The sequence below is a fragment of the Pinus tabuliformis genome, chromosome 1_2 (assembly GCF_031772625.1).
Source record: "Pinus tabuliformis cultivar Carrire ecotype Pingquan chromosome 1_2, CPIR1, whole genome shotgun sequence".
Lineage (NCBI taxonomy): Eukaryota > Viridiplantae > Streptophyta > Pinopsida > Pinales > Pinaceae > Pinus > Pinus tabuliformis.
The window spans coordinates 1108216630-1108360808 of NC_142298.1; positions in this window are offsets into that span (position 1 = coordinate 1108216630).

Here is a 144179-nt window from a genome sequence, read left to right on the forward strand (position 1 = left end):
AAGAATGCCGGAGCAACTTTTCAAAGGGAGATGTCTTATGCATTTCATGACATCAAGCACATTGTGCAACCCTATCTCAATGACTTGCCTGCTCATTCGTTACATCGAGCTGATCACCTTGTCCATTTACAAGCAATCTTTATGAGGTGTAGGCATTATTGGATTTGGTTGAATCCACACAAATGTGTCTTCTGTATAGAAATGGGTCGATTGCTGGGGTTTGTAGTTTCGAAAGCCGGCATTCGCGTCGATCCCTCGAAGGTCGAAGCTATCATCAATTTGCCTCCTCCTTCGAGTCTTCGCCAACTCCAAAGTTTGCAGGGGAAAGCAAACTTTTTACGACGATTCATTCCTAACTACGCCGAGGTTACAAAGGGTTTTACATGGTTGTTGAAACAGAATACTTCATTCTATTGGGATGAGATAGCTCAGAGATCTTTTGATGCACTCAAACACGCGTTGACCCATGCACCGTTATTGCATCCTCCCATCTACAACCAGGATTACTTTTTGTATCTCGCCGCCTCTCATTCCACCATTGGAATGGTCTTAGTTCAGGAAGATGAATTCGGAACAGAACATGTGATATATTACCTTAGTCGAAATTTAAATCCAACTGAGCTAAAATACTCACATGTGGAGAAATTGGCATTGGCAGCCGTTCAAGCTGTCCAACGTTTTCGTCACTACATTTTACTTCGTAAGACTACAGTAATTTCGGATTGCAACCCTATGATCTACATTTTGACCAAGCAATTGCTAGGGGGCAAGTACTCTAAATGGATTGTTATCCTGCAGGAGTTCGACTTGGAATTTGAGAAATCTAAGTCTAAGAAATCTTTAGTCTTTGCAAAGTTAATGTGTGACTTCCCGCGTGCTGACACAGAAACTGTGGTGGAGGAGCCCATTGCGGACGAATCCTTGTTTCTCATCAGCACTTTAGATCCGTGGTATGGGGATATCATCATTTATCTCTAGACCCAATCCTTTCGGCCAGAAATTTCAAGGTCAGAACGTCGAAAAATACGATTCCAATCCCAACAATTCAGAATTATTGGAGATACTCTTTATCGCCGTGGGGTGGACTTTGTTTTTCGACGTTGCTTAACTCATGACGAAGCTGAAAGGGTTCTAAATGACTGTCACTCTGGAGCATGTGGCGGTCATATGTCTGGGTATGCCACAGCCCAAAAGATATTGCGCGCTGGCTACTTCTGGCCGTCCTTGTTTAAAGATTGTATTAACGCGGTCCGAAAATGTCACAACTGTCAAGTTTTTGATCGAAATATGCGCGCTCCACCTGCTCCTCTCCACCCTATAATTGTCGTTGGTCCTTTTGCCAAATGGGGTATCGATTTTATTACATGTAACCCTCACTCTGTCGGGGGGCATGCGTATATCATCCTTGCAGTAGATTATTTTACCAAGTGGGCCGAGGCAATGCCTACATTTGAGGAAGACGGCAAAACAGCTGCAATTTTTGTGTTCAATCACATAATTGCTAGGTTTGGTGTCCCACAAGCGATTATCACTGATCATGGGCGCCATTTTCAAAACGTTATGATGACCGAACTTACAGGCCAGCTTGGCTTGCGTCATGATAGCTCAACTCCTTATTATCCACAAGTTAATGGTCTTGTTGAGTCCATCAACAAGGTTTTAGTTATCATGATTTGGTGAATCATTGGTATTCATCGGCGAATTAGCACAACATGCTATTTTCAACGCTTTGGGCGTACCGAACCTCAGTAAAAACATCAACAAGGTTCACTCCTTTCCAACTAGTCTATGGTTTGGAAGCTGTGTTACCCATTGAATGCGAAATCCCGTCACTGCAAATGGCCATCAAATTACTTCCAGCCACTTCCGAAGAGGAAAAGCGTTTATTATACTTGGCTCAATTAGATGAGAATCGACGTGATGCTGCATTGGCAATCGAGACTCACGCAAAACGTATGAAAGCTCAGTATAATCGAAATGTGACCCCTCGAAATTTTTCGGAAGGAGACCTAGTGTTATTATATGATCAAGCTAATGATAAATTAGGCGCTGGAAAATTCGTTCCTATGTGGCATGGTCCCTATATTGTCAAACGAAAGCTAGCAAAAGGGGCCTATGATTTGGTAGACTTTGACGGGGACTCTTTAGGTAAACCCAGAAATGGTCTTTACCTGAAGAGGTATTATGCTTAAATTATGGGTATGGAGATTTTTTAGTTAGGTTCGTTTTTCTTTCTAGCTAGTGTGTTTTAGTTTAAAAAGTATGCTTAGCTTAGAGAGTGTTTTTCGTCATTATTCCTGCTTATCTTGGTTTTACTCTTGATATTGCAGATGTCGATGCCTCTCCAAACATACATTGGATTTGCTGATGGTGCTTGTCGTAATACACGGAACATTTCTTCCGCAACTTGGGTTATCTATTCGCCCTCTGACGAGTTAGTTTCTATGCATGGGGTAAGCCTCGGTCAAACAACAAACAACATTGCAGAGTATAGTGCAGTGATTGAGTTATTATCTGAATCTATTTCATTTGGGATTCAGAGTTTGATAGTGAGGTTAGATTCTGAACTCGTTGTATTACAGCTTAATAGAGTATATGCCATTAGAAATCCAGTGTTACTGAGATTGTTTTTGAGAGTGCGTCTCTTGGAACGTGAGTTTGATTATATTGAATATCAGCATATTCCAAGATCTTTAGATACATTAGCAGATGCAATTGCTTCTCGAATGTTAAGTAGACATTTGCAATAATCATACATGTAAATTTAAAACCATTCCATAACATGATTTACAAGATAAGCCGGTAAGAGTGATATATATATATAGGAGTGTGTCAAAAAATACGTCGTCCTCAATCATAGGTTGAAAAATACCTTATGATCTGCAAAAATGATAAGTACAAAAACAAAAATGTCATATGTGCCCACAATAGGCGATCATCCCATCACTGGTGATGATCTCTATAAGAAACCACTGCACTAGCCACCTTGCAAAGGAACCTCCTAAAAGGTCCTAGGACCCCAATCACATAGCGTTGAAGTCGACGAGGAATGTCATCTATAGTGGTCTCAGGAATGTCTCCTGTCAAACGCTTGAGATGACCCTCCAACTCGGCCAAAACCTCTACTGATTCGTCCTGTGGGGCTGGCGCGGGTGCAACTGGTTGTTTCCTCTCAAAAGGCTGGAGAGCGGCTGGTCGCTGTGGACCCACATCTGCATTTGAAACTTTTGCTATCAGTTTTGAGACGATGGAAAAAAAAAAAAAAATTAAAATAGGAAAAATGTTGAAAAGGATTTTACCTGAGTCATCCCACTGCTCTCCTGGTGGAAGAGCCATGTCTGGGTCACCACGAAAATCTATCCTAGCGTAAGGAAAGTCTTGAATAGAGAAAAATTAGTTTTCCAACCATTGGAAATACTCAAGTTTGAATCGAACAACTTTGTCCCCTCGTTCGGATGACGGGCCATAACTGCGACCCATCGCATCAGTTTGGGCTCTCGAGGAAGCCCAGCTCCAACAGTAAGGTGCTGTGGGATCAACATAGGAACCCTCTCTAGGCCAAAACTCACAACCAAAGCCCCATAACCAAAGGTCTTTAGTCGTCTGTCTTTGGCCCTGGTCAGTTGGCCTTTCAGATTGGCCAACACAGCATCGCACCAGTTGTAGATGGTGCCTCGAAAGCAATCAACTGCCATACGCATCTGGGATCCAGTGGCAATATGTAATGCGGCAGCTCCGCAAAGTCTGGTGACAGTAAACGCAATCACCATGAGTTCAGGATGGGATGTGGTCTTTATGTCTATCCCTTTGTCTCTATCCTGGCTGTTGCAGAACTCTAGCATGAGGCTATCGATAGAGTCAAGTCTTCGCCTCTCTTAGGCAAACCAGTCAAGAAATATATATTTGTCAGTTCGATCTCAAGCTGGTGGCCACCAATGAAAAAGCACTGGTCCTGTATGCTCCATCTGTCAACCAGCCACTGTAAGAAAGCCACCTGAGCCCTCATGCCAGGAATGGTCCAGAATTTGTACAAGCCGCACGCCCTCAAAGCATCAAGTGAAGGTTGATGATTCCATGCGGCAGCATCCACATCCTCATGCTCTCTTTCATGCCAATCTAGCATGATGTACTCTCTGCATCAAGTAAAAAGATAAATTAAATTGCTAGAAATTATTTTGTTTGGTCTATTTTTGAGAATTTTTGGGTTAAAAACCCTCGCGGCGGGGTACGCATCCTCCGGGTTAGACACAGTGCGTGGGTACGCGCTTTGTCTACATGGAAGGTGCGGGCCCCTGGCTTTTTCCCAATGGAGAAAAAGTCGAGGCCCGCGGGTTACCAGTGTTACACCTGCGGGCCCCCGCGCGCGGAATTTTAGCCTAAAAACCCTCCAAAAAATGAAATGAATGACTAAAACAAAAAATGAAATGGTTAAAAATGAAGAGCAAGATGATGTGGATTACCTGGAGAAGACGGCGTTCGATTCCGACGGTTGGATTTTCCGCAATCTTCACGGGAAGTTTTCTGAACGAAACCACTATTTTCTCCCCCAATCTCAAATGGTAAAAATGAATTGTCAAAACCCCTTTTTATAAGTTTTTTGAGTAAATAAATTGCAAATTTGTTTATGTTTCACTTTAGAAAGGTAATTTTTATCCATTTCAAACAGGTATGAGTAATGTTTGCGTTTTTGTTCAGATAACGGATTATTCAGGCGAAATCTATCATTTTCGACGAAAAAACAAGTAGAGTCATCTTTAAGCTCTTTTCTGACTCCTGAAACATGAAAAGATTGCCGAGTTTTTCTTTTAAACTCGTTAAAATGGAATTAAAAGACGGTCCTCTTACAGCCCTTTTCTGACCGTAAAAACACGAAAAGATTGCCGGATTTTTGTCATTTCAAATTCGATATTGGTCATAAAACAACGTGTCATTGATCGCTTTTTACTTTTTAGATCAAAGACACTAATTATGAAAGTACTCCTTGGTTGTAAGAATCAAGCAGTTCTCTCAAGTATTATTTTATACTTTTTCGGGCTTGGGAGACACAAATTTATGAAAAAGGTCAACCCTGGAGTCTTCTTAAGTTTTTTCAGACTCTCTAAAATTGAAAAATGCCGAGTTTCTCCTATACTGGACTCATTAAAATTTCACAGTAAAGGACCTGTTCAATTACAAACAGGAACGAACCACTCCTTCTTAGGGTTCGAATTTAAACTAAGTTGGACTCATCTGAAGGATGAGCTTATAATCAAGCAAATGTTATCCTCCTCAAGCTTGTCAAAAATAAAGAGGTACTTGCCAGAAATGGTGGGGGAAAAGAGAGAAAAATGAGTCTGTTTGTCATACTTTGTAACCACTCTTGAAGACGACACTTTCATTCACCTGGGTTGGGAAATCCTTTGCCTAACAGTTGATCAAACCACATTGAAAGTCTTCAGCCGGTTTCTGGGTATTAACTTTGGGTCAATTGTCACCAAATCAGCTATTGTATCGTTATGTGTTCAAGAGATCACTGCCAATAATCCATTCATCTGCAAAATATCTGTCATCCATCTTGACCATCCCTGAGTCAGTCCTTGCAACTAAATTTCTTCAACTTGATCTATGATTTCGTGTTGTGGTCCTGCCTGCAACAGATCGCTTTCTATCGACTTCAGCTCATTATCTAGAAAGATGATCTAGGAATCGTCAGTACCTTGGGATCTGCATGCCTCAATGGCAGGTTTCTCGCCCTTGACGATAGGTTGCATCATTGACCTTCGATCAAAGGATTCCGTGATATGTTCGACATCAACACATCTATTCACATCTCATGGATTGTACTGGGTACTTTGAGAGCCATTGACATCAATGGTGGTTTCTCTCACACTTGTTAACAGTTTACATCATTGACTGGTAATCAAGTGGTTTCTACCATGTTCTACTTCAACACATTTATTCGCATGGATAGAATCATACTATTTCGGGAAGTGGAAATGAAGACCCTAGATCTAGTTTCCGAAATCCAGGCTACGAGGAATTTTGTATTCATTTTATTGTGGACTATTCATAAACAGATGGCTGCGTCCATACTGTGTTCACATGAGTCTATACTTGTGATGTATTACAAGATCACTCATATATCAGAGCAGTAGATAGTTTTCTAGTTAGTTTTGATCTGAGTATGGGAATGCCTACCTCAGCGATGATATGATCTCATATATATATCTTGCATTGAATGTTTTTACAGGTTCCGACCGGGCTTTCCACAAGATAATCCTCGAAATGATAAAGTACTTCACTCTTCTTATATGATAAATGAAATCCTCATCTACTACAGACTTCGCACTTTAGGGGGCAATCTGTTACACAAAAATATCGTCTTCATGATTATTTACAGTCAGTATGGGTCCATCATCACTTGTACTATCCTCCTAAGCAAGTCTCAGACCTCAGCTCTTTAAGTCAAGCTTTGAAAATGAGAGAAAGACATTGAAAATCATTAAAAGCTCTAGTTCCGCACTTTCTCCTACTGTCACCTGCGGGCCTGCACCCTTTGTTCGTGTCAACTGCGTATCTGCACGCTCTGTCTGTAAAGTGGTGGGTGCGTACCCATGTGAAAGTCAAAAGGCGCAAAGTTTATCTTAAAAAACTCACTTTGGGTTAATTCTAGAGGATTCTAGAAGGAATTTTGACGTGGATGGTTCGCTCTGAGGTGGTTCATGCATCCCAAAAGAGAAGGAGCTAATCCCTTGACTAAAGGAGCTATCCCTTTGAAGGAGGACCTAGTAACTTCCCTCCATTGCACTATAAATACAGGCATTGGGGTGAGGACTAAAGAGGTTAGAAGCTGAACATTTTGAGGGTAAATGCTGGTGAAATTAGGACTTCTTAATTGAGCTTTAGAGGAGAGATCACATACCTCTTGCTTCCATTGGGAAGTGAGTGAAGCTTGTCAAAGTAGAGGGGACATCTTGCTGGACCCTGGGAGGAGCTTGTACAGCGTCAAGGCAAAGGTTGTAAAGTTCTTCTTCTTTTGAATTAATACAATCAAACTCATTTTTCTCAACAAGTATCTTATGTTATTTGTTTCATGGACTCCTTGACTTTCATGTTAAATATGTTTTATGCAATTGGTTTTTCAGTGCTATTTAATTTGTTTGCCTTGTTTGTGTTTGCAGATTCGCGACAAGGAGCTCATTTGGAAAAGGAGCGAGGGCATCCACAAACTTGCGAAGGACCCAAGGTAGGCCCTAAAAGCACTTGATTACCTTTGTTTATTAAAGCATATTTAGAGAAAGATAGTGTCTGGTTGGTTTGCTTGTCATTAGGTCTTCTTTAGATTCTAGGAAGGTCTATCCTGTCCGCAAGATCGACTCATTTCGTGTGACAGTAACTTTTCGGGGTTAAGCCATGGCTCTGGAGATAACGTTAGATGACATGAAGAACCTGACGTCTAATTGCAAAAATGAAAGTAAAATCAAATCACTTCATTCATAATCCGATAACTCACCAAGTAGCTTTTCAGGGTTAAGCCATGGCTCTGGAGATAACGTTAAATGACATGAAGAATTTGATATCTAAACTAACTAACAACAGTCAATAAATAAGACTGAAATCAAAGCATAATTGAAATTGAAAAGCTAAGAAAACAAAGTTAGCAGAGAGGCCAATCCCATGTCACTATTTGATGCAAAAAAATTATATGAAAATGCTCGAGCATAACCTATCCTAAAACACACTAATTAGTGTTAGCAAAAAGATACAGTGCTGGAAAATCATGTACAGGAATGAAACGTTAACATCATAAATGAATTAGGAAATATATACATAGATGAACAAGCTATGAAATATTTACAATCGAAATAAGAAAATGATACATGAAGACTTTATAGAAATAAAGAAACAAAACCTCAGCGAGCAGGGGCCCTCCACACGGCCTTGGTTAACATGATGTCAATCCGAAATTACACTCACACAGTCATAAGAAACATGGTCTTTTATATTGAAAAATAGACGAAGGATCCTCTCATTACAACAGCAGGACCAATGTTATGGCAACAGTATATAAACTAACAGCAAACTATCTCAAAAACTAACTACATGTGTTTGCAAATGCGTTATTTATAGAGGAAATTACATAATTGTTTTTCCTATGAAACACCTTTAGTAGAGGACACGTAAAAAGACAAAACCCGTGAGCTTAGCGTCTTGGTTGCCATGATCATTCAATCTACCAAAAGGTTGATGTTGGATTTGTGTCGTGGAGGCAGTCTACAGCTATCAAAATGGATCCATAGATCTAGGAACGGTCTCAAACCTTTCACATGTTGAAAGCAGAGACCTATTTGTTGTAGAACTCCTCGTTTGACCAAGGCTTTCCTTTACGAATTTGGCTAAACCGATAGGACCTGGTTCATGTCCAGATCATTCCTAAACTACTCACATGCCTCATTTTACTTGCCAACACCTGTAACCTAGAGATAAATAAAAACATCTGTGGAATCATGAGTCAGTTGCGGAAAGTGGCTGCATTCCGTAGCTAATGAAAAAAATCTAAGACAAATAGCAAACACAAAAATATAGTTAGAAAACCACTTAAATGCACTCTTACAATCAATATGTAATGAGCTTTGATAGCTTATGAGGCACTGGTGAGGGGAAAAGGTCTAGGAAAGTATGTAGAAGAGAGGTAGTTCCAGGGCTCAACATACCCCCACTGTGAAGGTGTTGCATGTCCTCATGCAACCAAAATTTTGACCATATTCCCTTCAGTTCATGTGTTCTGAGACCTCTGCTAATACATCCAGCCTTCTTTTCTTCTTCCTTGGTACTATTGTCATCCTAGGCTTCCTCATTAGGCACTTGTATTTGGGGTTGATAAAAGCCCTGCTCAACCTCCTGCTCTTTTTCTTCAATTTCCTATTTTTCTTCTGCCATAGCCCAAGATGCAACATGGTGTTGTCATGGATAATTTTATCCGACCTGCTCTGTTCTTTCAATGTTTCATTTTCTCTTTTGATGTGTCTATTCAGGACTTCCAGTTCAAAAACTTCCTGCTTTAGTGATTGGATTAAAGCTTCCTGGGATGTATTAGGATGCGTACATGAAGTGCCTTGATCTATTGCAGTCTTCTCCAATGATTCAATGAAATCATACATTTCTTGCTGGGTTGGATCTATCTCAGGTGTAGCCTTTCTTGGGCTGACCCCAAAATCTGGTTGAGAAGGATTGATCTCAATATCTAGTTGAGAAAGAGGAGAATGTTGTGGGCTATGTCCAGGAGGGATTGCTGGAGACTGTTCTGGTGTTTCCTCTCCTAAGTCCACAAAGTGGCCCCCTTTAGTTTGTACTTTCTTCAGTTTACCTTTAAGTCTAGAGCTTCTCCTTAGATTCAGTGAGCTGGTGTCTCCTTTCTCTACACTCTGTTTTTGTTTTCCTTTTCCCTTTGTTGTAGTTTCTTGTTCCTTAAGGTAAATTAGTCTTTCAGAAAGTATTTTATCCTCTTCTGAGGAAGGTTCTGGGGTTTCATAGACAACATCAATATTTCTTTTCCCCTTTAGTTTTCCTTGCTTCCTAACCTCAGTTCTTTCCTTCCTACTTTTAGACAGCTTCTCTTCCGTACTAGCTTCTTTAACTATGTTAGTAGGAGTATCCTGAATGTTCACACTTACTTTCCTTCTCCTACTTTTCCTTGCTGAGCTACTTTCAGGTGTTTCAGGTGGGTCCTGAAAGAAGTTTCTAATCAAGAATTGTTCCCAGGTGTCCTTTATTTCCTTCAATTGTTTTTCAATCAAAATTTTAACAAGGCCGTGATGGTAAAGGTGAGGCTCTATGTCATTCAGATTCTTTTGTACGGTTGTGGACATCTTTTTAAGGCTACTTAACAGGAAATAAGGCAAATTGATGGTTTGATTTTCCAGAAAATTCATTAGTAACCTAATGTGGTACATGTACATGGACCCAAATTGTCCTTCACATGTAATAAACTTATGAATTATCAATAATAAACTAGTCCAATTTTCCTCTGGAGTAGAGACAGGGATTCCATGTTTGGAAATGGTTATATCAATACCTGGATTGCGTAAGATAATCCTCCAAGCCCTCTCATCAAAGTATTTGTTTTTGAACCACCATTCCCCCTCCTGTGGAAACCTCGTTACTACCGCAATGGATGCCTCTATGACTGAAAATTTGAGATCTCCAACCTCAACTTCCACGCCATTAAAAGGCCTTGCAAATGTCTTCGTGACTTGTTTATTGTGACCTCTGAATTTCTGGATGAATTGCAGCCACCATGCCTTTCTTAATATGTTTTTTAACTCTGGATAACCCTCCATGAATTTAGGCCCATCTGGCTCTGTTCTTACCAGAAGGCTCATTCTTTCCTCCTGCCTTAAAAATACCTCTGTGGGTGATGGACTGTAGGTGTTGGATTAATGGAGGTGGAACGGTTGCGTGAGTAGAAGATGGAGAAGGATTGTGGAGCAACTAGTAGTTGTAAAACAAAAGGACACAGAACATGCAGTGAAAATGAGTTCACGGAGCGAAGGCTTGTATAAACATACCAATACTAACAAACGCAATCTTCAATGGGAGAGTATGGAAATAGAATGGGTTTGGTAGAGCTTTGAATTAAAAGGCTGCGGAGTGGACGTTCTCACATTCATAAAATGAATTCGGATTTGTGTAGCAGAGAAGAGCCACGGTCAAATAGATTACGTTTTCATAATTACCCGGTTCAACAGGTGGAGTGCAGACTTATAGTTGAGTACGAGTTAGATTCGGAGGGGGTTCATGAGAACGTTAGAAATTGATGCAGAGTTCATGGAGGAATTATGAAAAGGTCATGGAGGAGTTATGAAAGCTATCAATACAAATCATTACACATAATGGAGCCAGTGGTTTCACAACTATATAGATTATGTGCTTTAAAATGCTATTTGAAATAAATTTTTCTCATACCTTAGAATCTTACCACTTTCATCCACTGACCTTTGATTGGTTGCTACTTGTTGGTGCTTCAGGTGCTGACATCTTCAAAATATATTCCTCTTCCATTCCTGTATTTGATTTTTTCATTATTTGGCTAACATCTGACTGTAACAGAGTAATAGAGTATTAGTTGCGGAATCAACAATTAGCTGCAGAATCAGATTTCAGCTATGGAAATTGACGCAGTGAACATATGACTGAATGGAGATGGATGGAAATGAATGATGACTGAATGAATGATATATGAAAACTGGTCATGAAAGGACTTTTATTGGTGAAATGTGATGATAAAATAGAATGAAATGAAGTGAAGTGAAGTGAAGTGAACTGAAATAACTATGAATGAAATGAGAGGGATTTTTTGGAAAATATAGGGTGTCAACAGTTTTTGATTTTTTCCCTATATTTTCTGTATAAGACTGCCAATCAATGATTGGTTTTCAGGCTTATAAAAAATTTATTTATTTATTTGTTTTATTTTTTATTATTTTTAAGAAACACTGAAAAGAAAAAAGACTAGGCTAGTGGAGAAGAAGGATTCTTCTTCACCAGCCTTATTGTAGAATTATCTTGAAATATTTTGACAAATTCCTCTTTTGAGAGTGGCTTATGATAGATCTTTAATCTGTGACCATTCACAATAAGAGGAGTTTGATACTCATCAATGGTTTTGATTCTTACCACTCCATTGCTAAAGACTTTGTCAATCTAATATGGCCCAAGCCAATGAGTCTAAAATTTTCCTTTGAAATCTTTGAACTTGGAATCAAATAGCAATGCCCAATCTCCTTCTTGAAACTTTTTCTCCTTGATATATTTGTCATGCCACTTAGCTCTTTTATATTGAACTAGATCAGTTCTTAGGATTGCTTCTTGTCTGATCTCATCTAGTTCATTCAACTGCTCCATTCTATGCTTTTGGGCTTCTGATAGATCCATTCCCAATTGAACTGCCATCTTGAAGGTTCTAACGTGGAACTCAATGGGGAGTAGAACTTCTTTCCCATAAAAAAATTCATAGGGAGAATGCCATGTTGTATTTCTCCATGGAGTTCTGTAGGCCCATAAGGCTTCAGGAAGCCTTTCTGCCCAATCTCTTGTATGTAGATGAACAGTCTTGGTAATGATGCCTTCAATAACTTTGTTTGTGGACTCCACTTGACCATTTGCTTGCGGATGGTAAGGAGTAGATTTTCTGTGCTTGACCTTGTACTCTTCCATCAACTTCTCCACCAGTTTGGATGTGAATTGATCTCCCTGATCTGTCACAATTTCTTTTGGAACACCAAAGCAAGTAAAAATATCATCATAAAGAAAACTAACAACTGAGTGCTCAGTAGCAGAAAATAATTCTTTGGCTTCTACCCATTTAGTGACATAATCAGTACATACCAATATATACTTCCTTTGTTTAGATGGTGGATTAATAGGTCCAATGAAGTCTAAAGCCCATTTTTCAAAGGGTTCGATGATTACCTATGGTTTTAATGGCATCTCATTTGAGATGGTAGGTTTCCTTACTCTTTGGTAACTGTCACATCTTTTGACATATTGTTTTGCATCTTTGAAGGGGGATGACCAATAATATCCTAAAGAAAGGATTTTATAGGCTGTCCTTTTGTCAGCAAAGTTTCCGCCACATGGTTCATCATGACATGCTTTGAGAATATCAGGCATTTCATCTTCCCTAACACATCTTCTGATCACAAAATCTGGCCCTGTTTTAAACAATTCGTTAGAAATCCAAGAATATTTTGAACTCTCCTGAATAATCTTTCTTCTTTCACCAGGAAATAAATGCGGAGATAGTTTCCCTATAACCAAGTAGTTAGCTATATCTACATACCAAGGAGTCTTAATAGTTACTGCAAATAAATATTCATTAGGAAACTTGTCCTCTACAGGAGAATCTTCTTTAGTATTTTGAATCCTAGACAAGAAATCAGCTACTGTGTTTTGTTTCCCTGGTCTATCTAACACAACAATATTGAATTCTTGTAAAAGTAGGAGCCGCCTTGTAACTATGCCATTAGTAATGGGTTTTTTCATTAGATATCTAATTGCAAAATGATCAGTATGAATAAAAGTTTCATAGCCTATTATATAATGTCTAAACTTGTTGATTGCATGAACAATAACTAAGAACTCTTTTTCAGTCACAGTATAATTCAACTCAGTGGGAGTTAAATTTTTACTAGTATAGTAAATGGCATAAGGAACTAAATCTTTTTGTCCCAACATAGCCCCTAGAGCTGTATCTAAAGAATCTGTAGAAATATGGAAAGGAAGTTTCCAATTTGGTCCTCTCAAGATAGGTGCTTCATATATTCTTGTTTTCAAAGTTTCAAATGATCATTGGCAATCAGGACCCCATTTGAATTCACAGTCTTTTGTAAGTAGTTTAAAGAGTGGAGATGCTATTTTGGTGAAGTTTTCTATAAATCTTCTATAATATCCAATAAATCCCAGAAAACTTCTAACATCTCTTTGACAATTTGGAATAGGTAACTTGGAGATGACTTCACCTTTTAATCTATCAACTTTAATCCCATCCCCTGAAATATGATGACCTAAAACAATACCTTCAGTAAACATCCTCAAGCATTTTTCACGGCTTAATCAAAGGCTTGTTTCTTTATATCTTATAAGGACTTTTTCCAAATTTTCTAATGCCTCTTCAAATGAATCACCATAAACTATAAAATCATCCATATATACCTCTACACAATCATCGATTAGATCAAAAAAAATTCCTAGTACTTCTCTTTGGAATGTTGCGGGTGCATTACATAATCCAAAAGGAAGCACTCGATAAGAAAAAGTTCCCCATGGATAGGTAAATGTGGTCTTATCCTGATCCTCAGGTGCTACCTGAATTTGATTATAGCCACAAAAACCATCCAGAAATGAAAAGTACCTTTTGCCTACTAATGTATCTAATACTTGATCGATAAAAGGCAAAGGAAAGTGATCCTTCAAAGTTGCTTTATTCAATTCCCTGTAATCAATGCACACTCTCCATTTACCATTCTTTTTGGGCACTATAAGCAAAGGAGAAACCCATCGGCTATCTGAAATTGGGTAAATGAAGTTTACATTGAGTAGCTTTTGGAGCTCTTCTTTCACAATCTCCCTAAGATTTGGATTCATTCTTCTTTGAGGTTGTTTGATTGGTCTACTATTTTCCTCGATATAGATATGATGGGTGCAAGTCTTAGGGTCAATACCTTTCATATCAGTATAATCCCATGCAAATGGAGAAGAGTGTTTTTGCAAGATTTTGGTTAGCTCTTCCTGTTGTGACTTTTCCAAATTTTGGTTGATATTCAATGTTTTACTTGGAAAAACTTCGACAGTAGAACTACCAAACTCTTCCATAGAGTAAAGAGACATTTTCCTTGATGACAAATATTCAATATCATAATCTAACTGAAATTGTGTGTGGTCATATTCTGAAGATGTTTCAAAATTTTCTAATGTGTTCAAAATTTGACTATCTTCACTAATTTCAAAGATAGTAAAGATAGGTTGTATAATATCTTCATCATAGACCCATTCATTGTCTCCTGCTTCTATAATTGCTTTTGTTGGAGGATGCAAATTGAATTTCTTTGTCGAACTACCATCAGAAATGTACATATCCCCAGATCTACAACTAATGAAAGCATCAGCTGTGGCTAGCCAAGGTCTTCCTAAGATGAGTGGGTGTCCTCCTAGATTACTCTTGGGAGTCAAAATCATGAAGTCTACTGGATATTCCCAAGAATCTAAGGAGACTGAAATATCTTCTAATACACCATCTGGTTTGATTATTGATCTATCTGCGAGTTGTAGTAAGGTGGGTGTAGAAAGAAGATTAGGAAGTTTAAGCTGTTCCATAGTCTGTCTACTCATAATGTTTATAGCAACCCCTATGTCAATCAAATTATTTGGAATTTCTATCCCGTTTATGTGTGTCTTGACAATTGGACTACCTGGATCCACATATTTTTGCATGGTAATTTTTTCCATCATGATATCTGCAATTTTTCCCACCAAGTGGATTCTTTTTGTATCTCTTGGTTTCCTACCTAGTCTTTTGAAACTCAACTCCTTTATTGCTTTTGCTAGAATAGAAATCTCCCTAATGGCTTGTAGCAAGGCAATCTTGATACATACATTCTTTAAATCATCCTGGAAATCATATTTAGGCAACAAGATTTGTTTTTCCACCCCTTTGTCAATTTGTAATCTTTCAGAAAAGGAGGCATGGATGCAGATGCAGGTTGCTCAACTATAGGAGTTGTGGGGGTTGACTCTTTTTCTTTTTCTTTTTGAGTGATTGGGTTTCGAGGAGATGCTTCCACAGAACCTTTATTGACTCTAAGAGAATCCTCCTAAGAGGCATCTTGCTCTTGAACATCTATAGAAGGTTTTTCTAAAACTCTATCAGATCTGAGTTGAACATCATTAAGAGGAACAATCATATAGGTAGGAAATTTTTGTCCTTCTACCATGTAAGCATTCTGAGGATTTTTGTTGTTGGGGTTTGGTACTGGCTGGGCTAGTAGTTGATTTGTCTTTTGTTGAAATGGAAGCAAGAGTTGGGAATTTGGATTTTGTTGAGAAGGCTGTTGTTGTGGAAATGGAAATGAAAGTTGTGGGTTCTGATTTGGAAGTTGTGAATTTTGTTGTTGATTTTGGAAAGATGGAGGGTATTGACAAAATTGAGCAAATCTCCCATAAGGATTTTGCATCCCTTGTGCCCATGATTGGTATGGATTTTGAGGTTGGGACTAAGGTTGTTGCCAAGAATTCCAATTTGGCGGGGGCTAAAAATTCATAAGATTGTTGAATCCTTGATTTTTTTGCCCTTGCCAAGGTATTCTTGAAACAAAACAAAGGGATTCTACTGAATTTGGATCTTCTTGAAAGACAGCTTTGAGCCCAAGAATTGAAGGACAATCCTTGGTCTCATGACTTTCTGAGCAAATCATACATGTTTCTACAACTTTTGCATCCAAGGGGCATTCCCTTAGAGCATGTTTCTTTCTACATTTTGGGCAAAAGATGGCCAAGGCATCAGCTTATGTTTTCTGCTTGTTTTGAATTTTAAGGGTGTCTAGTTGTTCACTAAGGCTCCCTAGAATATCAGTTTTGAACTCATTAAGCATATTGCCAATCTCTGCCCTACTTACTGATCCAGTTGCAGATTTGTTGGTTCTAATAAGAGAAGGATCTCTAGGCCCTTTTCCAGTTTTAGATTTTCCCCTTGAGAGATGGATGCATAGTTCTGCTATGTCACGAAGTGGAAGTTGAGAGATATCTCCCTTCCCCATCATGTTTAAAATATCTATCCATTCATATCTAATGGATTTCAATAGAAGGGATTTCGAGGTTTCCTCGTCTAAATTACCCATTTTCGCTCTCTTCGGGTTGTATTGAAATCTTTCAAGTAAATCCTCCAAGTTTTCATCTTCTTTTTGCATCATTCTGGATACTTCATCCTTATGATTAGTGGGCATACAATAATCCAGGTATCTATCCAAAAATGTTTGTTTCATATCATTCCAAGTCCTAATAGATTGAGTGACTAATCCCATGAACCATTTCAAAGCAGCTGCTTTCAATGTTGAAGGAAACAGTTTGAGTTTTAGAGAGTCTTCCCTATAGTCATAGGTTCGGCACAAGACCTCAAACTCAAATAGAAATGTTTCAGGATCCTCACTTCGCAACCCATAAAAGTTTGGAAGGACAGATGGTGAAATATTTTTCATGGTTGTGTGGGTTTCCTCATCAGCTATAGGGAATCCAAATGAGTCATCTCCTTCCCTATTTCCCCAATATTACCTCTACCTCCTCCATTGTTACCTCCATTATTTCCTCTACCTCTACCTCTACCTCCTCCTCCAAATCCATCTACTACTTCCTCTGTCATGGTAGTTTCCTTAGAGTCTTCTGGTTCTTCTATTAATGGTGGATGAGAGAGAGTTTCTTCCTTTCCTTCTTCTTCAGGTGATTCTACTTCTTTGATTACAATATGTTCCCCTGTAGAAGTGAAGAAAGGTTCTTTTCCTAGATCAGATTTAGTAGATAGTGTGGGAGAATCTTCTAATTTAGCTGCTGCCCCTTGAATTCCGGGAATCCTAAGGCTGGGAGTATGAGTCAAGGATGGAGGTGTATCTTTTCTATGCCTTGAAGTAGCTGGAGTTGTGAAAATCGAACTTTTGGCCCTAGCTATAAACCTTCCCCTAGAATCTCTTGCTCTATGCATGTCATTTTTTTTATTTTTTTTTAAGTCGAGCTAATAATTCTCTTTTTGATCTTCCAGGTCACACTAGGTGCAATAAGAGAGCATACTTAAGAAATTATTGAACTAATAATTGTCTTTTCCAATCCTCCAGATCACACTAGTTGCAAGAGGAGAGCATACTTCAAGAAGTTATCAATTTTTCCCCTTTTTTTTATGCAAGAGATCAGATACCTAGTTACACTTCCCCGGCAGCGGTGCCAAAATGTTTAGCCAATTTAGTATGTCCTAAATTTCTACATTAATTATCAATCTGGGAGTCGTAAACTGATGAAGTGTGGCGCACTATATGTGCAAGACAACCTCTTTCTTACTTTTTATTGTTTTCAATTTTATTTTGTTTTGGGGTTTTATCTTTGTTTATCTCCTATTGTGAATGGGAATCATGTTCCTATGTTTTAAGAATACTTTAGAATGCAACTATGGATATAGTTTTTAGACAATTATGTCCCTTATGATAACTTCCAGAGCTTAAGACTTCAAAGGATCTCAAAACATACTAGTGATAAGATTAGTATTTGAACAAGAATGTAAATGTGCAGTTATTCAAATTAAACAAATGATGAACTACTGATCATGAAATCACTGTCTTTGCTGCTCATCTAAATACAAAAATAAAAGTTAAGCTATTGCACTCAAACAAACCAAAAATTGCAGACTAATGAAAGTAAAATCAATTTACTTCACTTATAGTCCGATAGCTCGCCAAGTAGCTTCTCAGGATTAAGCCATGGCTTTGGAGATAATTTCAATAACATGAAGAATTGATATCTAATTTACCTAACTGCAGATGAAAGTAAAATCAAGTCACTTCACTTATAGTCCGATAGCTTGCCAAGTGGCTTTTTGGGGTTAAGCCATGGCTCTGGAGATAACGTCAACAACACAAAGAACTTGATATCTAATTGCAAAAATGAAATTAAAATCAAATCACTTCATTCATCATCCGATAGCTCACCAAGTAGCTTTTCGGGGTTAAGCCATGGCTCTGGAGATAACATTAGATGACATGAAGAACCTGACATCTAATTGCAAAAATGAAAGTAAAATAAAATCACTTCATTCATAATATGATAGCTCGCCAAGTAGCTTTTCAGGGTTAAGCCATGGCTCTAGAGATAACGTTAAATGACATGAAGAATTTGATATCTAAACTAACTAACAACAGTAAATAAATAAGATTGAAGTCAGAGCATAACTGAAATTGAAAAGCTAAGAAAACAAAGTCAGCAGAGAGGCCAATCTCATGTCACTATTTGATGCAAAAAAATTATATGAAAATGCTCGAGCATAACATATCATGAAACACACCGATCAATTTTAGAAAAAAGACATAGTGCTGGAAAATCATGTACAGGAATGAAACATTAACATCATAAATGAATTAGGAAATATATACACAGATGAACAAGCTATGAAATATTTACAATGGAAATAAGAAAATGATACATGAAGACTTTACGGAAATAAAGAAACAAAACCTCAGCGAGCAGGGGCCCTCTGCATGACCTTGGTTAACATGCTGTCAATCCGAAATTACGCTCGCACAGTCATAAGAAACAGGGTCTTTTATATTGCAAAACAGAAGAAGGATCCTCTTGTTACAACAACAGTGTTAATGTTATGGCAACAATATATAAACTAACAACAAGACTATCTCAAAAACTAACTACATGCATTTGCAAACACGTTATTTATAGAGGAAATTACATAACTATTTTTCCTATGAAACACCTTCAGCAAAGGACACGTAAAAAGACAGAACCTGTGAGCTTAGCATCTTGGTTGCCATGATCATTCAATCTACCAAAAGGTGGATGTTGGATTTGCGTCGTGGAGGCAGTCTAGAGCTATCAAAATGGATCCACGGATCTAGGAATGGTCTCGGACCTTTCACGTGTTGAAAACAGAGACCTGTTTGCTGTAGAACTCCTCGTTTGACCATCATTTGACGAAGGCTTTCCTTTACAAATTTGGCTGAACCGATAGGACCTGATCCATGTCCAAATCATTCCTGAATTGCCCACGTGCCTCGTTTTACTTGCCAACACCTGTAACCTAGAGATCAATAAAAACAACTGCGGAATCACGAGTCAGCTGTGGAAAGTGGTTGCATTTCGCAGCTGATGAACAAAATCTAAGTCAAATACCAAACAAAAAAATATAGTTAGAAAACCACTTAAATGCACTACAATCAATATTTAATGATCTTTGATAGCTTATGATGCACTAGTGAGGGGAAAAAGGTCTAGGAAAGTATGTAGAAGAGAGGTAGTTTCAAGGCTCAACAATGGAGATAGAATGTAAAATATGAAATATCTACTTGTGAATATCAAGCTTCGAAGGAAGTGATAAATGGTTATGGAAAATAACTTCCTTCAAAAATAGTTTATTAATGGGATGCCTAGGACAAGTGTGAAACTTACGAGAATATTCACAATCTAGGCCTTGAGAAAGTCATGGATCTCATGTCTGAAAAGGGGATTTTGGACAGGATACAGGCCCTAAATGAAGAATAAACCAATAGAAATGGTGGAAGAAATGAGAACAAGAATAAGTAGAAGAAAAAGGTCGCTCTGAAGGAAAGTGATCATATGAATGCGATCTATTCTCATAGTATACAAGTAGTTGACAATCAAGAGGAGAAATCAGTTGGAGATCAAGTTAATTAAAACTCAACATTGGTTAAAATAGAAAGGTTCTCAATGGAAAACATATATTTGAAGTATCTCCTTCAAATATTTTAGGAAATAGAGTAATATTTTAAAGAAGAATATTCCAACTTGAAAATCAAAATCGAGGAAGGAGGCGAGTTCAAGAGGGAATGAGGAAGTGGTCTAAAGGAAACAAAAATCAATGTGGAGGCTTCGAAGTTGAAGTGGCTTTATTAAGAAGTGATCTAGATAAGAAAACCTTTTAGTTGAAATTGGAAAAGAATAGAAATAAAGGAAGACAACAAAATTAGGACCAAAGAATGTGCCAAGAAAAGTTATTTCACCAAGAATACCATTTTCATGCCTAGGAGGTGGAAAGTGCTTCAGTTGTCATAAACATTGATAGATTGTAGCAGATTACAGAAGTGAAAATATCAAACTTTCCCTGGATGTATTTTTCTTGGCTTTTCCACCTATTTTACTTCTCTTGGTTTGTGTGCATGCAAATAAACTTGATTTCTATTTGTTCCATTATCTTTATCATTCTATGCTTGATTTAAAAAAAAATGGAATCCCTTGAAATAATTTCTTCCTTGATGACATAATTGTATAATTTATAAGCATTGGATTGTTAAATATAACCAACAAATATGCATTTTTCACTTTTCTCACCCAATTTAATTCTCATTTCTTCTAGAACATGTTCATAGGCTACAAAACTAAATATTCTCATTTGTGATACACTTGTCTTTATACTAGTCCATGCTTTTAAGGGAACTCTTCCTTTGATGCTTTTGGTTGACGATCTATTCAAAATATAAATTTTTCATGCCAAATCTCCTTCCCAAAACTCATTTGGAAAACTATTTACCTTCAACCTACTTCTAGACATATCCATGATGGTCTAGTTTTTCCTCTCTACTACCTAATATTTTTGGGCGGTGTACCTTGCTTTAAATTTCCTTTTGATACCTTGATCGATGCAATATCCTACAATTCTCTAGATCTTTATTCACCTCCTCAATCTGATCTTAAGACTTTAATTTTCTTATCACTTTTCTTCTATGTAATGCCTTTTAATTTCTTGAGTTTTCCATATCTATCATACCTTTTTTTCTAAATAAGACCCATGCCATTTTATTGAAACCATCAATAATGGTTAGAAAGTAGAAACTTCCTCCTATTTCTAGGTTTTCATTAGACCACAAAGGTGTATTTGTACTAGATCAAGTGGAATTTAGGCTTTATAGCTAGCATCATTTAGAAAAATATATTTTTGGTGTTTGGAAAGGATCGAACATTCACATGGATTATGATGGACATCTATAATAATTATACCTATCACCATAAAATTTCTTTGCAAAAGATCAAGACTATTAAAAGCTAAATGGCCATGTCTATAGCACCATAAACAACTTTAAGTAGAACTTATTACAAACTAAGAATATGATAATGACTTCATGACATTTCTTATGATTAGAGGAAATATCCTTTTATTGGCCATTTCCATCCTTTCTACGATCGTTTCGCTAGGTCGATTTTCAAGAAATATGTAGGTAGGAAATTTAAACATAACTTTTAGAACGTTTTTAGTCATTTTTCCTTCACTTAATACATTGTGTTTCAGAATTTGTACTTAATAGACATCATGAATGTCCTTCATTTCATTATTCTTGTTTACAACTCTAACAATTTGTTTTCATAAGTAATTAACAAGATAAAGATCACCCAAATTAATATGACATTCAACTATTTCATCGAAACTTGAAATAAAGTATTTATTACATGTCATATGGTTATTATAGCCACTATCTAGTAACCAAATATCTTCATTGGTGTTTTATTATGATATCAAACCATAAAGTAATATGTAATATGTTGTATCTTCAATAGTTCTTGAAACATTTTCACTACCTTTGTTTAAATCTTTTGGTTTCTTCCTACATTCACATTCAAAATGCATGTACTTATTGAAATAATAACAGCTTATTTGACTTGTCCATCTTTCCATTTCCTTTGTTCTTTCTTCCTCTGTCTCTTTTATTCTAAGGCTAATCCCATGGCTATTCAAGTTTACTTCATGAACTTTTATGTTTTTAGTATATCTTCTTCCTCTACTTTTGTTACCTCTACCTCTACCTCTACTAATGGTTGTTGGATTTTGAAAGGAACTTTATAATGAGTCATTTCTACTTTTAATTATTGATTCATGATCTAACATTGATTATGTTGATTCTTCAATTAAAAACTAGACCATATATTTACTTTATTTTATATCTATTGTAATCATGTCAAATGAATATGGCAAACATCTAAGAATTTTCTCAACCATCTTTTGATCGGTGATATCCTCTCCATGAGTTTTAAGTTGATTTTCTATCTCCATGACTTGAATCATAAATTGATCTACTACATCAGTATTTCTCATTTGAAAGGTTTGAACTCATTCTTGAGGACCTGGAGTTTTGCATTCTTGACCCTTTCTATTCCTTGATATCATTGTTCAAATATGTCCCAAGATTGATGAGCATTGGTTGATGCTACAATCTTAGGGAATATGGTTTCTTCAGTCCACTGTGTAGATTTTATAGTTCTCTTTAGTCCTTTCTTTTTCTCTCTACTAAATCATTCCGGTGGGAATTTTTCAATGTTGCTAAGTTTGCAGATTTAGTTTCTTCGTATTTTGTGACTATTGCTTCCCAACAACACAAATTTGTCAAAAATATCTTGATCTCAATTTCCCACATTGTATAACTTTCGCGATTTAATATGGGATCCTATCTGTTTTTATTACTAATTGAAGACATGAGTGAATTCTCTAATAAATCCTCCTTACGATGGATTCAGGGCTTCTCCAAGATTTTGAACTCACTTAAATCCTAACATAGGTGTGTTTATGGCTTATCCCTATAAGTCTTTGAATAAGATTTAAAATGACAACTTCATAAAAAAAACTCAATGTGAGTATATTTGATGGTGAGATTGAGCTACAACACTCTCTCAGGTCTCTTGATGCAAGGAAAGTTAAATAAATACTAGTATGGGAGTCCTTCTCTATCAAACTCATTAAGGTCAACTTGTGGCTTTCGTGTCCCCTCCTGGTATTCTCCTTTAAAAAAATTGGCTGCAACTCCTCTCTTGACAAAAATTTGTCAATGATTATAACACAAATGAAGGCTCCAACAAAAAGGATCAATGGTAGCTATTGTTCCTTAACCATTGACTTGTAAGATCAATGTATTGGCTCCAAATAAACATAATAACAATACCTCCCTTTCTAGAGGCTCTTTTCAAATTGATGGATCAAGCTATCGCTATGATACAATGTCAGAATTTTAAGAGGAAGAGCAAAAAAACATAGAGCTACCATGATCGAAAATCCAATGTAGCACTTTTGACATTAAGGTACAAATTTTCCACAATGCACCAAAAAGCAGTTACATAGTGAATACTTTCTAACTCAGTCTACTCCTTGTTTGATATGGTATACCTCATTATTCCAAACTATTACATGTGCAACACTCCAATGAATGCACTACACTACCACAACTATTGACCAAGTAACTACCTAGCAATACGAAGATGAAGTTAACAATTAAAGTAATATGTTATTTCCATTACACTGAAGCAAAATATGTTTAACAAAAACTAAATAATATAACATGATGATTTAATATCTACAAACAAAATGGGTTCTTTCATAATTCTATATGCATATAAAACTCTAGATTTCCAGTTGTTTAACAATCAATGACTTAATAATTTGTGCATCCATTTCTTGCAAAAGGAAAGTAGCACATAACTGATTTTAGCACCTTGAATTTAACTATATCTCATAATCTCTTGATCATTTAGAAAATGTTCTGGAATATTTTTTTACAAATTTGAAATCACATTATGAGATATGTTCTCATCTATTGCATTATAACAACATAGACAATGACATGAACATCTAGTAGAAGCATATTAATCTCTCCTATGCGAATAGTTATCAGCTATAGAATATGCATATATGGCATCAAGCATTGGATAGAGGTATGAATGGCAAAGATATTGAATGGATCACCAATATAGAGTATTATCTGCAATTCTGGAAGATAGATCTCATTTAAAAATCAAGCGTATTTCCTTTCACTTAATGGACAAACTAAATATGTGAAATGTCAATAGTCTTTCCTTGGAGTACAAGTGATTGAGATGGTAGTAAAGTTGACCATATGTCATTCTTCAAATTGTCTAACCAGCCGCCACACTTTTGGGAATTGATCATGTGAACTAATTACCACCCTGGGAACATGAGAGTAGTTTCCACAAGGCAAGGGAAAGGGTTTGGAATTTTTGTAATGCCTTCAAATTTTGGTGTAATGGAAAACCCCAACATGGTATCAAAACCGCGACACAAGTTCGATTCGCTTGAGTGACATTAGAGGGGAGGGCTCTTGGCGTAACTTCCACAATCGTGGGAATTGCTCATTGAAAATCACTCATCTATACCAGGAAGTTTTTAATATGGTCTTTTTTCCAATAAAATAAGTACCTTAATAGAAGGTCATTACAATCAAGTGTGATCATATTGTGTTTATGTCACGCCAACTCTTAAAGCATGTGGATATTTCGTATTTGGACCTCTTACCTTTACATAATGATTTCTTAAATACATACCCTATCAATCACTCTTCAACATTTTGTGGGTTGAAAAAAGAAGAAGAAAAAGATAATTGTGTGATTTTACACTCTTATATGTGTATATAAAGTTACTTCACCATTTTAATCTATTTGACGCAACGACACATTCTATCACTACCTGTACCTTAAAATGTCTCACAAAAAATTTAAAATTAAATTACATCAATACCTCTAAAAAAATGTTTTAGCCTTTGTATTAATTATATTAATTTAAAATATATAAACATTTATATTGGTATTAAAAAACAAAATATCAAACAATTTTTTTAGGGTATTTTTAAATATTCAAATATTATACCTATATATAATATATAATAATATAAACTACTATAAATTATTTTAATCTGAAAAGTTATACCTATAGAGTGTGAAAATATTCAGTAAAAATTATATAATTTTTTATTAAAATTAATAAATACTTGATATATATATATATATATATATATATATATATATATAACCCAAATAAACTAACAGTTTTCTTCGGAAAATGTTAAAAAAAATACTAGAATGTAGCTTTCAAATTTCCATTTTTTCTATATATGTTCGTCATATTATATCGAGTTAGCACCTTGACATTCATAGAGATATCTCTTTCCTTAGCGAGTGGTTTTTTTAGCGGGATTTACTCTGCGCAATAAAAATAAAAGCCTTCCCAGCCAAAAATTACTTAACAACCTCCTGCTTTACTTTGCATCCGCTCAATTTGTACTCAGATGCCATTTGCATTGGATGACATTGACACAACTCACTCCTCAAATAAAAAGTCCGCGCCGTTTGTTCTCTCTTCTCTGCTTTGGATTGAAAAAGGCACTCAACTTGATGGTTATTTAGAAAAATGCCCTCATATCTAGTTAAATCCATTGTATTTACTAGGGAAATCGGGTAAACTGTGAAAGAAATGGGCTCCAAAAGTTTGTTTTGCATTATTTTCAAGTTCCATTAATTTTGCTGGTCAAGCTAGTTCTTGAAATTTCACAGTCCGTCATGAATGATTTCAACGATATTAAACAGCATGCAAGAAAATCTAGCGTAAGGAGCATCTACACGCATCTGTGCACGAGTCAACTTCATCATGAGTGGTTTGAATTACGATATTAAACAACATGCAAAAAAAATAGTGTAAGGAGCATCTAGACGCATCTGTAACAATCAAAATTGAAATTGGATCTTCTCTTTTCCTTGAAGGAGTTGAAGGCTGGGTACAAACAAGATACCCATGTCATGTGGGTCAGTGCGGGTCCTATGTAGGTTATCTGCCATGATTTGGTGGGTTCGCGGTTTAACGAAAAATTAAAACGAAAAGGAGAAAACTTTGAGATGCTGTCAAACTAATCGAATCGAGTGGACGAAACATAACTAAAATAGAACACTTATAATAAAGTACTAGAGGGATGCAGATCAATGTACAAGATAAGATATTAACCGGACATATCATTATTTTTCTCTAATGCAGTTCGGCAACTAATGGTTTTGATCAATGTATTTTGCATAAAGTATAATGCAAAGCCAGCGAGATGTCTTGTCATCGCCGTCACACTCAGCGTTCAGACAAAAGTTGGCCAGAAAGGCAAATTTTCCACTTTGAATTCTCCAAATGAATAATTTTATTAAAATCTCTTCGTTAAACAATTCTCTTTTAGCCTAGGTAGTGGAAAGGTGGCGCGAGGCCAGCACTTGTCATGATGAAATCTAGAAAGCGAGAAACGGTGGATGTAAAGTAAGCGCAAGATAATATTTTAGCATTGCAACTGAATGCATGCCAAGAATCTGGGAATTAAGTATGACATTGCAACACTTCACTAGGTATGTTAGGCCTACTGTGGAGGCCCAACTGTAAGCCGTATTATTTTATGGTGTTCTTGTGGCCGTTCCGTTGTCGCTGGAGTCAGCAATAGTCAAAGTAGGGTTATCATTGGAACTTATTAAATAATTCCTCTTTGCATAACTGGGATCGATTTTTTTTGTAAACTGGACTCTAGAGCTAACAGATAAATACGACTGCAAGGCATAAGCATTTCACCACTCCAGTTCTCGTCAATGGGCGGGTAGTTCTATTGCAGAGACGATCTCAGTGTAGTTTCCTATCTTCTCTTCTATTCGTCAAGGTATTGTATTGTATCTTGATAATACATTAATGTGTGCTTTTGGGTTTATTGTGATAATCACATTGGGTCTAAATAGAAAAGTTTATTGGGGTGGTTGGGATGGTTCATTAATGATTTCCCTACCCATGTTCAAAGCATGATATACACGATATGTTACCTTTGGTTGACATAATAACAATGATACAACGATATAATAATGATGATGTACAGGGGTCACACCCTCAAAAAAAGAAAAAAAGAAGTTGTGTTCAATTACTTGAACGATAAGAGCTCTACTATGATTATTTTAATTTTGCTTGCAACACCATTATGTGAGGTTGTTCGGATTTTCGGCTTCAAGCCATTCTCTCTCTATACCAATTCTCATGTGAAAGCTACTCTTGCAATCAATTATCATTCAGTTGAGGAAAGGCTCTTGAGATGGCAGTCCTGGATGAATGTTTGAGCATAAGAGTGAATCTTGAAAAGTACCTTGGTTCCAAGCTAACTTCATTTCCAATGTGTAAATGTGTTAGAAAACCTCCACAGATGAATCTAGCTATTAAAGGTTGAACACACAACTTTACAGAGCAAAAACACTAAAAGAAATCGAAAGAACAAAAAGAATTATTGATTCAGAAAATAGATTACAATGCTCATGATATAGCAAAAGAAGGTAATGCGCCATAGTGGTGATCAATGAAAGGACTCAACACCTACAACAAGTTCCGGAGAACTAGCCAGTTGCGGAGTGAAAGGAGGAGCAAATCAGGGAGTAAATCATGTAGAAAGGATCTTGCATGTAGTCCCATGCATGCATGGACAGTCAAAGGCGCCAATCTGGTGAAGATTCCAGTGTTGAAGCCTTGCATGTCATTGAATGCTCTAACTAAGTGTCTGCATGTGGCAGTAATGAAGGTCCTAGGTGTGTAATACCTCTAACACCCCCCCTGAACACCACTATGGGGTAAAATAAAAAATGGGCCCAGGCAACTAAGGCCAAAGGTCACCCAAAATAAAGTGGAACTTGTACTAAAATTGAGGAAAGAGGGAAAACCTCATGGGAAAAACCCCCCCTTAAAATACAATGTAATCAAAAGAAAAGAGGAAGAAAAGACAGTTGCTAAGCAATTGTGTCCTTCACTCCAAGACGATCGCGTAGAGAGTGAAACTTTTGCTCAGTGAACGTCTTGGTGAGCATGTCTGCAGTCTGTTCTGCTGAAGGACAGAACTACAAATCAATGACCCGATCATGTACTAAGTCTCTGATGTAGTGCATATAGATCTCTATGTGCTTCCTCCGCTACCGCTGTACTGGATCACTGCAAAATTTGAGAGTGCTCTGGTTGTCACACCAGATGACAGTGGGATGGTGGAAGTAGACACCCAACTCAATGAGGAAGTGTTGTAGCCACAGAGCCTGAATGGTGATGTTGACTACTCCTCTGTACTCGATCTCAGCTGAAGAGAGAGCAATAGCACCCTGCTTCTTGCTCGACCAACATATAGGGTGAGACCCTAGACTCAGTGAATATCTGGAGGTGGACTTGCGATCAATGTTGTCGCCCACCCAATCAGAATCTGTCAAGCTAAAGAGATTCAATGCAGTGCCTGCTGCATAGTGAATCCCAAAGGTGATGTTGCCCTGCACATATCAGAGGATGCACTTGGAAGCTTTCCAGTGTAGCTCATGTGGCTCCTGCATGTATCTGGAAACTGCCCCTATTGCATATGAGAGATCTGGTCTGGTGTGGGTAAGGTACAGTAAGCTCCCCACTAGCTATGGGTAGAGAGCACTGTCAGCTATTGGAGTATCACCTCCATCCTCAAGGCGGACCCCAGACGAAAAAGGAGTCAGTGCTGGCTTGCAGTCATTCATGTGAAATATCTCCAGGAGATCATGTGCATACTTAGCTTGAGAGGGTTTGATGCCTGCGGCATCCTAGCTGATCTCAAGACCAAGACAGAAGTGTAATGGACCCATGTCTATCATCAAGAACCTATCATGCAAAGTCCTCTTGACTGTAGCAATGGCTAAAGCCAAGCTGCTAGTGATAGAAGATCATCCACATACAAAACTAAGATAAGAAGAGAGTCATGTGTCCTGAGTATGTAAATATTCAAATCAGACTTACATCCTTCGAAGTTTTGTGATAAGAGAAAAGAATCCATCTTCGCATACCAAGCTATCGGGGCCTGCTTAAGGCCATAGAGAGACTTCTTCAGTCTGCAGACCAAATATGAATCCTGAATGAAACCATGTGGCTGCTCCATGTAGATCTCCTTCGATATGTCTCCATGAAGAAAGGCATTCTTCACATCCATATGATATATTTCTGACCCCTAGGCAGCCGCAATGGCAAGTGCAAGGCGTATGGAATCCATCTTTGCTACTGGAGCAAAGGTCTCATCATAATCAATGCCATGCACTTGCTCGAAGCCTTTGGCTACTAGCCTAGCTTTCTGTCTAGTGATTTTCCCATCTGCAGCACTCTTGGTCTTGTAGACCTAATTGCATCGGACAAGTTTCCTTCCTGAAGGAAGGGGGACCAAATCCCAAGACTGGTTCTCGAGGAGGGAGCTTTACCCCTCCTCCATGGTAGACTCCCAAGAGGGATTCCCAGCAGCCTCAGCATAAGACTGTCGATCAGAAGACTGAACCAAATGACAATGTTGGGATGTTGTTGGTTCAGTGGGAGTGAGGGAAAGAGGAGACTCAATAAACTCTAAGCTAGTCCTCCGCGGATCAGAATTATCTACCACAAGGCCATTTCCAGCAGTTGGGTGGTCTTGTGCATATATCTCACTCAAGCTCATTTTTCTCTGATTTATGACAGAGGAAGTTGATTCACAGCTGGAAGCTCGATCTAGGTTTGGATGTGGATCATCATATGCATGCACTGGATTTGTATATGAAGACTCTATCTCTACATCTGCATGCTCTACCTCAGCATCTGCATGCTTTGTATCTGCATCTGAGTGTACTGAGTCATCATCTCGGTCATGAGGTAGATAATAGGTGTTTGCATGTGGCAATTGAGGTGCATGCGAGAGACATTCCTCAAATTGGACACTTCGCTCAATGATGAGCTTTTCTGTAGAGGAAATTAGGAGTCGTTATCCCTTCACACCATCAGGGTATCCAACAAAGATGCACTTAATGCTCTGTGGATCAAGAGCTTTCCTCTTTTCAGAGGGGATCTTGGCCCATACTCGGGAGCCGAGAACATGGAAGTGGGTGACCTCTGGTTTAGTGCTACTCCAAGCCTCAAAGTGGGTCTGATCCTTGATATATCTATGAGGAGATCTATTGTGGATGTAGTTAGCACAATTAAGTGCTTCATCCCATACCTTATGAGGTAGTGACTTAGCATGCAGCATGCAAGAAGCCATCTCTTTGAGAGATCGCTTCTTTCTCTCAACAACTTCGTTTTGCTACGGAGTGTATGGAACTATGTGCTGCAATTGTATGCCTGAATCAAGGCAAAGGTTCTTAAGTGTTGTGTTAACATATTCCCCCCCATTGTCTGTATGGAGGGCTTTGATCTTTCTCTCTGAATGTGTCTCAACTAGCGCTTTCAAATCTTCAAAGTGCGCAAAAACTTCAGATTTGGACCTGAGAAGATACACCCAAGTATACTGTGAGAAATCATCAATAAATGTAAGCACATACATTGCCATGTTGATGGAAGGATGAGGAAAAGGCCCCATGAGATTACTAAGGATCAGATCTAGAGGAGAGGATGCTCTGAGTCTTGTTGGTGTCAAACTTTTCTCTAGGATGTTTGCCAAGGACACACCCTTCACAAACTCCTTTGGAGAAACTGATATTTGGGAAGCCTTCCACCATCTCATGCTTGCTTAGCTGCTGCATATACTTGTAACTTAAGTGACCAAACCTCTCATGCCAAAGCCTACTACTATCATCAACATGTGTAAGCAATAAGGAGGATTCAGATTCAATAAATTCATAAAATGTATACAATCTAGCTCCATTGTTTACCTCACCAATTGCAATTTTGGAGCTACTATGTAGGTCATATATGTTCACTACATCTGGAGTGAATTCCACTCTCTTTCTAGTGCCGGAATGAGTGATCTGATACACTGAAAGCAGATTTACTGAATGTTTTGGAACCTGAAGCACATCTTCAAAGCTTTTGTGTAAAAGTTCCACTCTACCTTTTCCGATGACCTCAATAGGTGAGTCATCTCCCATGAGGATGGGAGGTCCTTTGCATGCATCCAAAGATGAATAGACTTCCTTTGCAACAACCATATGATGTGATGCACCAGAATCTTTAATCCATGCATCATTGGAATAGTTAATTGCAACTAAAGCATGAAAATTGTTACCTTTCCTGTGTGGCAGATCCTCAGTTTTGTTCTTAGCGCCCTGAGGGATGTGGTCCCCAAGGTTGTGCTTCTTAAGGATTTCTGCCATTTGGTCAATTTGTTTCTTCATGCAAGAGGATTCCAGATGGAATCCTCAGTGACAGTAGGTGCATTTGTCTCCTTTCATCCCTTTCTCATTTCTGGAGCCGGAGGAGTCATTGAAGGGCTTGGTGTACCCTTCCTTCTTTGGATGGCAATGCGCTTTTTGCTTTTCCTTTTGCTGCTGATTTTTCTAATTTGAATCAGAGTTGTGATGTTTATTGTGGCTGCCATCATGCACGGCAACTGCATGCACTTTTGGAGGTTTTATTTTTCCCATGCTAATGAGTTTATCTTGCTCAATAGTGAGGGACTCCATGAACTCTTTGAGAGAAGGCATAGTGTAGGATATACCTATTGCGAGCCTTACTAAATGAGATGTTGACACAAAGATGGTGTATTCTGGTCCGAGCTTTGACATAATAGAGAGAAATTGGTGACTCTCCTCCTTGGATTTGTCAATTCCACAACCCTTGAGTTGCAGCAATAGATCATTATATTTGGTGAAGAAGTCTTGAATTCTGTCATAGTTCTGTGGATCCAATGAGAGCAGCTCCACTTCGTGCAGATTTCCTTTCATCTCATCCTATTTACCATAGAGTTATTCAACCTTTTCCTAAATCGCATTAGGAGTATTGCAGGCAGATAGATGAAACTGCAACTCTAGGGAGATGCACATGAATATGAATCCGTAGGCCTCATCCATGCAGTTGAGGTACTTGGATTTCTCTATGGCTAAATTGGGTTCCACTTCTGCAGCCATGGTAATCTTGTGCAACCCTTTCTGATGAAGGTATCGAGCCATTTGGTCCTTCCATTCGTGATAGTTGTATGGTGTTAGGATTGATGCTTTGAGAAACTCCATTTTTCTATTGATCTTCGATCTCAAGTTGTAATACGTGCAAAATAAAGTACTGGTGCACCTTTTATCTAGAAACCTATGGGCTCCGATGCCATGTAAATGTGTTAGAAAACCTGCACAGATGAATCTAGCTAGTAAAGGTTGAACACATAACTTTGCAGAGAAAAAACACTAAAAGAAATTGAAAGAACAAAAAGAATTATTGATTTGGAAAATAGGTTACAATGCTCATGGCATAGCATTATTGGGTGAAGATCCCAAGGTAATGCGCCATAGTGGTTGTTAGGGTCCCACCCTAACCCCCTTATTTATGTCATGGGATCACGTCATAGTCAAGAGTCAATAAAGCCCATATTAATATTTGTAAGTGGTTAACCCGCAATTAATGACGGGACCACAGTTAGTTTCAAATGGGCCGTAGTATTAGATAGATGGTATTAATAAAACCCACGGTATTGGCCCATGGTATTGCATGTATGAGTCATATATAAAGGATAGAGACTCCCTGCGAGGAGCATCGTGTCTTATTTTGTAATCGAGCTCTGCTCTATTGGAGGTTGCCCCCTCGAAGAGGCATGTGAACATTGCTCTTTGAATAATAAAATCATTGCTATTCTGTGTTCTGGGTATCTTTTCTTCGCATATTCTGTATCTGGGTATTATTTTGTAGGTTAAGAGCATAACAAGTGGTATCAGAGCACTTTCCAGGGCTCAGTGGGATCTCCAATTTTTAGCAAAAATTTTTTTTGGCTAGAGACGTGTTCCGGCGTCTTTAAACCACGGGATCTGTCGTTAAGCGCATAAACCTGCGGATTTGGGGAGGCATGCATGCAGGAAATACAAGAGGTGGTCAAGTCTGTTGGACTCCCTTGTAACCCCTGTGGGTACCCCTTCGAGTAGTAGCGCATTAGACAGAACCGCGCACGGACTGTCTTCCACGTACCCTCTGGGTATATAGGAAGCCCCCTAGGCTCCCTTGAAACCTCGCCATAGATAAACCTTCGGCCGTCTTGTGGCTACAGTACACCGAGAACAACACTCGGAGAGATTACTCGCCCGTATGATAGGGTAGTCGGGTTGTACGGCTAAGGGTACGGTCGATCCTCCTTAGTTAGAGCCCTGAAACATTGGGCCGAGTACTACTGTCAAACCCTTATGTATATTGCGATCTATAGCACCTGACACTCCTCTAGACCATAGTTCCATTTTCTATCGGGGGATCACACATCATCTATTCCAGATCCGTGTGTGCAAAGACATGCCGCAGCAGCAGACATCAGTCCCGCAGCTCCATCAGATCCGCAGCAGCAGTTGTTCCACCATTCAGATCTCTCAGATCCACCAGATCGGAGTTGTTGTGAAGGGTTCTTATACCGGGGTCTACTTTTCGCAGGACTTTTGGCAGCATTGACATTTTGAGGATTTGGCGACTGCAGTATTGATAAAGGAGTAAAACTCCGTTAGGAGTTTTCCAAAAAAAAAAAAAAAAAGTCTGAGATCTTCCGGGGTGCTTATTGGTGATCTAGCCCATTAGAATCAGGACGGCGAGCTGAGCAAGGTGGTACCATTCAAATTATTAGAAAAAAAAATTTAGACGGTCCCAATTTTTCATCCGGTTGGTGTATGGTAGAAACTAGAGCTCAAGCGATGGCCAATGAAAGGATGGACAAACTTGAAGACACTGTGAACACCATCCACACTGCGATGAACTCCCTCAAACGTGAGATTAGCAGACTAAGTCTCCAGGTACAGGAAGCACTCTCGAAGGGCAAGGAACCAGCCCACGAGGAGGCGTACAAGGGCCATGAATACCATGAGGGTGAGTCGAGCCACTCTCCTCACGTCTGGCACACCCATCCACCAACCAGTCAGCGACCTCCCAAGTTGGATATGCATAAATTTGACGGTTCTCACACGTCAACATGGCTAGCACAAATGGAGCAGTGTTTCAAATTGAATCATATACTAGATGATTGGACTAAGCTTATGGTGGGGACCATGTACTTGGACAATGAACGATGGCAAAGGGGGGAATGGCATCAGCGTTGCAATGGACCTTTTCAGAATTGGGACCAATTTACCAAAGCTCTTTGAAATCGCTTTGAACAGGAAGACTCTTTTTTGGGGCGTCTCACTAAGCTCCGACAGACGGGTACAGTGGATGAATATATTACCGCTTTTGAAGCCTTAGCCTTCCGCACTAAGGATCTCACAGATGAGTTCTACACGGAATGTTTTATCAGCGGTCTTAAAGAAGCCATCAAAGCTCAAGTTCTACTCCACCACCCTCCCACGTGGACAGAGGCTTGCCAGGTAGCTCGTAAGGTGGAACGTGCATTAGCAGCCCAATACAGCCACCCCAATTTCCCCGCTAAAGGTCGTCCCCCATAGGCTCCCAACACGACTCAGACACTTAAGGTTCAAAAGGTGTCACCTGCGGAAATGGCCGAAAGAAGGAAGCAAGGACTATGTTACTACTGTGATGAAAAATATTCCCCGGGTCATAAATGCAAGGAGCCCAAGTTTTTTCAAATAGATGCCACTGACTACAGCTCCACCGAGGAAGATCCACCACTTGAGGAACCGGAGGTGATCAAAGAAGACAACCAAAAGGAGATTATATCTGACGAACCAGTTATTTCGCTAAATGCGTTGGCAGGAATTTCTTCCCCTCAAACTCTCAAAATCAGGGGTTTTCTTAAACATCGCCCAGTAGTAGTCTTGATTGATAGTGGAAGTACCCATAATTTCATCCATCAAAAAATCGCCGAAGCAACGCATTGTTTTGTACGGGCAGTTTCTAACTTCCAAGTCCAAATTGCAGATGGGGCACAATGAAATGTGAAGGCCGCTGTGAAAATGTCAAACTTCAAATGGGGGATTATCAGTTGAAAACCCACATGTTTGCCATACACATGGGGGGTTGCAACATTGTCCTAGGCACTGAATGGCTCCGCACTCTTGGGCTAATCACAATGGATTTCCAGGAGTTATATATGAGTTTTAAGCAGAACAACTCCACACATACCCTCCGTGGACTCCAGGCGGGAGCCCCCTCTGTCATCAGCTCGCATAGGATGGAAAAATTGTTAAAAAAGGGCCATAATGGAGTGGTAGCTCAATTTAATGGCATCCAGGTAGTCGAAACCATGTCTCTGCCAATTCATCCTGAGATGCAGCAGATTTTAAATAACCATCGGACGGTCTTTGACAAGCCTCATGAGCTTCCAACCTCGCGAGGGGAACATGATCATAGCATCACCTTGGTTCCAGGGGCCCAACCCCCAAATTTGTGGCCATACAGATATCCGTTCACCCAAAAGAATGAAATAGAAAAAATCATCAAGAATTGTTGGAAGCAGGTGTCATTCGTCCCAGCATTAGTCCTTATTCATCCCCAGTGGTCATGGTCCTCAAGAAAGGTGGCGAGTGGCGGATGTGTCCCGACTTCAGGGCCCTCAACAAGTTGACAGTCAAAGATAAATTTCCCATCCCGGTGGTTGACGAATTGCTGGACGAACTCAATGGGCTCAATTCTTCACTAAGTTGGATCTTCGCTCCGGCTACCACCAAATTCGCATGAAGGAAGTCGACATTCCCAAGACGGCTTTCAGAACTCATGAAGGCCATTATGAGTTCCTGGTCATGCCATTTGGTCTCTGTAATGCCCCTTCTACTTTTCAGAGTCTTATGAATCACATCCTCAAACCATATCTCAGAAAATTTGTCCTTGTCTTCTTCGATGACATTCTCATCTATAGTGGCACTTGGGCCGCACATCTTCAACATGTAGATCTACTCTTGCAACTGCTCCGCAAGCATAAATTATTTGTCAAGATGTCTAAGTGTTCGTTTGGCATGGAATAAGTTGAGTATTTGGGCCACATTTTGGGGCGTGAAGGTGTCAAGGTGGACCCCAAAAAGATCCAGGCAATGCAAGAATGGCCTCAACCTAAGACCTTGAAGAGCTTGAGAGGATTTTTGGGTCTCACAGGCTATTATCGTAAATTTGTCCGCAACTATGGCCGCATAGCGAAGCCCCTCACTCAACTCCTAAAGAGAAATTCCTTCTTCTGGAACGAGGAAGCACAACAGGCATTTACCGCTCTCAAAAACACCATGTGTTCCACTCCAGTCTTAGCACTACCTGACTTCACCAAATCCTTTGTCATTGAATGTGATGCTTCGGGTACAGGTATTGGGGCGATCTTAATGAAGGAAGGGCGACCATTGGCCTTCACAAGCCAACAACTCAGTGGGAGGAATCTGGGCCAATCTACCTACGAGAAGGAAATGATGGCCATCTTACATGCAGTCGAGACCTGGTGACCTTACTTATTGGGGCGACGTTTCCAAATCCGCACAGATCATCACAGTCTTAAATATTTTTTGGAGCAACGCCTATCCTCCCCACAACAAAATAAATGGTTAGCCAAAATGCTGGGATATGATTATGAGATCATTTACAAGAAAGGGAAAGACAATAGTTTAGCAGATGCATTATCACGCCAATTTGAGGAGGAAAGTGCTCTGCTCGCAATTTCCCTTCCCATTCCAGACTGGATTGAAGAACTCGCAGGGAATGGTTTTCGCACCCAGGGCTCTCCCAACTCATTTCTCAATTGCAGGTAGATCCTAATTCTAGCAAGCGCTACTCGTGGCAGAATGATATTCTTCGCTACAAGGACAGAGTAGTAATATCACCAACATCCACCCTCAAAAGTCGCATTTTGGCAGAATTGCACTCATCTCCCATTGCAGGACATTCGGGCTTTCAGAAGACGTATGCTCGCACTAGAAGATCATTCTTTTGGACAGGCATGAAAAAGGACATCCTTACTTTTGTAGCAGAATGTGATGTCTGTCAACGCCACAAAGGGGAAATTGTCAACACACCAGGCACATTACACCCATTTCCCATTCCGGCATCAATTTGGATGGAGGTTTCTATGGATTTCAGTACAGGTCTTCCAAAGTCAGGGAACAAGTCAGTCATCATGGTGGTTGTGGACCGACTGTCGAAGTATGCTCATTTCTGCGCCCTACCCCACCCGTTTACACCAACTTTGGTTGCTCAATCTTTCATGGATCAGATCTTCAAATTACATGGCATGCCCACTTCTATAGTGTCCGACCGTGACCCGATCTTCACCAGCAATTTTTGGTAGGAACTCTTCAGAATACAAGGCACTCAACTCAAACTCAGTACTTCATATCATCCGCAAACAGATGGTCAAACCGAAGCCGTCAACAAATGTCTAGAAACCTACCTTAGGTGTTTCACTTCAGAAAAGCAACACCTTTGGGCATAGTGGTTACCTATGGCTGAATGGAGGTATAACACCAACTTCATGCCACCACCAAAATGAGTCCCTATGAAGCAGTCTATGGTCAACTTCCGCCTTCCCCTACTTCTTATCTCAAGGGGTGCTCCAAAGTACAAGCAGTGGATCAACTCCTACAACACCGCGCAACCATGCTCGCCCATCTTCGCGAGAATCTTCATCAAGCTCAGAACCGCCTGAAGCAACAGGCCGACCAACATCGCTCAGAGTGCCAATTTCAAGAAGGGGATCAGGTCTTTTTGAGGCTGCAACCATATAAGCAAACATCACTCAAAGACAAGGGTTGTCAAAATCTCTCTCCAAAATTCTACGGACCATACCAAGTACTTCAGCGCATTGGAGAAGTGGCTTACAAGTTGGCTTTGCCACCTATGGAAAAAATCCATCCAATTTTCCATGTATCGTGCCTCAAGAAAGTGATTGGGAACAATTGCCGAGTTCAAACTAGTCTACCTGAATTGGACGAAGAAGGGTCTATCTGGCTTCAACCCAAACAGGTTCTAGACACACGAGACAAGCACCTGCGCGGCCGCATGATTAAGGAAGTCCTCATCAAATGGAAAGACACCTCTTCGGAAGATGTAACTTGGGAACCAGCCACTATTCTTCAGCAGTTTCCGCAGCTTCAGCCTTGAGGACAAGGCTAGTCTTAAGGGGGAGGGCATGTTAGGGTCCCACCCTAACCCCCTTATTTATGTCATGGGATCACGTCATAGTCAAGAGTCAATAAAGCCCATATTAATATTTGTAAGTGGTTAACCCGCAATTAATGACGGGACCACAGTTAGTTGCAAATGGGCCGTACTATTAGATAGATGGTATTAATAAAACCCACGGTATTGGCCCGTGGTATTGAATGTATGAGTCATATATAAAGGATAGAGACTCCCTGTGAGGAGCATCGTGTCTTATTTTGTAATCGAGCTCTGCTCTATTGGAGGTTGCCCCCTCGAAGAGGCATGTGAACATTTCTCTTTGAAGAATAAAATCATTGCTATTCTCTGTTCTGGGTATCTTTTCTTCGCATATTCTGTATCTGGGTATTATTTTGCAGGTTCAGAGCATAACAGTGGTGATCAATGAGAGGACTCGACACCTACAACAAGTTCTGGAGAGAACTAGCCAATTGCAGAGTGAAAGGAGGAGCAAATCATGCAGAAAGGATCTTGCATGTAATCCGATGCATGCATGGATAGTCAAAGGCACCAATCTGGTGACGATTCCAATGTTGAAGTCTTGCATGTTCCAGTAATGAAGGTCCTAGGTGTGTATTACTTCTGACACAATGTACCTTCGAAGCCGAGGGATTCAGATCAATGTTCTAGTGAACACCTTTAGACAATCGTTACTTCTCTAAAATTGAATGTTGCTCAACATGGAGTGGATAAATATATTCCGCCGTTTGAACCATTAGGTCACAGCCATGGAATTAGTCATGATTATCCACCTGGATTGAGGCACTGAATGGCAAAAGTTGGCGAATTCATTGAAACACTTTCTAATATTTGGAAGCAAAATCTGTAGTGCACTTCTGTAATAGGTCATTATATGGCTTGTCAAATATGCGCGTGATGGCTAAGTTGTATTGTCTCTTATTCTATACAAAGTATTGTGTAGTTAGCTATTCAAATGTGAATATTTTGGAAGATATGTAGGTTGTATATATGAAATATAGTCCTTTCCTCATTTTATTTATTTTATCAGGAGTGATGCTTATGTGTCCACTTGAACATATAGGGTCATCCCCTTCTAGAAAATAGCAGATTTCGTTGCAATCAATATGGGTATCTTAGATATATAAATATTCCTCTCTCATGGTACATGAAGGGACATTTTTACCCATGATTTAGTGTAGTAAACAAAGATATTCACTCATTCGAAAATTATCCTAATGTAATCGATATTCTAAACATTATGTTTAAATATGTATAAAATACAAGCATATCCGAAAATATTCTTAAATATGAAGAAAATAGGCACATATCCCCATAGATTGTTTTCAAATCATACACATGTTCAAGGGCACATCTCTGGTCACGAATATGAGGAGTTAGATCTTTTGTGAAATTTTATGCTTAACATAGTAACAACTTTTTCCTTCCCCGATGAACTAAATGGCATAAGTCGACAAAGCCATTGAATTGAGAAGCGTGATAACATTGGAAATGAAAATCTCACAACTATCTCTTCTAATAAGCCATTGTAGGGCTTGTCAAACATGCATATGTTTGCTAGCTTTTATTGGCTATGTCAGTATACAAAGTATTGTGGCATTAACCATTCTAATCGTAATATGGATTAAGATATACAGGCTGTATATATGAAATATAACTTTTTTCCTTAAATATTATATTCTATTAATCTGGATGTTCTACTACTAGCTGCCTATAGCATAGGACAGTCGTGGGCACTATAGAAAATGACAGGGATCATTGGATTTAATATATCTGTTCTTTTACAAAGTGAATATTTCTCTTTTGGGACATCACATTTTACTTTATTTTAAAAAGACATATATGTTAGAATTAATGGAGAATAGGCTATTATTCTCAAGTAGTTGTGACTTTCCTTTCTACAGTTATTCAGTTCCTATTTTCCTAGGATATGATTTAATGTCCCTAACAAATTGTATCTATTTAATATTCATATTAATGTGAAGCTAGGCGTGGCGTTTTGCTTCAAGCAACTCCAGGTGATCCACACCTGTGAGCTGCTCTTGTTTTGATTTAGTATTTCATGTCTTCCCTGTGCAACAGTTGACATGGTATCAGAGCTATAGGGCTATCGATCCTGTACGCTGAGTGAATGGTGCAAATGAGGTGAAATCGTCATTTTTTTTAGGAGAAAAACCATGACAACCCCATTGTAACACTCCCACGCATTTCATTTTAACATTTCGGCGTGGTACTGAGTAGAACTTTGCAAATTCTTGTTGGATAATCGCGAAGACCTTCGCGACTCCCTAGTAGATAAGGGCGTTGATCATGGAAACAAGAAAAGGTTGTGTGTTCGTGGTGGTCGTGGAATAGCTTGTCTGGGAGGCTGCTTGTAGAAGGACTACATGGGCGCATGCTATGGCATGAGCAACCACTAGTGGCCAAAGGGTAATGACATTTTCTTTTTCTTTTTGCTGCAATACCGCAGTAAGATCGACCCTGTTTCCATCAAAGATCCATTGGTGGATGCATATTTTGTCCTCCGTGGTGGGCTGCCATTTGGTGAGATTTGGTGCTCTGTAGTCCAAGAGGAGCTTATCATCTGAGAGAAGGTTGCAAGAAGGAGGCTGAGGAGGTTGGACCTGCTCGAAGGCTATGAGAAGGAGGCCAAGGAGGCTAGATTTTTCTAGCTGTGAGGAGATCAACAATAGTGGAAAATAAATTTCCATTGAGGCCACAGGAGGCGTGCAGGAGATTGCCATCCTTGATGCAGCGTGAGATCCTCATCCATCTGGTGAGATTGCATGAGAACTGAATGTTTGGTGCTGCGTCAATTAAGTGTTTTGCATTGAATTAATGTGATCTGTCAGTTTTTTAATATCTGTAGAGGTGGCCCCTTGCGACAAGAAGTTTGAATAATTATCATTTAGATAATTAAAGTTTCTTTAACTAAAGTTTTTTAAATATTTAATTAAAAGTGTGGAGGCTCTTATTATTTGATAAAAGGGGGCGATTTTTTTAAAGGGAATTCAGAGTGGTTGTTTTTTTAAAGAAAATCTGGGGCTGGTTTTAAATTATTGAAGTTTTTTATTCATCCAAAATGAATAATCAAATTGTTGAAGCTTATCTCAACGAGAGTAATATGCTTGATGGTTCCAATTACACCAATTGGAAGTTTAAGCTCCAAACCTTGCTTGACGGACAAAATTCCAATGTCATTACTACCGTTGATGAGGTCAAGCTAACTACTACAACTGGTGGATCAAATACAGCAATTCAAAACTGGGAGAAAAGGGAGACGAAGGCAAGAGTTCTCCTCAAATTATCAGTCAAAGATTGCATCATCCCTCACATTTGGGAGTGCAATGAAATGAATGATATATGAATGATTCTCGAGGAAATGTATGAGATCAAGAACACCAGTTGAACTTAGTACCTCAGGAAGAAGATTCTCTCCATCAAGATGGAGGAGAATGAGTTTGCTTCTTCATTCATATCTCGGATAAAGGAGATTAAAGGTAAACTAACTGATATTGGTGAGAATGTGTTGAATGGTGATCTGGTGACTATTACCATGAATGGCATGACAAATGATTATCAAATGTTTATAATAGGATTGAATGCAAGAGAAAAGTCTCCAGGTTTTGAAGAGCTTACCGAGATCTTGCTAGAGGAAGAGGAAATGAGGTTATCTCTCAAACCTCAAAATCTAGATCTTGCATTGATGACCAAGTTCAAGCCAAAATGGAAAGCAGTGGTTGATCACAGGAAAGGAAACATACAATGAAAAATGACACCACAAGGTATGACCTAGCATAAACATGACTCTGCTCCTAAATGTTTTTATTGTGGTAAGATCGGCAATATTGCTAAATTTTTCCATAAGAAAAAGGCAGATGGGGAGAGGTACAAGCATAAAAGACATGTAGGTCATCTAGCTGATACAAATTAGAACCAATATGTCAAATTATCTATGGCCAAGACTACATTAGCCACTAAGGAGGATGAATTAGATATTTGGTTCATATATTTTGGAGCCTCCTCACATATGACAAGTAAAAAACAATGGTTCAGAAAATTTAGAGAATCCAACACTGGAGTAAAAGTATACCTTGGAGTTGATAGAGGGTATGAGATCAAGGTACATGGAGATGTCCTTGTCACTCTGCCTGATGGGAACATCATGAATATATCTAATGTGTGGTATGTACCTGGTATTAAGAAGAACATGATTTCTGTACCAAACATTACAGATTAGGATCTCAAGGTAGAATTCTTTAAATATTATTGTATTATTAAAGACTTGTTGGACCAAATGAAGCCTATTTCTATAGGTGTTCAGATAGTAGGACTCTACAAAGTGAAGAGTACACGACAACAAGCATTGATGTCATCGGATAAGTCTGATGAAAACTTGTGGTATCAAAGACTTGGGCACATCAATTTCAGCGATCTTCTACTGTTGCAGAACAAAGGTATGGTGAATGGTCTTCCTGTTTTGAAAAATTTGCATATTGATTGTGAAGCATGTGCATTCGGTAAATAGCATAGAGATGAATTTCCTGCTATTAAAGATAAGAAACAGAGGGATACACTTGAACTTGTACACACAAAAATATGTGGGCCTATGCAGACAAGATCGTTAGGTGGGGCATATTATTTTGTAATCTTTGTTGATGATTGTACAAGATTCACATGGGTGTATTTTCTTAGACTAAAGAGTCACGCCTTTGAGTATTTCAAGAAGTTCAAGAACATGATTGAAAAGCAGAAAGGAAATTTCATCAAGTTTCTTCGATCAAATCAAGGCGGAGAATTCAAGAAAGTGGATTTCATCAAATACTGCAAAGAGCATGGGATACAACAACTTACACTCGTCATCAGAATTGAGTAGCTGAGCTGAAAAACAGAACATTGGTAGAGTGTGCTCAATGTATGTTGAAAGGTAAGAATCTAACTAATGGTTTTTGGGCAAAAGCTATCAATACTGTAGTGTATTTGAAGAATAGGAGTCCCATTAAAAGTCTTCATTATAAAAATCCTTTTGAAGCGTTGTTTGGCTTCATGCCTATAGTACGTCAGCTTAGAGTATTTGGCTGTAAATATTTTTTATATGTTCCCAAAGAAAACACGAAGAAGTTAGATTCAAAGGCCATTAAATGCACTTTCATTGGATACTGCAGTGAGTATAAGGCTTATGAGTTGTTTGATCCTTCTACTCACAAGGTGTTTGTTAGTAGAGATGTAGTATTCCATGAACATGTTGATGATGGAAATCCTATTCATGACAATGAAGAATGGCATGTACCCTTACTTTCAGATGAGGATGTTGAAACAGGGATTAGTCAGCAACAACAACAACACCACCAATAGCAGCAACAGCAACAGCAACAATAGCAGTAGCAACAGCAAGATAAAGAGGAGGAAATTGAGTTCAATCCACAAAGAGAAGAACAGAGAAGAATAGTTGATACCCCACCACTCAGGAGATCTAGCAGGCCGAAACAGTTACTAGCTCGGTATAGGGATTGTGCGCTCATGACTGGTATGTTGAACATTGTATCACCTTCTAATTTTCATGAACCTAGTAAGAGTTGTGAATGGAAGGAAGCAATGAAGGAGAATATGAATCTATTATTAAGAATAATACTTTGGATCTAGTAAAACTTCCTCATGGTAAACAACCCATAGGTTGTAGATGGTTATTCAAGTTGAAATTTAAAGCAAATGGTTCTATTGATAACTATAAAGCAAGGTTGGTTGCAAAGGGGTATTCCTAGAAAGAGATAAAATAGCACACAACAATATATTCTATTATCTTTAATGAGGAAATTTACACACATATTTATGCAAGCAATAGTCTCAAGATAGGAATTCTATCTTAGACGTACAGTAGTGTGGTTGAGAGATTCTCTCAACCACACACAAAACTAGGAGAAACTAAATTCCTATTATGTAGGAACAAACTCCTCAAATGGAGAATTACAACCATAGACAAGTAGGAATTAATTATTTCTAACTCCCCCCGTTAATGACTACTTGTCATGATAGTCAAATCCACCACCATTAGGCGAATTGCATGTACAGAACCTCCAAAACACAATCTGCCTCCCTCAGACAGATCCACAACTTCTCCGATCTACCTCCTCTCGCAAATTGTCAAACGAAGATGAGGATTCCTGCGGATCCCACTGAAGGTGAATTGGTGCGATCCCGAGTGAAAAACCCGCACCCATAGGAAACTCTTGGCACGATTTTTCCATAAAATTCCGCAAAATTCCACACCATCACGATTAATGGCCTAACAGACGCGCCAGTTGCGCATCCTGGAGTGACTATCAACGCGAAAAGAATGCCAATCCTCTTCTACTCAGAAAATTAAAAAATCATCTGAGTTCGAGCCAGGTGTTCTGCAGTCCACCTGCTCAATTGAGCACAAAGCTCTCGTGTACACGCAGCCACAAAGGCACCTCAAGCCACAAAGGCGATTCTGCCACAAAGGCAAGCACTTTAGCCACAAAGACTCTATAGATGGTTTCTGGCTCACCACCAACCATCACATTACAATGACAAAAGATGGTTTCAGGCTGACCATAAACCATTACAAAGTGGTTTTAAGATCACCACGAACTTTCAGATGCCTTTAAAACTTACATTTCATTCCACATTTTGGAGTTTCTGCGTACATACAATGACCATTACAACAACTGGACTTGCTTATAACATGCTAGGGAGTCTATTCCACAAACCACACTAATTCAAACAAACATCTACTTTGTTGTCCACCATAAACGTTTTCGTTGCTGCTTTACCTCATCTGTTCATTGTTCACATCTTGGGCATCCTTGTCTGTTCAAATAACTTCTTGGAACTCCATGCTTAACCTGTCATTTGTTAGAGTCGCGAATTCTAACAAAATGACTTCATATTGAGGTCGCGAATCTCAATATGTATACAAATTGCCAAGACTAATTTGCCTTTACACATACCCAAAAAAATACACTATCTCAATCAACGAACCTCAATCAATGATTCACCATCCGCTACAGGCTACCCAGCTGAAGCCCCTTATCAAAATCAACTGATTTGACATAATATGGCACTCCGTAGTCCTTAGTAACTTTGCGGAATTGATAAGGATGAGCCTTTTGCAGCGAGTAGAGGGGTTCTGAATAAGGCAAATAAGTAACCAAAAAATAGAATCAAGATGGGTAAAATTTGCAAGAGAGTGACCAAATTGAAGCCGCCTACGGCCTCGTGAGTGTGGCCACTGGTGTTCACCACTATCGCCACCGCCTTGGTTCTCATGACATGGGCCCTCCATGACATCGACGATTGTCCTGGTCAAATCGGCAGCCACGCTGAAGTGACCCATTTTGAAAATTCGGTCAAAGAGCTCGCCACTGGCGCAGAGCTCCATGAAAACAGATGCACACTGGTTTATGGAAATACTCAACCAACTTTACAGATCTAGACTTTGGATCCCAATCAGCCATCACCGGTCCTGCCACACCCAAAACAATTCCATCTCACCCAACTTAGGCACACGTACTCTATTCAACACTTCCAATGTGGCGGTCACGAGCCACCCTTGGACCAGACAGATCCTTTCAACAATGCTCTTCTCTGCAGTATCCAATACGACAACACATCCTCTCTTCTCTAGTCTTCTCCACGCAGCAGATCCCTCGTTCAACAATAATGTTTACTTGCACAACACTTCGTTTCAACTCACTGGCACAATGTTTCTCAGTACTCTGTTACCGCTACTAAATGAGGTCTCAGACTCTCTCCACCACTTCAAGGGTTCTGTCAATGGAATGGTCTCCATCCAGAAGAACCTCTGGCTCCACAATGGGCACAAAACCAATGTCCTAAAAGATAGTGGCATAATGTGCAAGTCCCCACGCAGCTTCCTTGATAGCTAACTTCGGAGGTCCATTGGGCATGCTGACAATTGTTCACCATTTAGAAAATCTTGCACCCTGTTTGTGGTACTCAATAGATCTTGAAGCTAATTCATCCAAACCCTAGCACCAAGACTCATTTGATAGAATCTTAGCATATAGTTCAATTGCTTGATTAAATCCACTCTCTCCTGCATGTGACACATCCACAACGTTCAATATCTCAGCTTAAAGCCTTAGGTCAAACGTGTCAGATTGACTCAACTCTGTCTTAAAGTCTGTGGATCTAGCCAAAATCAAACTAGAAACTGGGTTGACTCATTGCTGGATTAATGTAAAACAGAGTTGCTAGCTCTGTTGTTTTTCAAACATAGTCCTCTACGCTCCCTAGCTCAAGAATGGGAAATAGTTGGTGACCTTCAGAACGCTTCCAATATCAAAACCCAAAAGTTGCCTAGTGACAAGAGTAGTCAAACATTCTTTGCAATGCTTTAATGCATAAATCTAAACCGATCTGAGTGGAGTGACCACCTCTTCCATGGTAGTAGCTTATGCACCATCTTCACCAGAGATGAGTAAATAAAGCTCACCCATTTTCTTGCCAATCTTGGCATCCTTGGAAGATTTTCAAATCACCAGAGAGCTACAGAAAACTCCAGATCTGCTGCAAGAGATCGACAATCTACACCGATTGCACCTTTGTTCTATGCTCAACCGTGCAAGGGAGTTCCCTTCACTTCATTATGACGATCTTCGATCTCACCACTTTTTGATCTCACGATCTTGCAGATCCCGTGATTGGTGCCACACTTCTAGACCTCCGACTCAATGAACCTCGGAGCACCTTGCAACCTTCGTTCTAAGTCGAGCTGTCACCCTATCTCCACATACATGGGCCACAACCGCGGTTCTTCCTCAGCTCCAACCACAGGTGTCCTCGCACCAAAACAGAGCTTCCATGCCTCAGATGTCAGATCCATGTAGGCTACCACTGATCCGCTACAACATGGATTCAACAACATGTCTGAGTATTCCGCACGGATCTTCTACCTTTGCATAGCTTCAAGGGCTCAATCAATGAAACAACACCTGATTTGTTTGACAGGTCAACTCACTCTACCACTGGAGTAGATTAACTCACTCACTCGATAGCAGATCCACGCAGTAGTTAAATGCACCTCCTCCTTCATGGCGAAGCACTCCAACAAAGAGGGTGTCGACCTTGAATCCACCAGAACCCGGTAGATCAACCTTGTTGCAACCACCTCTAGGCATACGAGATACAACGCCTCCACGGTCAACACAACGAGCTCAACTCGATGACCAACACTAAGTTGAATAATTCGATGTATATATCGCTCTTGAGATGCTTGGTCAAGCAAAGGCCAGTTTGCAGTATGTCAGATAGGAAATGAAGCGGTGCCACGGTGGATCGACCCTCCATCAAGATGCAGCAGATCGGCCCTCCACAGATCCGCCCTATAACAACCACTTACTGTAACGATCCAATGTAGGTAGCGTTCACCAAAAAAAAAGTTGTGTTCACTGAGTGGCGAGAGCAGAAAACGCTCACGAAAGACTTAGAAAATTGCTCGATGGACAAACTAAAAAAAAATTAAACAAAATATCCTCTTTTATTTCACTGGCCCAGGAGGGGCCAAGGGCCCAGGCACTCACGGGCTCTGACGCTCTGATACCAAGATAAAATAGCACACAACAATATATTCTATTATATTTAATGAGGAAATCTACACTCATATTTATACAAGCAATAGTCTCAAGATAGGAATTCTATCTTAGACGTATAGTAGTGTGGTTGAGAGATTCTCTCAACCACACACTAAACTATGAGAAACTAAATTCCTATTATGTAGGAACAAACTCCTCAAATGGAGAATTACAACCATAGACAAGTAGGAATTAATTATTTATAACTGAAAGTAGGTATTGACTTTGAGGAAACATTTGCCCTTGTTGCAAAATTAAATACTATTAGATTGATTATTTCTTTAGCCACTAAGCATCATTGGAAAATACATCAATTAGATGTTAAATCTACTTTCTTAAATGGTGATTTAAAAGAAGAAGTATATTTAATGCAGCCTGATGGGTTTTTTAAGAAGGGAGAATAGAATTTAGTCTGTAGATTAAATAATGCTTTATATGGTTTAAAATGGGCTCCTAGATCCTGGCACAACAAAATTGATTCATTTTTCCTCATGCCTAGTTATAAACGGAGAAAAAATGATCCTAATTTATATACTGTGTTTAATGATGAGGGGTAGATAGTGTTGATTTCTTCATACGTAGATGATCTAATCATGATAGGGAGTGTAGACAAAATAATTGAAGAAATCAAGCAGCAGTTATCACAGAAATTTGAGATGAAGGAACTTAGATAATTGAATTATTGTTTGCGTTTAGAAGTTCGAAGAGATTAAAGCCAAACTTTCCAATCCCAGGGTAAGTATGCCAAGAGTTTATTGACTAAATTTAAAATGGATGAGTGCAAGGTTTCATTTGTGCCTTTACAACAGAATAGAAAATTGCATGTGAATGATGGTGCGAAATATGCAGATGCAACATTATACAGATAGTTGGCTGGTAGTCCTATCTATTTGACTACAACAAGACTATATCTAGCTTATGCAGTGAGTGTTTTGAGTCAGTTCATGACTCAACCTCATGAGAACCATTGGCTTGCAGTGAAAGGAGTATTGACTTATCTGTAAGGAACTTCAAACTTTGGTATTTTGTATTCTGACTCATTTGATGTTAGCTTGACAGGTTATACAGACTCTGATTCGGCGGGAAAATTTAGATGATAAAAGATCAATTACAAGTTACGCATTAGCATTGCATCCAGGGTCATCTCTTGGTGCAGTAAGAAGCAGCTTACTGTAGCCTTATCTTTAGCAGAAGCATAATATCAAGCTATGTGTGCAACAACATGTGAGGTAGTTTGGTTGCGCAGAATTCTCCAAGATGTAGGAGAAGAACAGACAGAAGCTACGGTTATCAATTGTAATAATCAAAGTTCCTTCAAATTGTCTTACAATCCTGTGTTTCATAAAAACACTGAGCACATAGACACTCAATTTCATTTTGTTAGCGAGAAGGTGCAGTCCAAAAAAATTTGTGTTGAATATTGTAATTCTTGTGATAATATGGCTGATATATTTAGTAAGCCTCTAGGAAGACTGAAGTTTGAATTGTTTAGGGACATATTAGGTGTGTTTAAGAACCCTTTCTCCATTTAGGGGGTGTGTTAGAATTAATGGACAATAGGTTATTATTGTTACGTAGTTGTGACTTTCCTTTCTATAGTTATTCAGTTCCTATTTTCCTGGGATATGATTTGTTGTCCCTAACAAAATGTATCTATTTAATATTCAGATTGATGTGAAGCTATTTGTGGCATTTTGCTTGAAGGAGTTCCTGGTGATCTGCACCTGTGAGCTCCTCTTGTTTTGATTTACCATTTCATGTCTTCCCTGTGCAACTCTTGATAAGATAGTGAGGTGATGACCATTAAAAACATTTTTTCCCATCAACTGAAGTAGTCGGAGTGAGTTGTGACTCTAATTCATTTTTAGAGAGAGGTTTTTTCTTCAAAAAAGTGGAGAACATAAACAAAATAAAACAAATTTCAAAAGAGATAACATCGTGAAAATTGCGATGAACAATACCTGAGTTTCTAAAATCAAGTCTACATCAAAGGCTAACACTTTTTTTTGTTGTGTTAAAGAGTGAACAATTGTGAAGTGGTTACCAACCCTTTGTCTTGTTAAAGAAAATTTACGCAGAGAGGTAGAGTAGTGACTTTAGTGAAGAGGGGTGTGACTTTTGCGAAGCTGATTTTGCACAACTATTAAGAGAGTTAAAAAAATAGTATGTAAAATAGAGTAAGCTTGGAGCATCAATAAAACTTAGGATTAACTTCTAATTCATGAAAAATACATTCATATGAGACTGCGGCTCATTCACCAAGTAAAAACAAGGTTTGTAGAGATTTTCACTTCATGAGGAATAACACACAGCAAAACATAGTAACTGTTGTTCTCACGTGCCCACCAAAATTTGTTCCACCATTTTCTCCTCAGAGACTCTCTCTCTATTTTTCTTTAAATCTCTCTTACTTTCTTACTTTCTCTTAATTTCTTACTTACAAAAAAATGTCTTTCACCTACTTCTTTATCTCAACATACATTTTTTAACATTAATGCATGGCAGAGAAAATAATTAATACATTGTTGTCGTTGAGTGTGATCACCATCACGCAGGTGTTTTTGGAGTGTGGGCGATAGTGTTGGAAATAATACTGAGAGGGGGGGTGAATCAGTATTATTAAATTCTTCTCAATAAGCCATTCAGATTTATACTTTAAATTATTCTTCTGATATTGATGATTTACTTGTATAACAATACTAAACAAGAACAACAAAACAGAAAGTCACACAAAGGAACACCAGATGTAAGGTGGAAACCCAATGTGGGTGAAAACCACCTGCTGCAATATATCTCTATCTTATTTCAATTAGAAACTTCTTTTACAATGATTTTGTACTGGTGCAGTCCTTTACCAATACGCAGGCTGCAACCTACAGAGAGCTACAACCCTATCTCGTTTTCCAGTCTCTCCTGGAAGGGAGCTACAACCCCCTACTTCATTCAAGGACCACGTTTCATTAATTTTCAGACTGGATCCCAGAAGATCAAATGGTCATCAAGTATAAACAAATCTTCAGAATTACCCAAGCATCAGATCAATATACATGATAGTTATCACCCGATCTTAGTCAACAAAGGCTGATATCAAGACCCAAACAGAGGATTTACATACTGCTGCGCACCCGGAGGCTAAACAGGAAAAACTTAATATTGCGCACCTAGAACCCTTTAGTAAATAGCAGAGGTGGCTAGAGCATATATAAGAAATGAATGCAGCTTTGTTAAAGGAAACATGTGGGTGACCGCTCTTACATCACCTACTGAACAGCGATTATCCACACCCGAAGAGACTTCTGTCTTATGCGTGTCTGCAGCTGCACAGTTTCCTTCTCGGAGAGTATCTGAACTTACTGCTACGAGTTGCCCATTTCAAGCCTACGATCCTTCGTTCTGATCTCTAATCTGCGTGCTTTCTCTTCGATTTAGATTCGGCAATCAATCCACTCAAGAATTCCGATCTATACTTCCTTCAGATCTTCAATCGCTTTTTTTTCGATGCTTTGCCAAAGGATCTCTTTTCTTCTTATATAGTCACGCTTTTGATAAAACCATGAATCGAAACCAGAGGATCCGAAAACCTGGGGCTCGCTTGCTTTGACTGATCTCTTAAGGAATGATTTAAGTGATAAATATAGCGGAAAAACGATGAAAAAGGTCCAAACAATAAAAGGTAGACTTTAAACTTAATGCACCCATAACAATAATATATCGGGTCTGCTCCTTATCGCTGTCAGCGCATGCCCATATCATAGCCTATTGCCGACAGCCGATCCGATGGATCGGATGCGACATGGGCATTAACCCTGCTTTATATATATGTCGGGTCTGCTCCTTATCGCTATCGGCGCATGCATATAACATCGTCTATTGCCGATGGCCGATCCGATGGATCAGATGCGATACAGCAATAAACCTTGCTTTATAAATGTATCGGGTCCGCCTCCTCTTATCACAATCGGCATTCAGGTGAGGCAGGGCTTTTAAGCACTGCGATATATGCCAGACGCGATATTATTATATACCAATTTAATGCCACCATCGGGTCCATTGCAATCGGAGGTTTCAACGGTGTCACATAGCCAAACCCCCGATGCGCATATATGCTGAAATATATATATTAACACATATAACTATGTTTATCCGCCAAAAAGGGGAAATGCCTTTGATTATTGTAAAATGCATATATATGGGATTTGGGTGCCCAATAACTCCTGACAGTGTTAATGTATGCATATATGAGTTTTAATCGCTCAAACAACTCCCGATAGAGTTAAAGCATGCATATATGGCCTGACGACTCCCGATAATGATTAAGCATGCATCCAAGGGTTTTATACACCCGATTCCTCCCAATAAGCTCTTTATATATGAGAATGTGCTTCTATTGCTCCGATAAGCTCCCAATGGCTCAATGGATCCCGATAACTGCTTCTTTGGCATATATATGTGATATATACATATGTATATGGCTCCTCTTGTCTCCTCTTGGCTCCTCTTGGCTCTTCTTGTCCCCATATTGCCCTGTTTTCTCTGATTATCTCCTCTGTAGATGTATATAAGTAAGATGTTTGTCTATGAGAGGGTTTCCATCAAGTACAACGCATGCATCACAATGCCAACAATCTCCCCCTTTGGACTTGATGGCAAAAACACCAAAATCACTCTCCCCCTTTGACATCAAGGGCAAAGGGCAGATCAAGACATACTCTGTCTTTGATATACATTCGGCTGCCCAAACCTGTTTCTCTTGACTATATCTCCCCCTGAGAACCTGCTCCTCCTGATTATGAACCGGATTATGAAAGTGATATCAACGTCAGATTTTTCAGGCAACCATTCCACTCCACAGCAGTTGGCGACACCATTTTCTTCATGTCAGTAAATCGAGTTATTCTGGCTGCGTATAGTACAGAGACGGCCCTGTTTGCTCCTACTGAGATTGAATATGGTGCATGCTCTTGTTTACATCTCATCTATAGACTTATTACTCCTTCTGCACTACTATAATGCCAACAATGGATTAGATATGCTCCCCCTGAGCCTTGTACGCGTATACCCCATACGAACGTCGCGTACAAGCACCAATTTGAGAATTAACAATAGGATGATGCATCAACAACCCCCAGCTTTTTCCTGAGGTATTCAAAGGTCTCCCTGGGCAATGGTTTGGTGAATATATCAGCAACTTGTTCCTTAGAAGGAACATACTCCAACTTGACCTTTTGTTCAAGCACTTGTTCCCTGAGAAAATGATACTTGATCGATATGTGCTTGGTCTTTGAATGCATGACTGGGTTCTTTGAAATGTTGATTGCACTTGTATTATCACAGAAGATGGGGATAGGCGGTGTACAAGTGATTTGAAAATCCTGCAAGGTCTGTATCATCCAAAGAAGTTGAGTGCAACAAGATGCAGCAGCCAGATATTCTACTTCAGCTGTAGATAAGGCAATTGAACTCTGTTTCTTGCTGAACCATGATACTAATCTGGAACCCATAAAGAAAGCACCAACACTTGTGCTTTTACTGTCATCCACACTTCCGGCCCAATCTGCATCTGTGTAAGCATGAAGTGTGAGATCTGTGTCTCTAGGATACCATAAGCCATAGTTTTGAGTTCCTTGATCGCACATCTAACTGACACTCAGTAGATTATGCTTCAAGCCATCAACATACAAAACATTTCCAGCCTTGACCTTTTCTTTCAACTGAGCAGTGCCTTTTCCTTTTATGGTCGCAGGAGTATCATTTCCAAAAGAAACCTTCTTTCCCTTTTCTAGAGTAGTATATGATTCAAGTTTTTCTTTATCACCTGTCATATGCTTCGAACATCCGCTGTCGATAAACCATAAATTTTCCTATCCTTCTGCATAAAAAGCTATCCCACATCTTTCTGGTTTTGGTTCTTTTATTCTCCATGTTCTGGTACTTGAGGCTTGTTCCTTTGTCTGCCAAAACCTGCTCCTGCATTCAGCATCATCATGACCAAATTTATTACAAATAGAACATTCAATTTCACTTTCAAGGGCGGAAACGTTGTTATAGGTCCTCTTCGTGATTCTAGACATACTTCTTTGTTTTTGGGCTTCTCTAGTCATGATTGTCTTGTAGGAAACACATTGAGCTGCTTTGTGACCAAAGTTATGGCAAGCAAAACATTGGCCATTGAAGAAACTCCTGCGATTATCAAAACTATCATCCAATCGATTGTAGTTTCTACTGACATCCATTCTTGAGGCAAATTGGGAAGGTTTTACCTGTGGCTGGTTGTAGCTTCTGTTTGTAGCTTGCCCCCGATTTTCTTGATAATCTTTGTTCGTTCTTGAGATAAACTGTCCCTGATTTACATGATGATTTCTATTAGGCCTTTGCTTGCTCCTCCTTGCTGCATCAAGATAACTTTTGGAGGTGGATGCTTGAGATGCTTCTCCATTATATCCCAGACTTGTTTTGATTAATGGAGAATGCTGCACATTGATGATCTCATCCAGAGTTTCAAATCCTTTAACAAATTTAAGATTAAGAGCTTTTGTCTTCTCAATCTCTTTTCTAAGACCAACAATTTCACATTCCAATTTTTCAAGATGTTTTTCCCTTTCAGCTAGTTGACATTGCAGAGATTCAATAATCACATTTTTCTCTTCTAAGAAAATTTTGAGATTAGACATTTCTTCATAAAAACCTTCTTCATCTATAGCATCCATGTAGTCATCATCCTCAAAAGCCATTAAGAGTTTATAGTCATTACCTCGTTCATCTTCATCACTATTTGAGAGTCCATCACTATCTTCATGAGTGTAATAGCTTTTCTTATTTGCATTCTGTTTCTTGTTCCATCTAACAGGTTCCTTTCCCTTGTCATTCTTTTCTTTATGAGGACATTTGGCAGCATAGTGACCCACTCTTCCACATGCAAAGCATTTGAAAGGTAACTTACCTTGGAATCGTCCAGCACCCCGTTGAAGATTTTTGACAAAATTTGATTCTTCTTCTTCTTCTGACACGTGTCCTGATTCATAGTATTCTCCTTTTCCTGAAGCCTTGAAGGCAGCTTCTCTCCTGTCTGATGGACCTCCTTTCCTCATTTCATAAGTAGTTAGAATTCCATGCAACTGTGACATTTTAAGACTTCGTAGATTCTCCTTTTCTTCTATTGCAGAAACTTTAGATTCAAACCTAGGTGACAAAGATCTTAGAACTTTTTCAACCACAACATCCTCTTTTATTTCTTCACCCAAGTTTTTCATACAATTAACAATCTCATCTACATGAAGAAAATAGTTAGCCACACTTTCATCATTATACATCTTGAGATTTTCATACTGAATCCTGAGGGTTTGAAGTTTTGCTCGTTTTACCTGATCATCTCCTTCATAGCTTAGGACAATCTTGTCCCATATTTCTTTTGCGGATTTATACTGCATAACTTTCACGAATTCTGATTGAGATAGACATCCTAGAAGAGTATTGACCACCTTTGCATTTGTTTCATATTTCTTCTTCTCAGCTAGATCTGTAGGAGTAGCTGATGGAAAAGTATACCCTGTTTCTATGATGTCCCAGACTTCTGTACCCAGAGATTGAAGATAGGCAGTAACTCTTACCTTCCAATATACGAAGTTTGTCCCATCAAAAATCGGTGGCCTGATTGATGCTTCTCTCTCATAGTTGCTCATGATGATGGATCTTCCTTCAAGCGATCAAGCTTCTTTAGAAGAACCTTGCTCTGATACCAATTGTTGGAAATAATACTGATAGGGGGGGTGAATCAGTATTATTAAATTCTTCTCAATAAGCCATTCAGATTTATACTTTAAATTATTCTTCTGATATTGATGATTTACTTGTATATTAGTACTAAACAAGAACAGCAAAACATAAAGTCACACAAAGGAACACCAGATGTAAGGTGGAAACCCAATGTGGGTGAAAACCACCTGCTGCAATATATCTCTATCTTCTTTCAATTAGAAACTTCTTTTACAATGATTTTGTACTGGTGCAGTCCTTTACTAGTACGCAGGCTGCAACCTACAGAGAGCTACAACCCTCTCTCATTTTCCAGTCTCTCCTGGAAGGGAGCTACAACCCCCTACTTCGTTCAAGGACCACGTTTCATTAATTTTCAGACTGGATCCAAGAAGATCAAATGGTCATCAAGTATAAACAAATCTTCAGAATTACCCAAGCATCAGATCAATATACATGACAGTTATCACCCGATCTAGTCAACAGAGGCTGATATCAAGACCCAAATAGAGGATTTACATACTGTTGCGCACCCGGAGGCTAAACAGGAAAAACTTAATATTGCGCACCCAAAACCCTTTAGTAAACATCAGAGGTGGCTAGAGCATATATAAGAAATGAATGCAGCTTTGTTAAAGGAAACCTATGGGTGACCGCTCCTACATCACCTACTGAACAACGATTATCCACACCTGAAGAGACTTCTGTCTTATGCGTGTCTGCAGCTGCACAGTTTCCTTCTCGGAGAGTATCTGCACTTACTGCTACGGGTTGCCCATTTCAAGCCTGCGATCCTTCATTCTGATCTCTAATCTGCGCACTTTCTCCTCGATTTAGATTCTGCAATCACTCCACTCATGAATTCCGATCTATACTTCCTTAAGATCTTCAATCCCTTTTTTTTCGATGCTTTGCCAAAGGATCTCTTTTCTTCTTATATAGTCACGCTTTTGATAAAACCATGAATCGAAACTAGAGGATCGAAAACCTGGGGCTCGCTTGCTTTGACCGATCTCTTAAGGAATGATTTAAGTGATAAAAATAGTGGAAAAACGATGAAAAAGATCCAAACAATAAAAGGCGGACTTTAAACTTAATGCACCCATAACAATAATATATCGGGTCCGCTCCTTATCGCTGTCAACGCATGCCCATATCATAGCCTATTGCTGACAGCCGACATGGCCATTAACCATGCTTTATATATATGTCGGGTCCGTGCCTTATCGCTATCGATGCATGCATATAACATCGTCTATTGCCGATGGCCGATCTGATGGATCAGATGCGATACGGCAATAAACCTTGCTTTATAAATGTATCGAGTCCGCCTCCTCTTATCGCAATCGGCATTCAAGTGAGGTAGGGCTTTTAAGCACTGCGATATATGTCGGACGCGATATTATTATATACCAATTTAATGCCACCATCAGGTGCATTGCAATCGGAGGTTTCAACGGTGTCACATAGCCGAACCCCCAATGCGCATATATGCCGAAATATATATATTAACACATATAACTGTGTTTATCCGCCAAAAAGGGGAAATGCCTTTGATTATTGTAAAATGCATATATATGGGATTTGGGCGCCCAACAACTCCCGACAGTGTTAATGTATGCATATATGAGTTTTAATCACTCAAACAACTCCCGATAGAGTTAAAGCATGCATATATGGCTTGATGACTCCCGATAATGATTAAGCATGCATCCAAGGGTTTTATACGCCTGATTCCTCCCGATAAGCTCTTTATATATGAGAATGTGCCTCTATTGCTCCGATAAGCTCCCAATGGCTCAATGGCTCCCGATAACTGCTTCTTTGGCATATATATCTGATATATACATATGTATATGACTCCTCTTGTCTCCTCTTGGTTCCTCTTGGCTCTTCTTGTCCCGATCTTGCCCTGATTTCTCTGATTATCTCCTCTGTAGATGTATATAAGTGAGATGTTCATCTATGAGAGGGTTGCCATCAAGTACAAAACATGCATCACAATGCCAACAGATAGTCACAGAATGAATGCTTGGCCATTTTTATTTACCAAAATGCATTAAATGCCTTAAATTCTTTGTTGCGTTTTGGAATGGTTCGTGTGGTACTTTTGTTCTAGCTTTAGTCCTTCCATCTTCAAATAGAGATGTAACCTAAAAAAATACTTCTAACAAGTATGGATGCTGTCAGGGTGTTTAATCTGATGGTCGGGATTAATATCTCCAACACTCCCCCTTAATTGCAATTGTCGCTATTGACAATTCCCAAATAGTTTCTAAGATAAACAAAACTTTCACATGCTAATGGCTTTGTGAAGATATCAGAAAATTGTTCCTGTGACCTGCAGTGTTGTAGCACAATTTCATTATTGTTAATCAAATCTCTAATAAAATGATATTTAGCATCAATATGCTTGATCGTTTTGTGAAAGACAGAATTCTTTGACAATGCAATTGCTAAGGTGTTGTCGCTGAAAATAGTTGTATTTCCCTCTTGGTCATAATGAAGATCCCTCAACATCCTTCTCATCCAAACTCGCTGACACGTTGCTGTTGTTGCTACGACATATTCAACTTCTGTTGTTGACAATGACACTATTGGTTGCTTCTTGGAGGCCCATGAAATGGTTCCGAAACCCAAATGAAAAACATATCCTGACATGCTCTTTCTATCATCAACACTTTCTACCCAATCACTGCCAGTGTATCCAACCAGCCTGAAATCACTTGTTGTTCTGTACAAAACCACATATTGTTTTGTCCCATTGACATACCTTAGAATCCTTTTCGCTGCTTGCCAATGTGTCACCTTGGGTGTCTCCATGAACCTCGACACCAAACTTATTGCATATATTATATCCGACCTAGTGGTGGTCAAATACATCAAGCTGCCTACCTTGCTTTTGTATAATGTCAGATTGACATTGCTGGTCTAATCTTCTTTGCTCAACTTCAAGCCCATGACAGTTTGAGTTGGTGCGGAATTTATATTCTACATTTTAAACCTCTCCAAAATGGTTGCCACATACTTTACCTGAGAGGTAAAAATGCCATTTTCTGTTTGGTTCACTTCTATGCCCAAAAGATATCTTAACAATACCAGGTCAGTCATTTCAAATTCACTCTTCATGACTTGTTTGAAATCAGCGATGAGGATATCATCACTGTGTAAAAATCAAATCATCTACATATAACACGACAATGAGAATCTTACCTTCACTCTTTTTGATGTAGAGAGTAGGCTCACCGTCACATTTGTTGAAACCATTGTCCAACAAATAAGCATCTATCTTATTGTAGCATGCGCACGGTGCTTGCTTAAGCCCATAAAGAGCTTTCCTCAACCGATACACTTTGTCTTCTTGGCCTTCTACCTCATAACCAGGTGGTTGCGCAACATACACTTATTCTTTCAGCACCCCATTAAAGAACACTGATTTTAAGTCCATTTGATACACTTTCCATTTATGATGTGCGACAATCACCTTAACTACGCGCACTGTCTCCATACTCATGACTGGCACGAATGTCTCCACGTAATCTCTTCCATGTTGCTGCTTGTAGCCTTTGACAACTAGCCTTACTTTGTGCCTTTCAATATTTCCCTCAATGTTTCTTTTTGTCTTATAGACCCACTTCACTCCAATGACATGTTTTCCTTGCAGAAGGTTTCACTAACTGCCATGTGTCATTCCTTTCTATTCCCTCTATTACCTCCTCCATTCTCGCAACCCATTTTTCTTCTTTGACTACATCCTCAAAATGGATCAGGTCATCTACATGACAAAACAAGGCAAATAAGGAACTCAAGCCAGTGCTACTATCAACCTCATATTTCTCATAAATTTCATTTAAATTTCTGAATTTTGGTCTTCTTATGCTTGCTAAAGATGGGCTTGACATGTCACTTGGTGTTGCACTTTCCAATGTGCTTGGAGAAGAACTTGTTTGGTTGCGCAAAGTTGTCCTATTATTTGTTGATGGTGTTTCTTGCTACCTACTTTATTACGCTTGAATAGGAGTAGAGGGAGTCACTGTTGAGGAATTACGTGCTGCTGTTAATTCTTCTTCGTCCTCATGGTATACATGCTTTGACATTGACTGTGTTTTCTAAACTTCCATCCCATGCTTCCTCTTCCATAAACTCCAAATCTCTGTTGATTATGACCTTCTTGGTTAATGGATTGTAGAGTTTGTATGCCTTGGATTCATCACGACATCCAACAACTATACATTTCTACCCCTCGTTGTCCAAATTCTTGCTCAACTCATCGGGGACCTGTGCATGCACCGCACATCCAAAAACTCTCATGTGAGTGACACTATGCTTTCTTCCACTCCATGCCTCTTCAGGAACTATGTTTTGAACGCTTTTGGTTGGACATCTATTCAAGATATATGTTACACAAGCAACAACTTCAACCAAACAATCATTTGGCAAATGATTTGCGTTCAACATACTCCTTGCCATCTCCATAATGGTCCTATTCTTCCTTTCCACAACACCATTTTGTTGAGGTGTATACCTTGTTATAAATTGCTTGTGAATTCCATGCTCCCTGGAAAAATGAAGGAAATCATTTGAGATGTATTCTCCACCTTTATCCGTTATAAGGACTTTGATGTAGTGCCCACTTTTCTTCTCAACAAGAGCCTTGTATTAGTGGAAGTGCTCAAACACTTCACTTTTCTATTTTAGGAGAAACACCCATGTCTTCCTTGTGTAGTCATCTATGAAGGTCAATAAATAGTGGCTGCCACCAACTGATGGTGTCTACATTGGTCCACATAAATACGAGTGGAAAATATTCAAAGGTGCCTTTGCCCTTACTAACTTTCCTGTTGGAAATGTCTCTCTATGTTGCTTGTCCAAGATACATCCTTCACATAGGCTGTCTGTTTTTTTTATGAGTGGCAAACCCTTCACCATGCCTTTCCTATGCAGCAAATTCAAACCTCCAAATTTGAGATGACCAAATCTCAAATGACATAACCATTTTTCATCTTTTACCTCTTTTTGAAAGTTTACTTGTGTGAAAGCTACTTCTTTTCTTCCATTCTCTTGTGAGTTCATTGAGAGTTGTGCTTGTGCACCTTCTTTCGGCAAATATGATTTAATTTTAGGGGAAACATTCTATTGATTGTCCTATGAACCTTTGCAATCAACTGTTTGCTTGGAGGCCTATCCAAAATTGTGCACACATTATTTTTGAATAAGACATTATAACCCTTTTGCATGAGTTGTCCAATGCTTATAAGGCTATGCTTCAGAACGAGGAAAAAGTAAACATCTGAGATGTACTTCTTATCCTCATTCTTTGTTAGGATATTGACTCTACCTTTTCCCATGACAAAGACTTTGCTATCAGTTCCTAATGTCACTTCAGATTTCACACTTTCATCTAGATTGCAAAACATTTCTATGTTTCCTCACATGTGGTTGCTACACCCTAAATCTAGATACCATAAATCACTTTGTTTTTCTTGTGCTACCTTACAAGCTAAAAACATGTTATCATGGTTTTGATCTTTTTTTGTGAAATTTACATTTGCTTTGTTACCAATGTCATATTGCTTCTTTCTACATTCATTTGCATAATGAACATACTTCTTACAATAATGATAATGAACTTGACATTTATCATACCTCTCACCTTGTGCTTGATTTTGGCTTGGGCCTTGACTTGGATTTTGATTGTTGCCTCTTCCACTTAAGCTTGAAGGGCTACTTCTTCCACCTCTATGTGGGCTTCTTTCTCTTCCTCTAGCAAATGCTCTTCCTCTGCCTCGACCTTCACCAAATGATACTTGTGTCTTGAAGGCATGCTCTAATGAAGAGCTTGTTGCTCTATTTAGTCTATGTTCATGAGAAATTAGTGATGCATTAAGCTCATCCACTAAGAACAGTGAGAGATCCTTTGTCTCTTCTATGGTCACAAGAATGGCATCAAACCTTACTAGAAAACTTCTCAAAACTTTCTCAACTATTCTTCTTTCCTCAAGTGTCTCACCATCAAACCTGATTTGAGTAACTAGCCCACTTACAAGTGTAAAAACAAGTCTACATTCTCAAACTCTTTCATACAAAGTATTTCAAAATATCTTCTCAACATTTGCATCGTTGTTGTCTTGACTTTTTCAATGCCTTGGTAAGATGTTTGGAGGGTGTCCCATGCTTGCTTGCACTTCGTTGCTACTGCAACCCTTGGGAAAATACTTTCATGAACTACTTGGAAAATATAGAATAGGGATTTTGAATCCTTCTTCCTATTGTTCCTTAACAAATCTCTTTCTGGTTGAGATAAGGCATTCTATGTTGCTGCATTTGTTAGTTCTTGAAAACCATTCTCCACCAAATCCCAAATGTCTTGAGAAGAAAACAAGGCCTTCATTATAATAGCCCAATAATCATAATTGTTTCGATTGAAATGGGGTATCTGAGGATTAGTCAAGCTTTTGCTTGATGTTGCATTTTTGAGTGGAAAAAAAATAAAAATATTTCTACCTGCTGGTAAATATTCTCCAAAAATTCTGCCCTCAAAACAATTAAACTACTGGTAAAAACACTTATTTTTACAGTAACAGAGTTTAACCCACTCTGATACCATGTTAAAAAAATTTACGTGGAGAGGCAGACTAGTGACTTTTGCGAAGCTGATTTCACACAGAGGGGTGTGACTTTCATGAAGCTAATTTCGCACAACTCTTACAGAGACTTAAAAAACAGTGTTCATTCACGGAAAAAGACATAGTAAAACAGAGTAAGCTTGGAGCAACAATAAAACTTAGGATTAACTTCTCGTTCATGAAAAATACATTCATATGAGGCTTCGGCTCATTCACCAAGTGAAATCAAGGTTTTCAAAGATTTTCACTTCACACGGAATAACACACAGTGAAACACAGTAACTATTGTTTTCACGCGCCCACCGAAATTTTCTCCATCATTTTCTCCTCAGAGACAATCACTCTCTTTCTCTCTAACTCTCTCTTACTTTCTTACTTTCTCTTACAAAAAAATGAGTTTTACTTGCTTCTTTATCTCAACATACAATTTTTTACGTTAATGCATGACAGAGCAAATAATTAATACATTTTTGTTGTTGAGTGTGATCAGAATCACACAGGTGCTTGTGGAGTGTGGGAAATAGTTTCAGAATGAATGCTTGCCCATATACATTTACCAAAATGCATTAAATGCCTTAAATTCTTTGTTTCATTTCAGAATGGTTTCGCACGATACTTTTGTTCTGGCTTCAGTCCTCCCATTTTCAAATAGAGACACAACCTACAAAAATACTTCTGACAAGTATGGTTGTTGTCAGGGTGTTTAACGCAATCGTTGGGATTAATATCTCCAACATGTCTTAGATAGCCTTAGCTTTCACTATGAGCCAGAGGAGCCATAATATCCTGTAGACAATAAATAGACGGTCCAACCCACATGTGTTGAGCTTGATTTGCTACTGCTTTAGTGGAACATTGGTGAATCGAAAACCCTATAGCTATCATCATATCCACGAAGCTTTTAAAACTTACTAATATGGTAAATTTACTTATAAGTCGTAGAAATTATATTTCAAGGATTTTATAAAAAAATTTATAAAATTTTGATTTTCTATATAATAATTTTTTATTTCATTGGAAGTGAAATGATATTGTAGATAAATGTCTTTTCGATTAATAACATCATTAGGATTTTGTCGACGCTATGTTTATGTTGAACAAGACAATTATATATGTTTGTATGGTGATTAATGTGGGGATTAATTTTGACCTTTGGGTACATAGTTTTGTGGTTCATGGTATTATGTCAACTGTATTTGGATGGAAAAAATGCTTATAAATAGGCTTATTAGTCTCCATTATAAGGTACCGAAGGGAAATTTTCATCCACGTTCATCATAAGGGGCCAAGGGTTGAGCATGTGTGGGCTCCCTTGGTGTGAGTTGTAAAAGCCAAGGATTCATGAAGCTTGGGCTCCCCGCCAAGGGTTTTGGCCAAGGACTAATGGAATTTGGTTTGGCAGGGTTTTTCTCATAGTTCAGGTTTTCCCACACAATTTCTTGGTGTTATCCATTATGTGGCTGCTTCAATATTGTTTTCATGATTATTGTTTATTTATATTACCTTTTATACATAACAAAGGTCGTTGTATCTGAGCTGGTGTATTAATTCTTGTGTGTGTATAGTTTTGATGATGTTGTGTGAAGCTTGATTTTGGACACTTTCTATTTGGACACTTTAGTGTCAAGAAGCTAGATTACAATATATCTAGTTAGATCTTGTCAGGGTCTAAAGTTTTAAGCGATGTTACACCTAAATGTCCATTTGGATGTAGAGATCTAATCATAGATTAGGAATAAAACACAAGCTAGTGAAGGAGAAGCAACAATGATTTGGCATAGAGAATTCCGTGGAAAAACGTCAATGGATCTACAAGAGGAGGCATGATTGTGAGATGTATTGAAGTCTCACACCGTTGTAGCCATGAATAGTGCACACTTTAGGTTATCCACCGACAACTTGTATTAGGGGCATGGTGAAAGATGTGGATCTATTTAGAAAAACCTAGATTTGAGGAAGGGGTGCTATGCTTGGAGCATTCAAAACTGAGACCGCCTAGAATGCGATTTGTGTGTCAAAACACATGGATTAGGTGGCAAAAAACACAAATAATGTGAAGCAGTGAAACGAAGGAGTTGGGTAGTGTTATGAAACTAGCTCACAAAAAGATAGAAAAGATAGATCAATGCCTTATAAATCAGCCTCTTTGAGGGGGAAACCTCCTTTACGCTACACAAATGAACAATTCTTGGATGATAGAAATGACAATACCTCCTTTCTATATATAGGCATCTAAGGGGTCATAATATAATCATAGCGGACCTTACAATAATAATATAAGGGCACAACAATAACAATAGTTTCCTTCTATGGGGCACCATAATAACAATATGGGGACTACATGGGGACAACAATATAATAAGGGGGTTGAACTAATAACAATAAGCGGTTACACTAGTACTATAGGGACCTAACATGCCCCTCTCATTCAAAAAGAGTTTTCCTCAATGCTTGAGTAGTTATGGATGCTTCCACATAAAATTCTCACCCTCCCATGTGGAATCTTCAGTGGGTAAGTTCTTCTACAACTTTTGAATGAGTGGCCACACTTCTTCTTCATTATTCCAATCATCCCTTGCTTCATTTATCCAATCTGGTTGGATAATATAAATAGGACAAAACAATGCTTCCACATCCTCATCGTTTCTTGAGGGTGCATTTGCAACAACATTCTTCTTCCCTTTTTTGTAGATGATTTCAAAGTCATGACCCAACATATTTGTGACCCATTTTTTCTGTTCTTCTGAAGATAATCTTCGTTCTAAAAAGTATTTAAGACTATCTGATGAGCCCCAGAAATGGGTAACTATATGGGCTCATTTTTCCTATTATTCTCATTTAATCCACCATTCTCCATAGTTTTATGCATGATTTTGAATATATTTATGTTAATTGAGTGAATGGGAATAGTCACTTTACTACAAAGTTGAATACGTTCTTATTGCAGATTTTTGGACATTTTTGGACTAAGATCAGGCATTTATGAGAAGATTGGCAGCCAAATTCGAATAAACAAGGCTGAGGATTTATAGGAGGGGTGTCTCCTGCACTAAATGACCCCTTCCTCGAGTTCTCCACCATCAGCTCAGACTTCAACAGCCCATAGAAGATGATTTCAAGGGGCAGCCGAGCAGGTCTAGTGAAGTGGCTGTTAACAGCAGTTTTGGGCAGCCAAGCTCCTAAAGTTAAGGAGGACTGTTGGGAGTCCTCATTTGCATAAGTAGGAATGCTTCAAGCCTTAGTAGTTTAGCCATTTGATAGCAGCCCTGTAATCAACACATTTTCGAGCTTCTTCTTGCAGACAGTTTTGTGATGTAACTATTATTTTTTGATCAATGAAGATGAATCCAGCTTTGACCTAGCTCTAAGCTTTCTTAGGTGGCTATAGCTCTTGGGGTTGGGCCCAACCCAAGTGCCCAATACCTCCTTTGTTTACTTTTACGTCTTCTTATTGCATTCATAGAATAATTTCTATTATTTAGGTTAAATCTTGCTTTGTTACTTAGGTTGTTTTTTATGATTAAGATAGTTGTTCATGCTTCAAGATGATTTGATAGTTTGATAACAAAAAAGATCCACAAAAAGGCTACCAAGTAGTCCTTGATCTCCTTTCTCCCTCCTAGGGACCATGAATTGAGACCAAGGCACAGTTGCTGCCACAAAAACACTATTTTTGCCTTCCAATGCAATTGCTAGTGTTAGATTTTGAGTTGGAAAAGTTGATGTCAGTTGTGTTTTTATGCTTAGATCTGTTCTTGCTCAGTTTCCATAGGTTTCTTGCATGATTTCTTGTATATAAACTTCTGTTCATCATGTTTCTGGTTTCTAAGTCAGAATTAAGTCAAAATAGATAAATCTTTATTTCTTTAGTCTTTACTTGGATCAGTTTTGGAAAGTAGTGTGCAGAACACCTGTAAGACACTCCAGCCTATCCTTTCTCCATCATACAACCTGCTGTAGTCCCTCACTCAAGATCTCATTCACTCATTCACCATACTTTCCTAACTTGCCCTAATTTCTACATTTTTGTGCAACATTGCTTTCTTCATCTTTGAACAAATCCAACCATCTTCATCACTCCTGAGCTTCATTTACCATGTCCTAGATCCCTTAAAATCTCTATCCATCCTTCATCTCCACTTTCCCACCATTTTTCCACCATTAATCCTCTAAAAACCATTTTCGTCCTGTTCCTAGGTGATAGGGGAGTCCCTAGAAGGGTGATAGTTCAGGTTTTCCCAAACTATTTCTTAGTGTTATCCATTATGTGGCTGCTTCAATATTGTTTTCATGATTATTGTTTATTTATATTACCTTTTATACATAACAAAGGTCGTTGTATTTGAGCTGGTGTATTAATTCTTGTGTGTGTATAGTTTTGATGATGTTGTGTGAAGCTTGATTTTGGACACTTTCTATTTGGACACTTTAGTGTCAAGAAGCTAGATTACAATATATCTAGTTAGATCTTGTCAGGGTCTAAAGTTTTAAGCGATGTTACACCTAAATGTCCATTTGGATGTAGAGATCTAATCATAGATTAGGAATAAAACACAAGCTAGTCAAGGAGAAGCAACAATGATTTGGCAGAGAGAATTCCGTGGAAAAACGTTAATGGATCTACAAGAGGAGGCATGATTGTGAGATGTATTGAAGTCTCACATTGTTGTAGCTATGCATAGGGCACACTTTAGGTTATCCACCGACAACTTGTATTAGGGGCATGGTGAAAGGTGTGGATCTATTCAGAAAAACCTAGATTTGAGGAAGGGGTGCTATGCTTGGAGCATTCGAAACTGAGACCACCTAGAATGCGATTTGTGTGTCAAAACACATGAATTAGGTGGCAGAAAACACAAAGAATGTGAATCAGTGAAACGAAGGAGTTGGGTAGTGTTATGAAACCAGCTCACAAAAAGATAGAAAAGATAGATCAATGCCTTATAAATCAGCCTCTTCGAGGAGGAAACCTCCTTTACGCTACACAAATGAACAATTCTTGGATGATAGAAATGACAATACCTCCTTTCTATATATAGGCATCTAAGGGGTCATAATATAATCATAGCGGACCTTACAATAATAATGTAAGGGCACAACAATAATAATAGTTGCCTTCTATGGGGCACCATAATAACAATATGGGGACTACATGGGGACAACAATATAATAAGGGGGTTGAACTAATAACAATAAGCGGTTACACTAGTACTATAGGGACCTAACATGCCCCTCTCATTCAAAAAGAGTTTTCCTCAATGCTTGAGTAGTTATGGATGCTTCCGCATAAAATTCTCATCCTCCCATGTGGAATCTTCAGTGGGTAAGTTCTTCTACAACTTTTGAATGAGCGGCCACACTTCTTCTTCATTATTCCATTCATCCCTTGCTTCATTTATCCAATCTGGTTGGATAATATAAATAGGACAAATCAATGCTTCCAGATCCTCATCGTTTCTTGACGGTGCATTTGCAACAACATTTTTCTTCCCTTCTTTGTAGATGATTTGAAAGTCATGACCCAACATATTTGTGACCCATTTTTTCTGTTCGTCTAAAGATAATCTTCGTTCTAAAAAGCATTTAAGACTATCCAATGAGCCCTCGAAATGGGTAACTATATGGGCTCATTTTTCCTATTATTCTTATTTAATCCACCATTCTCCATATTTTTATGCATGATTTTGAATATATTTATGTTAATTGAGTGAATGGGAATAGTCACTTTACCACAAAGTCGAATACGTTCTTATTGCAGATTTTTGGGCATTTTTGGACCAAGATCAGGCATTTATGAGCAGATTGGCAGCCAAATTCGAATAAAAAAGGCTGAGGATTTATAGGAGGGGTGTCTCCAACACTAAATGACCCCTTCCTCGAGTTCTCCACCATCAGCTCAGACTTCAACATCCCACAGAAGATGATTTCAAGGGGCAGCCGAGCATGTCTAGTGAAGTGGCTGTTAACAGCAGTTTTGGGTAGCCAAGCTCCTAAAGTTAAGGAGGACTATTGGGAGTCCTCATTTGCATAAGTAGGATGGCTTCAAGCCTTAGTAGTTTATCCATTTGATAGCAGCCCTATAATCAGCACATTTTTGAGCTTCTTCTTGCAGACAGTTTTGTGATGTAACTATTATTTTTTGATCAATGAAGATGAATCCGGCTTTGAACCAGCTCTGAACTTTCTTTGGGGGCTATAGCTCTTGGGCTTGGGCCCAAACCAAGTGCCCAATACCTCCTTTGTTTACTTTTACGTGTTCTTATCGCATTCATAGAATAATTTCTATTATTTAGGTTAAATCTTTCTTTGTTACTTAGGTTGTTTTTTATGATTAAGATAGTTGTTCATGCTTCAAGATGATTTGATAGTTTGATAACAAAAAAGATCCACAAAAAGGCTACCAAGTAGTCCTTGATCTCCTTTCTGCCTCCTTGGGACCATGAATTGAGACCAAGGCACACTTGCTGCCACAAAAACGTTATTTTTTCCTTCCAATGCAACTGCTAGTGTTAGATTTTGAGTTGGAAAAGTCGATGTCAGTTGTGTTTTTATGCTTAGATCTGTTCTTGCTCAGTTTCCATAGGTTTCTTGCATGATTTCCTATATATAAAATTATGTTCATCATGTTTCTGGTTTCTAAGTCAGAATTAGGTCAAAATAGATAAATCTCTATTTCTTTAGTCCTTACTAGGATCATTTTTGGAAAGTAGTGTGCATAACACCTGTAAGACACTCCGGCCTATCCTTCCTCCATCATACAACCTGCTGCAGTCCCTCACTCAAGATCTCCTTCACTCATTTGCCATACTTTCCCAATTTGCCCTAATTTCTACATTTTTGTGCAACATTGCTTTCTTCATCTTTGAACAAATCCAACCATCTTCATCACTCTTGAGCTTCATTTACCATGTCCTAGATCCCTTAACATCTCTATCCATCCTTCATCTCCACTTTCCCACCATTTTTCCACCATTAATGCTCTAAAAACCATTTTTGTCCTGTTCCTAGGTGATAGGGGAGTCCCTAGAAGGGTGATAGGGACTTCTTAGGTCCTCTCCACACATTCCCAACCTCCTGGAAACACCCACTCCATTTCCTTTTGCAAATAAACCTCTGCACAGTCACAAAAAGTTAAAACACATGCATAATAATTCTACATAAAATTGTTCAAAAATACAAAAGGATGATTTTTCCATATTTTCCTTCAGAAGTAGCTTAAACACATGCATTTTACCTTTGCAATAGTTAATGGCATCCATTTCAGTAGCTTACATCTCTTTTCTTGCACAAGTAGGGTTAGTCGATAAAACTAGGGTTTGTTAAGGTTTGCATTTCCTTTCACCTTTCATCTTCTTTCTGCAAGTAGACTAGCCTCTTTTGAGTTAGCTTTCATCCATCACAGTTAAAAGCTTCTTCTAAGAACTCATAGAAGTTGGCTTAAGCTCCTAGCAAACTTATGCCAGCTAATCAGGTGACAACCTACAGTAAGAGCTAGTACTTGTGCATATAGCACCGTCGCTTCCAAGTTTGTTACGAACTACCAGGTTGATAAAAGTAAAGTAGCGAGTCCCAGGAGTTGCAACATCATTGATGCAATACTAGAGCTCACCATACTTTTTGGCGCCATCACCGGGGAAGCGTCAGAGTACTTTGTGTTTACTGCTTTTCTTCTATTTTCTAGTACAACCTTTTACTAAGTAGTTTATTTTAGCAAGAGTAGAGTAGTTGGCTCATTTCAATTCTACAATTTAAATTCTGCAAAAGTAGATTAGACCATTCCCTGCTTTCATTTCAATTCCACAATTTCATTTCAGCAAGTGTAGATTAGCATTTCCTATTTTCATTTCAATTCCACAATTTCATTTCAGCAAGCATAGATTTGGATTTCCTACTTTCATTTCAATTCCGCAATTTCATTTCAGCAACATAGATTAGTCCTTTCCTAATTTCATTTCAATTTTGCATTTTCATTTCAGAAAGATAGATTCTAGTTAGTTGCAGTTCAATCTATTTCAGTTTTTGCAAGTACAAGCAGAAAAAAGAAACAAAAATCACCCAAAAAAAGAGATTTCCTTTCATGCCACATAGGAACAGAGACAATTCAGTAAAATTCCTACCCAACACCCCCACCACATCACTGAGTCACCCTTCTCTCTTCTTTGGTGGCAGTGATCCAGAAGAACCTATAGGTGAACCTCCAGAGATATACGAAGATCCTATAACAGAAGAAGAGCAAGAAACCATTCCTCCTGAGACCATGGCCGAAAACAGAAACGGTAGAGGAAATGGGGAAAGAGTAGAAGGTGCCTTTCCCATCCAAGAGACCAATGGGGATACAAAAATGAAAAACGTAAGTCCCTCGGCCTTACCTCACTTCCATGGATTGACTACTGAAGACCCTGATACGTTCCTGTTTGAGTTTGTTGTCCTTTGTCAAACTTATGACTATGCAGAAGATGAGCAACATTTGAAACTCTTTCCCTCCACCCTCAAGGATGCAACACAACGTTGGTCCATGGGGCTACCTAGAAACAATATCACAACATGGGCTTAGATGCAGCAAGCCTTTAACAACAAATACCGAGACTACTGTAGGTCAAAGGATACAAAAGAAGAAATCTTTCGAATGACCATGGGAGGTGATGAATCTTTAGAAGACTATGAAGAGAGGTTTCAATTCAATTATAAAAGGATCAGGTGCACACTTGACCCTGAATCTCTGAAGTTGTTTATGCTCAGAGGAGTCCCTGAAGACCTTCCAGATACCCTCCATTTCCTGGGGGGGAGACATCTACCAGCTACCTTATGATGACATAAAGACTGTGTTTAGAAACCATTATAGGGTAGCCAGAAAGAGAGGTAGGGGAAGTCAACTCTTAGTCAGTACCCCCTTATCTAGTTCATTCCTTAAAAACAAGTTTTCAAATCAGATGAAGGATTTCAAAAGCGATATAAGACAGACTATTTCCATGCAAATGGATACCTTGTGAATCCAAAAGAAGCAAGAGGAAACCGAGAGGGCTTTGGCCATATTTTGTCCTAGGTGCACTAGAAAGCATCATAGGAACGGATTTCCATTGGACACTGTAGAAGTGTGTTTTGTCTGTGAAGAAGACCATCCTACAAATCAGTGCACTTCCTTGCCCAGATTTAAAGCTATGTACCAAGGGGCTGAAGGAGCCACTGAACCACTTTACTTCATGAACCAAAGGAGGCCACATGGACCTAGACCTTACTAGTAGGGAATGAAAGGGACATCCAAGACTTATTACAACCCCAATCAAGCCACTTCCATGCCTTCTTGGGGTCCCCCTGCTCATCCTTCCTGGTCCACACCCGCTCCTTGGTTGTATCCTCCTTAACACCATACTCAACTAGTTGCTCACTTATTTCATTCTCACGCTCAGCCACAACCTCAGTGGAATTTACCTCATCAAGGGTGGAGGCCCCAATACAACTCTCCTCCCGCTATTTTTCCTTCACCACCTGCTCAACCACAACCATTACCTCCTGCTCCTTCAAGAAACAACAGATACCTACTCAACCGAACCCAAATCCCAACAACAGACAGGCCCAACAGGTATATACTGGAGAAACAACATGCCCTACCTATGCTGTGAAGATTCAGGAGATAAACCTACAATCTGGGAAGGTCCTCCCAGATAGCGAACCTCCTCCTAAGGAGGATGAGGAATAAAAATAGGAAAGTGAACCCAAAGCCATTCCACCCTTTCCCGAGAGACTAACTGGAACCACTCAACGAAACCCAGAAGAAACTGAACTTCTGGGAGAAATTAAAAAGTTTTGTGTGAAAATACCACTTCTCCAGGCCATAAAAGATGTACCAATCTACAATAAGTTGATCAAAGAGAAGTGTTTCAGGCACCCAGGCAGGCGCAAGAAGATGCCCCAATTATCAATTTCATAGGACAACTATCTGACCAGATGTTGGGACAGGTAATCTGTCCAAAATATCTGGACCCTGGGAGTCCTGTAGTCGATGTCCACATCAATGGCACCATAATTCCCCACACTTTGATTGATCTAGGGACTGCCATTAACGTAATGACCAGGGACACTATGCTTAAACTCAACCTTCAGAGTTCCCTAAGAAAGACCTCAACAGTACTGCAGTTGGCAGACCACTCCACTGTGACTCCTGAGGGGATTATGGAAGATGTCATGGTCTCCATTGATTCCTGGGAGTACCCTGCTGACTTCTTGGTCCTTCAACCAAAGGAAAAACTCATTGGGTATCCCCTCATCTTAGGAAGGCCTTGGTTAGCTACTGCAGATGCTTACATCAGTTGTCGAGCTGGGAGCATGACCATCAAGAATGGGCATATGTTCAAACAGCTAGTCCTATATCCTCCTACCCAACCTCTGCTAGAGCATGACTTACCTCTCTAGTTGGAGGAGGAAGATGAGGATGAAGTTTACTCCACACCATTGTGCACAGTGGAAGCCACTAGGGGAGGTCCTCAAACCGAGGATGATCTTATTGAGAATTTGATTCAAAATCCACCCCCCAGTGTGTTGCCATTAGAAGAGTTGGTGTAAAAAACCCAAGCCAATGCTTTAGTTGATCTTTATGTGGCTAATCCAACCTCTCTCCAAGTTAAGAATGTGGACTTTGGCCCTAAAAGAACCTTGAAGATCAACTCATCCCTATCCCCCTCTTAGGAGAAAGAGCTGTGTAGCTTATTGAACAGTCATTTGGATGCTTTTGCCTGGAGCTACAAGGAGATGAAAGGATTCCACCCTTCAGTCTGTACCCATCACATTTACATTAAAGAGGATTGTAAACCAGTTAGGTAGCCTCAAAGTGGGATGAATCCATCCCTTAAGGACATTGTCAAAGAAGAACTGCAGAAGTTGCTAGATGTAGGATTCATCTACCCCTTCTTTGACAGCAAGTGGGTTTCTCCTTTGGTACTTGTGCCCAAGAAAAACGGGAAGTGAAGAATCTGTGTAGATTATCAAGAACTTAACAAAGCCACCAAGAAGGACCATTTCCCTTTGCCTTTCATAGATCAAGTGTTAGATGGCCTGGCAGGAAAGAAGTTCTTTTCCTTCCTAGATGGGTTTAGCGGGTACAATCAGATCCAAATCAGCCCAAAAGACCAAGATAAGGCCACTTTCACTTGTCCATGGGGTACCTTTGCCTACCGGGTCCTTCCCTTTGGGTTATGCAACCCTCCTACCACCTTCCAGAGAGCAGTACTGAGTATATTTGCTGAACTGGTTCATGATTTAGTGGAAATCTATATGGATGACTTTACACTTTATGGTTCTAACTTCCAAGAAGCTCTAACTAACCTGAGGAAAGTTTTAACCAAGTGTATTGACATTAGCCTATCCCTCAGTCCTGATAAATGTGAATTCCTAATGACTGAAGGGATTGTGCTAGGTCATACAATTTCTCAGCGAGGTTTACAGGTGGATCCCAACAAGATTGCTATCATCAAAAGGGTCCCACCTCCTCAAAAGGTAAGAGATGTTCAAAGTTTTCTAGGCTTAGTAGGATATTATAGAAGATTCAATAAAGATTTCAGTAAGCTAGCCTCTCCATTGTTTGGTCTTTTGGGAAAAGATGCTGAGTTCATATGGACTGACAACTGTCAAGAGGCTCTAGATGCTTTGAAAGGTAAACTAATAACTACCCCAATCTTGAGAGATCCAAACTGGGCCCTACCTTTCCACATTCACATAGATGCCTCAAACAAAGCTATAGGAGTAGCCTTAGGACAAGTTGAAGAGAAGCTACCATATGCCATATATTTTGTCAGTAAAAACCTGTCGAAGGCAGAGTTCAACTATACTGTCATCGTGAAAGAGCTCCTAGCTGCAATCCATTCCCTAAACAAGTTCAGACACTACATCACTGGCTATCAAACATTTGTGCATATTGATCATGCTGCAATTAGGTATTTGATGAATAAACCAGATGTAAACGCTTGTATCATTAGATGGTTACTTTTATTGTAGCAATTTGATTTGACCATTGTTGATAAGCCAGGTAAGGAAAATGTTGTTGCTAATTTTATGTCTAGACTAGATTTTCCTGCAGGTGTAGAAGGGATGGTGGATGATCAAATGCCAGATGAACACCTGTTTGCTATTTCAGTACTCTCTCCATGGTTTGCTGATAAAGCAAACTATTTGGTTTCATCACAGTTTCCACCATACCTATCCTTAAAAGAGAAGAGCAAGATCGTGAGGAAAAGTGCCCCATTCACTTGGATTGGGGGCAATCTTTTTAAACTTAGCCCAGATCAGATTTTGAGGCGGTGTGTCAGGGAGGAGGAAATTTTTGACATCCTCCTAACCTATCATGATGGGCCTTGTGGGGCCCACTTTGCAGCAACAAGAACCGCATTCAAAATTCTATAGGAAGGGTACTATTGGCCCACTCTTCATCAAGATGTCAGGAGATACATCAGCCAATGTGACAGATGTCAAAGAATGGGGAAACCTACTCCAAAGGATGAGATGCTCTTGCAGCCTCAAGTGACTTTCGAGCCATTTGAGAAGTGGGGCATGGACTTTGTGGGTCTTATCAACCCTCCTTCAAAATAGAGGTCCTACATCATTGTGTGCATGGATTACCTGACAAAGTGGGCAGAAACAAAGGCAATCAAAGCAGCAAAAGAAGAAAAAGTAGTTGAGTTTTTGAGGGAAAATATCTTCTACAGGTTTGGCTACCCAAGAGAATTAGTCACAAATCAAGGAAGTCAGTTTACCTCTAACCTAATTAAAGACCTGCTCACTCATCACAAGATTAAGCACAAAACTTCTACCCCTTATTATCCGCAAGCAAATGGACAGGTGGAAGTTACTAACAGAGCTTTGGAAGGGATTTTGACTAAGGTAGTGAGCAGCGGCAGAAAAGATTAGGCAGATCGCCTGGTTGAGGCCACCTGGGCCTATAACACTACTTGGAAAACTACAACAGCTTTCACACCTTATGAGCTGGTATATCGGAAGAAGGCTTTGATGTCCATAGAATTTGAATATAACACTATGAGGTTGGTAGTTCAGCTGGACCTAGATCTCAGCCATGCATATCAAGAAAGATTACTTCAGCTAAATGAATTAGATGAACAAAGAATGTAGGCCCTTCTCCACTCAAAGGTAGTCCAACTTCAAAGAAAGATATGGCATGACCAGCACCTCAAAGAAAAACAATTTCGGCTAGGAGATTGGGCACTGCTATATGATTCAATATAAAAGGATTTCAAGGGCAAGCTGAGGACAAGATGGCTGGGACCATATACAGTGGAAACATGCAATGACAATGGTTTAATCCTTATTCGAACCATTGATGAAGAAGCCATCCCCATGCTCGTCAATGGGCATAGATTGAAGATCTACAGGAAGCCCATTTCCAAGCAGGAGTTCATTGAGACTCCTTGTAAATCAGTATTGGTAGTGGAGCAGGTCCCTATCTCCACTCTACCTACACCATGAGCAAAAAAAAAAAAAAAAAAAACAGAAAATTCACAGAAAAAGAAAAATTAAAAGATCCTTGGGTGAAAACCTCTTGGAGGCACCCAGGGCAGACAATGAGGGTGAAAACCTCCTGGAGGTGCCCCAGCTGTCTCAGACTAAAAAAAATAAAAATAAATAAATAAACCTAATTTCTTTTGAATAAATTTCAGGCCACAGGAAGGTCATTACATGTTTTAGGAGGATCTCACAAGACAAAGACAGAGGACATGACCAGGCTGCTTGCATCCCTTACAGTCCATTCCTCCATCACCATTACCCTTCCCTAAGATTTGCTCCCGTTTGGTCTGAAATTTCACATCCTACAGGAAATTCTGTATCTTCTACAAGAGGATCTTGTAGAAACTATAGAAAAGCCAAAATCGATCTCAAAAGAGGACCCGAGGGTTGGAAATCTGTCTATGAGGCCTATGAATCTCCTTGCCTCCATCCATTGCACTATGTCACCTTTTCCATCTCTATACACCTTCATTACACTCATTTTCAAGTCCCTACACAATCACACACATAAATGTTGTTTCCTTCATGCTGCAAACAAAAAATTTAACGACAAATCAAAGCAGTAGTCTTTTCACTCACCATACCTGATACCTTCCATCTGTGATTCCTTGTCAGCCGAGACCCTCGTCAGCAATTGTAGCCCTACTCAGATATTAGCTTGAATTTCAAAAGGATAAGCAGCTACAGGAAATCCTACAGGATTCGTGTAGCAGTTGATCCCTCTGAAAGGCATACTCCAGAGATAGGGACAACAAAGTGGGGCATATGAAACATGCAACGAGCTCTGTTTGAACGTGAGAACATCAGCAAAATCTTGAGGCCATCCATGCAGAGTGCAAGCAGCAACAATAATGAAGAAATGGGTTCCAAAATCCAAAATATGCATAACATGGCCGCGACTGAGCAGGTAAGTGCCTAAACCCATTCCTCAATTACATGAATCATATTTCAAGGCTGCATGACTATGGGAATGGTTCGGATTGAATGGAATCAGTGGCCAGTTAACTGCCCACCCTCGTTCAGTTACACATCCTTGTGGAATTCAAACAAGCCCCATCAAATTCAAAACTGGTGATTAGATACGCAACCAACACTTGTGGTATGTCCATTCAGGAAGAAATATTTGGGACTGGTAGTGGTGGCGGCGGATAACGGGAGTAAGGGAGGTGATGGCGATCAGATGGCATGCAGAAAAATTATGACCATGACGTAGGACCAACGGTCCAGATGGGGCTAACGTACCCATGCGGCCACCTTATCTTCTCACCACGAATCACACCAGTAGTTAAAAGACTTCTCAGTTGAAACATTCACCACCCTTTGTTCATTTTGCATTCACGACATTCTCGACTGGAGTACGCACCTATCACTTCTAGAGCAGCTAACCAGTCATCCTCCGCTAGTTTTCTTCCTGTTTTATTTTAAATCTCCTGCCTATCGGGCTCTATAGGAGCAGAGTTTCATTCTACAGGAGTTGGGAGATTTCTACAGGAAAGGCAAAGAACAGCTCTGCAGAAAGAAAACTTGGGATTTTTGCCTAAATTTAAGCTCAAAATGAGGTAGGCTTAGGAAAAATTATATGCACATGATTTGTTTGGGTAAGATGGCGAATTAAACATGACATTAGATTGAAAAAAGAGAGAGAAAGTCTGCTGTGCATTGAAAAAAGTGAAAGTCTACATGCATATTTCCCTGAGTCTACACAATTTTTTTTTTTGTCTATCTCTGAAATCTGCTCATCCTTTTTCAAATTCTCCTATAAGGAAGATACATGCAATAGTAGAGGCCAGCCTCTGTGTGTGTGTGAAGAAAACAAATTTGCATATCTATCCACTTGCTGAGAAAAGAACCTGTGTCCTTATCCTCTGTTCTGTAGAAAACAATTTCTTTTCAAAAACAGAAAGTCAACTTCAAGGTGATAGAAGTTTAAAATAGGGTAATTATTGCCATTTGATGTTGTAAGGAGCACGTGGGAAATTCCTTCTTTGATCTCGGAAAAAAAACCGAATTAAGCTATTCTCTGTTTTAGTGATTGACTGTTTTTTCCACCTGAGCATTTTCTTTTCTGGTTAAAACATAGAAAGAAGCACTCAACACCATGCCAGTAGGATTCAAGAGAAAAGAACCTTTAAGTTCTAGCAAATTGTATGAGCACCCTGAGGTGGTTGACCTCTTCACTAGGGCAAACTGGATATCCTTTTTTGACAAAATTCAGCGATATGATGAGGAGGTGACTAAAGAGTTTTTGATGTCCCACAGACCACATTCGAAGACACATGCCACAGTTAGTTTTAGGTTTTACCCCAGAACTTACACCTGATTTCATCATTAGAATTACCAGTCTCCCATTGGGGCTCCCTTGGAGCAAAGAGGAGAAATAATTGGAACAAGTTGCTAAGAAGACATTTTTTCTGCCTAAGGAGCATCCTGTAGAAGATAATAACAGGGTCAGAAGGACAAGCTTGCCTCGTCCTTGGAGTGAAGTTAGTTACCAAATAATGAAGTATATCACATGTGAAGGGAGGTTTAGCATCATTTATGGTTATCATTTCAGGTTGTTACATGAATCGAGGTATGGGATGGACTTGCCTCCAGCCAGAAAATTGAGCATCCCATATTTCCTCCTTCAGTCTTTAATTGAATGTGGCACAAAGCTAAATGCAGGGGTCCTGGATCATTTGGCCCACCATGGGATCATCAAACTATTGGTGGAAGATGCTTTACACACCTATACTATCCCCATAGCTTGGGAAATATTCAGAAATATGTCCAGGGATGATGACATAAGAACTTTGACGGAGGACATTAGCCCATCTAGTAGTGATGAGGAGAAGCAAACTGAAGAAATTGAAAATAACAATGTTGAGGGAGCACAAGACATTCAAACAGAGGAAGAACAGAAGGAAAAATATGAATTTGACAAGACTACTGAGCCTAAGGCAGAAAAGGAGACAACAGCAAAACAGAGAAGGGAAAAACGACAAAGGTTGGGAAGAAAAAGGCCAAGAAAGCCCAAAAGAACACTGCCACAGTCAAGGCAGGGACCCAACAAGAAGAAGAAAAGACACACCCTAAGATATCAGTGACACAAGCAGAAATAGTGGGCATAGAGACTTATACAGGAAGTGAAGAGAAAGAACAAAAGAAAGAAACATCCCTTGAAATGTTGGCAAGGGAAGCAGCAGTTGTGCTTGCTGCATTAAGAACACCTACAAAACAAAAAGGAAAAAGGAAAAGGCAAACCTCCATGTACTTTAAATCTAGAAAAAACACAAGGATCAAGGTGGGAAAACCCTAGCCACCATCAAAGGAACCAATTGTCATTGAGGAGACACCCACTAAAAAGAAGGAAGAGTCTCCTTCCAGGATATCTATCACTTATGAAAGAGGAAGCCCAAAAACCTCCACATGGAGAGAGAGAATTAAGTTGATGGACTCAAAGGAAGTTCTATAGGAAGCTGAAACATCTCTACAAGAAACTCTAGCCAAGTTAAAAGAAACTGAAAAATTGGAGGAGAAGGTAGCCAAACAGTCACAGGGGGGGAGCAAAGCCAAAAAAATACCTGAAACAACCCCTCAGCCTAATTTGGGCTCATATTACAATCCGTTAAGGGGTGGGAAAATCATCCCACAGAAATTTGTTGTACCTTTATTCTTCGAATTAGAAAAAGAGAGCGTTAGAACACACACATGGATGCAAATCGCCAAATCTAAAGGAGTTGAGGACATAGACCACATGGAGGATGAGCTAAAGGAATTAAGAGGGGAGTTGGCCATGGTGGGGCACATAGAAAGCAACAAAAAGCCCACTATAGGAGGAGAATGAACTACTAAAAAAGCAGTTGCAGCTACAGGAAGTTCATAAGGAAGATAGCCTGTCCATTTTGGGATGGCAGTAGCAGCAAGAAGGACCTCCAGTAGACAAGGAAACGACCGAGAAATAGCAGAAAGAGGGAGAGCTTCAAGCTGATATTGAGATGCTAACGAAACTGTTGCAAGAAAAGGAGTCTCAAGCAACAGAAGAAGTACAGGTTTTAAAACAACAGTTGCAAGAAAAAGAAGCCCAAATGGCCTACATGGCCAGCTGGGAAATAAAAGCCTTACAATGTAGGCAACCTGCTAAATCCTATGCATTATATCTTAAAAACCAATGGTTGCAATTTCAAATTAACACATTGGCCCAAAGGGGCACCATCCCATTCCAGAATTACAATCAGTTTATGCATTTGTGTGATAGTAGCTCAGCTTAAGATAAGGCCAAGTTAGCAGAATTCTATTTACACAACTTGCCACTTCCTAAAATGAATCTATGGGACCCAAACACTGCATTAGGAGATCTGCAACTCGTGGCCATGGCTTCTTGGTTAAGCCATGAGGAAAAGAGGGTAGTAGAGATTCAGAAGATTATGACCAGGGAACTAAGTGAGCCACTCATGATAAGGGCAGAACCAGAAGATCCCTTAACTCTCATATATTCCCATCAGCACCTTGCAGACAACCCTCACATTGCACCTGACTATGTTGAAAGGCAAGCACAGAATATTGATCACTTTGAAGATATGGAAAGACTGTTTGGTGATAACTGCATTCATGCTTGCACAAGGAGATGGAACACATTGTCCCATAGTCTAAAATAAGAGAGTATCACTCCCCAACCAGGATGCAGGAGGCTATGAAAAGAGTACCCCTATACAAACAATCAATGCAGAACTTGAAATCCAATTGGATTGGCCTTAAGTTCAGCCCACCACTACTGCTAGGGCTGTTAGAAGGGGTCAAGGAAGAAGAGGAACAAAGACAATGGGAGGAAGTAGACAGAAAGGTAGGTTTTCATGATATAGAAGAGGACATCACCTCAGAGGCCTGGGATGTCAGAGAGGCAGTCAAAGCAATCAAAGATGATGAACTAGATTAGTTGCTCAGAGGATGAGCAACACATTCAGCAGGGGGGTGATGATGAGCCCCGAAAATGGGTAACTATATGGGCCCATTTTGCTTATTATTCTCATTTAATCCACCATTCTCCATAGTTTTATGAATTCTTTTGAATATATTTATGTTAATTGAGTGAATGGGAATAGTCACTTTACAACAAAGTCTAATACGTGCTTACTGCAGATTTTTGGACTTTTTGGACCAAGATCACGCATTTATAAACAGATTAGTAGCCAAATTCGAAGAAACAGGGCTGAGGATTTATAGGAGGGGTGTCTCCTGCACTCAATGACCCCTTCCTTGAGTTCTCCACCATCAGTTTGGAGTTCAACAACCCACCAAAGATGATTTCAAGGGGAAGCTGATCAGGTCTAGTGAAGTGGCCGTTAACTGCAGTTTTGGGCAGCCACGCTCCTAAAGTGAAGGAAGACTGTGGGATTCCTCATTTTCATAAATAGGAAGGCTTCAAGCCTTAGTGTTTTAGCCATTTGATAGTATATTTTCGCACTTTAGTGCAGCCCTATAATCAACACATTTTCGAGCTTCTTCTTACAGACAGATTTGTGATGTAACTATTATTTTTTGATCAATGAAGATGAATCCAGCTTTGAACCAACTCTGAGCTTTCATAGGAGGCTGTAGCTCTTGGGGTTGGGCCCAACCCAAGTGCCCAATACCTCCTTTGTATAATTTTACGTGTTCCTATTGCATTCATAGAATAATTTCTGTTATTTAGGTTAAATCTTGCTTTGTTACTTAGGTTGTTTTTTATGATTAAGATAGTTGTTAATGCTTTAGGTTGATTTGATAGTTTCATAACATAAAAGATCCACAAAAAGGCTACCAAGCAGTCCTTGATCTCCTTTCTCCCTCTTTGGGACCATGAATTGGGACCAAGGCACACTTGCTGCCACGAAAACACTATTTTTTCCTTCCAATGCAATTGCTAGTGTTAGATTTTGAGTTGGAAAAGTTGATGTCAGTTGTGTTTTTATGCTTAGATCTATTCTTGATCAATTTCCATAGCTTTCTTGCATGATTTCCTATCTATAAACTTCTATTCATCATGTTTCTGATTTCTAGGTCAAAATTAGGTCAAAATAGATAAATCTCAGGTTTTTTAGTCTTTGCTTGGATCAGTTTTGGAAAGTAGTGTGCAGAACACCTATAAGACACTCCAACGTATCCTTCCTCCATCATACAACCTACTACAGTCCCTCTCTCAAGATCTCCTTCACTCATTCGCCATACTTTCCCAACTTGCCCTAATTTCTACATTTTTGTGCAACATTGCTTTCTTCATCTTTGAACAAATCCAACCATCTTCATCACTCCTGAGCTTCATTTACCAGGTCCTAGATCCCTTAACATGCCAATATATCCTTCATTTCCACTTTCCCACCATTTTTCCAACATCAACCCTCTAAAAACCAATTTTGGCTTATTCCTATAGAACTTCCTGTAGAATTTCCTGTAAATCCCCTGCAACCTCCTGCAGAAGTTCACGCAAGTGATTTTTCAAGATCTAAGTGTGGTGGAAATCTCTATAAGGGTGCTAGGGACTCCTTAGGTCCTTTCCACACATTCCTAACCTCCTGCAAACACCCACTCCATTTCCTTTCTCCAATAAACCTCTGCACAGTCACAAAAAGTTAAAACACATGCATAATAATTTTGCATAAAATTGTTCAAAAGTACAAAAAGATGATTTTTCCATATTTTCCTTCAGAATTAGCTTAGAAACATGCATTTTACCTTTACAATAGTCAATGGCATCCATTTCAATAGCTTACATCTCTTTTCTTGCACAAGTAGGGTTAGTCGGTAAAACTAGGGTTTGCTAAGGTTTTCATCTCCTTTCAGCGTTCATCTTCTTTCTGCAAGTAGACTAGCCCCTTTTGAGTTAGCTTTTGTCAATCACAGTTAAGAACTTCTTCTAAGAACTCATAGAATTTGGCTTAAGCTCCTAGCAAACTTGTGCTAGCTGATCAAGTGACAACCTGCAATATGAGCTAGTACTTGTGCATATAGCACCGTCACTTCCAAGTTTGTTACGAACTACCGGGTTGATAAAAGTAAAGTAGGGAGTCCCAGGAGTTGCAGCATCATTGCTGTAATACTGGAGCTCACCACTATCATGATCCATTTTTACCTTGAAGTGTCTTCCAATTAGGTAAGGTTGCCATTTCTTAAGTGCATGTATTATTGCTAACATTTCCTTCTCATAAATAGCTTTCTTGAGGGACATTTGTTTGTATGGATGTAGCCATAAAAATACCCAATCACCTACATCAAAACTTCTTTCATTACGATGTTGATTTTCCTGTTGTTTCATTCAATTCTGCACTGAAGTGGAGTTATCCTTTAAAAGTTGACAACTTGTTGTTGATGCTTGATGTGATCTTTCAATGCTTAAAACTTTTTCTTGTTGATATGTCCTTCTATCTTGAGAGTTTGAAGAATGATAATTTCTACCAATGCATTACAAGATATGGCCGGATTCATTTCTTGTTTCTCTAGGGTTACTTCCTAGTGTATATCCTCTTCTTTTGACATTTCTTGATCATTTTCTTCCCCCTCTTCACAATCTATGCAAAATATTTTTTTCTCGGCACACTTATGACCTTTGATGTATTTTCTATCACAATTGTAACAAAGTCCTTTTGCTATTTTTTCTTCCAATTGTTGTGGTGTCAACCTCGTAGGTTGTGGAAGGTTAGGAGAAACAACACTTCCATCTTTATAGTTGTGAGTGGTAGACTTCCTTGTTGCCATAATGTCACTTTCAATTTTCCTTGCCAACCTAAATGCCTTTTGCAATGATTCAAGTTCCCAAAGATGAACCTCATGTTGAATGTTATCCTTTAAAGTCCCTATGAAGACATCAATCCTTTGCTTCTCTGGAATATCATTTACCCGTATATTCAATCTTTGGAATTCCTCAATGTGATCTACCATTGAACCCTTTTGTTTGTGATTTATCAATTGGCTAAATAAGGTGTTTCTCTTTGTATCCTCATAATGTGTTATCTTTTCGTCTGTGAAAATTGTCCAAGTGACAAGTGGTTTACGAGAAAAAAGTCCTTTATAACATAAAAATTGATTCGATTCTAAATATAAAGATGCAATATGTACCTTTTGTAATAGTTGTACATCATGTAGATCAAAATATTTCTCCATCTATAGTATCCAATTTATCGAATCCTTGCCATCAAACTTCCTCATATCGCCTTTTTTGGACTTTAGGAGCTCTATCTTGAAATGAATGTAATTCTGTAATTTTGGATCTCCAACTTCTGAAATGGCATCCTGTGGTAGCTCTCTAAGTCCTCTTTATAACTCCTCTAGTCTGATCAATATTGGATTCTTCAAGAAAGTGTTATTGCAAATGTCCCACGATGAGCCGATTATAGCCTCGTTCAGTAGAGAGAAATTGTACGAAGTTCCACATGTCATTCTTTCAACCTTAGGACCTGAAACCAATACACAAAAAACTATAGTATGTTCCCTTTCTATAAATTCTTATGAAATTTCAATCTGGTTCTAAAAGAGAAATTTATGACCATTTTCCCATGGTCACCTGTTTAGGATGTAATTCGGGAGCCTACAAAAACCCTAACTTCCCTGGATCATATATCCGAAAATATAGTGAGACAAGATCTGAAATTTGGTCCTAAGATTCCGCAAGATTTCGACTCAAATGGGTTGTAATTTCAGAATCTGGACCTTCGTAGAAAAAATGTATAGTGAAAATTCCACGATGACCTATTTGAGATATAATTCTAGAGCTTGCAGAAACCCTAACTTCCTTAGTTCATATCTCTGAAGAGATAGTGAGAAAAGTTCAGAAATTCGGACCCAATGTTCAAACTGACATCAGCTCAATGGATTTTTTTGGTAGCTTTGGAGATGTCGCAGAAAACAAGTTATAGCGAAAATTCCATGATCACCTGTTTGGAGCAGTGAAACCATAGAATCCAAAGCTCTAATACCAAACGTTATGAAACCAACTCACAAAAAGATAGAAAATATAGATCAACACCTTAGAAATCAGCCTCTTCAAGGGAGAAACCTCCTTTACATTACACAATGAACAATTCTTGGATGATACAAATGACGATACCTCCTTTCTATATATAGGAGTCTAAGGGGTCATAATGTAATCAAAGCCGACCTAACAATAATAATGTAAGGGTACAACAATAACAATAGTGGGATTCTATGGGGCACCATAATAACAATATGGGGACTACATGGGAACAACAATATAATAACGGGGTTATACTAATAACAATAAGCGGTGACACTAGTACTATAGGGACTTAATAGGTAGAAAGGTGAGTTGGATACAAAAGCTGCATGGTCATTTAATATGTCGTCAGAAAATATTTTCACTGTGCAATTTGAGGATTCATACAAATGTAATAGAGAGCATTGCTTGACAACATAATCTCCCAGAGCAACATACTAGGAGATTAATGGTGTGATCATGTAGGCAGTGTTGGTCTCATGGAATGAGTTATGGAAGTATTGGAAGGAGAAAAATGCTTACTGCATCAAATGGAAACACATCCAACTGAAAAACCACATTGATAATTGATATTTAAAGCACCTAATATTTGATGAAATCATCCAAGGGACTCGAGCTAGCTGTTTGAAGTTGCATGTTGTTGAGGAAATTGTAGGAGGCACTATATGTTGTGGCTGAAAGGTAATAGAGTGAGAAGCATCCTATGACCTCCTCCAGGCAATGAAGAAATACATGTACGTAGCAAAGGAGGCACAAGATAATATAGTTGGCTTGTGTGACAAGGAACATGAAGTGGCTATAGTTTTTTTTATGTTTGCAAACATGGAGGAAGGCATTGCAATGGTACAGAGGCAAAGGTGAGAAAGGACTATAGTGAGATTGTATCTTTTTGGATCAAATTGCAACTATGTGCATGAGAGCCTTGATGAGTTATAGAAATCGAGGTTGTATTGGTGAAAAGGTGACATAGAGGTACATGCGTGTGAATCAAATAGATTGATGAATGATGTATCTCAAGATAATTCTCATAGTGCCGACAGGTATAACAACTGATGGAACATGTTATCTAGTAGATGGGTTATTTTTATATGAAAGTTGTTATGTAAGCAGATCAAAAAACAAAAGGAAAGATAGATCAATGACTTGAAAAAATCCTCCTCAAGGGGTCAACCTCCTTTTACATTACATAAATGAAAAATTCTTCGATGATACAAATCACAAGACCTCCTTGGTATATATAGGAGTCTAAAGGGCCATAAAATAATCAGGTCATGTATAAAAATAATAATATAAGTGCATAACAATAATAATAGGCCTCTATGGGGCACAAAAATAATAATATGGATGCCACATTGGGCACAACAACACCAATATGGGGCCACACTAGTATTATAGGGACCTAACATGCCCCTCTCCTTAAAAATGTGATGTCCTCAATGATTGAGTAGTTATGGATGCTTTTGTATAAAATACTCATCCTCCCATGTGGAATCTCTGGCAGGTAGGTTCTTCCACTAAATGAGATACTCTAAAATTGATCGATTATGTAGATTTTGGATTCTTATTTTCATGACTGCTTTAGGGACCAATATGATTTTTCTTTCCTTGTCAAGTTTTGGAAATATTGTTTGAATTAGGAGCTTGTAAGCTATAACCTTATTTAAGTATGAAATATGGAAGATTGGGTATATTTGATAAGATGTAGGAAACAACAATTTATATGCCATAGTACCAATTTCTTGGAATACCTTGTAAGGACCATAGTACTTGACGGATAATTTATTATCCTTCGTATATTTCTCGAGGGACATTTGTTTGTATGGTTGTAGTTGTCAAAATGTTAGGTCCCTATAATACTAGTTATTACCCCATTACTATTGTAGTTGTATCCCTTATTAATATTGTTGTGCCCCTGTTGTCTCCATATTGTTAATACTGTGCCCCATAGAATCCCTCTATTGTTATTTTTGTGCCTTTATATTATTATTGTGAGGTTGGCTTAGTTATATTGTGACCCCTTAGACTCCTATATATAGAAAGGAGGTTTTGTCATTTGTATCATCAAAGAATTGTTCATTTATATAATATAAAGGAGGTTTCCCCCTCGAAGAGGCTAAATTTTAAAGCATTTATCTATCTTTTCTATCTTTTTGTGAGCTGGTTTAATAACATTTGGTATCAGAGCTTTAGATTCTAGGGTTTCGCTGCTCCAACAGGTCATCGTGTCATTTGAGCTATAACATTTTTTCTGCAACGTTTTAGATGCTAAAACAAAAACCCATTTGGTTTGAAATCGTTTTGAACCTCAGGTCTAAATTTCAGAGCTTTTTGCGCTATATTTGCAGAGATATGATCTGAGGAAGTTTGCCTTTTTGCAAACTCCCGAATTACATTCCAAACAAGTGACCGAGGGAAAATAGTCATAACTTTTGTTTTCAGTATCAGATTGAAATTTCATTAGAAGTTGCAGAAAGAGCACGAATTGTAGTTTCATGTGTATATCTTTTAGATCCTAAGGTCAAAACACTAACAAGTGGCACTTCATACAAGTTTGCTCTTCTGAAAAGGTATATTATCAGGTCATCTTGGGAGATTGTGCATAACTCTTTCTTGGAGAATCTAAATTCTATTAGACTGGTAGCATTGGAAATAGGACGCAGAGGGATACTACAGGTCGCAATTTCAGAACTAAAAGATCCAAAATTACAGAGATACATCAAATGCAATATCAAACTCCTACAAAGTGAAGAAAGGTGTGTAGATTTTTTAACTTTTTGCATAAGCTTGTTTTGAAAAATTAGTTTGAAGAAATTCAAAGGGCATAGTGAAGCATTATTATCGGTAACTGATGCCCCAAGGAAAGAAAATGAAAACACCTAGTAAGCAACCTAAAAGCTCTAGCATGACTGATGAAGAAGAGGAAGAAATGCAACATGATATATCAAAATTACGAGACCAAGTGCCACAAATGTCACTCGCACAAAAAGTAACAAATTCTAAAATGTATGGCATGGAAGCTAAGATGAATGGCCTGGAAGCTAAGATGGATGATTTGAAGATAGATTTTAAGACATATTTGAAGACAAGCAAGGAAGATTTGAAGACAGATTTGACAAAGTTTCTACAAGAAATGCTTACTAATGATGAAAGGTTAGTAAAGGAAACTCATGATGAGAACAAAAAAAATGTTAGTCATGATTTCATAGACTCTAACATTGGATCAAAGTACCACCATATTCCAAAAATCGAAATGAGGAAGTTTGATGGCAAGGATCCTGCAACATGGATACTACAAATGGAGCAATTTTTTGATCTCCATAATGTGCAGAGCACACAAAAGGTACGTATTGCAACTTTATAATTGGAACCAAATCAGTTTTTATGGTATCGATGGCTTTTCTCTCGTAAAAAAATTTTCACTTAGGCAATTTTTACAAAAGAAATGACGGCACATTATGAGGATACAAAAAGAAACACTTTTTTTAGCCAATTGATAAGTCTCAAATAAAAGGGTTCAATGATGGATCACATTGAGGACTTCCAAAAATTGAACATAAGGGTAAAAGATATTCCAAAGGAGCATAGGATTGATGTGTTCATAGGGACTTTAAAGATAATATCCAAAATGAGGTTCACCTTTGGGAACCTGATTCATTAGAGAAGCCATTCAGGTTAGCAAGAAAAATGGAAAGAAAAATTATGGCAACAAGGAAGCCTACCACTCACAACTATAAAGATGGAAGTGTTATTGCCCCTAGCCTTCCACAACCTATAAGGTTGACACCACAACAATTGGAAGAAAAAAGAGCAAAAGGGCTTTGTTACAATTGCAATAGCAAATACACTAAAGGTCATAAGTGTGATGAGAAGAAATTATTCTACATAGATTGTGAAGAGGAGGAAGAAAAGGAACAAGAAATGTCAAAAGAAGAGGATATACTCCAGGAAAAAACCCTAGATAAAGAAGTAATGAATCCGACCATATCTTGTAATGCATTGGCTGGAATTACCACTCCTCAAACTATCAAGATAGAAGGACATATCAAGAAGAAAAAGGTAATAGTGTTGATTGATTCAGGAAGTACCCACAATTTTATTCATTGTAAGATAGCAAAAGAATTGAATTACTTCCTGTATCCAGCACTAGAGTGTCAAGTGATGGTTGCAAGTGGAGGAATCATAAATTACTCTAGAAAGTGCCATAATATCAAGCTATCCATGGGAGAATATGTATTGAATAGCCCAATGCTTTCCATTCCAATGGGAGGTGTTGATGTTGTACTGGGAGTCCAATGGCTACAATCCTTGGGTACAATTGCTTTTAATTTTCAAGAACTTTTCATAAAATTTTCTACAGAAGGAAATGAAGTTGAATTAAGGGGTATTGCAGGGAAACTGAGAAAGATAATCAGCTCTAACGGTATGACAAAGCTTCTAAAAAGGAACAAGGAGGTGTAATTGCACAATTTTGTTCGCTAGATGTTTCCACATCGAAATCATCTATTTTTCCACATCTCCAAAAATTATTGGACAATCATTCCAAGGTAATTAAGACTCCAAAAGGTCTCCCACCTATTCATGATCATGATAATGCTATTCATTTGATTCCAGGAAGTGTTCCTCCAAACATCAGGCCGTACAGATACCCCTATGCCAAAAATAGTGAAATTGAACGTATGGTTGCAGAAATGCTAGAGGCTGGTATAATTCAACCTAGTCAAAGTTCTTTCTCTGCTCCAGTAGTATTGGTGCACAAGAAGGATGGATCATGGTGCATGTGTCCAGATTATAGCGAGCTCAACAAGCTCACTATTAAAGATAAGTTTACCATTCCTGTCATTGATGAATTATTGGATGAATTTCATAGATCAATTTACTTCACCAAGTTGGATCTTCGTTCACGATATCATCAAATCAGAATGAAGACTGAAGACATTCTGAAAACAACATTTAGAACTCATGAGGGTAATTATGAATTTTTGGTCATGCCTTTTGGCCTTACCAATGCACCTTCTACATTTCAAGGTTTGATGAATTCCATTTTCAAACCCTTCCTTAGAAATTTGTGTTAGTATTTTTTGATGATATACTAATCTACAACAAGTCTTGGAAGGATCATGTTGAACATGTCGATAGGGTGCTACAACTATTGGAGGAAAATCAATTATATGTAAAAGGATCCAAATGTTTCTTTGGAGCACAAGAGGTGGAATATCTGGGTCATATTGTATCTCATGAAGGAGTTAAGGTGGACCCTAGCAAAATTAAAGCCATTAAGGAATGGAAAATCCCCACATCCATAAAGCATCTACGAGGATTTCTCAGGTTGACAGGGTATTATCGCAAGTTTTTTAAGAATTATGGGAGAATAGCAGCACCTCTAACAACATTATTGAAGAAAGATGCATTTTCATGGACTCCAAAAGCAACAAACGCCTTCGAACATCTTAAAGAGGCAATGTGCCAAGCACCGGTCTTAGCTACACCGGACTTCACAAAAACCTTTATTGTGGAATATGATGCTTCAGGAAAAGGAATTGGTGTTATTTTAATGCAAGATGAAAGACCCATTGCTTTTGAAAGTCGTCCAATCAAGGGAAAGTTTTTACACAAAGCTATTTATGAGAAGGAAATGTTGGCAATACTACATGCACTTAAGAAATGGCAACCCTACCTAATGGGAAGACACTTCAAGGTAAAAATGGATCATGATAGCCTTAAATAGTTTTTAGAACAAATATTATCCTCTGAAGACCAACAAAAATGGGTCACAAAGATGTTGGGTTATGACTTTGAAATTATCTACAAAAAATGGAAGAAAAATGTTGTGGCAGATGCACTCTCAAGAAAGGATGAGGATTTGGAAGCATTGTTGTGCGCCATCTCTATTATCAACCAGATTGGATAAACGAAGCAAGGGAGGAATGGAAGAATGACAGAGAAGTGTGGGCCAACATTGGGAGGAGGTTTCAATGGATTTTATCACAAGTTTACCCAAGTCTGAGGGAAAGAGTGTCATCATGGTGGTAGTTGATAGACTTACCAAGTATGCACACTTTTGTGCATTATCACATCCATTTAAAGCCAGTATAGTTTCTACTGCATTTATGGAAACAATTCAAAAGCTACATGGAAACCCAAAGATTATTGTAAGTGATAGAGATCCAATTTTCACTGGAAATTTTTCTACATAATTATTTTCTTGTCTTGGTACTCAGTTAGCAAATAGCTCATCTTATCATCCTCAATCTAATGGGAAAACTAAGATAGTAAACAAATGTTTGGAAGGATATCTTCATTGCTTTGTATCTGATAAACATACACAATGGGCCAAATGGTTGCCTCTGGCTGAATGGTGGTATAACACTTCCTACCATACTGCAACAAAAATGACCCCATTTATGGCACTTTATGGATGTCAGCCACCATCCATCACATCATATTTAAGAGAAAATTCTAAGGTTCAAGCAGTGGAACATCACATCGAGCATCAACAACAAGTTCTCCAACTCTTAAAGGATAACCTCATGTTGGCGCAAAACTGAATGAAATAAGAGGCACATCAACATCGCAGTGAAAGAAGTTTTGATGTAGGAGACTGGGTATTGCTATGGCTACAAACATATAAACAAATGTCCCTCAAGCAAGATAATAAGGATAATAAATTATCACCGAAGTATTATGGTCCGTACAAGGTGTTGCAAAATATTGGTACTATGGCATACAAATTAAAGCTTCATGCAGCTTCTCGAGTGCACCTAGTTTTCCATGTTTCATGTTTAAAGAAGGTTATAGGCGACAAGTTCCCAGTTCAAACAATATTGTCAGAACTTGATGAGGAAGGAAAAATTATATTGGAAGCGGAAGCAGTCACAAAAGAAGAACTCGACAACTACAAAATCGATCAATTTCAAAGTATCTCATCAAGCGGAAGAACTTATCCGCTGAAGATTCCACATGGGAGGATTAGAATTTTATACAGAAGCATCCAGAACTACTCAAGCATTGAGGACAACACATTTGTTGAAGGAGAGGAGCATGTTAGCCCCTATAATACTAGTGATTAACCCATTACTATTATAGTTCTATCCCTTATTAATATTGTTGTGCCCCTATTGTCCCCATATTGTTATTACTATGCCCCATAGAATCCCTCTATTGTTATTTTTGTACCTTTATATTATTATTGTTAGGTCGGCTTGGTTATATTATGACCCCTTAGACTCCTATATATAGAGAAGAGAGTTTTTCATTTGTATCATCAAAGAATTTTTCATTTATGTAATGTAAAGGAGATTTCCCCCTCAAAGAGGCTGAATTCTAAGGTGTTCATCTATCTTTTCTATCTTTTTGTGAGTTGGTTTCATAACACAAAATACCTAATTACCTACATCAAAACTTCTTTCATTATAATGTTGATATGCCTAATGTTTCATATGATTTTTGGTGAGCAACAGTATTGCAACAATAATGTTGCAACTCCTGGGCTTCCTACTTTACTTTTATCAACCCAGTAGTTCGTAACAAACTTGGAAGCGACGGTGCTGTATACACAAGTACGAGTTCTTACTGTAGGTTGTCACTTGGTCGGTTGGTGCAAGATCACTAGGAGCCTAAGCTAACTTCTATGAATTCTAGAACAAGCTTTATATGTGATGAAAGAAAGGAAGGCTTACCCTACAGAGGCTACTCTACTTGCAGAAAGAGAAAGAAGACTGAAATGTGAAGTAAACCTGGCAAACCCTAATTAAACAACTAATCCAACTTTTGTAGAAAGAGAGATGAAAACCCATGAAATGAATTCCATTACTTACTTAGGGTATAAAAATCATCTACTTACGCTGTTTCTACAAGGAAATGAGAAAAAAACATCTTTTTGGATTTTTATGTATTTTTAGGTGAAATTGTCATGCATGTAATTTATATGTTTGTGAATGTGGCAGCAATTAGGTGGTGATGGAGGGTGACTTTGGAGTTTGTAGAGTTGTAGGAAGGTGAGGAGGGGTCCTAGGAGGTCCCAGGTAGCCTTCTTGCGGCTTTCCCTACAATCGAACTTCAAAAAGACACATACAAGAAAATCTACAGGAGGCTACAGGGGAACTACAGGAGGTCTACAGGAGGATGCCGAGAGTTGTTTTATGGGTTTTGAAGGTGGGAAAATGGGTGGAAAGGGTAGCTGATGGCTAGGAGGATGTGTTAAGTTGTCTAAGTTTCATCAAGGAGGATTGGGAAGAGAAATATGGTTGGAATTGTTCAAGGAAATAGAGGAAAGTTCATGAGAAAAGTGCAGAAAATTAAGGCAGATTTGTGAGGGACTTTGGATGACCAGTCGAAAATGGATCAAAGAGAGAGGGTGATGGCTTATTGGTTGACTTATTATGAGCAGAGATGTACTATAAGAGAACTGGAAATCATACACTAAGACTAAGCAAGCAAAAAAACTAGCTACACTAAAAAAATAGAACTGTTCAACAAGCTAGTCTAAATTCTGATCTAGGAAAGTAAATGCTGAACAATGCTATGTGGAAAGAAAACATAGAAGGAAATTTATTGTAAAGATAGAAATGAACATGGTGAAATAGATCTACAGCAAAACATGAACCTTCTAACAAGCTGCAACACTAGAAATCCTATGGGAAAGGCAAATCTGTGGTTTTTTGTGGCAGCAAGAGGGTCTTGGCCTCAGTTCATGGTCCCAAAGGGGGAAGGAGGCAAAGGCCCTGTTGATGGCCTTGTTGTATCTTTTTCCTATCACTGTTCAACCTGATACAATAAACTGAAATGTAAACAACCTTTCAAATCACCAAAAGCAACCTATTCTTAACTAAGAAAGCAATCTATCTAACAGTAATGAATTCATAAACAGAAACAAAACATATAAATACAAAAAAAGAGGTGCTTGGTTGCTTGGATTAGGCCCTAGCCTAAGAGATTCAACCCTTTGAAGTAACTTAGTGCTAGCTTGAACAAGATCTCATCTTGATTATCAAAATAATAATAGGATTACATGAAACAGTCAACAAAAGTAAGCTCGAAGTTGAGCAGAGCAAAGATGTAACAAAAGTGCGAAAATTTGACTAACATCCAACAACCTAATGAGGCCCTATGCCTCTCTACTTATACAACTGGAGCTCCCAAAAGCTCCCTTAAAATCAGGGAGGCTTGGCTCCCAAAACTTGAGATAGACAATAGTTATCCTCCACTTGCTCAGCTGCCTCTTTGGTGCATTGATGTGGCTGCTTGTGCTCAGATCTTTCAAAAGGAGAAATCGAAGTAGGGAGTCATAAATGAAGGGGACACCCTCCTATAAATCCTCTCCCTTGTCTTCTTCGAATATTTTCTGCCAAATGTTCATTAAATCTTTGACTTTGTCTCCAAAATTATCCAAAAATCTACATTAAGTACACATTAGACTTCAAGGCATAATGACCAACCCAACTCACTCTATTGGCATAAATATAATCAAGAACATGCAATAAAATAATGGGAATGGTGGATTAGGCTAAGTTAGGAGGAAAAATGAGCCCATATAATTATCCATTTATCGGACTCATCATCACCCCCCTACTGAATGTGTTGTTCATCCTCTGAGCAACTAGTCCATCTCCTCATCTTTGATGGCCCTAATGGCCTCCATGACATCCCATGCTTTTGATGTGAGATCCTCGTCTTTGTCATGGAATCCTACCTTTCTGTCCACTTCTTCCCACTGCTATTGTTTTTCTGCCTCTTTTCTTCCCTCTAGCAGTCCTAGCAGTAATGGGGGACTTAGTTTAAGGCCAATCCAATTGACCTTCAAACTCAAGCTTTTCGGTCTCCTGTAGCCTAGTTAGGGTCTCCTCTAGAACAGTTTGTGCCACCTGTAGAGCTATTTTCGAGCCCTATAGTTGCACTCTTTCCTTCCAGGTCGAAGATCTGGGACTTCTTCATATGTGATGGGGGTTTTAGAGGGAGATTCTACCCCTTTGATAGTCGGTGAATTTTCAATTACAATAGGCACTATTGAAGATGATTGTGGTTTTCCTATTTTTATCCTTGTTCTTTTTCGAGCCCTGAAATACATTGATGTTCGCCTCTTCCTCTTTTTTTTGGGTTTAGCTGGGGTGCTGAGGGCAACAAGAGCAGCTGTTGCCTCCCTTTCTAGGATCTCAGGAGACACTTCTATCTTCTTTACCCCTTTTTCCTCTCCTTTTGTCTTCTCTGTCTCTGCTAGCTTTATTTCCTCTTTCTTTGTTTTGGTTCCTTCCTCCTCTGGTTTAGTTTCCTCCTTCTCTGTTTTGGTGCCTTCCTCCTCTGTTTGTTCCTCAACTTCCTCCCTTTCTTCTCCTTGCTGCTCTTCCCCCTCACTTTCAGAAGGACTGTGGTCATATGTGAGGGCCTTTATATCATCTTCTCTTGCCATATTCCTGAAGATTTTACATGCTATGGGGATTGTGAAGGTGCGAAGGGCGTCTTCCACTAATAGTTTAATTAACCCATGGTGATCTAACTGATCTGGACCTCCTTCCTTTAACTTAATGTTGGAGTCTATAAGGGACTGCATGAGAAAATAGGGGATGCTGATTTTTTGGGGTGTGGGAGTGTCCATGCTATATCTTAGCTCATGGAGAGGTCTAAAATGGTAGCCATAAACTATGTTATACCTTCCTTCACAGGAAATATAATTGATGATATGGTAACTGAAGTCATCCCAAGGGTAAGGTATGCTTGTTCTTCTAATGCCATTTTTGTCTTCTATAGGATGTTCATTTGGTTGGAAGAAGGTTTTCTTAGCAACTTGTCCCATTGGCTTTTCAACTTTGCTCCAAGGTAATCCAAGGGGAAGGCTGGTAACTCTACTGATAAATTTTGGGGTGATTTCCATGGTGAGACCCCTAAAAGTAACAGTGGCATGGTTCTTTGAGCGAGGTACTAAAGCAAAGGCAAACTTCTAAGCCACTTCTTTATCAAACCCTTGAAATTTTTCGAAAAATGGCATCCAATTGGCTCTGGTGAAAATGGCTACCACCTCGGGATGTTCATGGAGCTTGACTAAATTTGTGGGTTCCTTCCTCATGAATCCCCCTGTCATTTTTCTTATACCATTTTGTAACACCTCAGGTAGAGATGGAGATAAAATTTTTGAAGAAACAGGAAACAGAGAATAACTGTGTTTTTTTTTTAAGAAACAGGAAGAAATTTGTTTATGGAATTTCTCTTCTTCTACAAGCTTAATTCCTCCTTAAAATTGTATCCTTTCTTACATATTTTAATATTGAAGGTGGGTATGTATAGAGCCTACCTGTTTAAGCCAGAATTTGAGCAAAAACCCCGTGTTTCCTCCTTAAAAGCTTCTTACTGCCCCTCCTGTAGAACTGGCTGTAGGTGCTCCTGTAGAAACTGTTATTGCTCCTGTAGAATGCTGATAGCAGAAAGATGGATGAAAACGATAGAGGATGATGGTTTCAAGGTGATGGTGGTGGTATAGAGCTTGCTACAGCTAAGAGTACGAGGATAAAATGGAAGAAAAGATGGTGAAGGAGTTTCGAGGAGGAGTACTTATGTCTTCTTTGAGATATTTCTAGTGATGAGGTGAGCTGTCAAAAAAGGTACGTTGCCATATTTGGACTGTTGGTCCCCACTACCTTGTCATCATGACTCCTCATGACTCCTTCCCACAATCACTACCCATCATTGCATCAAAGTTTGTATACCCTCCACTACCTGTCCTTTGGATTTTCTGTGAGTTGACTAGGCACACGTGTGGTGGCATCTCCGAATGAGCACAGTCAACTAGATGAGGGTGGCCAGTTAACTGGCCACCTTTTCTTGTTCAACCCTAACCATCTCATTCCCTTATTCATATTTTTGAATTACACAGATGCAACAAAGGAGAGGGTTAGACAATTAACTGGCCACCTTTTCTTGTTCAACCCTAACCATCTCATTCCCTTATTCATATTTTTGAATTACACAGATGCAACAGAGGAGAGGGTTAGACACTTACCTGCAAGTCAAATGTTCGTGCTGTGGTGCATCTTAGTTCCTTTGCTGCTGCATGCTCGTATTTCAGTTGCTGCATGCCTGTATCTCCTTTGTTGTATGCTTTCTGCTCCCTGATGTGTGGCTTGTTTGCTTTGTGCAAGTACCCTCTAGCTGGATCTAGCTTTAGACATCCTCTTCAATCCTATGGCTGCACCTATTTTGCTGTTGTGGCTTGATTTTAAGGGGATCAACTGCTACAGGAAATCCTACAAGAGCTCCTGTAGCTGCTTCTCCTTTTAAAAAATTTAGCTGATTCTTGTGCTGCGAGTTATGAGGATGCTACCAGAGATGCTGATGGCGATGGAGAGGTATTTGGTAAGCTACAGGTGAGATTTAAAGGTGTTGTTCTTTTTATTTCTTTGTTTTTTTTCTAAAAACCAGTTTTTGTGTTTTTTTGTTTTTTAGCAGGAAGGAAAGAAATCCATGATAATGAGGTGGTGTAGGTGTGGGATGGATGGACAGGAGGTAGATAGTTGTAGGAGAGCCTACATGCTCTTCATGAAACTTCCCAGCTCCTCAAACTATTTTTAAAATCCATTTCGAGTTCTCGGTGATTTCTACAGGGGCCTCCTGTAGAACACATAGGGCCTTCTGTAGGATACACATTGTTCGGAAAAAAACACGCAGTGAGGTGGAAGAAAGGTCAAAAATTATTGAGAAGAGTATGGAGGAGGTGAAATATGCTTTGTGGCATCTTCCCTTGTTTCCTGTGGTCCACCTATAACTTGCAATGCATTTTAAAAGTCAATTTACTCTTCCTTCTTTTCTCTGTTTTTTTCTCCTTTTTTTTTTTGAAAGACAACTAGGGCACCTCAAGGAGGTTTTCACCCTAACTACGTGCCCTAGGCTCCTCCAAGGGAGGTTTTCACCCAGGTATCTTATTCTCTCTCTTTTTTTTTTCTGTCATCACTGAGCCGCCTCAAAAGAGGTTTTCAACCCAATGATGGGACTCAAGTGCCTCATGGAGGTTTTCACTTGAGTCCTTATTATTTTTATTTTTTCTACTTCTTTAGTGAGTAGGTGGATTGGAGGCTGAGTCCTGCTCCACTACCAACACTGTATTATTCAAGTCTTCAATGAACTTTCACTTGGAGAGGGGCTTCTTGTAAATTTTCAACCTATGTCCATTAAAAAGCATGGGGATGGCTTCCTCATCAATGATTCTAATCAGAATTGAACAATTGTCATTGCATTTTTCCATAGTGTAGGGTCCCAGCCATCTTGTCCTCATCTTGCCTTTAAAATCCTTATACCTTGAGTCATAGAGCAATGCCCAATCTCCCTCCTGGAATTGCTTCTCCTTGATATTTTTATCATGCCATATTTTCTTTTGAAGCTGGACTACTTCTGTGTGGAGAAGGGCCTATAATCTTTCTTCATCCAATCCATTGAGCTGGAGTAGCCTTTCCCTCTATGCATGGTTGAGGTCTAGGTCCAGCTATGCTGCCATCCTTAGTGTATTGTATTCAAATTCTATTGATAGCAAAGCCTTCTTCCCATAGACCAGTTCATAGGGTGTGAACCCTGTGGTGGTCTTCCATGTTGTGTTGTAGGCCTATGTGGCCTCAACTAGTCTATCCGCCCAATCTTTTCTGCTATTGCTCACTACCTTATACAAAATTCCTTCCAAAGCTCTATTAGTGACTTCCACCTGCCCATTGGTTTGTGGATGTTAAGGGGCATAAGTCCTGTGCTTGATTCTATGATGTGTAAGCAGGTCTTCAATCAAATTGGAAGTGAACTAACTACCTTGATCTGTAACTATTTCTCTTGGATTCCTAAACTTATAGAATATGTTTCCCTTAAAAAATCGGCTACTTTTTCCTCTGTTGTTGCCTTGATTACTTTTGTCTCTGCCCATTTTGTCAGATAATTAGTGCACACAATGGTGTATTGCCTCTATTTTGAAGGAGGGTTGATAGGGCCCACAAAGTCCATGCCCCACTTCTCAAATGGCTCAAAGGTCACTTGAGGTTGCATGGGCATCTCATCCTTTGGAGTAGGTTTCCCCATCCTTTGGCACCGATCACACTGGCTGGTATATCTCTTCACATCTTGATGAAGAGTGGGCCAATAGTAACCTGCTTGCAAGATTTTGAATGCAGTCCTTTTTGATTCAAAATAGCCTCCACAAGGCCCATCATGACAGGTTAAGAGAATGTCAAAAACTTCCTCCTCCCTGACACATCTTCTCAAGATCTAATATGGGCCAAGTTTGAAGAGATTTCCCCCAATCCAAGTGAAAGGGGTGCTTTTCCTCACGATCCTGCTCTTCTCTTTTGAGGACAGGTGCAGTGGGAACTGTGCTGAAACCAAGTAATTTGCTATATCAGCAAACCATGGAGAGAGTACTGAGATAGAAAATAAGTGCTCAACTGGCATTTAATCTTCCACCATCCCTTCCTCATCTGTAGGAAAATTTACTCTAGACAAAAAGTCAGCAACAACATTTTCTTTACCAGGCTTATCAACAATGGTTAAATCAAACTGTTGTAGTAAAAGCAATCATCTAATAATGCCAGCATTTACATCTAGTTTATTCATTGAATACCTAATTGTATAATGATCAATTTGTACAAAGGTTTGATAGCCTTTGATGTAATGTCTGAATTTATTTAAGGAATGCACTACAGCTAGGAGTTCCTTCTCGGTGACCGTGTAGTTTAACTCTGCCTTTGACAATTTTTTACTTATAAAGTATATGGCATAAGGTAACTTTTTATCAATTTGTCCCAAGGATGCTACTATTGCTTTGTTCGAGGCATCTGTGTGAATGTGGAAAGGTAGGGCCCAGTTTGGGCCTCTCAAAATTGGGGCAGTCACAAGTTTGCTTTTCAAGGTATCAAGGGCTTCTTGACAATTTTCAGTCCATATGAACTCGGTATCTTTTCCCAAAAGACCAAACAACGGAGAGGTTAACTTACTGAAATATTTAATGAATCTTCTATAATATCTTGCTAATCCTAGGCAACTTCGGACATATCTCACCTTTTGAGGAGGTGGGACCCTTTGGATGATGGCAATTTTGTTGGGGTCCACCTGCAATCCTTGATGAAATATTGCATGACCTAGCACGGTCCCTTCAGTCATAAAAAATTCACATTTTTCCGAACTGAGGGACAAGTTCATTTCAATACACTTGTCCAAAACTTTCCCTAGATTAGATAAAGCTTCTTGAAAGTTAGAACCATAAGGAGTAAAATCATCCATATATATTTCCACCGCATCATGAACTAGTTTAGAAAAAATACTCAATATAGCTCTTTGGAATGTGGCTGGAGCATTGCAAAAACCAAAGGGAAGGACCTGGTATGCAAAGGTACTCCAACAACAAGTGAAAGTGGTCTTATCTTGGTCTTCTAAGCTTATTTGAATCTGATTGTACCCGCTAAACCCATCTAGGAAGGAGAAAAACATTTTCCCCAACAGACCATCTAACACTTGATCTATGAAAGGCAAAGGAAAATGGTCCTTTTTAATGGCCTTGTTCAATTCCCAATAATCGACACAAATTCTCCACTTACCATTTTTCTTTGGCACTAGCACCAAAGGAGAGACCCATTCACTGTCAGAGATGGGGTAGATGAATCCTATATCAAGTAGTTTTTGCAATTCTTCCTTAACAATGTCTTTAAGGGCTGGATTCATCCTCTTTTGAGGCTGCCTGAATAGTTTTCAATCTTCCTTAATGTATATATGATGAGTACATACTAAAGGGTGCACTCCCTTCATCTCCTTATAACTCCAAGCGAAGGCATCTAAATGTTTTCTTAATAACTTGCACAGTTCCTTCTCCTGGGAGGTGGATAGAGATGAGTTGATTTTCAAGGTTCTTTCTGGGTTAAACTCTATATTCTTAACACGGAGAGAGGTTCGGTCAGCCACATAGAGATCAGTTAGGGGATTGTCTTGGGTTTCTTTCACTAGATCTTCTAATGGCAAAATATTGGGGGTGGATTGTGAATTAAATTTCCAATGATATCATCCTCATTTTCGGGTTTCCCCCCATGACACTTTCTACTACAAACAGTGGTGCAAAATAGACTTCATCCTCATCCTCCTCCTCCAACCAGAGAGATAGATCATGTCCTAACAAGGGTTGGGTAGGAGGGTATAGGATTAGCTGCTTTGACATATGCTTGTTCTTGATGGTCATGTTCCTAGCCTGACAACTAATGTAAGCATCGGCAGTGGCCAACCAGGGTCTTCCCAGGATGAGAGGATACCCAGTGAGCTTTGCCTTCAGCTGGAGAACCAAGAAATCAGCAGGGTACTCCCAAGAATCAATGGAGACCATCACATCCTCCACAATCCCTTCAAGGGTCACGGTGGAGCGGTCTGCTAGCTGCAATACTGTCGTGGTCTTTCTCAAGGAGCCCTAGAGTTTGAGCTTGAGCATGGTGTCCTTTGTCATCACATTAATGGCAGCTCCTAGATCAATCAAGGTGTGTGGGATCATGGTGCCATTGATGCGGACATCAACTACTAGGCTTCTAAGATCTAGATATTTTGGATAGATTACCTGCCGCAACATCAGGTTGGACAGTTGTCCTATGACATTGATAGTTGGGGCACCTTTTTTGCGCCCGCCTGGATGCCTAAAGCACTTCTCTTTCATCATTTTATTGTATATAGGCAAATCCTTTATGGCTTGGAGAAGTGGTATCTTTACACATAACTGTTTCAATTCTCCCAGAAGTTCAGTTTCCTCTGGGGTGAGTTGTGTTGTCCTGGATAGTCTCTCGAGAAAGGGTGGAACTGTTTTTGGTTCACATTCCTCTTTTTCTTCCTTAAACTCCTGAGGGGAGGCTGGCTTTCTGGGAGAACCTTCCCAGATCGTAGGTTAATCTCCTGAATCTCCACAACATAGGTTGGGCATGATGGTTCCCCACTACATACTTGCTGAGCCTGTCTATTGTTCAAGTTTGGGTTCAGTTGAGCAGGCATTTGGGGTTGCCTTGGTGGAGTAAGAGGAAATGGTTGTGGTTGAGCAGGTGGTGGAGGCAAAAGAGTGGGATGAGAGTTTTACTTGGGCCTCCACCCCTGATAAGATGCATTCCACTGAGGTTGTGGCTGAGCATAGGAGTGAAATGAATGAGCGGCTGGTTGGGCATGGTATTGAGATGGATATGATCAATGAGAAGGTGTGGACCAGGAAGGATGAGTAGGGGGGCCCAAGAAGGTATGGAAGTGGCTTGATTGGGGTTGTAGTATGCCTGAGATGTCCCTTGCATTCCATGCTAGTGTGATCTAGGTCCATGCGGTCTCCTTTGGTTAATGAAATAGAGTGGTTAATTGGCTCCTTTAGCCCCTTGGTATACATCTTTAAGTCCGAGAAAGGAAGGGCACTTATCTGTAAAATGATCTTCTTCACGGACTGAACAAACCATTATAGATTTCAATGGACATTCATTCCTAGGATGCCTTCTGGTGCACCTAGTACAAAACATGGCCAAAGCCCTCCCTATTTCCTCCTATTTCCTTTTGATATGAAAGGTATCCATTTGCATGGAAAGATTCTGCAGCATCTCACTCTTGAAGTCTTCCAACATCTATCCAAGTTCACCTTTTATGGATGAACTAGATGAGGAGGTACTAGCTATGGGTTGACTCCCCCTACCTCTCTTTCTGGCTACCCTAGAATGGTTTCTAAAAACAATGTTTATGTCTTCATAAGGTAGTTGGTAGATGTCTCCCCCAGCCAGCAGATGGAGGGTGTCTAGAAGGTCTTCCAGAATTCCCCTGAGTAGGACCAACTTCAGCTATTCGGGTTTAAGTGTGCACCTGGCCCTTTTATAACTAAGCTGGAACCTCTCTTCATAATCTTCCAATGATTCATCACTTCCCATGGTCATTCGGAAGATTTCTTGCTTGGTGTCTTTTGACCTATAGTAGTCTCGATATTTGTTATTGAAGGCTTGTTGCATCTGAGCCCAAGTTGTGATGCTATCTTCAGGTAACCCAATGAACCAGTGCAATGTTGCATCCTTGAGGGTAGAAGGAAATAGTTTCAACTTTTGCTCATCTTCTGCATAGTCATAGGTTCGTTAAATAACAGGAAACTCAAACAAAAGGTGTAAGGATCTTCTGTAGTCAATCCATGGAAGTGAGGTAGCATTGAAGGGCTTATGTTTTTCATTTTAGTGTCCCCATTTGTCTCTCGGATGGGAAAGGTACCCTCTACTATTTCTCCATTCCCCCTAGAATTTCTGTTTTCAGCCATTGTCTCAGGAGGGATGTCTTCTTCTTCTTCTTCACCTAGAGGTTCTTCAAATATCTCTAGTTGTTCACCTAAAGGTTCTTCTTGATCACTGCCACCGAAGGAGAGAGAAGGGTGGCTATGTGATGTGGTGGGGGTGTTGGGTAAGAATTTTCCTGAATTATCTATGTTCCTATGAGGCATGAAAGGAATTTATTTTATTTCTTTTTTGGGTGATTTTTGCTTTTTTCTTCTTGTACCTACAAAGCCAAATTGATTGAACAAATAAATTGCAACTAACTGAAATGAAATTGCTGAAATGAAATTGCAAAACTAGAAAAGGAAAGCAAATGAAATGAAGGAAATGACTAATCTACTTTTATTGGAATGGAAATTGTAGAATTGAAATGAAAACAAGGAAATGGCTAATCTACTTTTGCTAGAATGGAAATTACAGAATTGAAATGAAAGCAAGGAAATGGCTAATCTACTTTTGCTCAAATGGAAATCGATAAATTGAAATGAAAGCAAGGAAATGGCAAATATAATTTTGCTGCAATGGAAATTGCAGAATTGAAATGAAAGCAAGGAAATGCGGAAATTGAAAGTAACAACTACTCTACTTTTGCTGAAATAAACTACTTAGCAAAATGTTGCAGTAAGAAATAGAAAAAAAGAAGTAATCACAAAATACTCTGACGCTTCCCCGGCAACAGTGCCAAAAAGTGGTGAGCACCAGTATTGTAGCAATAATGTTGTAACTCCTAGGCCTCCTACTTTACTTTTATCAACCCGTTAGTTCATAACAAACTTGGAAGCGACGGTGTTGTATGCACAAGTACTAGTTCTTACTGCAGGTTGTCACTTGGTCAGCTAGCGCAAGATCACTAGGAGCCCAAGCCAACTTCTATGAATTCTAGAACAAGATTTATATGTGATGAAAGAAAGGAAAGCTTACCCTACAGAGGCTACTCTACTTGTAGAAAGAGAAAGAAGACTGAAATGTGAAGTAAACCTAGCAAACCCTAATTAACCAACTAATCTTACTTTTGCAGAAAGAGAGATGAAAACCCATGAAAGTGAAAGTGGTCTTATCTTGGTCTTCCGAGCTGATGTGAATCCGATTGTACCCGCTAAACTCATCTAGGAAGGAGAAAAACTTTTTCCCCGATAGACCATCTAACACTTGATCTATGAAAGGCAAAGGAAAATGGTCCTTTTTAATGGCCTTGTTCAATTCCCAATAATCAACACAAATTCTCCACTTACCATTTTTCTTTGGCACTAGCACCAAAGGAGAGACCCATTCACTGTCAGAGATGGGGTAGATGAATCCTGCATCAAGTAGTTTTTGCAATTCTTCCTTAACAATGTCTTTAAGGGCTGGATTCATCCTCTTTTGAGGCTGCCTGACTAGTTTTCAATCTTCCTTAATGTATATATGATGAGTACATACTAAAGGGTGCACTCCCTTCATCTCCTTATAACTCCAAGCGAAGGCATCTAAATGTTTTCTTAATAAGTTGCACAGTTCCTTCTCCTGGGAGGTGGATAGAGATGAGTTGATTTTCAAGGTTCTATCTAGGTTGAACTCTATATTCTTATCACAGAGAGAGGTTGGGTCAGCCACACAGAGATCAGTTAGGGGATTGTTTTGGGTTTCTTTCACTAGATCTTCTAATGGCAAAATATTGGGTGGTGGATTGTGAATTAAATTTCCAATGATATCATCCTCATTTTTAGGTTTCCCCCCATGACACTTTCTACTACACACAGTGGTGCAGAATAGACTTCATCCTCCTCCTCCTCCTCCAACCAGAGAGATAGATCATGTCCTAACAAGGGTTGGGTAGGAGGGTATAGGAATAGCTGCTTCGACATATGCCCATTCTTGATGGTCATGTTTCTAGCCTGACAACTAATGTAAGCATCGACAGTGGCCAACCAGGGTCTTCCTAGGATGAGAGGATACCGAGTGAGCTTTGCCTTCGGCTGGAGAACCAAGAAATCAGCAGGGTACTCCCAAGAATCAATGGAGACCATCACATCCTCCACAATCCCTTCAGGGGTAGTGGTGGAGCGGTCTGCTAGCTACAGTACTGTCGTGGTTTTTCTCAAGGAGCCCTGGAGTTTGAGCTTGAGCATGGTGTCCTTTGTCATCACATTAATGGCAGCTCCTAGATCAATCAAGGTATGTGGGATCATGGTGCCATTGATGCGAACATCAACTACTAGGCTTCTTGGATCTAGATATTTTGGATAGATTACCTGCCCCAACATCAGGTCGGACAGTTGTCCTATGACATTGATAGTTGGGGCACCCTATTTGCGCCTTCCTGGATGCCTAAAGCACTTCTCTTTCATCATCTTATTGTATATAGTCACATCCTTTATGGCTTGGAGAAGTGGTATCTTTACACATAACTATTTCAATTCTCCCAGAAGTTCAGTTTCTTCTGGGGTGGGTTGTGTTGTCCCGGATAGTCTCTCGGGAAAGGGTGGAATTGTTTTTGGTTCACTTTCCTCTTTATCTTCCTCAAACTCCTGAGGGGAGGCTGGATTTTTGGGAGAACCTTCCCAGATCATAGGTTAATCTCCTGAATCTCCACAACATAGGTTGGGCATGATGGTTCCCCACTACATACTTGCTGAGCATGTCTGTTGTTCAGGTTCGAGTTCGGTTGAGCAGGCATTTGGGGTTGCCTTGGTGGAGTAGGAGGCAATGGTTGTGGTTGAGTGGGTGGTGGAGGCAAAAGAGTGGGATGAGAGCTGTACTTGGTCCTCCACCCCTGATAAGATGAATTCCACTAAGGTTGTGGTTGAGCATAGGAGTGAAATGAATGAGCGGCTAGTTGGGCATGGTATTGAGATGGATATGAACAATGAGAAGGTGTGGACCAGGAAGGATGAGTAGGGGGCCCAAGAAGGTATGGAAGTGGCTTGATTGGGGTTGTAGTATGCCTGATATGTCCCTTGCATTCCATGCTAGTGTGACCTAGGTCCATGCGGTCTCCTTTGGTTAATGAAATAGAGTGGTTCAGTGGCTCCTTTAGCCCCTTGGTATACATCTTTAAGTCCGAACAAGGAAGGGCACTTATCTGTAGAATGATCTTCTTCACATACTGAACAAACCACTATAGATTTCAATCGACATTCGTTCCTATGATGCCTTCTGGTGCACCTAGGACAAAAAATGGCCAAAGCCCTACCTGTTTCCTCTTGTTTCCTTTTGATATGCAAGGTATCCATTTTCTTGGAAAGAATCTGCAACATCTCTCTCTTGAAGTCTTCCAACATCTGTCCAAGTTCACCTTTTATGGATGAACTGGATGAGGAGGTACTGGCTATGGGTTGACTCCCCCTACCTCTCTTTCTGGATACCCTAGAATGGTTTCTAAAAACAATGTTTATGTCTCCATAACGTAGTTGGTAGATGTCTCCCCCAGCCAGCAGATGGAGGGTGTCTAGAAGGTCTTCCGAAATTCCCCTGAGTAGGACCAACTTCAACTATTTGGGGTCAAGTGTGCACCTAGCCCTTTTATAACTAAGCTGGAACCTCTCTTCATAATCTTCCAATGATTCATCACTTCCCATCGTCATTCGGAAGATTTCTTGCTTGGTGTCTTTTGACCTATAGTAGTCTCGATATTTGTTATTGAAGGCTTGTTTCATCTGAGCCTAAGTTGTGATGCTATCTTTAGGTAACCCAATGAACCAGCGCAATGTTGCATCCTTGAGGGTAGAAGGAAATAGTTTCAACTTTTGCTCATTTTCTGCATAGTCATAGGTTCGACAGGTAATAGCAAACTCAAACAAAAGGTGTCAAGATCTTCTGTGGTCAATCCATGGAAGTGAGGTAGGGTTGAAGGGCTTATGTTTTTCATTTTAGTGTCCACATTGGTATCTCGGATGGGAAAGGTACCCTCTACTCTTTCTCCATTCACCCTAGAATTTCTGTTTTCAGCCATTGTCTCAAGAGGGATGTTTTCTTCTTCTTCTTCACCTAGAGGTTCTTCAAATATCTCTGGCTGTTCACCTAAAGGTTCTTCTTGATCATTGCCACCAAAGAAGAGAGAAGGGTGGCTATGTGACGTGGTGGGGGTGTTGGGTAAGAATTTTCCTGAATTATCTATGTTCCTACGAGGCATGAAAGGAATTTTTTTATTTCTTTATTTGGGTGATTTTTGCTTTTTCTTCTTGTACCTACAAAGCCAAATTGATTGAACAAACAAATTGCAACTAACTGAAATGAACTTGCTGAAATGAAATTGCAAAATTGGAAAAGGAAAGCAAATGAAATGAAGGAAATGATTAATCTACTTTTATTGGAATGGAAATTGCAGAATTGAAATGAAAACAAGGAAATGGCTAATCTACTTTTTCTAGAATGGAAATTGCAGAATTGAAATGAAAGCAAGGAAATGGATAATCTACTTTTGCTCAAATGGAAATTGATAAATTAAAATGAAAGCAAGGAAATGGCAAATATAATTTTGTTGGAATGGAAATTGTAGAATTGAAATGAAAGCAAGGAAATGCGGAAATTGAAAGTAACAACTACTCTACTTTTTCTGAAATAAACTACTTAGCAGAATGTTGCAGTAAGAAATAGAAAAAAAGAAGTAATCACAAAATACTCTGACGCTTCCCTGACAACGGTGCCAAAAACTGGTGAGCACCGGTATTGCAGCAATAATGTTGTAACTCCTGGGCCTCCTACTTTACTTTCATCAACCCGGTAGTTCATAACAAACTTGGAAGCGACGGTGTTGTATGTACAAGTACTAGTTCTTACTGCAGGTTGTCACTTGGTCAGCTAGCACAAGATCACTAGGAGCCCAAGCCAACTTCTATGAATTCTAGAACAAGCTTTATATGTGATGAAGGAATGGAAATCTTACCCTACAGAGGCTACTCTACTTGCAGAAAGAGAAAGAAGACTGAAATGTGAAGTAAACCTAGCAAACCCTAATTAACCAACTAATCCTACTTTTGCAGGAAGAGAGATGAAAACCCATGAAATGAATGCCATTACCTACTTAGGGAATAAACATCATCTACTCAAGCTATTTCTATAGGGAAATGAGAAAAAAACATATTTTTTTATTTTTATGTATTTTTAGGTGAAATTGTCATGCGTGTATATTTGTTTGTGAATGTGGCAGCAATTAGGTGGTGTTGGAGGGCGAATTTGGAGTTCGTGGAGGTGTAGGAAGGTGTGGAGGGGTCCTAGGAGGTCCCATGTGGCCTTCTGGAGGCTTTCCCTGCAATCGGACTTCAAAAATAAACCTACAAGAAAATCTACAGGACGCTGCAGGGGATCTATGGGAGGTCTACAAGAGGATGCCGAGAGCTGTTTTAGGGGTTTTGAAGGTGGGAAAATGGATAGAAAGGGTAGCTGATGGCTAGGAGGATGTGTTAAGGTGTCTAAGGTTCATCAAGGAGGATTAGGGAAGAGAAAGATGGCTGGACTTGTTCAAGGAAAGATAGAAAATTTCATGAGAAAAGTGCTGAAGATTAAGGCAGATTTGTGAGGGACTTTGGATGACCAGTGGAACATGCATCAAAGAGAGAGGGTGATGGCTGATTGGTTGACCTATTGTGAGAAGAGATGTACTAGAAGAGAACTAAAATCAAACACTGATACTAAGCAAGCAAAGAAGCTAGCTACACTAAAAAACAGAACTATTCATCAAGCTAGTCTAAATTCTGATCTAGGAAAGTAAATGTTGAACAATGCTATGTGGAAAGAAAACATGGAAGGAAATTTATTGTAAAGATAGAAATGAACATGGTGAAATAGTTCTACAATAAAACATGAACCTTCTAACAAGCTGCAACACTAGAAATCCTATGGCAAAGGCAAATCTGTGGGTTTTTGTGGCAACAAGAGGGTCTTGGCCTCAGTTCATGGTGCCATAGGGGAGAAAGGAGACCAAGGCTCTATTGATGGCCTTTTTTGTATCTTTTTCCTATCACTGTTCAACCTGCTACAACAAACTGAAATGTGAACAACCTTTCAAATCACCAAAAGCAACATATTCTTAACTAAGAAAGCAATCTATCTAACAAAAATGAATTCATAAACTGGAACAAAACATATAAATACAAAATGAGAGGTGTTTGGCTGCTTGGATTAGGCCCTAACCCAAGAGCTTTAGCCCTCTGAGGTAGCTCAGTGCTAGCTTGAACAAAATCTCATCTTCATTATCAAAATAATAATAGGATTACATGAAACTGTCAACAAAAGTAAGCTCGAAGTTGAGCAGAGAAAAGTTGCAACAAAAGTGTGAAAATTTGACTAACATCCAACAACCTAATGAGGCCCTAGGCCTCTCTACTTATAAAACTAGAGCTCCCAATAGATCCCTTGAAATCAGGGAGGCTTGGCTCCCAAAACTTGAGATAAACAGCAGTTATCCTCCACTTTCTCGGCTGCCTCTTTGGTGCATTGATGTGGCTACTTGTGCTTCGAGTTTTCTGAAGGAGAATTCAAGGTAGGGAGTCATAAATGAAGGGAACACCCTCCTATAAATCCTCTCCCTTGTCTTCTTCGAATATTTGTTGCCAAATGTTCATTAAATCTTTGACTTGTCTCCAAAATTGACCAAAAATCTGCATTAAGCACACATTAGACTTCAATGCATAATGACCAACCCAACTCACTCTATTAGCATAAATATAATAAAAAAAATGTAATAAACTAATGAGAATGGTGGATTAAACTAAGTTAGGAGGCAAAATGAGCCCATATAATTACCCATTTATGGGGCTCATCAATTTTGTGCGAGAGTCAAGTTCTCCCTTAAGAGTTCAAGAACTTGTTGTTGATTCTCAATGTGATCTTCCACGACTTGAACCTTAGAATTTTTGTTAAAGACGATGTGATAGATGGTCGATGACATCCATAAAGTTCCATAAATTGAGCCATTTTTGCTACAGTATGGAAATAAGTGCTATACCACTATTATGCCATAGATAGCCTCTTAAATAATTATTTTTGTTTATTAGATACAAATCAATGAAGATATCCTTCCAAAATTTTGTTCACTATCTTAGTTTTCCCATTTGATTGAGGAAGATAAGATGAGATATCAGCTAATTAAGTACCAATACAACAAAATAATTATGTCCAAAAATTTATAATGAAAATGGGTTCTTCATCACTCACAATAATCTTTGGGTTCTGATGTAGCTTTTGAGTTAGTTCAATAAAAGCAATATTGACTATACTGGCTTCATAAGGATGAGATAGTGAACACAACTGTGCATACTTGGTAAGTCTATCAACTACCACCATGATGACATTATTTCCTTCATACCTGGGTAAACTTGTGATAAAATCCATTAAGACCTCCTCCAAGCGTTCAACTGGAATGACTAAAGGTCGTAACAGACCTGGAGTCTTAATTGTCTCAACATTATTTTATTGGAAAACGAAACATTATTCCACAACAATAAAAATATGGGGGCTACATGGGATACAACAATAACAATATGGGGCTACACTAGTATTATTTTACCTTAAAAATCGCCAACGAATAATTTTACAAATACATCAATAAAAATTTTATAGTTTTCATATTAGGAACTAGTGAGATTAGCCAATGTTTTTAAACTTCATGATAATTTCTCATCCTTAAAATTTTCCCGACTTTGTTTATAATATTTTTAAGTGAAAGCCAACACCTAGAATATGGGTCTCAATGTTTTTTTTTTTTTTTTGAGGTTATACATTTACGCATGGCTCCATCCTTTCTGGTCCAACCCATTCTCATCGACCCACTATCTATTTTCAAAATTTAATTCAGTCATGAGTTACTTCTATCATGAATTATTGTAGTTTCCACCTCATCAGGAATTGCAACTAATTCAATTTATCAGGTAATAATGGAATCCCTTTCCCTCGAGCTTTGGGCATTGAACGTTAACAATTGAAAAGCACAAATCCAACAAACCGCTTGATCTTATTGACATAATATACAATATTCGTTGTGTTTTATAGAAAAAATAAATATAATGTACATTTTATGATGTAGTTTTTTTACAAAATATGAGGTGCATTATAACAATAATTGTACTTTGAAAAAAATATGAAAATCACTACATTCGCAATAAACATTATGATGTAACATAATGAGTAGGAAATAATGTCCACCTCAAAATCCACCAATATTATGCATATTGGTGATTGTTTGCGACAAAAACCATGAGTTTCCATGGATGATTGTTGCAAACTTTTGAGGAAAAATGGAACATCTGATATAGTAACACATTTGTGTAAATGCATACAGTAAATGATTGATGATAGCATATGTGAAGAGTGCGGAGGTGCAAAGGAAGGACAATGAAATCTCCCTCCGTACTATGCACAAAATCGACATATCACTTTATTTCTTATCTCATAAGATACATTTTTTCCTATTTTTTAAAGCAAAAAGAAATATGATATACATTTTATGTTGTAAGTTTTATGTGAAGAAGGAGGCACATTATGACCTTAGTTGTCCATTTTTTCTTCAAAGTAGTACAATCCCAATAAATATTATGATATAGCACCACGAGCAGAGAAGAATTTCCACCTCAATATCCACAAATATTATGCATATTGGAAGTTATTTCTTGCACAACACATGAGTTTGATTTCATGGACAATGGTTCCAAACATTTTATTAAAAACATAAAAGTCGATATATTAACATATTTGTGTAAATGCATATAGTACATTATGGATCACACCATATCCGTAAACTGCGAAGGTGAAAAAGAAGCACAATGAAATCTTCCTTCGTACTCCACACAAATTCGATAAAATTCTTGATTTTAAATCTCAGAAAATACAATATTCAGTATGTTTTGCTGCAGAAAGAAATATTATGTACTTTTTATGTTGTAGGTTTTTTGGGAAATAAGAGGCACATTACAACTATATTTCTCCTTTCAATATTTTTTTCAAAGCACTAAAGTCCTAATAAATTATGATGTAGCATCATGAGCACACAAGAATGTCCACCTTAAAATCCATCAATGTTTCGAATATTGGTGGTTGTTTGCTATGCCAAACATGATTTTGATTCCATGGAAAGTTGTTCCAATCTTTTGAGAAAAAAAGACAATGACCATTGGAAAACTCAATATATTAAGAAGTTTGTATAAATTCATACAATACATGATGGATGATAGCATATGTGCGGAGTGTGTAGGTGAAGAGAAACAACAGAGGTAGCTTCCTCCAAACTTTGCTTGTTGATTACATGATAATTTAACCAAAGTTATCTACTACAAGGTTGGTAAACTAAAAATCTTCATATTTGTTTGAAAAATATTAGTCAAACTTTAACGACTAACTTAATTTTCAATTTTCCATAAGAAAATAGTGCTTTCTTAGAATGCTTTTCCATAGTGGGCTTTCAAATAAAATATTCACTTGATCTCTCATCTAAACATCCATACCATTATGAAAGTTTCAAAGTATCAAAAATATTTTATTAAACTAGAAGCATATGTTATTTAATTTCTTCTCACTTTACTTTAATACCTCATGAGCATATGCCAAATTCCATGGCACTGCAATTAAACAAAGGTGATTATCATTAATACAATTAGTTAGGCTTATGGAAATACATTCAGATCTATCCACTGGTTCACATAAGAGGTTTGATATTTTCCATCTTAACCATGGATGCAACAAATTTCCAGAAGAAGATGTTCTATTCCGAAGCATAAGTAGTCACCTACACATTTGTGGAACCACCATTGAAGAGTTCCTAATCACGATGGAGAAGCAGTTTCTTTATTTTATGATTTCCATCATAGCTTTGTCAAAGGGAGTGGGACTTCTTTAAATTCTACATGCAAGGAGCTATTGTTCCGTGATCTCATGTCCGATTGCGATCGACAAACAACAAAAATAATGGCTAGGAAAATCCAATAAAAGTCCCCAAACCAGATGGCCATGCATGCAACTTCTATGTAATTTCTAGCGATGTAAGAGATTTCTCCCAAAAGAATTAGAAGAAGGAGGATTTCTCTGTTTATTTATGCCTCACCAAGCACAACTAACTCCAACTATTTTTCGTAACAATAAGGGGTTAACCTCTCATGTTAGGCTTTTACTTTTTCCTAAAAGGATTAACAACTTAATATAATTTCATAATTTCATTTTTGCCAAATAATATTTCTATTAAATATTCATCACACGTCATTTAATTTCTTTAATCAAAATTAAAATAAAATAAGGCATACAGTAACATTCCTATGGGTATTACACTAATTTTCATAACACCTATAATGATCATTTTTGTATGATACTACATTGAAGAAAAATAATATATTGAAGCAGAACGAAAGACATTGGCCAATATATAGCCGACAAGTGCTAAAGGAATAATACTTCAACGACTGCAAATTATAATCCAACTACTCCAAGTAGTTGAAGAAATTTTTGTTTTGCAAGAAGATATCTAATTGAAACAATGTAGTGCTTTGGTTCTTTACGCCATCTAAAATGCTATGTTTCACCAATACAGGTACTAAACTGAAGGAAATGACATTTTGTTGCCTCAAAAATGAAATCCAATAGAACATTATATGCATCCGAAATTACTCGAATATTTTGGTAATAAAAATATACTAAGAGGTTAGTCCAAGGTTAGAGGTAAACAAGGAAGCATTTCCTTGTTGCTGGAATGTGCCAGGAAGAGAAACAACGTTGAGGTGATTAAATATGGATTAGATTTCCTTTCTTCTCAATTACCAAAAATTAATAAATTTTATCAAAGTTCTTATCCTATAATGGCACCACACTATCACAAACTTCTTTTCAAATCTTTCGTTTCTCTTCAACAACTTTAGCTTAACCGATCAAGGTAATGATGTCTTTCCCTCAAATAGAGGGTCATTGGTGATGGTCGCATATGTATTGGACATTATAGATAGTCAAACTATGGGTTCTTATAGAAATGGTAGATATCATGCACATTGCCTTCTATTATATGGTAGAGATAAGAAATACAGTTTATGCACTCTAAATAAGCTTCAACTACCTTTGACAGAAAATTAATAGTGGTGTTTAGTAGAGTCCCCAATATGGTGAATGTGAGGGTAAAGGCTCTAGGGGGATATTATTTATCAAAATTCATCTTGAACAAAATATAGGAGAGGAATTCGTAGTTCAAATCCCATTCCAGCATTCAAATAAACCAGAACACATTGTTCCATGTTTTTCCATTCACTCGAAATTCTCCTTCAACCCCAATTATTGGTCTACTCATTCACAATCACATGATAATGGTGCAGGTTGAGCCTCAAGATCAACATGAGATTCAACATCCTATGAAAATCCTTTCAAGATTTTTTCCTCACAACAAGGAGTCCCAATGTTATGGAAACCAAATATAACCTCCAGTTTGAATCTAAACAAAGGCCTTCAAATTTACAAGATGGAAGATAAATTATCTTGGAAAAAACATCATAGCTTACAATGGGTCGCGATTGTCATTTGAGTTGTAATACAATTACATGGATACTGGCAAGTTCAATCCCATCGTGATTCAAGAAGTAGCTTTTCTTCTATTTGGGCAAAACATCATGCCTAGACTATAGAAGGGGCATGATTTATTGACACTAAGCATGAAGAGATTAAGAGTCATAATTCAATATATTTCAACTACCTAAAACAAATAAGAGTATGATCCACACACACACAGATAGTTCCAGCTTAACACTTGTGTAGAGATCTAACAAGCCCACCTCTGTGATGTGTTGGTGGATGGAAGAGAACAAGAGCCAAAATGGATGGTCAAAAATGCATAACATGCAAAGAAAGGGAACTTTGGGGGACCCATGTAGAGGCCATAAAAATAGTGGCTCAATCTATTCAATAGGGCAAGTATAAAGTATAGTGATACCATTGTTGAACTAACTCACTAAAAATAGACAAAATTAGATAAACGTGAGATGCACATTCTTCACAATACATACATATAAAAATAAATTTGATGTGGCACTTGGTTTCATATGTGAAGATCTCTCTTGGAATTTTATGATGTTGTTGTTCACTTGAACCATTTCAGCTTACATTGAAGTGAATGAGAAAAATTCATGCAATTCCAAAGGGTTATATTTCCAACAATTCAAATAAGTTCGGGAGTACCAAGAATTAAAAAACTTCTAAAAACCATATGAAAATCACATTGATATCTTCATTTGACATCAAATGAAATGAAAAATGGTTTGGAAAAGAAAAATTTGGAAGATTATAACCTGGAAATAGCAATGTGAGGATATGTGGATGGAAATATATTAAGAATGGAAAGAAAAGTTTCTCTACAATGCATGATATTATATGTCAATTCCAAAATTTCTCCATTGGGATTATGTCATTTTTTTTTCCACTTAAGCATATAGAGCTTACTCAAGCTTAATTATCGAGATGTAGTAAAAGGTTTCCTAATTATTGAGAGATAAAATAATGAATGTGAAACATGTATATATGGAAGGAAAAAGGAATAATATTTTCCAACTAGCCCATGAGAGGAAATTATGTTGTTAACTATATTATTTGGTTTGAATTGATGTCAACCTTCATATGTCATGGTTTGGATTGTTTTTTGTAGGTTTTTAGGGATTAGTGTGCTTTTGTTGACAAGTTAATTAATGGATTTGTGTGGTAGATATGTTTGGCTTGATTTTTGGTGAATCATATTTGGATGGGTTAGATGATGTTGCAAATGGTTATAATGTTGTTACATGTATTTGATAATATGTTCGCAAAAGTGTTGATGCAATTGTTGTAGATCTAGGAGAAAGAAGAAAAAATATTGAAGATTGACAAGAAATTACATAGGCTTGTGTATTCATACCCTTGGCAATAGCATAATTGTGCAGGCATGCTTCATCCTGAACTTGGAAATTTGATTCGTCTTATTGTTATGTACTGAAGGCACTGCTCAGAGGTTGAGAAAGGAAAAACGGTGAGGATTCCCATGGTATTAAGTGCAAATGGTGAGATGTTGATAAGACCCTATTTGACATGATCATAAAGAGAAATGGTGTGTAATGAATGTGTTTATTTGGTATAATTTGATGATGACAAAATTAGTACAACTATATCATGGCATGGTTGAAACTTGTTTTAGCTGCTAAGCATAATGAGGCTAAATGATATACTTGTACCAATTATCAAATATGGAGTTAATGTTGTAGAATATTAGCACATCACTGTAGATGCCATGTATCTTGCATTGTATTACATTACAATTGATGATTTTGTGGTTGGCCGAGTAAGGGTTTGTATTGCTTCCATAAGAGTATGGTTGTGTGAGTGTTTCATGTTATTGATTGCACTAATTACAGGAAGTTCATTATCATGTTATTGTTGCACAAGAGGACCCAGTATGAAAATGAATGAGATCATGGTCCGTCGTGTTTGAGAATCTTGGGTCCTTCGAAAAGTTGTGGCTTGCTAATATAAGGAGTTGGGGATTCCTAGCTAGTGGTGGCCATTGATTTGATATTGAGGAGGTCAAGGGCTCTAGCAAGTGGTGGCTTGCCAAGTTATATAGTTAAAGCTTCCTAGTTGGTAGTGGCTAGAGAGTTGGCATTGAGGAGATTGCAGCCTTCAGCAAGATGTGGCTTGTTAAGATAGGGAGTTGGGGCTTCCTAGATGATGGTGGCTAGAAAATAGAAGTGCAAGGAGTTGGGGCTTCCTATCTTGTAGGGGTCAACTAAAAAATGTAAAATATATTTCTAAATAATAAAATAAGAGAGAAGCAAATTAGTAGGGTGGTTGTCTTCCCCTTGAGGGTTTCCACCTAAAATCCATGGTGTCCATGTGTTGTTTCTTATGCCCTGAATCTTTGAAGTTGCATGCATGTTTATATTTGTAGTTTATGTACTATCTTGTTGGTTATCTATGTGTTCAGTTGTTTAATTAATTAATTGATAAAATTTGGTTTTGATGATTCAATAAATGTTACATTAATTCACCCCACTCCACTCTTATTATATCTAAGTTTCCAACAATTTGTATAAGAGAAATTTCCTTTTGTTGTAATTTAATAGATGGAAGGTATATTTGGATGAATAATGGATCATTACAGTTCTCCACTTCTCAATGAAATAAAATTTAAAGAATGGACAGAGATGGAAAAATATCTTGTGGATATCAAGTTTGGAAGGGAGTGATAAATGCTTATGGAAAATAACTTCCTTTCAAACAAGTTTAGCAATGGCATGTCTAGAACAAGTCTGCAATTGACGCCAATCTTCACAATCTAGACCTTGAGAAAGGCATGAATCTCAAGTCTAAAAAGGATATTTGGGACAGGTTCTAGATTCTGAATGAAGAAGAAACCAATTTCAATGGCAGAGGAAATGAGAAGAGAAGCAATGGAAGAAAAAGCACCCTATGAAGGAAAGTGATGAGTTTAATGAGATCTATTCTCATATTATACAAGTAGACGACAGTCAAAAGGAGAAATCAGTTGGAGATTGTTACGAAACCAGCTCAAGAAAAAGATAGAAAAGATAGATCAACGCCTTAGAATTCAGCCTCTTCGAGGGGGCAACCTCCTTTACATTACATAAATGAACAATTCTTGGATGATTCAAATGACAAAACCTCCTTTCTATATATAGGAGTCTAAGGAGTCACAATATAACCCAGCTGACCTAATAATAATACTATAAAGCCACAAAAATAACAATAGAGGGATTCTATGGGGCACAGTAATAACAATATGGGGATAATAGGGGCACAACAATATTAATAAGGGGTACAACTATAATAGTAATGGGGTAATCACTAGTATTATAGGGACCCAACATGCCCCTCTCCTTCAAAAAAGTGTTGTCCTCAACGCTTGAGAAGTTATGGATGCTTCTGTATAAAATTCTCATCCTCCCATGTGGAATCTTCAGCGGATAAGTTCTTCCACTTGATAAGATACTCTGAAATTGATCGATTTCGTAGCTGTCGAGTTCTTGTTTCTGTGACTGCTTCCGGTTCCAATATAATTTTTCCTTCCTCGTCAAGTTCTGGAAATATTGTTTGAACTGGGAGCTTTTCGCCTATAACCTTCTTTAAACATGAAACATGGAAAACTGGGTGCAATCGAGAAGCTGCAGGAAGCTCCAATTTGTATGCCGTAGTACCAATCTTTTGCAACCTTGTATGGACCATAATACTTTGGTGATAATTTATTATCCTTCTTAGCTTGCTTGAGGGACATTTTCTTATATGGTTGTAACCGTAGGAATACCCAATCACCTACATCAAAACTTCTTTCGCTGCGATGTTGATCTGCCTGTTGTTTCATTCTATTCTGTGCCAACACGAGGTTATCCTTTAAGAGTTGGAGGACTTGTTGTTGATGCTCAATGTGGTGTTCCATTGCTTGAACCTTAGAATTTTCTCTTAAATATGATGTGATGGATGGTGGCTGATACCCATAAAGTGCCATAAATGGGGTCATTTTTGTTGCTGTATGGAAGGAAGTGTTATACCACCATTCAGCCAGAGGCAACCATTTGACTCATTGTGTCTGTTTATCAGATACAAACCAACGAAGATATCCTTCCAAACATTTGTTTACTATCTCAGTTTTCCCATCAGAATGAGGATGATAAGATGAGCTATGAGCTAACTAAGTACCAAGACAAGAAAATAATTATGTGCAAAAATTTCCAGTGAAAATGGGATCTCTGTCACTTACAATAATCTTTGGGTTTCCATGTAGCTTTTGAATTGTTTCCATAAATGCAGTAGAAACTGTATTGGCTTTAAATGGATGTGATAATGCACAAAAGTGTGCATACTTGGTAAGTCTGTCAACTACCACCATGATGACACTCTTTCCCTCAGACTTGGGTAAACCTGTGATAAAATCCATTGAAACCTCCCCCCAACGTTGGCTTGGAATGGATAAAGGTTGTAATAGACCCGGTGTCTTAATTGTTTCAACTTTATTTTGTTGGAAAACCAAACATTCCACCACAAACTTTTGAATATCTGCTTTAAGGCCATCCCAAAAAAATTCCTTCTTAACCCTGTCGTAAGTTTTTAAAAATCCTGAGTGCCCTCCTAAGGGAGAAGTGTGCAATTCCATAAGAATCTTTTGCTTTAGCTGGGAATTCTTACAGAGGTATAAGCGATCTTTGTACCATAACGAATCATTTTGCCAGCTAAATGTATCAGACATACTGGAATCTTGTTGTAACTTTCGAATAAGTGCCCACACTTCTTCGTCATTCTTCCATTCCTCCCTTGCTTCATTTATCCAATCTGGTTGGATAATAGAAATGCCGCACAACAATGCTTCCACATCCTCATCCTTTCTTGAGAGTGCATCTGCCACCACATTTTGCTTCCCTTTTTTGGAGATGATTTCAAAGTGATAACCCAACATCTTTGTGACCCACTTTTGTTGCTCTTTAGAGGATAATCTTTGTTCTAAAAAGTATTTAAGGCTATCATGATCTGTTTTTACCTTGAAGTGTCTTCCCATTAGGTAGGGTCGCCATTTCTTAAGTTCATGGAGTATTGCCAACATTTCCTTCTCATAAATAGCTTTGCGTAAAAACTTTCCCTTGATTGGACGACTTTCAAAAGCAATGGGTCTTTCATCTTGCATTAAAACAGCACCAATTCCATTTCCTGAAGCATCACATTCCACAATAAAGGTTTTTGTGAAGTCCGGTGTAGCTAAGACCGGTGCTTGGCACATTGCCTCTTTAAGATGTTCGAATGCCTTTGTTGCTTCTAGAGTCCATGAAAATGCATCTTTCTTCAATAATGTTGTTAGAGGTGCTGCTATTCTCCCATAATTCTTAACAAACTTGCGATAATACCCTGTCAACCCAAGAAATCCTCGCAGATGCTTTATGGATGTGGAAATTTTCTATTCCTTAATGACTTTAATTTTTCTAGGGTCTACCTTAACTCCTTCATGAGATACAATATGACCCAGATATTCCACCTCTTGTACTCCAAAGAAACATTTGGATCTTTTTGCATATAATTGTTTCTCCTCCAATAGTTGTAGCACCCTGTCAACATGTTCAACATGATCCTTCCAAGACTTGTTGTAGATTAGTATATCATCAAAAAATACTAACACAAATTTTCTAAGGAATGGTTTGAAAATTGAATTCATCAAACCTTGAAATGTTGAAGTTGCATTCGTAAGGCCAAAAGGCATGACCAAAAATTCATAATGACCCTCATGAGTTCTAAATGTTGTTTTCGGAATGTCTTCAATCTTCATTCTGATTTGATGATATCCGAACGAAGATCCAATTTGGTGAAGTAAATTGATCCATGCAATTCATCCAGTAATTCATCAATGACAGGAATGGGAAACTTATCTTTAATAGTGAGCTTGTTGAGCTCCCTATAATCCGGACACATGCGCCATGATCCATCCTTCTTGTGCACCAATACTACTAGAACAGAGAAAGAACTTTGACTTGGTTGAATTATACCAGCCTCTAGCATTTCTGCAACCATACGTTCAATTTCACTCTTTTGGGCATAGGGATATCTGTACGGCCTGATGTTTGGAGGAACATTTCCTGGAATTAGATGAATAGCATGATCATGATCACGAATAGGTGGGAGACCTTTGGGAGTCTCAAATACCTTGGAATGATTGTCCAAGACTTTTTGGAGATCTAGAGAAATAGATGATTCCACTGTGGACACATCTAGCGAACATAATTGTGCAATTACACCTCTTTGTTCCTTTTTTAGAAGCTTTGTCATACCGTTAGAGCTAATTATCTTTCCCGGTTTCCCTGCAATGCCCCTTAATTCAACTTCCTTTCCTTCCACAGAAAATTTCATGAAAAGTTCTTGAAAATTAAAAGCTATTGTACCCAAGGATTGTAGCCATTGGACTCCTAGTACAACATCAACACCTCCCATTGGAATGGAAAGCATTGGGCTAGTCAATACATATTCTCCCATGGATAGCTTGATATTATGGCACTTTCCCGAGCAATTTATTGTTCCTCCATTTGCAACCATCACTTGACACTCTGGTGCTGGATATAAGAAGCAATTCAATTCTCTTGCTACCTTACAATGAATAAAATTGTGGGTACTTCCTGAATCAATCAACACTATTACCTTTTTCTTCTTGATTTGTCCTTCTATCTTGATGGTTTGAGGAGTGGTAATTCCCACCAATGCATTACAAGATATGGTCGGATTCATTTCTTCTTTATCTAGGCTTTGTTCCTGGAGTGTATCCTCTTCTTTTGACCTTTCTTGCTCCTTTTCTTCTTCCTCTTCACAATCTATGTAGAATAATTTCTTCTCAGCACACTTATGACCTTTAGTGTATTTGCTATCACAACTGTAACAAAGCCCTTTTGCTCCTTTTTCTTCCAATTGTTGTGGTGTCAACCTTATAGGTTGTGGAAGACTAGCGACAACAACACTTCCGTCTTTATAGTTGTGAGTGGTATGCTTCCTGGTTGCCATAATTTTGCTTTCTAGTTTTCTTGCTAACCTGAATGCCTTCTCTAATGAATCAGGTTCCCAAAGGCAAACATCATGTTGGATATTATCCTTTAAAGACCCTATGAACACATCAATCCTATGCTCCTCTGGAATATCTTTTACCCTTATGTTCAATTTTTGGAACTCCTCAATGTGCTCCATTATTGAACCCTTTTGTTTGAGACTTATCAATTGGCTAAAAAAAGTGTTGCTTCTTGTATCCTCATAATGTGCTATCAATTCTTCCGTAAAAATTTCCCAAGTGATAAATTGTTTACGAGAGCAAAGCCATTGATACCATACAAACTGATTTGGTTCCAAATATAAAGTTGCAATACGTACCTTTTGTGTGTTTTGCACATTATTGAGATCAAAAAATTGCTCCATCTGTAATATCCATGTTGCGGGATCCTTGCCATCAAACTTTCTCATATCGATTTTTGGAATATGGTGGGTCTTTGATCCAACATTAGACTCTATGGAATCATGACTAACATTTCTTTTGTTCTCATCATGAGTTTCCTTTACTACCCTTTCACCATTAGTGACCCTTTCTTGTAGCAACTTATTGATATTTATCTTCAATTCTTCCATGTCTGTCTTCAAATCTATCTTCAAATCATCCATATTAGCTTCCACGTCATTCATCTTAGCTTCTACACCTTTATTTAAACAATCCATATTAGCTTCTACGCCTTTCTTTAAAGCATCCATCTTAGGTTCTGTTCCTTTTTGTGCAAGGGACAGTTGTTGCACTTGGTCTTGTAATTTTGATATATCATGTTGCATTTCTTCCTCTTCTTCATGAGTCATGCTAGAGCTTTCAGGTTCCTTACTAGGTGTTTGAATTTTCTTTCCTCGGGGCATCAGTTACCAATAATAATGCTCTACTATGCCCTTTGAATTCCTTCAAAATAATTTTTCAAACCAAGCTTAAGCAAAAATTTAAGAAAATCTACACAGCTTTTTTCATTTTGTAGGAGCTCGATATTGCCTCTGATGTATCTATGTACTTTCCAATCATCTATGTCCTCTTTCCAATGCCGCAAGTCTGACCCAAATTGGATTCTCCAAGGAAGAGTTATGTGAAATCTCCCACAGTGACTTGATTATAGACTAGTTCAGTAGAGCGAACTTGTACGACTTGCCACGAGTCACTGTTTCGACCTTTGGATCTGAAAAATGCATAAAAAAAACTACAGTCCATCCTCTTTCTGTACCTTCTTACGAAATTTCAATCCGATCCCCAGAGAGAAAGTTATGATGCTTTTCCCCAGGTCACCTGTTTGGAATGTAATTCAGGAGTCTGCAAAAAGACCAACTTCCTCAGATCATATCTCTGCAAATATAGCGCGAAAAGCTCTGAAATTCAGACCCGAGGTTCAGCGCGATTTCTTCTCAAATGAGTTTTTTTTTCAACTTCTAAAACGTAGCATAAAAAAAGTTATAGCGAAAATGCCACGATGACCTATTTGGAGCAGCGAAACCCTAGAATCCAAAGCTCTGATACCAAATGTTATGAAACCAGCTCAAGAAAAAGATAGAAAAGATAGATCAACGCCTTAGAATTCAGCCTCTTCGAGGGGGCAACCTACTTTACATTACATAAATGAACAATTCTTGGATGATTCAAATGACAAAACCTCCTTTCTATATATAGGAGTCTAAGGAGTCACAATATAACCCAGCCGACCTAACAATAATAATATAAAGCCACAAAAATAATAATAGAGGGATTCTATGGGGCACAGTAATAACAATATGGGGATAATAGGGGCACAACAATATTAATAAGGGGTACAATTACAATAGTAATGGGGTAATCACTAGTATTATAGGGACCCAACAGAGATCAAGTCAATTAAACCTCAAACTTGGCTAAATTAGGAAGGCTCTCAATGGAAAACATAGGTCTAAAGAAGCTCCTTCAAATATGTGAGGAAACAGAGTAATATTTCAAAGAATAATTTTAAAAATTAGAAACCAAAATCAAAGGAGGAAGGAGAATTGAAGAGGGAATGAGGAAGTGGTCTAAAGAAAAAGAAAATCAATGTGGAGGTTTGAAGGTTGAAGTGGTTTTATTGAGAAGTGTTCTATATAAGAAAACCTCTCAACTGAAATTGGAAAATAGTAGCAATAGAGGAAGACAACAACAAAATTAGGACCAAAGAATATGCCAAAAAAAAGATATTTCATCAAGAATATCATTTTCACCCTTAGGAGGTGGAAAGTTCTTTAGTTGTCATAAACATTGATAGATTGTAGCTGATTGCAGAAGGAAAGAGATCAAACCTTCTCAAGAAGTATTTTTATTGGTTGTTCCACTTGTGTTTCTTCAATTGGTTTGTGTGCATGCAGATAAACTTGATTTCTATTTGTTCTATTATCTTGATCATTCCATGCTTGATTTTCAAAAAAATTAGAATCGCTTGAAACAATTTCATCCTTGATGACAAAATTTGTTAATTTATAAGCCTTGGATTCTTAAATATAACCAACAAATATGCATTTTTCACTTTTCTCACCCAATTTATTTCTAATTTCTTCTAGAACATGTGCATTGGCTACACAACTAAAAATTATCATTTGTGATATAGTTGTCTTCATACCACTCCATGCTTCTAAGGTAACTCTTCCTTTTATTTTTTTGGTTGACGATCTATTCAAAATACAAATTCTACATGTGAAAGCTCCTTCCCAATATTCATTTGGAAAACTTTTTACCTTCAACATGCTTCTAGAAATATTCATGATGGTTTGATTTTTCCTTTCTGGTACCCAGTTTTGTTGGGGAGTGTACTTTTTTGTAAGTTTCCTTTTCATACCTTGATCGATGCAATATGCTACAAATTATCTAGAGTCATATTCACCTCCTCCATCTGGTCTTAAGACTTTAATTTTCTTATCACTTTGCTTCTTTGCAGTGACTTTGAATTGCTTGAATTTTCCATATCTATCATAATTATTTTGATAAATAATACCCATGCCATTCTATTGAAATCATCAATAATGGTTATAAAGTAGAAACTTCCTCCTATTGCTAGGTTTTCATTAGACCACAAAATTGTATGTGTACTAGCTGAGGTGGAATTTTCGCTTTATGGCTAGCATCATTTAGAAAATTATGTTTTTGGTTTTCAGATAGCATAGAACATTCACATGGATTATGATGGACACGTAAACAATTGGACCTATGACCATAGACTTCCTTTGCAAAAGATCATGATTACGAAAAGCTAAATGGCCCTATCTAAGACACCATAGATAAGTTTCATTAGAACATGTTACAAACTGAGCATATGATAATGATTGCTTGGCATTCCTTATGATTAGAGGAAATATCCTTTTTTTGGACATTTGGATCCTTGCTATTACTATTCCGCTAGGTGAATTTTCAAGAAATATGTAGGTAGGAAATTTAAAGTTATCCTTTAAAACATTTTTAGTCATTTTTCATTCACCTAATACATTGTGTTCCAAAATTTGTACATAACTGACATCATGAATGTACTTCATTTCATTATTCTTGTTTACAACTGTTGCAATATCTTTTCATAAGGAATTAACAAGATAATCGTCACCCAAGTTATTATGACATTTAACTATTTCATCAAAGCTTGAAATAAAGTGCTTATTACACGTCATATGGTTATTGTATCCATTGTGTAGTAACCAAATATCTTCATTGGTTTTTTATTATGCTATCAAACCATAAAGTAACACGTAATATGTTGTATCTTCATTAGTTCTTGAAACAATTTCACTACCTTTGTTTGAATCTTCTGATTTCTCACTACATTTGCTTTCAAAATGCATGTACTTGTTACAATAGTAACATTCAATTTGACTTTTCCATCCTTCCATTTCCTCTCCTCTTTCTTCCTCTTACTCTTCTTTTCTAAGGCTAATCCCATGGCTATTCAAGTTGACTTGATGAACTTTTTTCGTTGTTAGTATATCTTCTTCCTCTTCATCCTCTATTTTTGCTACCTCTACCTCTTCCTCTACTAATTTTCGTTGGATTTTGAAAGGAATTTTCTAATGATTCATTTATACCTTTAATTCTTGACTCATGATTTAACATTGATTATGTTGATTCTTCAATTGAAAAGTAGACCATATCTTTACTTATTTTACATCTATCACAATCATGTCAAATGAATACGACAAACATCTAAAATTGTTCTCAACCACCTTTTGATCGATGAGATCCTCTCCATGAGTTTTATGTTGATTTTTTTCCTCCATGACTTGAATTATATATTGACCTACTACATTAGTATGTGTCATTTGAAAAGGTTTGATTTCCTTCGCAAGGACCTGGAGCTTTGTATTCTTAACCTTATTTGTTACTAGATATGATTTTTCAAATATTTCCCAAGCTTGATGAGCATTGGTTGATGCTACAATCTTCGGGAATATGTTTTCTTCAACTTCACTTTGTAGATTCCATAACGCTCTCTGGTCCTTTGTTTTTCTCTCTACTGAAGCATTTCGGTGGAAATGTTTCATTGTTGCTAATTATGTAGCTTTAGTTTCTTTGTATTTTGTGACTATTACCTCCCGGCAACACAAATTTATCAAAATATCTTGGTCTCAATTGACCACATTGCATAATTTGCACCATTTAATATGGGACCCTATGTGTTTTGATTACTAATTGAAGACACGACTGACTTCTCTAATAAATCCCCCTTACTATGGATTCAAGTGCTTCTCCAATATTTTCAACTCACTTAAATCGTAACATAGGTCTTAAAACATTGGTGTGAGTGGAGCTAGATTATAATGATGGCTCTAAAAGCTACAAAGAAACCTTGGGGTGTTTATGGTTTATCCCTACAAGTCCTTGAATACAATTTACAATGACAACTTCATAAAAGAATCTCATTGTGAGTATATTTGATGATGCACTTGGGGTACAACACTCCCTTGGGTCTCTTGATGTAAGACATTTTAGAGAAATACCAGAGTGGGAGTCCTTCCCTATCAAACTCATTAATGGAAAGTTATGGCTTTGGCGGCCCCTCTCAGTCTTCTCCTTTAGAAAACTTGGTTGCAATTCCTTGCTTGAAATCACTTTGTCAATGATTACAACAAAAATGGAGGCCCCTACAAAAAGGATTAATGGTAGCTACCGTGCCTTAACCATTAAATTGTAAGACCAATGGATTAGTTCCAAAAAAACATAATAACAATACCTCCTTTTTAGAGTCCTTTTTTTCATATTGATGGATCAAGCTATCACTATGGTACCATGTTAGAATTTTAAGATGAAGAGTGAAAAAACATAATAAAACATAGAGCTATGATGATCAAAAATCCAATAGATCTCTTTTGACGTTAAGATATAATTTTTTCACACTGCACCAAAACCCGGTTCCTTAGAGAATACTTTTTTAACTCAATATAGTACTTTTTTTATATGGTCTAACTCATTATTGTGAACTACTACTTGTACACTGAATGCACTACACTACCACAACTATTGACTAACTACCTAGCCATAGAAAAATGAAATTAACAATTATAGTAATATGTTATTTCCATTAAACAGAAGCGAGAGATGTTTAACAAAAGCTAAATAATATAATATGATGATTTGATATCTATAAACAAAATGAGTGCTCTCATAATGCTATATGGATATAAAAATCTAGAATTAGAGTTGTTTAACATTCAATGTCCTAATAATTTTTTCACACATTATCACCTTGAATTTATCTATATCTCATAATCTCATGATGGTTTAGCAAAAGTTGTGGGATATTTTTTTGAGAAATTTGAAATCACATTATTATATAAGTTCTCATCTATCCCATTATAACAACATAGACGGTGACATGAACATCGAGTAGAAGCATATTAATCTCTCACCTATGCTAATAGTTATCATATATATCATATGTATATATGGCATGGAGCATTGGATAGAGGTATGATAGCAAAGATATACATGGACCACCACCAATATAGAGCATTATATCCAATTCTGGAAGATAGGTCTCATTTAAACATCAACCATAATTCCTTTCACTTAAAGAAAAAACTAAATGTGTAAAATGGCAATGGTATTTGGTATTTCCTCGGAGGACAGTTGCTAGTAATGCTGACCATATGAGTTTCTTCAAAAAAAAATTGATGAATTGTCATAGTTTTGGGAATTGATTATCTGGACTAATTCTCACTCTCAAAACATGGGTGTAGTCTCTTACTTAAAATAAAGGAAAGGTTTTGAATTTTACTAATGCCTTCTAATTTTGGTGTAATATAAAACCCCAATATAGTATCAAAACCTTGGCACAAATTCAATTGAGTAACTTTCACAACTTTCAGAATTTTTTATGGAAAGTAATGGTAATTTTCTTTGAGGTAATGGTAATTTTTTTTTGGAGGTTACCTAATGTGTGTGGGTTTTAGTGAAACAAAAAACCCCTAACACAATTTATGATAAATAATTTATGATAAATAAGTTAGCATATAAAATTGAAATATGTATTGGTTTAATTATCACTCAAGTAGTTATCAATGGTTAAAATCACTCATATATATTAGGACGTACCACCATTTACTGTGGTCTTTTTTTTCCATAAAAGAAGTGCCTTAATAGAAAGTCATTAAAATCAAATGTGATCTTGTGTTTATGTCACACCAACTCATTAAGCACCTACATATTTTGTATTTGAACCTTTTACCTTCACAAAAGGATTTCTTTAACACAAACCCTATCAGTCACTCTTCAACATTTTCTGGGTTGAAAATAAAGAAGAAAAAGATAGTGGTGTGCTTTTACACTCTTATATTATCAGTCACTCTTCAACATTTTCTGGGTTGAAAAAAAGAAGAAAAAGATAGTGATGTGCTTTTACACTCTTATATGTGTATATCAAATTAACTCGCCATTTTAATCTATTTCACTCAACCACACATTCAATCACTACCTCTACTTTCAATTAAATTACAAAAATAACTCAAAAATAAAAAATTTAGGGCTTACATTAATTATATTAATTTAAAATATATAATCATTCCATATTTATATTAAAAAAAATAAAAGATCAAGGTATAATTTCGTAAATATTTAGCAAGTAGTTTTGCATTATTTAAACAATGGTTTTTTCGGATATGCTTTCAATTTTTTTTCCATATTTCTATATATGAAGATGCTAACAATTTTATTCTGGGTATTTTAAAAAATTGAAATATTATACCTCTAGAAAACTATTTTAATTTGAAAAACTATATATAAAATATGACTTAAAAATTTAATAAAAAAATTATATAATTTACTATTAAAATTAATAAATATTATTTATTTAATATATATATATATAAACTAACACTTTTTTAGGTTCAAGGATTAGTTCAGTTGGTCAAAAACTGTGTCTTCCCATGAGAGGTCAGAGGGTCGAATCCGGGTCGAATCCACACGCTAGCTATTGCCCAGATTTTTCGGTGGACGTAGATACTCGTGAACCACAGGCCAAAAAACCTAACACTTTTTTTCAGAAAATGTTTCGACAAAATTTTCCTTTTCCTATATGTACGTTATAGTATATCGAGTTAGCACGTCGACGTTTCTAGAGATATCTCCTTCCTCAACGAGTGGTTTTCTTCGCGCGATTACTGTGCGCCATAAAAATAAAAACCCTTCTAGCCAAAAATTGCTTAACAAGCTCCTATTCGCTCAATTTGTACTCATATCTCGCTTACATTGGATGACATTGACATAACTCAATCTTTTAATAAAAATTCCGGACAGTTCGTTATATGTTCTCTGCTTTGGCTGGTAAATAATTACTTTGACATACATCAACGCTGATTGAAAAAATGCACTTAACTCGATGGTTATTTAGAAAAATGCCCTGGTATCTACTTAAATCCGTTGTATTTACTACGGAAAACTGATAAACTGTACCAAAAGTTCGTTTTGCATTATTTTCAAGTTGCATTTCTTTTGGTGGTAAACTAGTTCTTGAAATTTCACAGTCCGTCGTGAGTGATTTGAACGATATTAAACAAAATGCAAGAAAGTCTAGCCTAAGGACCATCTACACGCATCTGTGACAATCAAATTTGAAAATGGATCTTCCCGTTTCCTTGTAGGTGTTGAAGGCTGGGTACAAATAAGATGCCCCTGTCATCTGGTTGGGTGTGGTTCCTGTGTAGGTTGTCTGCCATGAATTGCTGGGTTCGAGGTTTAACGAAAAACTAAAAGCAAAAGGAGAAAACATTGAGATGCTGTCCCACCGATCGAATCTAGTGGAAGTGGTCGTGTGGACGAAATATAACCAAAATAGAACACTTGATATTAAAGTATTAGAGGGATGCAGATCAATGTACAAGAGCAGATATCAACCGAACATATCATTATTTTTCTCTAACGCAGTTTGGCAACAATGATGGTTTTGCATAATGTATTTTGCATCAAGTATAATGAAAAGCCAGCGAGATGTCTCGTCATCCGCCGTCATACTCCGCGCGCAGACAAAAGTTGGTCAGAAAAGCAAATTTTCCACTTTGAATTCTCCAAATGAATAATTTTATTAAAATCTCTTCGTTAAACAATTTTATTTTAGTCTAGGTAGTGGAAAGGTGGCCCGAGGCCAGCACTTGTCATAATGAAATTTAGAAAGCAAGAAATGGTGGATGTGAAGTAAGCGCAAGATAATATTTTAGCTTTGTAACTGAATGCACGCCAAGAATCTGGGAATTAAGTATGACATTTTAGCATTGCAACTGAATGCATGCCAAGAATCTGGGAATTAAGAAAGCCATCGCAAAACTTATGGGATATGTTCGGCCTGCTGTGCCCAACTGTAAGCCGTATTATTTTAAGTTCTTGTGGCCATTCCGTTGTTTCAGTGGTCAGTCATATTCAAACTTTCAAAGTAGGCTATCGTTGAGACTTATTAAATAATTCCTCTTTGAAACTTATTTTTCGTAGAATGTACTTTAGAGCTAACATATAAATACGATGGCAAGGCGTAAGCATTTCACCACTCCAATTCTCGTCTAGTGCTCTGTACCTCTGTGTAGAGACGCATCTCTGTGTAGTCTCTTCTCTTCTATTCGTCATAGTATTGTATTATCTCTTGATAATACATTAGTGTGTGCTTTTGCGTTTATTGTGATAATAGCGTTGCGTCCACATAGAAAAGTTGCCTTAAATTATTTGAACGATGAATAACTCTGCTATGATTATTTTAATGTTGCTTGCAGCACCGTTATGTGAGGCTGCTCGGATTTTCGGCTTCAAGCCATTCTCTCTCAAAACCAATTCTCAGGTTAAAGCTACTCGTGCAGTTAGTTATTGTTGAAAATATAATTTTAACTGTGCAACAGTTGAGCCATGCGGCAGCATGAGGACAATAAATTTGCAGGCTTAAAGATCCGCTTTAACCTCAGCCGTCAGATCTAACCGATCAACGTCTAGATCGTATCGGCGTATCGGCAAATCGGCATGTCGGCGGGTTGGATCATCGGAGGCAAGCAGCGGCAGCGATATGAAATATCGCCGATGAGCGATCGCCGATATTGCATCGGCGAAGTCGCAGCGGAGGACTTACAAAGTGGTTTTGTTATTGTGCGATGAGTGATCGCCGATATCGCATCGGCACATCGCTATCGGCAATGTCATGGGGTCGGGACCTTTTAACATGAGTAATGTTGCGATGCGATGGAGCGGACCCGACAACATTATAAATAGTTTTTGATAAACTTACAAGTCCGCGCTCAGAGCATTTTCAATGTATTTTCGTTATATAACGAAATATGAAGAAAAGTAAAGGATCGGCGGATATTGCGATCGGCATATTGCAATCGGGGAAACCAATGGGGCATGGCTTTTCATATTTTGTGCGCTACCCGATGGATCGGACCCGATGGGTTTCCAAAGCCAAACTGCATAATGATTGAAATCCACCCAAAGGCAATTTTTGTGTTTTGAAGCACTTATGTATGTTTTCAAATATACGGAGAAACAGAGAATTGGCGCGGAGGCAGTTAAAGTGAGCATGGAACAGTACAGCATAGCAGGCAGAAGCTTTCAATTTACAGCATGGCCGAGAAGGAAGCAGGTTGCGTTCAAGCTCCTGCACATTGAATTTCCAGCGACCACAGTTAATGCTCTTTTCAGCCGAGGACAAGAAGGACAGCCTCGAGCAGTTCACAACATGGGTCTCCATCCTCGTTCATTAATTTATTCAAGTTTTGTTTTTTGTTGAAGTTGTTGTTGTAGTCTGTAGAGAGTGTGTGTAGAAGCGCAGCAGCGCAAGTGAATGAATGTTAGCAATACGCAGTAGCGTAGAATGTAATCAGAACTGAATGAATAGAGTAGCACTGTGTTTTTCTTTGGTGAATCCCTCAGAGTGGAAGAGGATGAATTTTGTATCAGTTTCTATTTAAATGAATATAAATCCTTTTTATGTGTGTTTAATACTCTGTTCACAGCAATTTGTTAAAAGCTTCCCTGTGCCAAGATCCTGGAGAGAAAAAGAAAAACAGAGCATTGTCTCTGTGTGATTTTATATTGTGTTTTTGGGATTTTGACAGAAAAATCCCCAACAGTGGTATCAGAGTAGGTTTAGGCTCTTTGAAAGTGTTCAAGAAGCTGAAGGGAGGAGTTTGTTGCAGCAGTAAATCTTCTCCAGCAGAGCGAAGTCTCAAGCAAAAGAATCCAAGGTATTTACCAGTGATTTTTAATACATAGTCAAGTATTGTAAGAATCGCTGGCACCAGCACCAGCAATAGTATGGGTATGCAGCTCCCATTATTTGATGGCAAAAATTATGATTATTGGGCAATAACAATGAAAGCATTGTTTGCTTCCCAAGACTTATGGGAAATAGTTGAGGATGGTTTTGAACAACCAGCAGATGAAAATGAGTTCAATGCTTTAACTCAGGGAGAGAAAGATTTGTTAAAGAGCCACAAGAAGAAGGACTCAAAAGCCCTTTTCTTCTTGTATCAGGCAGTGCATGGAAGCGTGTTTCCAAGGTTAGCAGCAGCTAAGACATCCAAAGATGCATGGCAAACTCTTAAAACAGCCTATCAAGGAATGGAGAGAGTGAAGACAGCAAAGCTACAGTTGTTGAGGAAAGATTTTGAGAATCTGAACATGAAAGAGTCAGACAATATTGACTCATTCTTCACTCAAGTAATTGGCCTGGTCACACAAATAAGATCTCATGGAGAGACACTTGAAGAAAGGAGGATTGTGGAGAAACTATTGAGGTGTTTACCCTCAAGGTTCCATGTGATTGTCACCACCATAGAAGAGACAAAGGATCTCTCAAACTTTTCAGTTGATGAGCTTCATGCATCACTGATTACACATGAACAGAGGTTGAGTAGAAATGAAAACTCATCTCTAGAGCAAGCCTTCAAGACCCAGATGTCCTTTGGAAGAGGAAGAGGTCAAGGCAGAGGAAATAAGAGAGGAAGAGGCAGAAGCCAAAACAGAGGTGGAAGGAACAGTCCAGCAAATGCTCAAGGAAGAGGCTGCAATCCAAATCAGAACCAAGGTCAAGGCAGTAGCCAACAAGGAGGACAACATCATGCTCAAGGACAAAGGTATGAAAAATCCAATGTCCAATGTTATTATTGTAAAAAGTATGGGCATTATGCCAGTGAATGTAGGAAGAAGCAGCATGATGTGAGTAATAGATCAAATGCAAATATTACTAGAGAAAATGTCAGCCAAGATAATGTGTTGTTAGCTTGTAATATGGCTGAAACAAATAGTGAAGATATATGGTTTCTAGATTCCGGTTGTAGCAACCATATGACAGGGAACTTAGCCCTGTTTTCTGCTTTAGATCAAAGTGTGAAGTCACAAGTCACACTTGGGACTGATAGCAAAATTTCTGTTATGGGTAAAGGAGAAGTTAAAATATTTACAAAGCAAGGTGAAAAGAAAACCATAGCAGATGTCTATTATGTTCCTGGAATGAGATGTAACCTCTTGAGTATTGGACAGCTTGTTCAAAAGGGTTACAATGTTTTCTTTGAGAATGATGTATGCACCATCATGGATATAGCACCCAGCAAAAGATGCATTGCTGAAGTGAAGATGACAAGGAACAGGATGTTCCCTCTTAGACTAAGAGCAGATCTGAAAAATAAAGAAGAAATTGCAGCAGTCACCCAAGAGGCTTTCCAAAGCGTGCCAAAGGATGAAAATTGGTTGTGGCATTTGAGATTTGGACATTTCAACTTTGGAGGTCTTAACTTGTTGAGCAGAAAAGGAATGGTAAGAGGATTACCGTTGATAGAGAAACCGGACAGCCTTTGTGAAGGTTGCATATTGGGAAAACAACACAGAGAAAGTTTTCCAAGCGAGAAAAGCATAAGGGCAAAAGCACCCTTAGAAATTGTCCACTCAGACTTATGTGGACCGATGCAAAGTTCATCTTTAGCTGGCAGCCAATATTTCCTAACATTCATTCATGACTTTACAAGAAAAACTTGGATATATTTCCTTAAAAACAAAAGTGAAGTGTTTGAGAAATTCCAAAATTTCAAGGCGTTTGTGGAAAACCAAAGCGGGCTGCACATTAAAGTTTTGAGAACTGACAGAGGAGGTGAGTATATCTCCAAGGAATTCCTACGGTTTTGCAGAGAAAGTGGAATTCACAAGCAGTTTACAGCAAGGTACACCCCACAGCAAAATGGAGTTGCTGAAAGGAAGAATAGGACCATTATGGATATGGCAAGGAGCATGTTGAAGGCAAAGCATTTGCCAAATGATTATTGGGCTGAAGCTGTAAATTGTGCTGTATATATTTTGAACAGGTGTCCTACAAAAGCTGTGATGAACAAAGTGCCGGAAGAAGCATGGAGTGGGAGAAAGCAAGGAGTCACCCACATGAAAGTTTTTGGATGTGTGGCTTATGCACACATTCCAGATCAGCTAAGGAGGAAGTTGGACAGCAAAGGGGAGAAATGTATCTTCATTGGATACAGTGAGGAATCCAAAGCTTACAGGCTGTATATCCCATCCACCAAGAAGTTTTTTGTCAGCAGGGATGTTCAGTTCATTGAAGAGGAATCTTGGGATGGAAGCATAGAGAAAACAGTGAATGTTAAAAACTATTTGTCTCATGATGAAGATGATGAGGAGGTGGCTGAAATGCATCTCCAAATAGCGGCGCCAACACAAGGACAGCAAGTGACACCCTCAAGGAGAAATGAGAGTGCTTCTCCAAGCACACCACAAGGAGGAGATTCAAGTGCATCTTGAAGAATTTGCACACCAAATGAAAGAGGTAAGAAGTTCAGAAACTTAAGTGACATTTATAATGAAGGAATGAATTCCCTATTTGCCTTGTATTGTCATGTGAATGATCCTATTCATTTCGAAGATGCTATAAAAGATAAGAAATGGATAGAAGCTATGGATGAGGAGATGAATGCCATAGAAAGAAACAAGACATGGGATTTGGTTGAGCTACCAAAAGGTAAAGAAGTTATTGGAGTCAAATGGGTCTATAAGACCAAATGCAATGCTGAAGGCAAAATTGAAAGGCACAAGGCAAGGCTTGTTGTCAAGGGATACAAGCAGCAGTATGGGAGAGATTATGAGGAGACTTTCGCACCGGTTGCAAGAATGGAAACCGTGAGAGCAGTGCTGTCCATAGCAGCACAAAACAAATGGAAAGTCTACCAAATGGACGTGAAATCAGCATTCCTAAATGGAGTGTTAAAGGAAGATGTCTACATTGAGCAGCCTCTAGGGTATGAGAAGAAAGGCCAAGAACACAAGGTTTGCAGATTGAAGAAAGCACTTTATGGGCTGAAGCAAGCGCCAAGAGCGTGGTACAGTAGAATAGATTCCTATCTACTGGAAAATGAATTTGACAAGTGTGAAGGAGAACCCACAGTCTACATCAAAGAAAAGGATGGTAAAATTTTAATTGTAGTCTTGTATGTTGATGATGTAATTTTTACAGGTAATGATGACTACCTCATTGAAAATTTTAAATCAGTCATGAAAGAAGAATTTGAGATGACTGACATGGGTTTGTTGAGATACTTCTTAGGAATAGAAGTAGATCAAAATGAAAAAGGAATTTTTATCACTCAAGCAAGATATGTAAATGAAGTATTGGAAAGATTCCACATGCAAGAATGCAAAGCAGCAATCACTCCCACGGTAATGGGATTAAAACTCAGCAGAGAGGACAACAACAAGGATTTTGATCCTAGTTTGTACAAGAGTATTGTTGGCAGCCTTATGTATTTAACAACTACCAGGCCTGACATTATGTATGCTGTTAGTTTAATTTCCAAATTCATGGAGAGGCCAAAAGAGGCACATTGGCAGGCAGCAAAGAGAATTCTGAGGTATGTCAAAGGTACAAAAAGATTTGGCATCTTATATACTTTTTCAGAAAGCTCAGATTTGGTTGGATATACTGATAGCGATTGGGCTGGAAGTGTGGATGATCAGAAAAGCACTTCCGGTTATGTTTTTCATATTGGTTCAGGAGCCATTTCATGGGCTTCCAAGAAACAGCCAATTGTGGCATTGTCTACAGCAGAAGCAGAGTACGTGGCAGCTACAGCAGCGGCATGTCAAGCGGTGTGGATGAGAAGAATGTTGAGGAGCTTAGGCCAAGAGCAGGCAAGAGCGACAATGATTTTTTGTGACAATAGCTCAGCCATTGCATTGTCCAAGAATTCTGTGTTTCACAAACGAACGAAACACATTGATACAAGGTTTCATTATATCAGAGAATTGGTAAGCAATGGAGAAATTAGTTTGCAACATTGCAGGACTCAGGAACAGGTAGTAGATATTTTGACAAAGCCTTTGGATCAGAAAAGCTTTGAATTTTTGAGGAAGTGTTTGGGTATGATTGAATGCCCAACAGTTGAAATTAAAGGGGAGTGTCGAAAATATAATTTCAACTGTGCAACAGTTGAGCCATGCGGCAGCATGAGGACAATAAACCGTGCGTTTCACCAAGGATAAAAAAAAAATCGCTTCAAAATAAATTTGCAGGCTTAAAGATCCGCTTTAACCTCAGCCGTCAGATCTAACCGATCAACGGTCTAGATCGTATCGGCGTATCGGCAAATCGGCATATCGGCGGGTTGGAGCATCGGAGGCAAGCAGCGGCAGCGATATGAAATATCGCCGATGAGCGATCGCCGATATTGCATCGGCGAAGTCGCAGCGGAGGACTTACAAAGTGGTTTTGTTATTGTGCAATGAGTGATCGCCGATATCGCATCGGCACATCGCTATCGGCAATGTCATGGGGTCGGGACCTTTTAACATGAGTAATGTTGCGATGCGATGGAGCGGACCCGACAACATTATAAATAGTTTTTGATAAACTTACAAGTCCGCGCTCAGAGCATTTTCAATGTATTTTCATTATATAACGAAATATGAAGAAAAGTAAAGGATCGGCGGATATTGCGATCGGCATATCACAATTGGGGAAACCAATGGGGCATGGCTTTTCATATTTTGTGTGCTACCCGATGGATCGGACCTGATGGGTTTCCAAAGCCAAACTGCATAATGATTGAAATCCACCCAAAGGCAATTTTTGTGTTTTGCAGCACTTATGTATGTTTTCAAATATACGGAGAAACAGAGAATTGGCGCGGAGGCAGTTAAAGTGAGCATGGAACAGTACAGCATAGCAGGCAGAAGCTTTCAATTTACAGCATGGCCGAGAAGGAAGCAGGTTGCGTTCAAGCTCCTGCACATTGAATTTCCAGCGACCACAGTTAATGCTCTTTTCAGCCGAGGACAAGAAGGACAGCCTCGAGCAGTTCACAACATGGGTCTCCATCCTCGTTCATTAATTTATTCAAGTTTTGTTTTTTTGTTAAAAAGTTGTTGTTGTAGTCTATAGAGAGTGTGTGTAGAAGCACAGCAGCGCAAGTGAATGAATGTTAGCAATACGCAGTAGCGTAGAATGTAATCAGAACTGAATGAATAGAGTAGCACTGTGTTTTTCTTTGGTGAATCCCTCAGAGTGGAAGAGGATGAATTTTGTATCAGTTTCTATTTAAATGAATATAAATCCTTTTCATGTGTGTTTAATACTCTGTTCACAGCAATTTGTTAAAAGCTTCCCTGTGCCAAGATCCTGGAGAGAAAAAGAAAAACAGAGCATTGTCTCTGTGTGATTTTATATTGTGTTTTTGGGATTTTGACAGAAAAATCCCCAAGAGTTATCCGTCAGTGGAGAAAAGGGCTACTGAGATGGCAGTCCTGATGCTAAACGACTGTTTGAGCAGAAGAGTGAATCTTGAAAAGCATCCTGATTCACAGACTAAGTTCATGTCCAATGCATCTTCGAAGCCAAGGGATTCAGATCAGCGTTCTAATGAACATCTTCAGACAATCCTTCCTTCTCTAAAATTGAATGTTTCTCAACCTAAAGTGGAGAAATCCGTTCTGCGCTTTGAAGCGTTAGGTCACAGCTCAGGAATTGGTCACGATAATCCACCTGGATTGAGGCACTGAATGGCAAAAGCTGACAAATTCATTGAAACACTTTCTAATATTCGGAAAGCAAAATCTGCAGTTCACTTCTGTAATAGGCCATTGTATGGCTTGTCAAATATGCACGCGATGGCTATGTTGTATTGTCTCTGACTGTATACAAAGTATTGTGTGGTTAACTGTTCAAATAAGAATATGTTGTAAGATACCCATGCTGTATATATGAAATAAAGCTCTTTCCTCATTTTGTTTCTTTTATCAGGAGTGATGTTTCTGTGTCCACTTGAACTTATAGGGTCCTCCCCCCTTTAGAAAATAACAGAACTCGTTGCAATCAATATGAATAACTTAGATATGTAAATATTGACTGGGCATTTTTACCCATGATTTAGAGTAGTACACAGAGATAATGACTCATGCGGAAATTATCCTAATGTAATCGATATTCTAAAAAATATGTATAAACTACAAGAATATCCAACAATATGAATAAAATACACCCATATTCCCATAGGTTGTTTTCAAAGCATATTTATCTTCAACTGCACAGCTCTGGTCATCAATATGCGGAGTTAGATCCTTGGTGAAAATTTATGCTTAACATACTAATAACGTTTTCCTTCCCCGAGGCACTGAATCGCATAAGTCAACGAAGCAATTGAATTAAGAAGCATGATAACATTCGAAACGAAAATGTCACAGAGAACTCTTCTAATAAGCCATTGTGCTGCTTGTCAAACATGCATGCGATTGCTAGCTTTTATTGGCTGTGTCAGTATACAAAGTATTGTGGCATTAACCGTTCAAACCTTAATATGGGTTAAGATATACAGGTTGTATATATGAAATATTTTTCCTTAACTATTTTATTCTGTTAATCCGGAATCCGGATGTTCCAACTTCCACTACCAGCTCCTTGTAGCATAGTACGGTCATGGGCAGTGTAAAAAACGACGACGTTTTCTACGTCAATCTAATGAGGCTATCTCTTTTGGCAAGGGCTAACTAACCTGCTATCGGGCCTTTAATGTGCCCTATAGCGGCCATTCACCATACATGAGCGTGTTATGGGACATCAGTGGATATGACGAGCTGACGTGCAAGTAAACATGGTTCGCCGTTTAATACACATTAATACCATGCCCATACACAATAAGACCATGCCCATACATCGTGGTGGATTTCAAATTTCAAATTGAAAATTTGGGCGCCGAATTTTTGTAAAAAAGGATTTTGAACAGGTTATTTATTTCATTTTCATTGTGGGATTGATCCACGCGCTTGGCCTCTCATGCAGGGTGTCAGTAAACAGGATGTTGCAAGTTCATGATACCGTGCAGGTGATCTTAAATGGGGACCTCAAGGCTTCTTGTCATGCTTTCAAGAACTTCTCCCACTCCAAAGCTTAAATAATTTCCAGGATCTAGGCTTATATTGACAATTTGGGGAATAAATAACTTGAAATAGGTATATGCTTTTAGTTTGTCTTTGAATGCTTAATTGTCTTAAGTTTATTTGCTTAAACTGATATATAAACACACATAAGAGTAAATACAGTAAATAAACAAACACATAAAGACAACAAGTTTAATTAGGAGTTCACCCCGATATCTTGGGCTACGTCTCCATGAGCTGTAGTCAACTCAACTAGACTCTTTGGGATTATCGTAAACTTCTTTTACAAGTTCCACATTCAATTCCATTGGTTTACAACTGAACCTATCGGTTTAGAATACCATCTTATCCCACTGACTATCTATACTCTACAGACAGATCTAGTCTTTTCTAGACTAGATTCCTTCGATCAGCATTCTGGGCTATCTTGAACTCCTGGCTTGCACCAAGTCTCTCAAAATTCTTTTACTATCTCTGGAATTCCTTCTTCTATCTTCAGGACACTTTGGACATCAACAATAGCTTGATCATTTGATCTCTTTGGTGTTCTACAACTTCATTACAACCCATGGCTCTTAGAAGTCTATTGAGCTCTGTGGCTCTGGCTCTCTAGCTAACTGGCTCTAGGAACCAGCTCTTTGGCTCATCTGGTTCTGGCTCTCTTAGCTATCTGACTCTGTCCGTCTAGCTTTGCCTCGAACCTCTAGTGGCTCTACCTTTGCTCGGCCCTCTGTGTCACGCCCCTACACCTGCGGTAGTCTTTCAACCGCTTATAGCGAGGTGCGGCACCACCGAACACTTTCTTTTCACCAATACTAATGTTCGTGGACTACGCCTATTACACTTTTTCCTTACTTAGTTTGTGTTTCGCAACCAAGCAATATTATGTTTATCCTTTATACTAATGAACACCCATACTCATTCATTATCATCAGCAATTATAAAAGAGAACAACAATTGCACAGTATAAAGGGAGTCTGCAATATGAGTCTGTCCGAAACAATATATTATATAATTTTCACTTTTACAATGTACAAGCTAAATCTTGGGAAACCCCAAATTTACACTTAGTCAATTTTCACAACTTCGGCAGACTCGGTTGCCCAGCTCATCGGCACCTCCGCACGGTCGCCGCACGACTCACCAACCCGTCATTCACCTCATTGCACGTCTTCGCCGGTTCGCTCTTCGTTTGGTCGCAAACGCCCAAACCGTGTACACCTCCCCACACGCAGTCCCACTTACCAACCTTTGACAAATGCCCAAATCATGTGAACAGCATGTAGAACCGCTTGCCCAACTCTACGACCTCTGGTTCCAACCTTCGTCTCACGATCGTGTCGTTTGCCCAACTTGGGCGTGCCTCCAAGTCGCCACACACGGGCGCCTCAACCCGAGACACGCTTCCGTTCACAACCCAACACACCAACAAGTCTCCGTGCACACTTGCACGATGGGCAGGCGCTCACCCGAGTCGCCAAGACACCCATGCCAAGTCGTCGCACAATGCGGGCGCCACACACCCATGCACGCCCTTCTCCAACCGGCGGGCGACCCTGCTCGCGCTCTTCACCCAAGTCCAATATGTGTGTTCCTCCGTGCGGCTTTGCCCAAGAATGGGCACATCACCAATCTGCGCCTCCCTTTTGCTGCGCCTTCACCTTCCTACGCACTTCTTGTTGAGCGATGAGCGAGTTGGATGATGGTGGAAATGCCTCAACGCATCTCCAATATATACACATCGCAATTGTGGGTGGGCTGTCCAGCCGACCGCCCAACCTATGCTACGCACACCCCTTCGAACGCCCAACAAATGTGTCGGCCTTCCTCCATCCACAAGTCGGCCTTCAACTATTTGTTCCACGCTCTAAGTATGGTATAAACATGCCAACTCCCTTCCATATCGTCGCACTTCAAGAGAGCTCGCATAACTTCGTCGCACCGCAGCTTCGCACGCCCAACCGCGCGCTCACCCGCGGTCGCACTTCGGGCAGACGCGCCAAGGACCGCAGGTCCTTACATCCTCCTCCACCTGAAGTCGTTGTCGTCCTCGACAACATACCATCCTGGTAGCCGTCCACCAAGATGATGAATATCCATGATGTCAACTCCTCCACATACTACAAACATCACTGCAACATATGTAGAACCACCATCTCCACCATGTCTCACCCCAACAACCATTTGTCACCAAGATCACCATACCAAGGTATACACCTCATCGGTATGTCATCCATCAGAGATCATCTCAATCCATGACCATCGATCACCCTGTCACAATCTCCACATGCTGCTCTCCACCATGGAAGGCTGGTCCCTCCATCCAAGCTACATGCTCGCTGCAACATATCGTGTCGACTTCCTCATGTGTCATCATGTGAACTGCTGCCATGGTACTCTAACACAATGCTAACACATTGATGAGCCCCAAATTTGGTAACATTTTGGGGTCATTTGACCTAACTACCCTTGCTCAACCCTTCATTTTTCATAACTTATGCATCATTTCTTTAGTATATTTATGTCATTTGTACGAATAAGGGCACTCACTATTCCTAGGTGGCTAACACGTGCTTATTTCAGGTTTTTTTGACATTTAATGGAGCAAAACCACGCAGATGTGGGCTAGGAGACAGCCAAGATGGGATTGAGATTTTGTAGGAAGGTTCTCCACAGCTTTGAATGGCTTTCCTCGTGATCTTCACCCCCAACTCTGAGCTCTGACAGCCACCACAACCGAGTTAGAAGGCAGCCAAACGGATTTTGAGGAAGCAACAGTTCATTCCTAGTTTGGTCAGCCAAATCCCACTAATTTAAGAGGCCAACTTGGGACCTCGTAATGTATAAATGATGAGGCTGTAGCCTTCGAAAAGGACTTTTGAAACCTTGTTGCACATTCTGGACTATGAGCTGCTAGCTTTGTTTTGCTATTTTGTAGCCATTATTGGCATGTTATTTGACTTATGATTATTATATTTTAATGGAAAGCAGGCAGATTTGAGTTCAGTTCTGAGTTCTTAAAGGAGCCATAGCTCTCGGGGTTGGGCCCAACCTGAGAGCCTAAGGCCTCCTTCCTTTGTATTGTTATCCTTCTTTCAGCATTATATTTCTTTTCCCTTTACATGCATTCGGAAACGCAGTTTGACTGAGTTAGATTTCTTGGTGTGGTTAAGTAGGTTAGTCTTATGAGACAGAGTTGCTTCAGCAGTTTAGAATAGAGTAAAGAGATTGGAGTTGATAAAGGTTCCAGAAAAAGGGTTGACTGCACACTCATTTTCACCTCTTTCTAGGGGCTGGAATTGCAGGCAGTGCTACCCACCAAAAACATTGGTTTACGTGTTCATGCAATATTTGATGCAATATTTTTGTTTGTAGAAGTGTCCATACGTTCAGATCTTTTGGAGTGATTCTTTGCTTCAGTACCATGCATGATTTTCCATAGAAATAACGTTGTTGTTCTTTGGGTTATTAAACAGTTAGAATAGGTTAATGATATTTCGGTTAGGTGCAGGACGTGGATGATTTGTTTCGTTTACACTGTGTAGTGCTACTCCCTCACTCTCTTGTCCTTCTAAGCCGTGCCCAGGCCAACTACTCATCTCCCAATTAGACCCCTTGTCTCTCAACTATTCTATCACCCTCGTTATTCTACCTTCTTCGGCCTTCCATTCCCTCTACCCTCTTCAAGACAACCTAGCTTTGCACACCCCCTCTTCATCTCATCTCTCTGTCACTGAGTCATCACAAACTCCTCTCCTACCTCCCTATCCATCCATGCAACCTCTTCCACTCACCCATCACCCAAAAATCTGATTATAGAACATCCTGTAGGAATTACTGAACTTCCTGTAGAAATTCTGAACATCCTGTAGAACCCCTGCAGACTTCCTATAGAAGCTCATAAACACGGTTGCTTGGCATCCAAACTTTGTGAAACTCTCTGAAAGGATGTTAGGGACTCCTTAGACCCTCTCTGAGCCTTCCTAACCTCTTCCAAGCATTTCTCCCCTTGATCTACCCCTGCACAGTAAAGACCCAGTTAGAAGCACATGCATAATAATTCCAACAACTTGAACAAAAATACAAAAATGTGTTCTCTTCAGATAAAAGTAGTCTAGACACATGCATCTCACCTTCATAGAAGTAATGGCATCTCTTTCACTAGTTTGCATTCCCACCTTTGTATCAGTAGGACTAGCTGGTAGAATTAGGGTTTGCTAGGGTTTGTGTTTCTTGTTGGCTTTTAGTTCCTTTCTGCAAGTAGGTTAATTTCCTTTGAGTTAGCTTTCATTCATCGGTTAAAAATCTTCTTCTAAGAGCTCATAGAAGTTGGCTTGAGCCCTAGTAGACTTGTGCCAGCTGACCAAGTGACAGCTGCGGCAAGAGCTAGTACTTGTGCATACAGCACCGTCGCTTTCAAGTTTGTTACGAACTACCGGGTTGATAAAATTAGAGAAGGAAGCTCCGGGAGTTGTAGCATTATTGCTAAAATACTGGAGCCCACCATCCTTTTTGGCGCCGTTGCCGGGGAAGCGTCAGAGTATTAGTGATTGTTGCTTTTCTTCTATTCTCCTACTCTCGCCTTCTACTAAGTAGTTTATTTCATTCCCATTTTGCAAAAGTAGCATAGACATTTCCTGCTTTCATAGATTAACATTTCAATTCCAAAATTTCAATTCTGCAAGCGTAGATTAGCATTTCAATTCTGTAAGCATAGACTAGCATTTCAATTCCTGCAATTTCATTTGAGAAAAATAGATTAGTTCTTTCCTGCTTTCATTTCCATTCCGCATTTTCATTTCAGCAAGATAGTTAGTTGCAGTTCAATCTGTTTCAGTTTTGTAGGTAACAGAGAAAAAACAAAAGAAATCAAAAGTCTTTCCATATCATGCCTCGTAGGAATCGAGATAAAACAGGCAAATTCCTACCCAACACCCCCACCACATCACTGAGTCACCCTTCTCTCTTCTTTGGTGACAGTGATCTAGAAGAACCTATAGGCGAACCTCCTGAGATATACGAAGATCCTATAGCAGAAGAAGAATTAGAGAACACTCCATCTGAAGCCATGGCTGACCATAGGGGAGAAGATGAGAGAATAGAAGGTGCCT